The sequence below is a fragment of the Lemur catta genome, chromosome 14 (assembly GCF_020740605.2).
Source record: "Lemur catta isolate mLemCat1 chromosome 14, mLemCat1.pri, whole genome shotgun sequence".
Taxonomy (NCBI): domain Eukaryota; kingdom Metazoa; phylum Chordata; class Mammalia; order Primates; family Lemuridae; genus Lemur; species Lemur catta.
The window spans coordinates 1,019,234-1,150,000 of record NC_059141.1 but is presented as its reverse complement, the minus strand read 5'-3'; the positions used below and the strand labels follow the sequence as shown (position 1 = coordinate 1,150,000).

At 53.3% G+C, this 130,767-nt stretch overlaps 2 protein-coding genes and 1 pseudogene across 6 annotated transcripts; 1 reads left to right on the top strand and 2 right to left on the bottom strand.

Annotated features, from left to right (window-relative positions):
• Positions 1-33,041: 33,041 nt before the first annotated feature.
• On the top strand, positions 33,042-71,986 carry PPP2R2D (protein phosphatase 2 regulatory subunit Bdelta). Of its 5 annotated transcripts, none has more exons than XM_045568366.1 (9): positions 33,042-33,247; positions 33,352-33,444; positions 55,548-55,645; positions 60,239-60,404; positions 60,806-60,918; positions 64,009-64,186; positions 65,543-65,707; positions 67,828-68,089; positions 71,175-71,986. In XM_045568366.1, the coding sequence occupies exons 1-9, from the start codon at positions 33,064-33,066 to the stop codon at positions 71,452-71,454; spliced, it is 1,539 nt and encodes a 512-aa protein (XP_045424322.1). In that variant the 5' UTR covers positions 33,042-33,063; the 3' UTR covers positions 71,455-71,986. The 5 variants fall into 5 exon arrangements, with proteins under 5 accessions (XP_045424322.1, XP_045424327.1, XP_045424324.1 ...); XM_045568368.1 differs by lacking the exon at positions 33,042-33,247 and adding an exon at positions 37,900-38,050 and having other exon boundaries at positions 33,355-33,444; XM_045568370.1 differs by lacking the exon at positions 33,042-33,247 and adding an exon at positions 37,900-38,087 and having other exon boundaries at positions 33,355-33,444.
• Positions 71,987-78,989: 7,003 nt separating this feature from the next.
• Positions 78,990-91,792, bottom strand: BNIP3 (BCL2 interacting protein 3). The gene is made up of 6 exons (XM_045568365.1): positions 91,582-91,792; positions 84,641-84,791; positions 83,798-83,882; positions 82,181-82,287; positions 81,949-82,098; positions 78,990-79,818 (listed from the first exon to the last, which is right to left on the bottom strand). The coding sequence occupies exons 1-6, from the start codon at positions 91,625-91,627 to the stop codon at positions 79,773-79,775; spliced, it is 585 nt and encodes a 194-aa protein (XP_045424321.1). The 5' UTR covers positions 91,628-91,792; the 3' UTR covers positions 78,990-79,772.
• Positions 91,793-94,003: 2,211 nt separating this feature from the next.
• On the bottom strand, positions 94,004-94,103 carry LOC123650482 (annotated as a pseudogene).
• Positions 94,104-130,767: the final 36,664 nt, after the last annotated feature.

Genomic DNA, 130,767 nt, shown 5'->3' with positions numbered 1-130,767 from the left:
GTCAGTGCCTGGCTTCGAAGCTTGAAAGGACAGGCTGACTCTCCTGTTAGGGCGAATGCAGCCGTGACTTTGAGCTGAAGCCAGTGCTCGTTGACCGTCCTGGGATTCCCAGGGCCCTTAAGCCTAACGCCAACTCCACCCTGCCTGAGCTCTGTGGATGGAACCGCAACGCCTGGAGACGGCGCATCTGTTCACAGCAGGGTTCACTGGACGTTCTCAGCCCACTGCTGAGACCCACTGCTCAGAAAAAAGATGCCTTTCAAAATATTCTTGCCCATTGACAAGGCGCCTGGTCACCCCAGAGCTCTGATGGAGAAGTACAAGGAGATGGATGTTGCTTTTAACATCTGCTGACACATCTAGTCTGCAGCCCATGGAGCAAGGAGGAATTTTGACCTTCAAGTCTTATCATTTCAGAAATACAATTTCATAAGCTATCGCTGCCATAGTTAGTGATTCCTCTGATGGAGATGGGTGAAGTAAGCTGAAAACCTCCTGGAAAGGACTCACCATTCTAGGCGCCATTAAGAACATTCATGACTCATGGGAGGAGGTCAAGCTATCGACATGAACAGGAGTCTGGAAGAAGTGCATTCCAACCCTCATGGAGGACTTTGAGGGTTCAAGACCTCAGTGGAGGAAGGAACCACAGATGTGGTGGAAACGGCAAGAGAACTAGAGTCAGATGCGGAGCCTGAAGATGGGACTGAATTGCTGCAGTCTCAGGACAGAGCTTGAACAGAGGAGGAGTTGCCTCTCCTGGATGAGCAAAGTGGGTTTTTGAGCTGGAACCTACTCCTGGGGAAGCAGCCGTGAACAGTGTTGAAATGACAACAAAAGATTCAGAATATTCCATCAACCTAGTGGACGAAGCAGCAGCAGGGTTTGAGAGGTTTGACTCCAATTTTGAAAGAAGTTCGCCTGTGGGTAAAATGCTATCAAGTAGCATCAAATGCTACAGAGAAATTTTTCATGAAAAGAGCCAATTGATGCTGCAAACTCCACTTTTGTCTTATGTAAGAAACAGCCACAGCCGCCACACTCAGCAGCCAGCGCCTGGAGGGAAGACCCTCCCCCGGCAGAAAGACTGTGACTCAACGAAGGCTCAGACCATGAGCATTGTTTTAGCAATAAAGTATTTTTAATTCAGGTATATACGTTGTATTTAGACAGTGCTATTGCACGCTTACTGGCCCACAGCACAGTGTGTATAACAGGACTTTTGTATGCACACAGTCATGTGACTCGCGTTCCTGCGATCATTATCGTTATTGTCGTCACAAAGGGAAGCCGGGTTACCTGCACACCTGCGTGGCTCTCGGCTTTCCGGCCTTGGCATCTGCCATAAAGAGGAAGGAGTCCCCGCGGTGGCAGGCGTGTGGGCAAGAGTGCTGCCTGCCGCCAGGGACACACACTCGGATCCAGACCTGCCCCTGCCAGTTCTGGGACCACTCTGTCCCTCAGTTTTGCCCTCTGTAAAGTGGAGGCAATAACAAGACCTTCACACCAGGTGTGTTGGGAGGAGTACGAGCGTGAGCAGCCCCGCGGCGCTCAGAGCGGCTTCGGCTCACAGCGAGCTCCTTGCGCGTTTATCAGACAGAGGACAGCTACTGCGCAGGGACAGTGGCCCGGGGACCACAGGCTCAGGTCCCACGCAGCAGCCCAGAGCCCACACGGCGTCACCTGCCAGGCCCAGGCCCGAGTGCTTTCTGAAACCGCAGCGACGGGTTCGATCTGCTTCTGCAGACAGAGGGAGATGAGTCTGCGGCGTGGGTGTCAGGATGCGGCTGAGCTTGTTCTAAAAAGGTTCATTTTCATTCTGCGCGGTGGCCGCCGTCTGGTTCCAAAGCAGCAGCTGTTTCCTCCGCAGCCGGGCGGGTAAACACCGGGAAGCCGGAGGCCTCCGTGTGCATCGTTTCCACTTCACAAGCACAGAACCAAGAAAGAGTAAAAAGGAAGAGTCTGCGAGGAGGAAAGTAAATCAGGCAGCTGAGGTTTCGGGCTTGAAGCAGAGCTGCGTACGTCGCAGCCGGGACCCCCTCGAGGCTCGGTCGCGGGGCCACCCACCCTCGCCAACACGGGGGCGCAGCCTCTCGAATTCCAACGCAGAGTCACCTGGAGCGTAGCGAGCTCTGCGAGTGCAGGTCAGACGTCCCCACTGTCCTGCCACTGGGTCTCGACGTGTGAAGACTGGCGAACTCGCTGCCCCAGACCCAGGTTCACATCTCGCTCAGCCAGTTTCTGGGGGCACCGAGCGGGCAGAGCAGGGTCAGCCTCACAGCCTCCGCCTCCTCGTTCTGGGGTCCGCACCCGGCCCCACCCCCATTGCGTGTGGCCACCGCGCCCCGCTCTTGGCCCTGGGGGGGCTGCCCCAGAGGAGGACGGGGCAGTGGACCACGCATCGCGGGCCGCGTTAGGCTGCAGCAACGGCCGACCCCAGCCCTGAGGCCTTCACCACGGGGCTCTATTCTGCACGCGCATGTGTGCCCTCGTGCGGTGCTACACGGCGTCCTCTGCGTCAGTCGGGGCCTCCCGAGAAGCAGACCCCGGTGCATCTTGGAGGACACTGTGAGGGACCAGGGCAGGCTGAGCCCACGGCAGACCGTGCTGGGGCCAGTCCCCAGGGCAAGGTGAGGATGGGGGTTGGGGGACGTCTTGACCCCGTGCAGTTCTAGGGGGCGGGGCCACAGTCACCACCAGAGGTGCCCAGGAATGCCTGGCCTGCCTCGGTGCCCCTGCCGTGCTCAGCCACTGCCGCGGGAGGCCGGGACTCCATGTAAAGGCAGTAGCGGGTCTCACAGCCATGCCTCCCGGCCGCTAGGCAGTCGCAGTCCTCCAGCCGGGCTGGAACCGAACCGAAGCAGTTCCCCGCTGGGACCTCCTCGTCAGGGAAAGAGGGTGGAGGAGGCTTGGGTGGTTCCCAGAGCTCCCACTCCCGCGACACATGCCAGTCCTCAGCTGCCCCTGACAGGCACGTCCCAGCACTCGCGGACGCCAGGCAAGGAGCAGTCGCCCGGCCCGGCCCTGTCCTCTCCTGCAGGAATGAGTGACCAAGAGGAAAACCGTCCCCAGCCTCGCCCTCTGAGGCTACTTCATCCTCCCCGCAGGACGCACGTCCCCCGCTGGAGAGAGCCCCTCCGGGGCCGGCTCCTCCCTGAGGAACCCGGGAGGGGTGGACGGGCCACAGGCCAGGTCACGATGCCAGGGCTGTGCCCCGCGTGGACGTCCCGCCTTGGGCCTCAGGGTCACCAGCCCCACCCACGTGGGAAACAGCAACGGCGGAAGCCAGCAAGTGGCCGGGAGAGCAGCTCCCAGTACTGACGCCGACTGCGCCCTGCAGGCTCCTGCCCTGTCACCGCACCTTCCCTGGGGCCCGGGAAGTCCCTGAGGCCGTCCTTCCACAGGGACAGCGCCAGCAGCCTGCGGTGCCACCCCAGGAGCACCCAGCATTCCGGCCTCAGCGTTCGTGGGGACGGCTGGGAGCAATCCCGCCCACCTGAGCCCGGGGTTTGGAGGAGGCACCACCCCCTCCCCACGCGACACCACACCAGGGAGCCCCCCAAGGCCACCAGGACCGCTCCTCAGTGTGGAATCCACGGCAGGAGATGCTGAGTGGCAGAGAGAGGACCGGTGCTGCCACGGCGTCGCTCACTACTGCGCCTGGGGTGGGGAGGGGGCAGCGCATCCCTCGAGGACAGAAGCCCCCAGCAGAGGCCTCAGTCCCTCCGCTAGTGCACCAGGTGCCCCTGACAATAATGAAATGAAACTAGAAATCAACAGCGAAGATATCTGAAAAATCTCCATATACTTGGAAATTAAACAAAAAAATTAAAATAACCCATGCGTCAAAGAGAGAGTCTCAAAGAAGACTAGAAAATATTTTTGAATTAAATAAAAATTAAAATACAACATATTAAAATCTGTGGGATGCACTGACACAACGCTTCAAGGAGATGTCCGTGCGTTAACTGCGCGCTTAGAAAAGAAAAACCATCAGATCAACAATCTAAGCTCCCACCATAGGAAACTGAAAAATAAAGAGCAAAATAAGCCCAAAGCAAGGAGAAAGAAGGGGGAAAAATACAGATAAGAACAGAAATCAATGATTTTCAAAACAGAAAAATAATACAAAAAAAAATGAAACCAAAAACTGATCCTTTGGAAACATCAGTAAAATCGATAAACTTCTAGCCAGTCTGACCAAGAAAAAAAGAAGAAAGACACAAATTACCATTACTAGGAAAGAAGGAGGGACTATCACTGTGGGCCTCACAGACATCAAATCGTAGAACCAAGAGGGAGGGCTGGGAAACAGCTCCATGCACAGAAATTCAACAGTTTATAGGCAACTGACCAGTTTCTTGAAAAACACAAATTACCAAAACTCACTCAAGGAGCAACAGATAATCTAAATCATCCTAAATACGTTAAAGAAGTTGATTTGCGGGAAGGGGGCGGTAGGCCCATCCGATAAAGGAAACCCCAGGACGGTCTGGCCTCGCCGGTGAATTCCGCCCAACACTTGAGGAAGAAATGCTGCCACAACCCGTGACCTCGTCCAGGAAACAGAAGAGTTAACCCTCCCCAACTTATTTTTGTGAGGCCAGCATTACCCTAATATCAATATCAGACAGAACAGGACAAGAAAAGAAAATACTACAGCCCAGTGTTCCTTATGAGCACAGACACAAAATCCTCAGCCAAACGTTGGCAAGTTGAATCCAGCAATATGTAGAAAGAGTAACAGCTCCCAGCCAGCTGGTTAATGCTGGGAATGCTGAGTTGATTTAATGCACGTGAATTAATCAAGGAAATCCACCATGTTAGTAAACTAAAAAATAAAAACCGCACGCTCTTGTAGATCAAAGCAGAAAAAACATTTGGCAAAATTCAACACTTTCAGTAAGAAGAGAAAAGAACTTCTTTACCTGACAAAGACCATCGGGGACGCCATGGATAGTGTTGTTGCTTCTCACTAACGGTGAAGGACTCAATGGTTTGGCTGTGAGACTGGGCCAGATGTCGTCCCCTTATTTTTCCATCCTTACTCAACATCATCCTGGATCCTAACTGGTTCAGTAAGGCACGAAAAAGAAATAAAAAGGCATATGGATTAGAAAGAAAGAAAACTGTCCTTATGCACAGAAAACACAATTGCCCATGTAGAAAATCCCAGGAAATCTACAAAACAAAAAGTCCCAGAACCTATATATGAGCTATAAGGTTCCTTACAGAATATAACCTTAACATGCAAAAAAACAACTGTTTTTAATATAGTATCAATGAACAATTACAAAAGGAAATTTCAAAAACAATGCCATTTACTTATAGCTCAAAAAAATGATATATGTAGGAATAACTAACAAAATTAGTAAAAATATACAGACCAAAGGCTACAAAATGTTTGTGAAAAAAAATCAAAGAAGGCCTAAATAAAGAGAAAGACATACCGTCGTTCATGGATTGGAACTTTCAATTTAGCTAAGATGTCGATTCTTCCCATAATGATCTATAAATTAAACACAACACCAAGTAAACTCTCAGAAGGATTTCTTATAGACATGCAGAAGCTGCTTCTAAAGTTTATATGGTAAGGCAAAAGAACTGTAAGTCAAACTATTTTTGAAAAAGAAGAACAAAGTCGGCAGACTTGCATTGTCGGACTTTTTACTTACTAAAAACCGACAATGATTAAGACAGTGTAACACTGGTGAAAGGATGGACACGTCGATCCGTGGAACCAACAGAGTCCAAAAACAGACTACACAAATGTGGTCGATTGATTTTTACAGAACAGCAAAGAAAATTCACTGGGGAAAGGATCATCTGGTTCAACAAATGTTCCTGGACCACTTGGACATTCATATGCAAAGGCAATAGACCTCCATCTACATCTTACGCCTCATACAAAAATTAACTCAAAATAGATTGTCAGCTTAAATTTAAAATGAAAATCTGTAATAGTCTTAGAAGAGAAGAGAAAAATCTAACTTTTGGGCTTAAGCAAAGAGTTCTTGAACGGGACATCAAAAGCATAATCTCTAACAAGTTGATAAACTGGACCCACCAAAACTGGGAGTTTCTACTCTGAAAGACACTGTCAGGAGGAACAAGAGGACAAGTCAGAGACTGGGAGAAAATATTGTCAAATCCTATGTCTGTTAAAAGAACTTATATCCAGAATATATAAGTACCTCTAACTCAATCATAAGAAATCTAACAACCCAGGGTTTTTTAATGGCAAAAGATTTAAACAGAGACTTTGCCAAAGAAGATACATGGATGGCATGATGAGCTGGGGGTTTTTCTTGCACTTTCCCCGGAAACCACCCTCCCAGGGCCACGTGGGCAGCCCTGTGGTCTGCGAGGGTCTTCCCATGCAGCCTCTCTGACCCCCAAGCCCCAGGTTCTGTCCCTGCACGTCAGGGCTGGTAGGAAGCTCCGGCCAGCAGTCACGAAGGGGAAGATTTATGGCAAGCCACGCGTGGCACGTGGGCTAAGCCAGCTGACTTAAGGACTCACTAGATGCCTGAAATGGCGTGTTCTCACTTGGCCTTTTCTCTGATGAGCTGGATTTATGAGCTTGGGTAAAGTGCATCGGCAAGAAGGCCAAGTTTGTAAAACACGGTTCTTTTATTCCGAACGCGTAACTCTCAAATGTCACACGCCTGCTCCCTTCTCTGAGCTCACACCGCACAGGTAAAGGCACCCCCGGGAAAGCTTGTGCCCCGCCTCATTCCCGGCCACTCCCGTGCAGACCCGCCTTCCGCCATGGTTTGGCCCTCCAGCCGCAGCCCGCCGGGGTCTGCCACACGGACGTTGTCTGCAGCTGTGGGCACCGAAGTCACGCTGTGCTGCAGCTCGTGCCCCCGGGTCCCCGTGGGGCCAGCAGCTGGGGGGAAGGTAGGTCTCCATCAACCTTCTCCGGGACAAATCAGCCGTCCTGGGCAAGCAAAGGGGCTCGGCCTTCACAGAGGGGGCAGCTGAGCCGGGTCCTCCCCGTCCAGCCCCCACGTCAGACGAGCCCCACAGCCCGCAGCCACCGCCCTGCCTGGCACACGGGCAGCGCGAGGACATGCAGGTGACCTGGCACTGACTGCAGAAGAGGCAGGTGCAGGCAGGCACGGCCGAGCCCCGACTCCCAGCGCCTGATGCGGATGTGTGGGTGTGTGTGTGTGTGTGTGTGTGTGTGTGTGTGTGCTCTGTATGTGTAGTATGTGTGAGGCACAGGGGTGTTCAGGGCTCCTTCTGTGTCTGTCTGCTGCAGACGACGATGCAGAGGCTGTGCGGGGACACAGGGAGGTCCTGGGCTGAGCACTCGAGAGGCGGGTCCCTGGGCCCTCTTCCCCTGCCCTGCCGTCTGCCTCCCGGGGCACACGCCGTGGGCCAGGCCGCCAAGCGTTGAACCGGGCAGGAGCCAGGCCGGCCCTCACGCTCTGTGGGGCCCAGCGGCAGAGAGCAGTGTGGACGCTGAGACGCAGATACCCACAGACCGGCTGGTAACGGTGCTCTGTTCTCTCCCACGACACACAGCCGGTGTGGCACCCGCAAGGCCAGGCTCAGATACAGCCCCAGTGCGGTGCGCCAGCACGGGGCCACCCACGGCCCCCTCCAGGGACATTGCTGCCACTGCATGCCTGCCACAGCCTCCCCTCTGCGGCCTTCCCTCCACAGCCTCCCTCCACGGCCTCTCCTCCACAGCCTCCCCTCCACGGCCTCCCTCCACGGCCTCTCCTCCACAGCCTCCCCTCCACGGCCTCCCTCCACGGCCTCCCCTCCACGGCCTCCCTCCACGGCCTCTCCTCCACAGCCTCCTCTCCACGGCCTCCCTCCATGGCCTCCCCTCCACGGCCTCCCTCCATGGCCTCTCCTCCACAGCCTCCCCTCCACGGCCTCCCTCCACCCTCTATTCTGAACTTGGACCAGCTCACAGGCTGCTGGGGGACCACACACCCTTCGGTGGGTTTCTCAGGATTCCTGCTTTTTTATCCTCCTCTTCTGGGGGAGCCCAGGTGGTTTCCTGTTGAGGAGCCGGTGGCTCATGTGGGCTGCTGTCCCCACGGCGTGGCGGGTGGTGTGTGCTGTGTTCCGTCTGGAGAAGATTTGCTGCAATAGCTCACCGAGACGCGCTCCTTCCAGGCTGTGTGACAGACGGTCTCCGGAGGCCGTCTTCCCACATCATTTTTCCAGCAAAAAACATGGTATTGGTGTCTTTGTTCTAGAAGAAGGAGATTTACTTTCTTAATAATGGAAACGTTGATGTCATCAGTTTGCTGCGTGCTGGCGCTAATGCTCGTGTGTCAGCCGCTCCACCGTGGGGAGGTTTAATTGGCAACTCGAGATTCACATCGCGACGCCATGAAACATCTGGGAAACTTGAGAAACGCATGGTTTTATAGCCTTAAGGCTACTAGCAATTTGATAAACATAAGATATGGATAATTTAAATGTTTAAGCATTTAATTACTAGTAAATGGGAGACATTTTGTTTTATGTTGTGTAGCTTATTATTTCATAAGTTTTCATTTAAGCATCCGGGAGCGGAAGCCAACTTTCTGTCTCAGCCACGTTCCTCCGGGCCATCCGTTTTCTTTTTTTTGTTTTGTTTTTTTTTTTTTGAGACAGAATCTCGCTTTGTTGCCCGGGCTAGAGTGAGTGCCGTGGCGTCAGCCTAGCTCACAGCAACCTCAAACTCCTGGGCTCAAGCGATCCTCCTGCCTCAGCCTCCCGAGTAGCTGGGACTACAGGCATGCACCACCATGCCTCATCAGCTCGGTGCGGCCGTGACAGCAGGGTCCAGCGAGAGACGGTGACACGCTGGGTAGGGTTGGGGTTCGGGTTAGGGCTCAGGTTAGGGTTCGGGTTAGGGTTGGGGTTCAGGTTGGGGTTCAGGTTCGGGTTAGGGTTCGGGTTAGGGTTGGGGTTGGGGTTCGGGTTGGGGTTCAGGTTAGGGCCGGGGTTGGGTTGGGGTTGGGGTTGGGGTTCGGGTTAGGGTTAGGGTTGAGGTTGGGGTTGGGGTTGGGGTTGGGGTTTGGGTCTGGGTTCGGGTCAGCTGCCGACAGCGGGAGGGGCTGCCCTGGGCAGAGCAGGCGCCGGGCGGGGGAGGCACAGACAGTCCTGCAGCCCCAGCTTCGCCCTCGGTGGATCAGGACGTAAAATCCAACAGCAACATAAGCTCCCAGATGACTTTACACTTCGATCCGCAGACGCGGAACCTCACGCGATGGCACCAGTGCTTGCGCCGTAAGAGCTTCGCTTCAGGCCAGCCTTTTTCCATCCGCTTCTTCACCCGGTTCCTCCCTCCTGGCGGCCCCTGCACCCACCACCCCTCCTACCCCAGGTAACCGTGTCAACAGTGGCGTATGCCTTTGTCACAATCACACGTCACAGATGTGTGGCTGTCTCAGCAAATTCACATCTGGAGAGGGTTTTCCCTGTTTGTTCCAGGAGAGTGAGAACGTCTTCCCGAGACTCGCCCTCCTCCCCCACCGGCCTCAGCGGCACTTCTCGCTCTGGTCCCGTACGTCTGTGCCATCCTCTGCCCTGGGCCTCTGTCGCAGTGCTTTGCTCTGGGAACAAGTCCCCATCCACACCCTGGAACACACCCTCTGCAGTCACCATGAAGTTACTGGGTCGAAGAACGCGTGTACTTTTAATGTCTGCCTCAAGCGGCGGCTACGCCAGGCCTTGCTGGCCACAGAGCCCTGCTGGGCAGGCTGCACCCTGGCTGGGCACTCGGCCCACCTGCCACCCCTGCCTGACGCCTTCCCGGACACGAGAGGGGAAGCAGGTGCCAGGAATCCAGGTGGCCCCGGAGCCCGGCCAGCTCCTGTCATGGGGACACCCACTTGCTTGTCAGGTGACACGAGGCTGGGAGCCTGGGTGAGGAGCCAGGCACAGAGAGCAGGCAGGTACTGAGAGTGGGGAAGGGGCCTGGCAGAACGATGACCCATGACCGGGGGCCAAAGGGCAGGAAAAAGGAAGAGCATCCAGGTGGGTGCTGGGCCAGAGCGACGGCTGCAGGAGGCGTGGCTTGGCCACTGTGGCCTCACCCCACGGACCTTGAGCAAGTGGGAAAGCCACACACAGCCACCTTCCTGCCACCCAGCACCAGGGCAGCAAGTGGTGGCCTCACCTGTGCCGCAGGTGAGCCGCAGGCACCCCAGGCGGGGACCACAGCACCACAACCGCGCCCCAAACTCCCTCCAGCTGAGAGCGTTCGAGCATCATCCCAAATGTGGCACTTCTAACTCTGGTCCGGCTGACTCACGTCAGTGATCCGGGAGACAGCAGCGTCCCCCGGGAGAAGGCCACACCCCAGATCGGCCCAGCAGCGCAGGGCTGCCACCTGCAACTCTCGCCTCGATGATTTTTTTTTTATTTCAGCATATTATGGAGGTACAAAAGTTTAGGTTACGTATATTGCCCTTGGCCCCCCCCATCCCCACCCCCAAGTCAGAGCTTCAAGCGTGTCCATCCCCCAGACAGTGCACATCGCACTCATGGTTATTCGTACCTTTGCCCTGAGGGCTGGCTCCTGGCTCCTGGCTCCTTAAAACTACACTTAATCCTCCAGAACCCGCCCTGGGGGCAACTAGGCAACGAGGGGTGGAGTCAGAGCTTCCTGATACGGCCACCAGGGACTCCGCGTCCTAACTCAGGCCCAGGTCACGGGTGCGGGACCTAACTCCAGCCGACCCAAGGCCCGTGGCCGGCCGAGCTTTCCTCCCCACGTGGCGCCGGGTGACTGGCAGGTTCGGGGCTGCTCCAGAAGGCAGGCCTGTTGAAAGAGAAACCACAAGACCGGGCTTTAAGGAGCATGTGCCACACACAAACGCACAAAGCCACAGGGAGGATCAATTAAGCATGTGTCTCGAGTACCTGAGAAAACCAGGGAGGAGGCAGCTTCTGCTCCTGTCTCAGACCGTACAGAGCGCAGAGCCGCAGCCAGCCCCCAGCAGGGGCTCCCGGGGGCCAGGGCAAAGGCCAGAGGGCAAAGCCCGATGTCACCCTCCCCATCTTGTAGGGTCAACTCGCTGGGCCCCAATCCCTCCGCCAGCGCTGCACCAGGGGCCCATGGGGGCCTCCGCCGTCACCTTGGAGGTTGAGCCGCCTCGCGGCACTCGGGGCCCTGGTGGCGATATCCGGAGGGAACCGCTTGGGACTTAGCGCGGATCCAAGCGGACTCCTGAGGAGCGAGCCAGACCTGCGCTGCGCTGCGGGCGGCAGGGAGTCACCAGGAGCTGCCGTGCCCAGCGCTTTGCCTGACTTGGTCGGCGGCCAGGGGGGCACGTCCACTCGAGCCAGCGCCAGTGAAAACAGATGCCAAGCCCTGCGGGCGGCCCCCCAGGGCATGAGCTGGGTGTTCAGGGACCTCCATGCAGAGCCCAGGTGCGCCCGGGAGAGCTGCCCTCGGGCCCCCGCAGGCCCCGTGTCAGGGACTCCCCTGCACCCAGCCTGGGCCCGTCCCCCTCCAGGCCTCCCACACGGCCCGGCCGGGACCCCTGCTCTGTCCCTTCCATCAGAGCCCAGAGTCTGGCCATCCGGCTGGCCCTCTCACACTGAGCCCGAGGTCAGAGGGCACCGGCCAGCCTGGGCCTGGCCACCCACCACCAGGGGCCCTGGGCCCACGTCTGTGACCAGCGGCCCCCAGCACGGCCCGCCGCCCCCAGTGGAAGCTGCGGGAAGTTTCCCCAGAAAGGAAACGGCGCTCGGCCGACTCCACCTCTCATCCTCACTCAGGTGTCCTCCGAGTCACCACTGAACACGAAGGAAATGAAAAGAAATGAAACTAAGGAAATGGGGTTTTGCTTCTGCATCTCGGCCTCTCTGCGCACCCAGGTGTCCACTGGGCTGGGCCGCTTGGGCGCCCCCCTTGACCAGGAGCTGGTGAGAACCTGAGGGCCGGGCCAGCTCACGGCAGTTACCTGTCCAGGCAGGCGGCAGGTGGCCCGGCAGGTGCTGCCCAGCAGGAAGGTGCCGGGTGGGCCGTGGGGGGCAGCTGCCACCATCCACCCGTGAAGACTCCCAGGAAGCCCAGCCGGCTGCTGAGAGCCCAGAGTCTGCCCCAGGCACACTGAGGCCACCCGCCGGCAAGTCCCGGGAAGGACTCAGACCGCAGGCTGCATGGAGAGCAGTCCCCGTGAGGTCATGCGTGTGGCTTGTGGGTCTGAGATGACTCGGACAGGCCAGACCACAGAGAAAAACAAACACGACCTCAAACACGCGGTTTCTGTGACAGAGCAGCGATACTTCCTGCAAGTGTTAGAGCTGTCTGACCCCATAGGGCAGTTAGAGCAGACAGACCTGTGGCCAAATGCCCACACGCGAGACCCTCACGGCCTGAGAAGGCCATTGATGTCCCGCTGAAGTGCCTTTGGGACAAAACATGTTGCCGTGACATGGCCCTCACGTGTGATGGACGGAGCGAAGAGCTGACGTTTGTGGAGAGACCCTCGTCTGCTGACCAGTGGCCGTGACATCGTCCGAGGCCCCCGGCGGAGCCCAGTGGGTACGTCAGTCTCGGCAGATCCAGAGCCCACCCCCGACCCCCGAGGCCGCTTGCTCTAACGGCTTGTTCCAACAATAGCAAGAAGTGACAAAAGCTTCCAAAAATAACAAAATGCAAACGCAAACAAAAGCAAGGAACTGGAATCAGAGTGACATTGAAATTCTCGACAGCATCCATGGAAGCTGAAAGACAACAGCTACATCTTCACTGTCAACCTGGAATCTTCAACAAATAATTCAACGAGCAAGTGTTCAACGGATAACTTCCAGCCTAGATTTCCAGTTGTGTGGACGTGGCGGTAGAAGGATGACAATTTCACCCTTGCAAGGACTCCGCCAGCCACCTCCGCACATCCCTTCTCAGGAAGCTCTGGGAGCCGAGCTCCACCCAGCGCAGGGGTGAGAGGAGCGAGGCAGGCAGGGAGGGAGGGTCTAGGACGCAGAGCCTGGCGCAGGGCAGAGGCGAAAGAACTTCCCCGAGACAGTGGCGGCAAAGTCTGGAGACTGCAGCGTTACCCAAGAGCAAGTGCCAGGCTGGAGCCGTGGCCCAGAGAACCGGGAAGGGGACGCCTCGTCAGATGAAAAATGCACCAAGGCCTAAAGACGCCACGGCGAGGGCCGGGGGCCTCCCCCAGGGAGGGCTGGGCTGGGGGCAGCAGGGAGGCCGACCAGAGTCTTAGCACCCGTGCAGCTGTTCAAACCATGCACTTATAGTGCTTTGGTAAAAGTAAAAATTAAGTTTGAAAAGCAGAATGAACGTTCACAAAGATTTATCTCTAAGGACAGCCACTGCGGTACTGTTCACCAGTTTCTGGAAAGCAGCCTAAGTGTCTGTGTCCAACCACAGCAGTCCCCCGTTGGCTTCCCAGCAGCCTGGGAGCAGGGAGCCGGGTCTGCCCCGAGAGCCCCGCAGCCTCAATCACCCGCACGAGGATTTCAGAATCGGTTCGCGGAGGTCAGGGTGCACTGACGTCCGTTCAGGGGCTCCCCTCTCTCCACGCCAGCCTGTGTCACTTCTTCCCGTTTAGTGGCTCAGGCCACATCTACAGCCTTCACGTGCCCCAGGGGCTGACGCGTGGCTCACGGAAGACCAGGACACGCCCGTCCCCACTGGGCAGACTGAGCCTGTGTCCACCAGGCCGGTGTGGCACAGCCACACTCCGCAGACTCGTGGTGAGAGACGCTTCCAAATACAAACGTTTCCTTCGAATACGGCACCCCTCTTGGCCCCACCGTCCCACCCCCGAAATTTCTCTTCCTGAAATGCTCAGAGAAAGGCACCAACATGAGTGTGGACAATTGTGACAAGCTCACTGCTCAGGCCAGGTGCAGCACAAATTAAATACCCACTCGCCAGCCGTGTCTGAGGGGCCCCGACACACGGGGTCTCGAGGCCACCAAGAGAAACAACAGTGGCACCGGCCAGGCACCTCCGGGCCCTGAAGCGCAGCCATGAAAAGTGATGTGGCCAATCCGTGATTGTTGGTATAAAAACGTGCACAATATATTGTCAAAGGGAAAACGCATATTCGGGTAGTGTTATCAGGTGATCCTTTCTGTAAGGTTTTTTACAAAATCTGGAAGGACATACAACCCAAGAGCAGCGGCAGTGACCTCCAGGGGAAAATCGTCGGTGACCTTTACTGTTCTCTTGATATTTTTCAGAGTTCTCCGTTTTTTTACTATTATAATATACGATTTTCTGCTATTTCCAAGAGTGTGTTCAATGCACATATTTTCGAAGGCACCCACAGTGACGTGCCACCACCCCAGCAGGCGCCCGAGCCAGACAGGTGACCCCCCGGAGTCCTCGGGGATGACCCTGCAGCTTGTCAGATGCGGAAGGTCCCAGTCTGGTCCTCAGGGGAATGGAGAGACATCGCTCAGGATGACGAGTGTCACCCCCACCTTCCAAAGGTGGCCCGGAGCACAGTGCCTCCAAAAGGCCCACACACAGACTGTTCTAGAACAGAAGCCCTCCCTGCCCTGCCTTTGCCCAGGAGAGTCTCGGGAGCCTTCCCAGGAGGGTGGCATCTCAGGACCTGGGGCGCTTCCTGGGGCGCCAGCCTTGATCCCCAGCACTCGACAAGCGGAAGCCGCTGCCAGACTCCTAGGAGCCGGTGCTGCCCCCTGCCGCCCGCCCAGGGAAGCCTCCCTGTTCCCGCTGCCTCCAGGGAAGGAGCTGGCCCTCCCGTCTGTGCACGGACCCACCCCAGGACCCCTCCCAGAGCCCAGGGGGCTGTGGCCCTGCGGACACTTGCACTTAGGGCTTCCGGCCTCCAGGACTGTGAGGACAGATTTTTGCTGTTCACGGTCACTTGTTACAGCAGCTCCCGGGACTCACACACAAGCCGCGGGCCCCAGCCTCCCTCCCTGCCACAGTCAGGGCTGGGGACACATTGCCAAATGCAGCCTGCAGCCCCCCTGAGGGGGCATCCTGCCTCTGAGCAGAGCTGCAGCCTCAATGGCCGGGGGGGGGACAGGGGACGCACCCCTGCAGCCCTTCTTTCCACAGCTCCTGCCAGGCCCGAGGCCAGAGGAGGGGGCTCCGCCACAGACCCCGCCTCCCCACGGCTGGCTGAGACTCAAGTCTGTAAATGCGAGAGATAAGGGCAGACAGGAATCACCATTTTAATTGGTTTCTCCCTGAGTCCATCCAAAAACTACCTGTGGGTTAAGTTCTTGCTCAAGAGTTACCAAATCACTGATAAGATCCCACCTTTCAAAGGCTGCCCTTCCCCCTTCCCGCTGGGCTCTGCTGTCAGGAATGCCTCAGAGCGGCAGACTGCGGGACCTGCCAACTGAGAGCTCAGCTGCCGAGGGAAGGTGCATGTTCCCAGTGGGTGATGATGGTCCCACAGCTTGTGGGAGGCGCATGAGGGGTGGGGGGCTCCGGGGTGCGTGTCTCCCGGGATGGGCCGCTTGGCCCGTGGGCGTCCATGAAGTCGGAGCGACCTCACTGGGCCCCCGCAGCAGGGACCAGACCTCGCTGCACAAAGTGGCTGCAAGAGGACAGCGAAGAGCTGGTGGGGCTGCAGGGCTTCCCGGGACAGCACAGTAGGGGGAGCTCTGAGGTGCCCCCGAGGGTGAGGTGCAATTCCTGCCTTGGAACACGGGGACATCAGGGAAGACCACACACAGCTTCCTGTCCCAGGCTCAGCAGCGTGGCAGGAAGCAGGAGGAGTGGAGACAGCCCAGGGGACAGCAGCCAGCACCAGGCTCGGGTGTCCCCTTCCCCGCAGGGAGGACTCACCACCGTCACAGGAGAGCCCGGTGGGTCTGTAGAGCCCCAGGAAGCCACGATGGCCACCTCGCCCAGCTGCTGCTCCTCAGGGCTTTATGGCTCACTCACTTCATGCTCACTGATGTGTGAGCTACACTTAATGGGGGTTAATATCTGGAAAGTATATCCTGCTGCAAAAGCAGTGGGATTTAAAATTAAAATGACATCTCTAAGTTCACCCTGTTTGGAGCAAACTCCGGGATTTCGGCAGAATGCCATCTCCAGGTGACCACACACCTCCCGTGACTCCGTGTTTGACCACGTCACTGAGATCTTCTCCTAATTGCTTCGTCAACAGGTTTTCTGCTGAGGGTCTCAGCTCTGCCAGGGATACAGCAAAACCCCAGATTGGAGACCAAGCTTGTGAACAGAAGTTTAACATTCTCCAAACATGGAAAGAAAAAAACCACGTTTCGGTGAGCTGAAATTTAAAAATGAGAAGCCGGTTAAGCTTTCTCTTAGGCAACGTGCGGCCGGGCGTTAGGGCCGGAGCAGAGCCGCCCTCCCTGGCTCTCCGCTTCAAGGCGTCAACGCCGGGCAGGTCTCTCTGCAGCCCAGTCGGGCCCCACCCACCACACATGTGACAAGCCACTGTCCAGGCCTTCCTGACCCAGGAGGCTGTTCTGCAAAAAAGGTCAGAACACACAGCTTGCCAGTGTGGGAACCTGGCACGGCCAGCCGGAGCAAGGCTCCTGCTAGCAGGTGTCACCTCCACTGGCCGGAGCTCCTCGGGGCCCTGCTGTTCCAGGACCTTCTGGTCCAGTGTCTGCCTAGAAGCATGAGCTTGGCCTTATGGAAACTCGTGTTGGCGACGGTGCCGGCTGGAGTGACCAGACACCGGGCCTTGGGCTGGAGAAGCAGCAGGAGCTCCAGGTGGATCTCGGGGCCTAGGTGCCAGATGGTTATCTGAGGCCAGACAGAAGTGCCACTGCTGTCCCCAGATCCCACCTGCCAGAGGGGCCTACAGCCAGCTCCAGGCGTCTCTGGGTGCCCTTGATCCCACCGATGCCTGCAAGGGGCATCAAAACGCTGCCCGGGAAATCCACGCCAGGCCCCTCCCTTCCCCCAGGGCGCAGGCGACAGTTCAGCCACCTACTCCATGGGTGGCCTTGAGCGAGAGCCCACCTTTGCTAAGCTTGGCTTCATCTGCACACGACACCGTGAGGCTCAGTGGGGCCAAGGGGCTGGTGGTGGCCACGCCAGGGTGCCAGGGCCGCGGCGGTGCTGAGGCCTGACCGCCACGCTCGGCTCCGGGCCTGGACAGGCTCTCGGGGTCGGGCTGGCCGCGACCCCCACCCCAGGGGCGTCGGCAAGGCCCAAACACAGCGTGTGCGGGAGGGCTTTGCCAACCGCCAGGGACGGAGTGACTGTCGGGGTTATTATTATTATTTCTTAACAAATTAGCTACCCGCATTCCATAATCGAAGGTGCTTCTGAGCAGAGCGGATCAGGACACTGGCGCTCATTAGAGATTCCAGGCGGCTCCCGCGGTTTCGCTGACCTCCGCATCAGTCCTCGCCTTTTCTCTCCTCATTAAATCCTTCTCCTGGAGCTGTTATTAGCTCCCAGTCTCTCCCCTGATTAAATAATGACCCGGGATCACTCGTTTAGGTGTTTCCCATTTCCACGACAGCCCAGCCCGAGGCGCCCCTGCCGCGGAGCCTGATTAGGCAGACGTCCTGAGTCGCCCGTCCCGCGACGGAGGAGGATGCCTCGCCCACCAATTATGAAAAGCTGGCAATTTTCAGGGGGGAAAAACTTCACTTTTACAAATAATTAGGTTGGGATTTGATCTTCCCTGCAGTAAAAGAACACTAATGACTCCCACTCCATCAGCCGAATTCTGGTCTTGAAGCTCGGGACAGTACAAGGAGCCATTCCTGCTGACAGCAGAGCAGGCCCTTCCGTGATCTGTTCCTGGACACTGCACCAGGGCCGCCTCGTCAGCTGCAGCCGAGCGTCCGAGCAAGTCTCCAGCGCGTCCCCAAGAAGCACCGTGCCCCACAGCACCCGGCCCGTGTTTCCTCAAGTGTTCCCTGACCTCACTGAGCAATACTGGCTCGGCTTTCTTGCAGGCGTGAGAACCGCAGCATAGGTTTTAAAGTGGGTTTGAAGTTCAAAGTGGGCCAAGAACAAAAAATAAACAACCAATTCAAAAATGGGCAAAGGACTTAAACAGACATTTCTCCAGAGAAGACATATAAATGGCCAATGAGCACGCGGAGTGTGATGAGCATCGCTGATCACTAGGGCAACGAAGTCAAAAACCACACGAGGCACCTCACACCCGTCGGGGCGGCTGTTATCAAAAATCAGAAAATAACAAGCGTCCATGACAATGCCGGGGAATCGGAACCCGGTGCACTGCCGTGGGAATGCAAAACGGCGCGGCTGCTCCGGAAAACGACGTGGAGGCTCCTCAAACAATGAGAACTGGAACCGCCGTGTTACCCAGCAAATGCATCTGGGCGCACCCGAGAGAGCCACACGCAGGGTCTCGGGTGTCTGCACACCCACACTCGCAGCAGCCGTCACAGCCCAGTGTCCACTGGCGGAGGAGGGGAGGCACAAATGAGGTCTGTGCACACAGTGGAACGTGACTCAGCCTTAAAGCGACAGGAAATTCTGACACACACCACACATGGACGAACCCAGGAGACGTATGCTAAGTGCAGCAGCCAGTCACATAAAGACAAATACCGCGCAATTCTGCGCACATGAACTCCCCAGAATGGTCAGATTCACAGCGACAGAAAGCAGAACTGTGGGCGCTAGGGGCTGAGGAAGGGGGAGGGAGTTATTTTTTAATGGGCGCATTTTTTAGTCTTGCAAGATGGAAAGAGTTCTGGAGATGGTGGTGGTGGCATACAGTAGGAGTATACTTAATGCCACTGAACCGTACAGCTAAAAATGGCTAAAAGGGTATTTTATGTTATGTATATTTTACCACAATAAAAAAACTACGGAACAAAAAAGTTCAAGGTGAGTACATTGAATGCCCCTAGACTAAGCCCAGACCTTTCTCCATCAGGACTGGTCAGACAGGCAAGGTGTGGCCTCAGCAGGCTGTGAGTGGCACTGGCCACCGCCACCCAGGGCCACAGGTCACTGTCATCCATGCCAAGCCCCTGTGAGCCCTGGCGCCTGGGTTCAGCCCAATCCAAATGCTACGAGAGCTGGCTCCTGAGGCTGGTCCGTGACTCCCAGCATACTAGAGGAAGAACCCCTCAAAACTGGGAGATCGTGGGGGAGCAGCAGGGCAGTGGAGGCCCCATGCCCGGGTCTTCTTAAAGCCTCTGGAGCTGCAGGGAGGAAATGTGAGCAAGAGGGAGCTGAGGGCCCTATCTGTGCACAAGGTTAACCATCGTAGATGAATCACTACAATCTGGGCACAAGAAAGAAGAAACACTATTCATGTCCTAACAATAATAAACTAAAAGTTTAACTTGATTATATTAAACTATCCCATAGTTACGATACAACACGTTTTGAGCTCACAGCAAAATAGAGTCCGTAAGAGCGTTTGCAGAGTGGTTGGTGGTGCTGCTCTAGGTCTCTGCTTGGCCATACTAGGGGGCTCTGCACCCCTGGGAAACCTCTGTGAACGCCTCAACTAAGGACTTTAGTACAAAAAATAGACTGGTACAAGCAAAAGGCTTTTGGAGCAGCCTTTAGTAGGTGGGTTTTCTGTTCCATGAAGGAGGGTAAAGTCCTGTCCTTGGCCACAGAGAGATGCCACTGCTCCTGCGAAGGCCTGGGGAAGAGCTGAGCGCATGGCGCCGTGAGCCACCAGTGGTTCTCAGTAATAACTGTCGTGATGGAGATAAACGGAAACTGACTCCTGTGAAGAATTAAAGGAGGGGGTCTAGGAAAGGTGGACTCGCCAACATGGAGGTGGGAGTCATACGGTAGCCATCTGCCTTCCGCTTGCCCACCCAGGCAGCGCCATGCTCCCAGCATGCACGGTGCCACCCAGCCCCACCCTGATCCTGGGACTCCCAGCATGCACAGCACCACCCAGCCCCACCCTGATCCTGGGACTCCCAGCATGCACAGCACCACCCAGCCCCACCCTGATCCTGGGATTCTCCCAGCATGCACAGCACCACCCAGCCCCACCCTGATCCTGGGACTCCCAGCATGCACAGCACCACCCAGCCCCACCCTGATCCTGGGATTCTCCCAGCATGCACAGTGCTACCCAGCCCCACCCTGATCCTGGGATTCTCCCAGCATGCACAGCGCCACCCAGCCCCACCCTGATCCTGGGATTCTCCCAGCATGCACAGTGCTACCCAGCCCCACCCTGATCCTGGGACTCCCAGCATGCACAGCGCCACCCAGCCCCACCCTGATCCTGGGATTCTCCCAGCATGCACAGCGCCACCCAGCCCCACCCTGATCCTGGGATTCTCCCAGCATGCACAGTGCTACCCAGCCCCACCCTGATCCTGGGATTCTCCCAGCATGCACAGCGTCACCCAGCCCCACCCTGATCCTGGGATTCTCCCAGCATGCACAGCACGACCCAGCCCCACCCTGATCCTGGGATTCTCCCAGCATGCACAGCGCCACCCAGCCCCACCCTGATCCCGGGATTCTCCCAGCATGCACAGCGCCACCCAGCCCCACCCTGATCCCGGGATTCTCCCAGCATGCACAGCGCCACCCAGCCCCACCCTGATCCCGGGATTCTCCCAGCATGCACAGCGCCACCCAGCCCCACCCTGATCCCGGGATTCTCCCAGCATGCACAGCGCCACCCAGCCCCACCCTGATCCCGGGATTCTCCCAGCATGCACAGCGCCACCCAGCCCCACCCTGATCCCGGGATTCTCCCAGCATGCACAGTGCCACCCAGCCCCACCCTGATCCCGGGATTCTCCCAGCATGCACAGCGCCACCCAGCCCCACCCTGATCCTGGGATTCTCCCAGCATGCACAGTGCCACCCAGCCCCACCCTGATCCTGGGATTCTCCCAGCATGCATGATGGTGGGAGGGGAAACGCAGGCCCACAGCTGCCGAGGCTTCCTGCTCTTCTGTGAAAAGGGAGATGAGCTCTAACCTCCTGCTAGAGCTGCACTTTCCCCACAGTAACCACCAGCCATGTGTGGCTACTACATTTAAATTCAAATTAATTATAACTAAAGAAAATTTAAAATGTAGTTCATCAGCCACAGTTCCCGTGCTCGGGAGCTCTGTGTGGCTGGTGGCCACTGTGGGACAGCAGAGGCTGAACCAGCCCTTCCTGGCAGGCTGTTCTGTTCACAGCGCTCTCCTAGGGGTGACGCTCTGACCCTGACCTCAGGGCCACTTCCCCCAGTGTGGGAACCAAGGCCCTCTAGAGCTGTGGTCCCCAAACCCCAGGCCGTGGACCATTACCGACCTGTGGCCTGTTAGGAACCGGAGTCACAGCAGGAGGTGAGCAGCGGGTGAGCAAGCAGAGAAGCTTCACCTGTATTTGCAGCTGCTCCCCCTCATGCACATTACTGCATAAGCTCCACCTCCTGTCGGATCAGCGGCATTAGATTCTGCATTAAGGTGAGTTGTATAATTATCTCGTTATATATTACAATGTAATGACAGAAATAAAGTGCACAATAAACATAATGTGCTTGAATCATCCCAAAACCATCCCCCCTAACCCAGGTCCATGGAAAAATTGTCTTCCATGAAACCGGTCCCTGGTGCCAAAAAGGTTGGGGACGGCTGCTGTGGAGGATCAACTGTCAAAGTCTCCCCCACCACCCTGAAGCGCTGAGCAGCTTCAGCAGCAAGAGGACAAACTCCAGAGAGCTCTCCCTTCTGCCCACATGCTCAGCGGACTTTTCCCGAAAGCTGCACAACGTGTGAGCTGCAAATAAGCCGCAGCCGTGGTCGTGTCCCAGGAAAGCCGCGGGCGGCCTCGGAAGGCTGGCCCGGGAGAAAGGCACTGCTGTCCCCCCCGCCGGTGAGGAATCTCAGATGACACAAATCCACGTTTACTAATTAAACCTCCAGCATCCTCAATGTAAGACACAGAATTGACTTTTCACCTCCTAAAACCTTCGTAATTGCTCTTCTGATGCCAGAATTTTATCTCAGTTGAAATTTTCTTTTTTGCATCCTATTAAAAGTGTTAATAAGCTATATTTAAGACCTTACCTCGCAATTATGTTGAGCAGACTAAATAAATCAATATGGCTTTTAGTCTGTTGAAAGAAAAAACTAACGTACTGCTAATTCAACTAATATTTTAAAAGTCAGAGCTGATGAACATTTTAATGTTGTCCACAATAAGCATATTCAGTTCATGGCGATAAACACGTGAGGCACCACCCCCGGAGCCCGGGAGGGGGAGGGGAGCAACGGAAAGGTGTGTGGCAGGGCCGGCCACGGGACAGCTTTGCGTGCACCTTTGCTCTTTAACACTCACACACGCGTGGACGCACCTGAGAAGCAGCACGTTCAAGGCACTGCTTCCCCCGTGACAGGCACACGTCTAGCAGCGCCCGGTGCTGTGCCATGAGCCCCACGGGCGCCCAAGGCCCTGCCTGCCACCGTCCACAGCTCTGCTCACACTCAGCAATGTCGCCCCTTTCTTTCCCCGATGTGGCACAGCGATCATCTTTAAAAGGTAAAAATGAGCCCCAAGAAAGACTGAAATCCAAATTGATTCCCAGACAAAAACTTCAACATGCTCAGATTGTCACGTCTTGAATAAACAGCAGACGTTGGTGTAGATCAAAAGGTCTGAGTGGCTAAAGCCAAGCCCCCCTCCAGCCTGGTGGGACGGAAGGAGCCGGGCGGGGACCAGCGTTGCCCTGAAGCAGAGCCCAGAGCTGTCGCCAGCTGATCACACCAGCCGGAGGCTCCAAGATCCCCCAGGGTGGCCCGGACAGGCAGGGTGACACCTGCCAGGGCTGCAGGACCTTTCCCAAATACAGAGGCAAGTCCTGGCCACACGAAGAAAATATCCTACAAGTTTTATTCACTATTTTTAATGCAATATTTCACTATCTATAAAATACTCATTCATTTTAATATAAAAAAATAATGGTTATCACGGAGTAAGATCTGTGCTCAAGGAAGATACGTCATTTTTATCTGAACATGCTGTGGGCCCCTGGGACACCCCGGAACAGCGGGGAGCAATCCCACCGGAGAGGCCCAGACCTCACCAGCCTAGGTCGCACTGTGAAGGACAGGCAAGGACACCCTCACTCACTCCCCGCGCGTCCCCTGTGGGGCAAGTCCCAGGTGGGGCCTTGGGGCCTCGGCGCGGCCACGCCCCTACATGTGGGGCGGCGCGTCCTTTCTTGCCCACCCAGGGTGACAGGCGTGTGCGGAGCCGGCCGGCACTCGAGTCCCCACGTCCGGTAGGTGCGGCTGAGTCCCCGCATTCACAATCAGTGCGGCCCTCGGCACCGTCACCGGGCCCAGGGCGATGCAGGCTCTGCCAGAGTGTCCCACAAAGGTTTTCTGTTCAGCCGTGGCTGACGGAGCCCTGGGGACATGCTGGGCTCCGGGGCTCATGGCCAGGGACAGGGCGGCCAGCGAGCTGCCTTCGCGGCCGGGTGTGGGGCACACTCAGGAGGAACCTGGGGGTGCAGAGGTTCCAGAAGTTCTTCCTGGGGACTGGGAGTCTGGATTGAGCTAATCAGGTCATAACCAGAAGAACCAGGAAGCCCTGCTGTCTCAGACCAGCGGGACCTCGTCACGCCAGGGAGCTGAGGGGACGGCAGGGCGCGGGCTGAGGAGTCTGCTGAATTCTGGGATTGGGGGCAGGACATTGATTCTCCTGGGCACGGTGCTGCTCAGGACGGCGTCCGAGCCCCTCTCCCAGCAGCCAGAGTCAACGGCAAGTCCTGGGCAAGCCTGGGGTCTTTGTCCCTGAAGGCTGGGACGGTGGCAGTCAGTGGCAGGCAGTGGGAGCCCAGGCCGGACTCCAGCCGACTCACCCGAGGCTTCCGTAGAGGGTCCGAAGCACCTTCAGAGAGGTGGAGACCACCACGGCCCTCCAGGAGTGCACAAGGCCACGGGCACAGGATTAGGGTCCCTCCCTTCCTGTTTTCCAAACACTGTCTCCCAGCACGTCCCTCTAGCCACCTCCTGCCCCACCAGCAAAATGCCAGGAGCGTCTCAGTGCACCCGGATTGCTCCCCCTGCCCCCAGCTGTCCCTGCCGAAGAGGGACCTCTGTGAAGACTGTGCCCCCCACGGCTGCCGGGTACCAGGTCCGGCAGGTCCACCGCGATGCCCGCCCTGGGCTCTGGGGCTTCCTTGGTTCATGCTCGGGCCACCAGCCACTGCCCCAAACACCATGTGTTGCCGTGGCCTCCGCAGGGCCCCGGGGTCGCCACGCGCTGCACCAGCCCCGCCTCTCCCTCCCGTGGAGCACCCTCCCGAGCCCTTCCCCGCCTGGGGGTCTAAGTTGGGGCCCCCCAGTCCATCAGAGGAGCCATCCCTTTGTCTCCCCTTTCTCTCTCTCACAGGGTGACAGCAAGTGCCCGTGTGTGTGCCCGTCTCTAAAACGTGACCGTCAGAACGAGAGCAAGACGGAAAAGGAGGAGGAGGAGGGAAGCGCCCTCCGGGGAAAGATAAACTCCGCAACACTGTATCTCCTTTGGAGGCTCCTGTCCCCGCTGCAGGCCAATTAGCAACAGTCCGGTAAAATCCGAAGTCCCCTTCAGCAGAGCGTCGGCCCCGCTGTGAAGCGAGGTGCAAGAGCGCCACCCTGTGTCAGTCTTCACAGCGCCGCTCGCGGTGGCCTGTTAAGTTCCTGCTGACCCGCGTGGCCTGTCCCCCGCCTACCCCGGAGCATGATGGGGAGGGGCCGGCGGCTCTGCTCTCAAGGACCCCTGAGGCCTGGACCTCCTGAGCCCCCAGCGAGGACGCACTGGCCCAGGGATGCAGATGTGTTTCTCGAGGCTGAGTCTGCAGCACCCCAGCTCCCGACCGCTGAGTCTACGGGTGAGTGGGAGTTCTCTGAGTTATTTAGGGCCGTCTACACCACCTGCCCAAAAGGGCGTGCTGGCCCTGCCTGCCCCTCCCTGAGGATAACCGGGTGCCACCACGTCACTGCGCATTTCGTGTTCAGAGGCAGCTGCAGGCCTGGGGACAGACACAGGGCTTTATCCCCCCAGGTAGCGGCAGGTGGCCCCATCCCAGGCATCACCACAGCCCTGGGAGCCCCAACCCCACGGCTCCAGGTGTGGAGAGTGGACACACCCAGGCATTAAGACACTGTCCCCAGGAACACTGTCCCCACAAAAGCCCTGACGGGGCTTCTCCCTGGCCAGGGCAGGTCGGGGCAGAGCTCACCCGAGTCCCCACTGTGCCTGCCACACGCTTCGTGTGTTTGGGACAGCGACCCACGTGGCACAGCTGGCACTACGGGTGCACCACTACGCCCAGCCTTTTAAAAATCAAGTCCAGACTCCAGAGGAGAAAGCAGGAGCTTCCTCACCCCGTGTGGAGTGGTCTGGGGCTGAGTGGCCTGGGCGGGTGGCTGTGCCTTCCCCTCCAGGATGGCCCACAAGGGACTTCTCTCTAGGAAGCCCTTCTCCCTGGGACCACTGCCCCACGCCTGGGTGCCTGTGGCGGAAACACACCCCGGTTTCATCCAGGGCCCAGCGCTGGCTGCAGTCCTTCCTGTGGGCGTCAGAGCTGCTGGGGTTGCAGGGAGTGCAGGTGGCCGCAGGATGGGCACAGGCGCAACCACATAAGGCAGATGCAGACCTGCGAGTTCATTGCACTAGTGTGGCCGTGGGCACTCACCACACACAGGTGACACAACCACACACACACAGAACACACACCACATTCGCAAAACACACACACAACACACACACACGCCCTCCTCCTGGCTCTGTTCACGGGCGTGTCCCAGAAGCCATGCCTGCCCCGTAGCACGAGCACCTGTGCCTGGAGCTGGTTTGTAACGTCAGACCCACTGAAAGGAGCAGGCCCCTGCCCAGCCCCCCTGCCCAGCCCCGGGCAGAGCAAGCCTGCCGTGCACCAGGAGGCAGTGGAGGGAGGAATCGGTGCCCTGCCAGCCCAGGAGGCCGTCTCCGTGGAAGGTGCAGGCTGGGACCAGGGTGCCATCGAAGGAGGCAGATGGGAAATCTGGGGTGGCGGCACCTGCACCCCGGGACCGATATTGTGAGGCTGCCAGGGGCTGGCTGGTGGGGCACAGTCCTGGCCAGGACCCTCGAGCCCCCATACTGACATCATAGGCCCCCTCTGCAGCACCCAGGACCCCCCAGCCCTCCCCTTGCCCGGGGGTCCCTTTACTGTCAGGGCCCCCACACTGCAGCCCCTCGGCCGCTTGAGCCCTTCCTGGGCCTTCCCTTTACCCGGACAGTTGCCAGGCTGCTGAGGTGGCACAGGTGGATCAAATTTGCCTAAAAAAAATGCCTTTCTAAAATGGATGTAAACATTAGATCCTATACTCCGGGCACTGTAATACCTTGTTGGGCTTGGTCGTTTGTGGGGCACCCAAGGGACAGCTGGGGCCATGTGTCGGCCCAGGGTGCAGGGACACCTCCCCTCCCAGGGAGTCCTGTGCCACCTGAGGGGTCTCAGGAGACAGAGGAAGGGGAGAACAGGGCATGGCTCCAGTGACACTCTGGGGTGGGGGGGTGTAGTTGGCCTGGTAGGATTTGGGCTCTATTATCCCCTCTTACAGATGAGGAAACTGAGGCCGGGCAAGAGGAAAGCCCTCCAAGGTCACAGGGCTAATACGCGGCCTACCCGAGCCTTCTGCTCGAAGCCCCATCAGAGCAGGCGAAAGTGCGTCGCCACCTCCCCCCCAACCCTGGCCCTGCAGGCGGGGGAGGGTGGGTCAGCTGGGAGAGAGGGGACGGTGGCTGGCAGGGGAGGCCGCAGCCCCCTCCTCCTGCCCCTCTGGCCACAGGGGCGAGAGGGCTGCCCCAGAGGGGGAAGGCTGAGAAGGGGAGAGGCGGGTGTGGGCCAGGAGGGGAGCAGGGCTGCAGCCCTGTGCTCGGAGGCCCCCTTGGTCCCCTTGAGCTCCAGCCTGGGCCCTGGACCCCAGCCCGAGGTGGCCTCCCTGGTGCCGTCCCTGCGGAGCCAGCCCCGCCTGCGGCTTTGTCTCCTCATCTCCCGGCCTTCACAGACGGTGGGTCGGGGAGGTCCCGGGGCCCAGGCCACTGGGCTTTTCCAGAGCCTCTGCCGAAAGCATTGTGCTGAGGGCCGGGCATTGGAGGTGACCATGGGCCTTGGGTCTCCGCTGTTCTGTTTCGGGGCCTGTGCTCAGGCCCCGGCCCGGCCGGCAGGGGACAGCAGAGGGCAGCGGCGCCGCAGCACTGGGCGGGACCGCAGGCGGCCGCGTTGGACCCGGCACCCGCAACAGGGTTTCCCGCCTCTGCAAAGATCAACAGCAAGAACCGGTCACATTTAGGCGGTAAGTCACAGTTTGGGGGAGCTGTCATTTATTTTCTTTGACCTCACAGTTCTCACGGCGGGCAGAGCCAGAATGGTCGTTCGTCAGGGTCGCAGCGGACCCGTGTGGGACCCGCACTCACGGCCCCACGCTGAGCCGGGACACGGAGCTGGGAGGCCGGTGTCCCAGTGTCCCAGCCCGGCCATGCTGCCGGGACGGCTCTGCTCGCCCGCTCGCGAAGGGGCTCCCCGGGGCCAGAGTCACCCCCGGCTTCACTCCCTTTGCAGGGTGAGTCCCAGGTGTCCCCGCCCCAAGCTCACACACACTCAGGGACTTGTTTTTAGAGCTCAGGCGACCTGAGACAGTCCCGGAGCCAGTACTGTCGGGTGGCTCTGGGATCAAGTTGGGAAGGGCACGTTCTTGCATTTCTTATTCCCTTTGTTTGAATTGATTGACATGAGACTCAGTGACGGGCCCCTGAAATGAGTTACTCCCCTGTAGGTGCTCCCCCTGTAGGTGCTCCCCCTGTAGGTGCTCCCCCATAGGTATGCTCCCCCTGTAGGTGCTCCCCTGTAGGTGCTCCCCCTGTAGCTGTGCTCCCCCTGTAGGTGTGCTCCCCTGTAGGTGCTCCCCCTGTAGGTGTGCTCCCCTGCAGGTGTGCTCCCCCGTAGGTGCTCCCCCTGTAGCTGTGCTCCCCTGTAGCTGTGCTCCCCCGTAGGTGCTCCCCCGTAGGTGTGCTCCCCTGTAGGTGCTCCCCCTGTAGGTGCTCCCCCTGTAGCTGTGCTCCCCCCGACGGACACACCCCTGAAGGCAGCTGGCTCTGAGGCAGGGAGCAGAGTCTGAGCAGACAGAAGAGAAGAGACAGGTGTGCTAGGAGCATCGTCCCAGGCCGGGGAGCCCTTTCTGCCTGGAACCAGCAGCTGCTACAGCATCTAGAAGTCATCTTATCAATCAGAGTGACACTTCCTCCCACGAGAAGATGAGAAGAGCCACATTGTGAAGGAGACTGGGATGTACAAAGACCTCTTTTCAATATACAGAATTCCTAAGTCACTAAGATAAATGGGGGAAGAATTGACATTTATTGTGCATAATTTAAATTCAAATAGGCTCCCTGTGAAGGAAAATTATAGACACTGAACTGTCTGCACCTTCAGTTCTGTGCCTTTTGCTGACATCCGGGCTCTACACTGCTTTAGATCTACCTTAATTTTTATAATTTACAGAACAAATCATACTGTGGAATATTGTGAATCTAATTATTTTTATTTTTGAAATGAAGTTATCCCCATCTGTGAATTATTTCTTTTTTTAAAAAAGCACTTAAAATGAGCAAGTGTTTTTCTCACTTTTAAATATCTGATTTAAAATAAGAAACATCCAATAGCTAACAGTGTTCCAGAAATACAGAGGAATGCGCAGATGCAGGTGCGTGCCGGGTTTAGAGAGGAAAGATGTTCCCCCAGGGGAAGTGGGACTGCTCACAGCCCTGGCTGCTCCTGGGTGCACAGGGATGCGGGCTTTGACCATCTGGGGGCCCCCAGCCTCTCTTTTGCTCCAAAATGCAGAGTGGAGAAGCCCCCAGATGTTACTGGTGTGACCATGCAGAGACGCCCTCTCCGCCCAGGGCCACCTGCACTTTCCAATTTCTCCTGGGGTCCGTCTAATAAACACACTGTCCAGTTTCTACATTTGAAGCTCTGGCATCTGGGGCCTTGCTGACCCTGGAGGGACCGGCCCTCCCGGGGCTCGCCAGTTCCTGGAGACACCAAGCAACTCACCTGCAAGGGGCCTTGCACATGCAAACCGGCCGGTCCCGAGTCCACACCAGCTCCACACTCAGGGCCACTATCCCCCTGCCCCACTCACTCCAGGGCAGGCGCCAGACAACTAGGGGCAGCCCCTGCCCTGAGCCCACAGGAGTCATGCAAACTAGCCAGTCCTGAACCGTTTCCCGGCCTTGCCTGTGCCTTCCCATGGAAACCATGACAGAGGCTCTTGCTCAAGATCTCCCCTCTCACCTCTTCCCCAAGTGGCCCCGCATGGCTTTCCGTACCTCCTGCTTCTAGGGACCTGGGAGAATAAAAAGCTCCTTCCTTAGATAGTCGTTGCTGAGTCTGAGTCTTGTCCCACAGGTTAAAACAGACCCCAGGCACAAGGTGGCAGCAGCAGCCCCACCTACCCGGGACTCCCTGGGGGCACTGCTTCCTGGGCTCCTGGCCACTGGCTGGAAATACATCTTTCCCACAGGCACGACCAAGAGACAGAAAAACCTCGCAAAGAGTCCTCGCCAGGACACTAGGATGCAAACAGGAGAAGGTGAAACCCATAGTTGGCGGTTGTGGAGTTCACAGGGTGGGTCAGTCATGCTAGGATGGCCGGCTCCACCCGCCCTGCAGGGCTGCCAGGGTGGGGCCCTGGCCAGGACCTTCCTCCTCCACCCCCAGCAAATGTCTAGTCCCCAGATACTGGCCTGGGAGCCTGGTCATTAAAATCACCTGGAAAGCTTTCTCAAAATAAAGACAGCCAAGCCTCACTCCACCCCTAAATCAAAATATCTGAGAATAAGGCCAGGCACAGTGACTCACATGTATAATCCCAGTGTTTTGTGAGGCCAAGGCAGGAGGATTGTTTGAGGCCAGGAATTTGAGACCAGCCTAGACAACATAGTGAGACCCAATCTCTACAAAAAAAAATGTGCTAGGCTTGGTGGTGCTCGCCTGTAGTGCCAGCTACTTGGGAGGCTGAGCCAGGAGTTCAACGCTGAGTGAGTTGTGATTGCCCACTGCACTCCAGCCTGGGCGACAGAGCGAGACCCTATCTCGAAAAAAAAAAAAATCTGAGCATAACCACCCCCCTTCCCCACTCAGAATCTATCTTTTAAGCTCCGGGTGTGTCTGAGGGGTGGCCAGGTTGCCAGGTTTGTGTGTAAATAGAGACCAGGAGTGAGACGGAGCAGAGTGCAGCCGCCCTGCGATCACAAGACTCAATTCCAGCCCATCTTTGTCACTCCCTGGCTGTGTGCTGTGCAAGACGGGCCAAGTTGCCTGTCCCCCCTGAGCCTCTGCAAAGGGCAAGGACTCATCCTTGCCCTTCCCAGCTCACCAGGCTGTCAAGAGCCCCAGCTGCCAGCCCTGCCCTGGCTAAGCTCTCTCCCAACCCCCACAGCATGGCAGGAGCCCCCACCTTGGGCCACTGCCCAGGCTGGGTCAACAGCCCCCGCCTCCTGCCTCCCCCAGCCCACGCCCTGCCCCCCAGCGTCTGTTCCTGGTGCAGGGCAGCTCCTGCTGGCTCATTGCCTGGGGCGGTGGATGACCAGTCCCTGCAGCTCGGGGCCACCACCTCCACCCAAAGGGGGCCTCCAGGATTCTGCCCTCAAGGAGCACCCCAGCCGTCCTGAATGCTGATGCCTGAACAGACCAAAACAGAGAGGCAGCTCTGGGGCCTTGGAGTCTCAGCTCACACGTGATGGATCTCAGGCTTACTAAGCCTCACTCCTGCACAGCATGAGCCATCCCAAGCCATCCCGAGCTATCCCACGTTATTCCAGACTAACCAAAGCCATCCCAAGTTATCCACGCCCCTAATCTGGCTAATGGAAAATATGAAACCCAAGAGGTGACAGATACACCCAGGGTCACCCACAGGCTGGCTCAGCCAGACCAAAGCCCAGGTCACTCAAGCCCCACCCTGGCCCTGCACAGCCCAGGACCCCACACTGGCGTCAAAGATTGGGTGGCAGAGAGGGCTTCACTCCGTGCTCCTTCGGGGTCAGCCCAGCCCCCGCCACACTCGCACGTGCCAGCGTGGCCTGGGACCAAGACCAGAGCTGGAAACACACAGAGTGCACGTGAGTCATTGCCCTGCCGAGGACTTGCCATGTGGCCTTCAGAAGCTCCGTCTATGAATGGAGATATTAATATTAACATAGCTTCTTCCGTGTTTAGCGGTGGCTGTGTGAGTTCATGTATGTAAAAGCATCCAAGCTGCAGTGCGGCACTTGTGGCCCTTGACCAGACCAAGCTACGACATGCTGAGCAGAAAAGCCAGGACCTGGCACACAGCCCTCAGGTGACGCCTGTTCTCCCCGCCACCCCCCAGTCCTGCCCCTGTTGTACTGGGTGGGTCTAGTGGCCTTTCCAGAAGCACTGTCACCCCAACCTGGGCTGCAGAAGGATGCAAATGCTCCCTGCCTGCACCCCCAGGGACCCCAGGGTAGAGCATACCCCTTAGAGAGGACAGGAGAAGGGCGTGGGGAGCCGGAGCAACGCGGACCACCACCAGCAAACACTCGTGCGCACGTGTGGAGCCCTGCGGGGCTAAGCTGGGCGCACATGCGGCCCCTAGAAGTCACCACGTTGCCGCGCTCCCTCACCCTGTGCAAACCCTGCCGAAATTAGCCACTCGTCTGGCTCAGCGGGCTGCTGGCCACCTCATTGGTCTCCCTGCCTCTCCCCTTGGGTTCTCAGCAGAGTGGCCACAGCAACCCTACTGAAGCCCAAGTCAGTCTTGACCCTCTGCTCACAGCACCATAGCCTACCTCACCTGGAGCCCAGGTGCTTGAAATGGCCTGCCCACCGTCTGTCCTCTCCCTCTGGCTCCCGCCTTCACTCTGATCCCTAGACTCCTCTCCACTCTTTCTTCTCCCCCACACCACTTGCGGATGCTTCTTCAACATGCCAGGAGGTCCTGCCTCCTGTCTTTGCACCCGCTGTTCCCACTTCCTGCACAGCCCTTGCCAGGCTTCCGCATGGCTTGCCCCCTGTCTCCCTGAGACCTTCCCCGATCACCAGGTTTAAAACGCCAGACCTCCCGGTACACATTCCTGTCGCTCCTTCTCTGCTTTTCTCTCCAGCTCCATCTGACCGATCACGTTTTTCTTTCTTGCCGTCTCCCCCGCTGAAATGTGAGCTCCACCGGGGCAGAGGGCCGTCGGCTCCGCTCAGCGCCACGCCCCCAGGACTGCGGACGGCGCAGCCCAGGGCAGCAGCGGGCCGTAAAGGCCATCCGCGGAGCGACGGTCCCCGCGGTGCCGGGTGGTCGCCGCCAAGTTCACACTGCCCCTGAGAGAAGTTGTCATACCGACGTCACCGGAGATGAACACGGTGCCGCATTTACGATGGCTGGACCTGCGATTTCGACCTTACGGCGGGCTTACTGGGGCACTCAGCGCGTTTTCGACCGGCCGTGTCGTTGACTTGCCGAGGGCTTATCGGGACTTGGCCCTGCGGTGACCCCGGGAGCGCCCGCGGCCCCTCCCTACACACCCGCAAACGTGAAAACGATCGGCCGCGTTTCCCCGAGACTGTGCTGGGAGCCCCAGGAACCCCTGAAGTAGCCATTTGGTGGGAAGCGGTGAGCTCTGAGCAGGGGCCGCTAGCAAAGGTGGACAAGGACCTGCGCGGCCTCCGGCAGTCGGGCGGGGCGAGCGGCGGGAGGACGCGCTCCAGGTGCGGCGCGCTCCAGGTGCGGCCGGCCCGGATGTCCCGCCCGCTGCCGCCGAGCACGCCCTCCATTGGCTGCTCCGCGAGGGCCCGCGCTCCCATTGGCCGAGGGGCGGGCTGGGGGCGGGGTCGGCCCGGCTGGTGTCGGCTGGCCGGGAAAGCCCTCCTGGAGCCTCCGGAGAAGAGCGGGCGGCAGGCGGCGCTGGTCTTCAGGCGAGCGCCGGGCGCACACCTGGTTGCTGGGGCCCAGCGAGGGCCGAGGTAGCCGCCTCTGCCCGCCACCCCGGGCTCCCTCGTTCGCTCCCTGAAGCGCCCCCTCCCCGGACCGAAGCAACGCAGGACCCAGAAGTTTTGGGGGGCGGCTCGCGCAAGCGCAGTCGGCGCACCCCCGGCAGCCCCCGCGGCCGCCCCGCCCGCGGCCCATCCGAGGAGGCGGAGGGGGATGACGTCATCCAGCGGGGCGACGGGCATTGGGCGCCATTTTGAAAAGGGAAAAAAAAATCCCTCCCCGGCGGCGGTGGCGGCCGGGGCCGAGAGCTGGGCGGCTGCGGTGCGGCGGCCGCCTCCCTGGTCAGCCCGGGTCGGCGCGCCAGTCCCGCGCGTCCCGCCGCCGGCTGCCATGGCAGGTGAGGGGCCCGCGCGGGCCGGCGGGGACGGGGACGGGGACGGGGGCGGGCGGGGGCCGCGGCCGGCGGCTGGGGCCGGCCTGACCGCCCCGTTGTGTTTGCAGGAGCCGGAGGCGGCGGCTGCCCCGCGGGCGGCAACGACTTCCAGTGGTGCTTCTCGCAGGTCAAGGGGGCCATCGACGAGGACGTGGCCGAAGGTAAGGCCCGCGCCGCCCCGGCCCCGCCCGGCAGCCCGCAGGACGGGAGGACAGGACGGGAGGCCAGGACGGGAGGCCGGCAAGAGGTTGGCCTGGCGGGCGGGACGGGAGGACGGCGGAGGGGAGCCCGGCGGGACGGAAGGACGGCGGAGGGGAGCCCGGCGGGACGGGAGGACGGCGGAGGGGAGCCCGGCGGAAGGGGAAGCAGGCGGCGGCTCCGCTACGGCGGCGCTCGTGGGGGTCGGGGCGCAGGCGAGCCCGTCCCGTGGGCGAGGGCTTATGTAAGCCACCAAGGTCACCGGCGGGCTGGCTGCGGGATTGCGCGGGCCTCGGGCCCTCCGAGCCCAGGCCTGGGCCTCTCCGGTGCCTCCTGCATTGGGCGGAACCGAGGAAACAGCTGCAGACGTCGGGGACTCAGGAAGCAGTCGGGCTGGCCGTGCCGAGGAAAAGGAGCACAATAGCTGCGGAGGATGGGAGGGCGCCTCGCGCTCCCAGCTCTGTCTTAGTCACCTGTGTGGTCTGGAGCAGGCTGTTTGCCCCAGTGTGTTCATCTTCAAAAAGAGAGTTGGGCTGCTTGATTCTTCAGGTTACTTTCTAAGGTTCTGAAATTCTTGAATTTTGCTATGAAGTCTTTCTGCTTCTCCACTGGTATGTTTTAAAGTCCCTACTCCAGATTTCAGTCTTGAACCTTATCGTATTGCTTTAAGATGGTTGTTTGTCTCCTTAATCATAACCTTACATGGGCCAAGCAAAGTTTTAGGATGATGGGAGTGTCTCCTGCCCCAGCTCCGGGTGAACCTATGTGTCATCTTAAAGTTAAAAAGTTGTGTTCCTTTCCTGATGCATGATTGAGTGTGGAACTTATTCTTAGAGACTCACGAGTTTAACATTTCAGATTTAACGTCATAGTGACTTTTTTCGTTGTTGGTACATCTTACTGAACATTGTAAATCTTTAACCTCGTCTTAAAAATCATTTGTCTTTGCACCAAATACACCTCCCTTGCCTCAGGTTACTAACAGCCTCTGGTCACATGTCTGGTCCACTGCCCTGCACCTTGGCCCCTCCCATGACCTTTTGCTCCCTCCTCCTTCGCCCTGGACCTTTCCCTTGGCAGTGTCTGGGTTGACGCATGACTCTCGAGGACATCTGCAGGTCCTTGGCCCAGGGACAAACTACCCAGGTTATTGAGCAAGTAAAACTGCTCTGAGAAATTTGTAAAGGTGCATATGGTTTGAGATTGAAACAACATCATTTTTATATAACCTAAATAGTTTATTGTTTTTTTTATATTGATTTAAAATATATTATGTTTTTGTTTCATTTGGTTTTGTGTGTTTGTTTTTTTTTTTTCTTTTTTTATTTGAGACAGAGTCTTACTCTGTTGCCCAGGCTAGAGTGCTATGGCATCACCCTAGCTCACAGCAACCTCAAACTCCGGGACTCAACCAATCCTTCTGCCTCAGCCTCCCGAGCAGATGGGACCACAGGCATGTGCCACCATGCCCGGCCAATTTTATATATTTTTATATAATTCTATATATTTTCTATAATATAATTCTATATATTTTTAGTTTTCCGGTTAATTTCTATTTTTTTTTTTTTTTTTTTTCCAGTAGAGATGGGGGTCTCGCTGTTGCTCAGGCTGGTCTCAAACTCCTGACCTCAAGCAGTCCTCTCGCCTCGGCCTCCCAGAGTGCTAGGATTACAGGCGTGAGCCACTGTGCCCGGCCAGTTTTTGTTTCATTTTGCATGTGCCAAGTGGGTGACAGTTCACCCTTACTCAGGTGTGATTTCTATGGCAAGTAAAGAAAATGTTTGTTTAGAGGTAGGGAGGTAGGAGGGCTTAATGCCCTTATTAATTTCTGGTTTCTGTACTCTTTGTTTTTGTTTTGTTTAGTTTGGTTTTTTTTTTTTTTTGAAATTTTTGATAAGCTGAAGGAATTAAAATTTAAATCTAACTAAAGTGTAACATTACACTTAGGAAAATAGAGTTCTTGCCCTTAAAAAAATCTTGACAGAAATACTTTGTTTTCTGAATTAAACTGATTGGAGCTTTTTGCAATTTTAAACCCCTATTTTAAGTAAAATTTTGAATACATCTAAAATTTTGAATATAATCTGGTATTTCAGATTGTCATCCTTTTTATAACATTGCTTTGTGGTAAGTACCCCATGTGTTTTGTATTAATCCACATACACTTTGGCCATAGGAACCCTCTGGGCTTAACACACTTATAACTCTTCACCTTTTTGTCAAATGGTTGTGATATTGTTAGTTTGCATTGTGTTATTACCACAGAGTTGATGATGAAGGGAAACATAATTGTTAGTAACTAAAGAATGTTAAGCAACAAGAACCAGGCTGGGTGTGGTGGCTCACGCCAATGATCCTAGCACTCTGGGAGGCTGAGGTGGGCGGATCATTTGAGCTCAGGAGTGCCAGACCCCGTCTCTACTAAAAAAAAAAAGAAAGAAAGAAATTATCTGGACAACGAAAAACATACAGAAAAAGTTAGCCAGGCATGGTGTCACATGCCTATAGTCCCAGCTACTCAGGAGGCTGAGGCAGGAGGATTGCTTGAGCCCAGGAGTTTGAGGTTGCTGTGAGCTGGGCTGACCACAGCACTCTAGCCCAGGCAACAGAGCGAGACTCTGTCTCAAAAAAAAAAAAAAAAATAGCAACAAGAACCAAGAAGCTGGTTGTGCCCAAACTCGGCCTGGGCAATTCAAGGATGTTATTGTTGTATACTCATACTTGGACTATAGAACTTAAGGTATAGTACCTTTTTTTTTTTTTTTTGAGAGAGTGTTGCTTTGTTGCCCTGGCTAGAGTGAGTGCCGTGGCGTCAGCCTAGCTCACAGCAACCTCAAACTCCTGGGCTTAAGCGATCCTCCTGCCTCAGCCTCCCAAGTAGCTAGGACTACAGGCATGTGCCACCATGCCTGGCTAATTTTTTCTATATACGTTTTAGTTGGCCAGATAATTTCTTTCTATTTTTAGTAGAGACGGGGTCTCGCTGTTGCTCAGGCTGGTCTAGAACTCCTGACCTCAAGCGATCCACCCGCCTCGGCCTCCCAGAGTGCTAGGATTATAGGCGTGAGCCATCGCACCCGGCCTGTTTTTTGTTTGTTTGTTTGTTTAAATGAGGACAGTCACTTTGGAAGGTTCTTGGCAGAGTCTGTTAAACCTACAAATGTGCAGACCCTACAACCCAGCACTTCCTCATCTAGATCCCTACCCAGGGAACCATTTTTGCACGCGTGCAGCAAGACTGGATAAGGAAGCTAATTGAACCATTCCAACAGCAAGAAATTGAAAGTGACCTAAAGGGCCGTCAGGAATGGAATGGAAAAATATAATGCAGTAGAATGCAATTCAGTAGTTAAAAGGGCTAACCAGATGTATGTTCATAAGTGTGGATAGATCTCAGAAATACAATGCCAAGTGTCAGAACAGTCCTTACGGTATGATACAATTTATATGAGGACATGGACACAAAAGTTAACAGTACTGTACATTCACTAGGGAACATGTACATGTGTGCAAAGGTGTTTCAAAAAAGATCTGGAAGGAAATGCATGGAATTTAAAGAGTAGTTAAGGCATAGAGGATAACACCAGGGTTAGAGGTGGCAGTCAGAGGGCACTTTCGCTTTACCTACAGTGGCCTTAACTTTTTAAAAACAATGTATGTATGTATTATTCAATAATTAAATTTAACAAAAGATGTTTATGCCATATTAAATGATTAAATTACAGAAAAAATAAATAAAGGTTTGCGGCTTGTGAGGAGTTTTGTGGAAGATTTTGTTGTGAGACCAGCTGCTGCGGGGTCCACCATAACCCCGGGCTGTGGCCCATCTTCTGCTTTCCCTGCAGTGGGTAATCAGAAAGTGCCTTAGAGGCTGGGCGCGGTGGCTCATGCTTGTCATCCTAGCACTCTGGGAGTTTGAGGTGGGAGGATTGCTTCAGCTCAGGAGTCTGAGACCAGCCTGAGCAAGAGCGAGACCCTGTCTCTACTAAAAATAGAAAAATTAGCCACATGTCGTGGAGCTTGCCTGTAGTCCCAGCTACTCAGGAGGCTGAGGCAGGAGGATTAATTAAGCCCGGGAGTTGGAGGTTGCAGTAAACTATGATGACACCACTGCACTCTACCCAGGGTGACAGAGCGATACTCTGTCTCAAAAGAAATACAAGAAAGAAAGTGCCTTAGAGGTTGAGGCTGGGACTTCACTGGGGACAGTGCCTGGTGCACACAGGCTGGTGCAAGGGAAGGGTAGGCACCCCTGGCTTTGAAGGTCGTGGAGTAACATGGAAAAAGCCTTTGGTTTTTGTTCTGATTTTCTTTTTGTTTTTAAAATGAATAGTTTTGGGGGCCCAAATCATAACTCCAGATGCAAATACTGGACTGTGTAAAATTTGATGCTTTTTTTTTTTTTTTTTTTTTTTTAGAATTGAGTTTTGCTGTGGATTAGGTCAACCATCATACTAAGAGTTGATTCCACTTGCCATCAGATTTCCCATCTCCCTGCAAGTGGGAGTAGAGCTGAGCTCACAAGGAAATTATTAACTGTCCTGCTGGTGACCAGGTGTATGAGCAGCAGTAAGTGGTGACTTGCCTCTTCTGGAAGGTGGACTAGGTGAGCTTATATGCCTAGGGGGAGCAAGAGTCAAAATAGCAAAACCAGGGGAGCTTCCGAAGGAAGTGAGAAGAAAAGCTGTTTGTTTGCTAGCTCGTACGTCCAAAATGGTTCTAAATGGTGACCACTTTTTTGGAAGTTGTTGAATATTTGTGCAGATTTTTCGTGCGTGTTATGTAGTCCCCTCCACCCTGCTGCTGCTCCCTCTCTTGGAACACAGTTCTAGCAGACGATGTCTCCTGCACCTGTCACACGGGTGTTACCATCCTTGGCTTGTCTGTCTCTGTGAGCTCCTCAAGCTTGAAGCCTGGGTGTTCCCCCGCTTCCCCCCAGCCCTTATGGGGAACCCAGCAAGAAGGTCACGACAGCTAACAGTTGTTGAGGGCTCGTTACATGCCAGAGATGCCCCACGTGTGCTGCCTGTGTCTTTTAATTTAATCTCCACAGCACCTGGGGAGGCGGGAAATAACGTTCTTCCCAATCTCAGATGCCAAATGAAGGCACAGAGAGCCATTAACTTGGTCTTGCAGCCAACGTGTGGCAGGGCCAGGGTTGGGAGTCGTGCAGAGTGACTCCAGAGCCCCCTGTGCTGTCCCGCTTCAGTGACCATTGGCTGCCCAGCCTTGGGACAGAGGTGTCCTGAAGCTCAGTAAAGATCTCATTACCAAGAATTGTGTGAAAATGTCTTTGAACGCAAATGAAAATGAAACGCCTTTAAAGGAAGGTACCTATCAAAATGATATAAGATGAGTAACAAGGGTGCAAGAATAACATTATTTTCCAAGCAATTCTCAAAATATTTGAAGAATATCACAGACACAATAAATAACTAAAACATGAGCATGTCAAACGAGCGCTGCGCTGCCCTTGCCTGTGGATTTTCTTTGAACGTGATTGCGGTCTGCCGGCTTGCAGGGAAGCCTTGGGTCTTGCGTGTTACGGAGAAGCAGTAGGAGGGGCTGCTGCTGAACCTGGTTTCATGTGGCTCTGCGCAGCTCTGTGACAGCTGGCTTCTTTCATCTGAGTTTGTAGTTTTAAGTACTTTGACTTTTTCTGTGATGATTTTGCTTTAATCAGTTTCTTAATCCTTGACTTAATCTACTGCTTTGAATTAGCTATTGACCTTTTTCTAAAGAAATGATATTAAACAAACTAAAGGTTTGTCTGCTTAAGTTAAGCTTGAGTCTGGGGAGTTACATAAGTAACATGAGTAGTGGGGTTGTCTGGTAGGATAAGCCTTTCTAAGGGGGTTACATGAGTATTTATGAAAAAAACATTTAAGGTGGAGGTTAACAAAAAGTAAGGGGACTTGGGCATCGGTACCAGGAATTTATTGTGTTTTGTTGACAAGATACATCTGATTTCAAAGATGTTAAAATTTGGGGAAATATACTTAGAATCAATGAAATACAGTATTGGTGAATGTAAAACTTTTCAGTCGTAGTCATCATTTTAGAGTGTTGTGATTGATTTGTGTGGAGACACCAGGCATTTGGTATTTATCATTGATTTCTTTTTTAACTTTTTTTCCCCTCCTCCCCTAGCTTCTTTTTTTTAACTCTCAGTGGGACATGGTGTCTGGTGGTTTGCATGACTCGCAGACTGATGTCTGCATTTCCTTGTAGAATGTCCATCACGCCTGCGCCATTGGACAAGGCCTCCAGGAACTCATCCCCGGGGAAGGCCATTAGATAAGCCCACGGTCTAGTAACATTCTTGCAGTTTTTATGAGAGTACTTCATAGGGGGATTCTGCCTTTCTTAAGATTTCTTGATTTTTGTAATTCCTGATTTTAAACAGTCAGTGGTTTTGAGGGAAGTTCAGGGTTCGGTTCGTTTGCTGTTTATCGGCTCAGAAGGCCCCTTTCCGAGCCGCAGCTTGTTTATCTACTAATAGAAGGGAGATTAGAAAATTTTGTTAAGATCAAACAATGTGCAGTGTTTTTAGAACCTGTAAAGTGCTGTTCCAGTGCTAGAGACAACTGTTAATTAATTCTATGTATTTTAAGGTGTTTGGGTTTGGTTTCAGCTATATATAAACACAAAAATAGCAGATTTTTGTTGTTTTCCTGACCTCCCTCTTCTCTCCGCCTAGCCCACATCCTTTCCACTGGGCTCTCAGCCTCTTGGTTTTTCTGTTATTATTCAGTGATTATTCGCATCCCTTGATCTGTGCTCCTGTTTCTTTCCCAACCCAGAATATTCTTTTTGTTTCCTGTCTATTCTCCATACCCTACCAACCCTGACTCCATCTCATATTCCACTTTCTTTGAATCACTGCCCCAGCCGCACTTGGCATCCAGTGTTCTCAGACTCTGAGCCTTCGTTTCACTCACCGCACCGGGTTGTGTAGCAGGTGGCTGTGTCCTGCCTCTGGTTCCCTGATTTTATCGCGTGCGTTAGGCTCGTCTCCGGCGTGGTGCTGGTCGGGGATGGAGAGTCACGATAGATGGAAGGGCGTAGTGCAGATGGAATTTGGTACAGATCCCACTCTTCTCCCTTATTGGCTGCGTGTCGGCTTGGCAAGTTACTTCCCTTCTGTTCCTCATCTGTGAAACAGGGGTGCTGTTATCTGCGACCATTACAGACAGGGTTGCTGCAAAGACTGCAGAGAAGGTGCAGAAAGCTCTGGCAGACAGAAACACAGTAGCTGGTAAACTGTTCAGATGTTGTTGTCTCAGGAGACTCTTGCATAAGAGAATAGCTGACTCTGTTCCCCTCCAGGGAGCTGGGTTGAGAAAATCGAAGGGTGTTTTAGGGGCAGGCTCTCAGCGTAGTGCATCTGCAGAGTCACAGCAGTGTTCTGAAGGGCTGCTAGTGCTGGGTGTTGCCAAGGGAGAGCCAGTTCCTACCCTCAGGAAGCTCCCTGTTCAGACAGACATCAAGCAGGAGGGTCACTGCACCGTAGCTTGGACAAGGGACGTTGAGGAATGTGACAGAAGTGCCATGTGCACAGACTGGGTAGGGAGTGGAGGGGAGAAGAATGTCGGGGGGGGGGGGCGCGGCTGGAGAGAGCGTGGTGCATTCTGGGTGGTCCGTGCTGGACACTGTCCTCCGGCAGAGCAAGGAGGGTGGTCATGAGGCGGGAGGATGGCGGCAGCCAGAGGGTGATTAGTAAGGCCTGAATGCTGCCCTGAGGACTCGCTTTGAGTGATCCTGAGCCTTCAAGGTCCTAGGCAGAGAAGTGACATCCACTTTATGTTTTTAGGAACGTCACTCTGGCCTTCAGAGCATGGGTAGTAGCAGGTAAGAACAAAGGCAGCAACACCAATCAGGGAGTTACTGCAGTGATGAAGGCTGGAAAGGGGCTTACCCCGCATCTGGGCCTGGCAGACTTTCTTATAAAGGGCCAAATAGTAAACATTTTAGGCTTTGCCAGCCAGTCCATCCCTATTACAACTTCTGAACTTGCCTTGTCCTTGCAGCAGGAAAGCAGCTGGGGGCCGTGCAGGGTGGGTGGTGTGCCTGCACGGCCAGCCAGTCTGGAAACGCTGCAGGCAGCTGCCAGATCTGCCCTCAGGTGCAGCATGCTGACCCCACTCTGCACTGTTGGTTCTGGAACACTTGCATCCTCCGTGTTGGTTGGTTTCTTTTTGGATACAGATCTCGCTTTGTCGCCCTACCTAGAGAGCGGTGGCATCATCATGGCTCACTGCAGCCTCAGATGGCTCAAGCCGTCCTCCTGCCTCAGCCTCACACTTATACTTGTAATAATTACTGAGGATCCAGAGAACTTTTGTGTGAGCTCTATCGATATTTACTATAGTTGAAGTTAGAACAAACCTAAAATATTTATTATTTCACTGTAAAAAATAGCAATAATCTACATGTTAACATTTTTAATGAAAAACAAAAAAAGCTTTAGCTAGAAGAGTGCCATTGCTTTACACTTTTGCGAACCCTTTAAAAATATAGGGCTTAGTAGATGACACTGGATTTTCAGACCTGCTTCTGAATTCAGTCTGTTGCAGTTGCCGTATTGAAATAAGTAAAGAAAATGTGGCCACCCACTTACATGTAGTTAGAGAAGGGAGGCGTGACTGATGGCGTTTTCAGATAACCGTGCGTGCTCTTTAGCAGTACAGCATAACTGGGTAGGTGGCTGGTTTTTTGTTCAAGTTTAGTTGCACTTTGGAATCAATGTACTTTTTATACCCTGTTACATTAGAATCCATGGGGGATTTTTTTGTTTTGTTTTGTTTTTGAGACAGGGAGGGTCTCACTCTGTCGCCCTGGCAGTAGTGTCATCATAGCTTACAGCAACCTCAGACTCCTGGACTCAGGTGATCCTCCTGCCTCAGCCTCCTGAGTAGCTGGGACTACAGGCAAATGGCACCACACCGGGCTAATTTTTGTGTTGTTTGTAGAGGCGGGGTCTTGCTTTTGCCCAGGCTGGTCTCAAACTCCTGGCCTCAAGCAATCCTCCCGCCTCAGCCTCCTAAAGTGCTAGGATTACAGGGCTGAGCCACCGCCCCTGGCCACCAAATTCTTGATAACCAAAGTTGATGGGTCATTCTTTCAAAGAAAAATGGCATTCTGTGAAAAAAAAAAATGCCTAGTTCAGCTTATATGATGCTGTTAACAGAAAAGCATTAAACTCTGTAAAATAATTTGAAGAGGTTTATTTTGAATCAGTGTGAGTGACTGTGGCCCAGGAACCCGCAAACCTGAGAAGCCTTGAGTAAGTGGTCTGGAGGCTGTCGGGCTACAGTTTTGGTTGTATGCGTTTCAGGGAAACGGGAATTACAGGTACGATCATACATATAGTACACAGAAGGTATATGTTGGTTTGGCTCAGAAAGGTGAAAAATCTTGAAGGGGGACATACAGGTCGGTTTAGATTCTTTGCTTTGTAATTGGTTAAACAAACAAAGCTGTGTCTGAAGACTTGGAATCGGTAGAGAGGAAGCTTGAGTTAGGGGTCTGCCATCTGCCACGTGATGCTGGACCAGAGTCAGGGCGTAAAGTACGCCACATTACACCGAACTAATAGAAAAAACCTGTTTAATGAGATTTTTAGGGTTTGTAAGGCCTGACTGAACCTTTGCCTTGCATGGCCTCGGGTCCTGTTTGTAATAGAATGCCATTGTCACAAAGAGTCTGTTTTGTCAGTCTCAGGATCTCTGGTCTGACATTGATGCTGGTGTGCCTGAACTCCAGAAGGGAGGAGGACAAGGAGGCATGACTGACCTCCCTTCCCATCATGGCCTTAAACTCACTTTTAAGGTTTTTCTGGGGTCCCTTTGGCCAAGATGGGGTTTGTTCAGTTTGGGGGGGTAGGATTTTAATTTTATTAATAGTTTATATTGTGAAATGTGTATTTGGTTTTTGCCTCCATTTCCTGACACACAACTCCTAAGATTCTTGGGGTCTTCAATGGTAAGTGTCTTTTTGTGTGCTAATGAGTTGACTGATGGCCGGTGACCTGTAGGTAGCTTCAGGGTTGCGGCTGGTTACCAGAAAGACCTAGGCTGAAATGGAGGGTTGGGATTTTCAGCTCCACCCTGCCCCAGCCTCTAGGGCTGAAGGTTAAACTGATCACCAGTGGCCAATGATTTAATCAGTCGTGCCCTATACAAGGCGGGGTTCGAAGAACTTCTGGGTGGCTGAACCTGTGGGGGTTTTTGGAGGGTGCTGGCCTGCAGAGGGCATGGGAGCCCTGCGTCGCTTCCCCACACCTCGTCGTGTGCATCTCTTCCTCTGTGTCCTGTGTAGTGTCCTTTATATTCACGATAAACGGGTAAGCATGGGTGTTACTGGAGGTGTGTGAGCCACTCCAGCAGATTCGTGGAAACGAGGAGGGGCTTGGGGGAGCCCTGATGTACAGCCGGTGTCAGAAGTGCCGGTAAACAGCTGGGGCTTGCAGTTGGCAGCAGAAGTGGGGGCAGTCTTGTGGGACCGAGCCTCAGTGGGGTCTGCCACCTGTTGGGATGGAATTGAATTGGCAGACTCCTAGCTGGTGGGGAGGAATCCCCACACACCTGGTGTTGGAAGTGTGTCGTGAGAGTATAGCAGGAGAAACTGAGGGTGTGCTTTTCCTGAGACAGCTGTCGTGCTCGGGATGCAGCAGAAACACTTTCCACACACTGCCCATTTTGCCACAAAGAATACTAAAAAGACATGGAATTAAATAAAATTAATTATTTTAACTGTTCATCAAAGACCTTTCTAAGTAAAACTGGTTTCCTTTTTCTTTTTTTTTCCTGCATGCGCGGGGCGTGGAGAATACAGTGACTGCGGGTGCCTTAGGTGCTGTGCCAGGACTTGGGCTGAGCTGCCCGCAGTTCCACCCACCCCTGCTTCTGCTCACCCGTGGAAATGACAGCACAGTGACAATGACAGATAACGTATTAGTCTTATTACAAACGTAGTTTTGACCTCATGCCACCCCCCAGAGGTTCTTGGGGACCGTCGGGTCTGGAGACCACCCCTAGAGAGCTGCTGCTCTAAGGCAGGCTGTTAGCCGTGGGCAGGGTGACGGCCCTGTCTCATCTGCACTAGGTTTTATGGGTTTTGTCTCAGAATACAAAAAGAGTGTTTATTATTCAAAGAAAATCAAACGATGCAGATGTATCAGGAGCGTGTAGTGAAGCCCCTCTCGTCCCCTCCTTGTGCTGCTTCTGTCTAGATCTGCAGAAATGCTGGAACCACACCTGAAATAGGAGTGCGGTTGTAGGAAGGCGTTTCTTTTTCTGCGCCATTTCTTTTTCTGCGCCATTTCTTTTTCTGCGCCGTGCACAGTGCCTGGCACAGCGCTGCACGTAGGAAGTGTTTTAGGGGAAACATTTGGGTGAAAAAAACCCAGGTGATAGGTCCACATTTTTAACCACATCTGATGGGTTATCATTCGTTTAAAAGGGGGAGTGGGTGAGAGAGTTACAATAAGTTATCAAAAAAACTGCCCTAATAAGCAAAGACGTTCTAATTAAAGCAATGATGAGGCTCTGCTTTTGCATTCTATTTCTGGAAAGAGTGTCTCTACACGCGTATTTTGTAGGGCAGTTTAGCATTTATCTGTCAAACTTTAAGCAAGGGTTGAGGCTTAACGGTTCACTTCTAGGAGTCCTGCAGGAACATGCCGCGGTCACAAAGAGGTGCACTGCAGCAGTAAACCATGGAAACCCTAGATGCTGAAAAGTAATGAAGCGACCGAATGTGTCACGGCTCACACACATTGTGGGCAAAAGGGGTTCTGTGCCCGTTGGAAAGTCATCTGTGACACACTGGGTGAAAAGCAGCTTGCAGAACCGTGGTCCGTGTGAGACCAGGTGTGGCTGTACCCGCCCTCACAGGGCAGGGAGTGCCTGTGGGCAGTGGCACGTCAGGCTGGCACGAAGCAGGGAGTTTGCTTTTACCCTGTACACCTCTGTGTTTACCATTCCACACTCAGGATGCAGTGGTTTTGTAGAAATGCGCAGAGAAGGACCCGTTGAGGAAAGGAGGCTGGCTTCGCAAGTCAGAGGGGCTTCCCTTGTCGCTGCTTGGGAACCCCTCCTGCTGACTTGGTGCGGGTTCGCCATTGCGCTTTGTGTCGTGCTCTGATTTTCTTAAATTTAAACTGTGTAGGCTGCCATTTTGTCATGTTTGAAAATGCCTAAAACTTTTTTTCAGTTTTAATTATTCTGCTGTAGGTATCTAGAATGACAAAGTAAAGATCCATAAAAGCGTATTCGTTCCAAAAGCTCTGGTACCACAACTGGATTTAAAACAAAGCAAAACAAAAACCCAGCTAATAACAATTATCAAAAAGGGGGAATTAATGCCTGGTGTGGTTCAGTGCATTTGTAAACATCCCTGACTCTGTTAAACCTGGGGCTGCTGCTTGGCTTCGTTCCTGCCGCTCACAGGGTCCTGTGTGCAGTGTCTCGGTCACTTGCCACTTCACATTTTAATAAACCCTGTGGGTTGCTTTTAGAATAAATAATTAAATTAATTAGCATGATAGTATGAATAATAATAAACGCCATGTTTTCAGCAGCTTACAGCTGTCTTTTTTTTTTTTGAGACAGAGTGTTGCTTTGTTGCCCTGGCTAGAGTGAGTGCCGTGGTGTCATCCTCGCTCACAGCAACCTCAAACTCCTGGCCTTAAGCGATCCTACTGCCTCAGCCTCCCGAGTAGCTGGGACTACAGGCATGCGCCACCATGCCCGGCTAATTTTTTCTACATATATTTTTAGTTGGCCAGATAATTTCTTTCTATTTTTAGTAGAGGCAGGGAGGGTCTCGCTGTTGCTCAGGCTGGTCTCGAACTCCTGACCTCGAGCGATCCACCTGCCTCAGCCTCCCAGAGTGCTAGGATTACAGGCGTGAGCCACCGCGCCCGTCCACAGCTGTCTTATTTGAAGTACAAACTACAATTACAGTCGGTTCCACTGCCTGAACTTTGCCCCTTGCTAGCCACGGCTTCCGGGAGAGTGGCGCGCAGCCCGCCTCTGCTGAGTTCTTGTCCAGGGAGATGCGCGAGTTGTGTTGCAGGCTCCCACTCCCGCCAGGCAGAGCTGCATGTGCTGTCCCCAGTGCTACTGCGGCTGCTCTGCCCCCACTCCCTTGCTTGTCAGACCCTAAGGATTTAGTTGCATGTCACAGGTCACATTTCCTAGATTTGGGCTTTGCTTATGATACCAGAATGGATGGTATCAGTTGCTGAAGGTGTCTGAAATGCCAGAGATAATCCTTGAGGTAGTATTAACTAGAGCCGTCATTAATTTTCTGGCATAGAACCCTGGTTAAGTTCAGGTGTGTAATGATGATCTTAACTGGAAACAGTGAGAATATTTCTACTTGAACAATTCTCAGTGTGGTTATTGTCCATTAACAATACAAAATTCAGTAGTAAAGGGATTTGAGTCATGAAATTATCTGCTTAGGGCTTTCTGTGTACTCTTTAAAGTACTGGTCAGGGTGAACTGTGTCACTAGCTAAAATAGTAATTATATAAATTGTCGCTTCAGAAATATGTTGACATTTACTGCTGGAGCTACTTAAAAAGTCGACGGACCCCTCCCTGGCAAGTGGCCCTGATGACCTCCGTGAGGGAGAGAGCCCACCCCCTCGAGGACTTGGCTCCAGAGTTTGTATCTTTGTTCTGATAACTTAGGATTGTTGGGGCTATTTCGCTTGACCTACAAGAGAGAAATGTAACACTCAGGCTAGCATAGATTTGGATTTTTTTTGGTTCTGGGAATATTTTTTTATTTTTTATTTACTTTTTTTGAGACAGAGACTCACTCTGTTGCCCAGGCTACAGTGCTGTGGCATCAGCCTAGCTCACAGCAACCTCAAACTCCTGGGCTCAAGCGATCCTCCTGCCTCAGCCTCCCAAGTAGCTGGGACTACAGGCATGCGCCACCATGCCCAGCTAATTTTTTCTACATATATTTTCAGTTGTCCATATAATTTCTTTATATTTTTTAGTAGAGACAGGGTCTTGCTCTTGCTCAGGCTGGTCTCGAACTCCTGAGCTCAAACGATCCACCCGCCTCGGCCTCCCAGAGTGCTAGGATTACAGGCGTGAGCCACCACGCCTGACCTTGGGAATGTTTTTTTAAATAATTTAAATGTTCTTCTTTATCTTTTATTTATTTATTTATTTATTTATTTGGAAAAAGGTCTTGCTCTGCTGCCCTGGCTGGAATTCAGTGGCACAATCGTAGTTCTCTGTAGCTTCCAACTCCTGGGCACAAGTGATCCTCCTCCATCAGCCTCCCAGGTAGCTGAGACTACAGGTGTATAAACCACTACACCTGACTAATTAAAAAAATTTTTTTTGTAGAGATGGGGTCTCAAATTTCTGGCTTCAAGTGATCCTCACACCTTAATCTCCCAAAGTGCTAGGACTACAGGCATGAGCCATGGAATATTTTTTTTAATTGTGATAAAATATACGTAGCATAATATTTATTGTGTTAACCATTCATAAGTGTGCAGTTCAGTGGTGTTAAATGTGTTCACAGTGTTTAGTAATCATCACCACTATCTGTGCCCAAAACTTTGTACCCATTAAATAATAACGTTACCTTCTCCCCTCTCCCAGCTCCTGGCAAACGCCATTCTACTTTCTATCTCTATGCGTTTGCCTGTTCTCAGGGACCTCGCGTGAGTGGAATCCTACGGTATTTGTCCATCTGCATCCGACTTGTTTCACACTACAGTGATGTTTTCAGCATCCGTCCATGTCATCACATGTGTCGGAATTTCATTCCTTTTTATGGCAGAAATCAATTTTTTGAAGTAGGGGATAATATATTTCCAAAATACTTTTTTCATTTATGTTGCTTTTAGTCATTGAATGTACCTTTTAAAATTTTACTCATAATAAACGTATTCCTTGAAAGCTATTTGGGAATTGAATTATTTATATGCATTGAGTAAACTTACCCAGTCAAAAGTAGCTTTTACAATTTTTTCTAAAGTAAATAATTACAAACTGAGGGTGGGTTATTGTTTGCTTAACGTTGATAAAACTTGTTTTATCATTTACCTGATAAATGTATAACTTACTTGACAATCTTACCTATTTTAGAATTTCTGTAACTTAGAAATATCTGTGGGGTTCTTGCACGTGTCTTTAAATGTACTTAATTGTGTTTATTTAGTATAAGGAGGAATCTCAGGGTTGTGTGTGTTCCTAACAAATGCTAATCAAAGATGGCATTTCAGGAAAAAGTTACTGGGAGAGAAACATTAGCAGCCTTGTTTTGCTAATAAGATGGACCATGTTTAAAGGTCATTCCCAAAGTTTGAGATATATTCTTCCCCTTTTGATGCAAATTCCCAAAATGATGCCTTTTTTTATATTGATGAGGGGAAACTGTCTTCTTGCTACTTTGAGTCTGAAATACCTGAAAAGCATCTGTATTTGTTGTTACATGTCTAGATCTGCAACAGGGGAGGGGACCTACAAGATGAGGCTTTGCCGACCAGCAGTGAGTGCCCAGGAGCGAATCCTCCCCTGCAGGGGTGTCCTGGAAGGTGCCCGAGCACAGAGGCTGCTGTGCAGCACACAGGCTCCTAAGACCCCGGCAATTAGCTGGTGACTCAGTTGCATTCTGATGAGGACTCTGGAAGGCATCAGAGACCCCCTTGGACTCAGGACCCCTGAGCTCAGATGTGAATGGTGGTGGCCGGCCATGGTGGGGGGAGGGGCAGCAGAGGGGAGAACATGGGAGGGACAGGTCCAGAAGCCCTGTGAGGCCTGGAAAGCAATGGGGGAGTAAAATGAGGGTTTTGGTCCTAACTGAGGGCAGTGAGGGTTCAAAATAGCAGGATCAGATTTCTGTTTAAAATAAAAATTGCTCTGGCTGCAGTGCACAGAGGTGGACTGGAGTCAGCTCCAGGCAAGGTGTTGCTCAGCTGGAAAGTGGATTCCTAGTTTTCCACAGAGCCTGGTGTGCTGACGGTTGTGCTGCAGAGACGCTGCCCTGTTGTGGGCTTGCCTGTAGGTCAGACTGCCAAGGCTCACACAGTTCTTACTTGCTAAAACAATGTCTAAGCATAAAATTAGGCGTGAATCGCTTAGTTGTAATTTAGGGCATTTAATGTGTTTTAGAGATAGGTTAATATACTCAGCCAGACAGCCTTTTGGATTAAGACATTTTCATTTTTCATCATAGGGTAGGAGAAATAGCATGGAATATTGTGAATAAATCGTATTTCCCTTGAAAAGAGTGGTTAAATCTTTGTTGGGCTTTAATGGCAGAGGTTAAATGTTGGTTTTCTAAATTTTGAAATCTACTAAAATTAGTTAGATAAGACTTCTGGTTATGCAATGATGTAAACACTAATTTTCCGAACAAAACACAATAAAAGATTGACCGTCTTCCTCCGCTGCAGTGGTCTCCTCACGTACGTGCTTGCAGGAAATAAAGTCTCTGTCTTGTACAGCAAGGGGGCTGTCAGTGGTGACGTATTCTTGAAAAATGCAAAGGGAATGGGTGTCAAGTGCGCTCACCACAAAAATGAGTTATGTGAGGTGATGCACTTTGTTAATTAGCTAGAGTTAACCATTCCACAGTGTGTATGTACTTCCAGACATCATGTTATATATAACATACAATATTATCTGTCTCTTTAAAAAAAAAAAAAAAAAGGAAGTAAAGTAGCCAAAAAGAAGAGTCCCTTTAGGTTTAAATAGAAAAATGAGGCGGGGGCGGTGGCTCACGCCTGTAATCCTAGCACTCTGGGAGGCCGAGGCGGGAGGATCACTCGAGGTCAGGAGTTCGAGACCAGCCTGAGCAAGAGCGAGACCCCGTCTCTACTAAAAATAGAAACAAATTATCTGGACAGCTAAAAATATATATATAGAAAAATTAGCCGGGCATGGTGGCGCATGCCTGTAGTCCCAGCTACTCGGGAGGCTGAGGCAGGAGGGTCACTTGAGCCCAGGAGTTGGAGGTTGCTGTGAGCGAGGCTGACGCCACGGCACTCACTCTAGCCCGGGCAGCAGAATGAGACTCTGTCTCAAAAATAAAAAAAGAAAAATGAATTTAAAATAGTATCTTGTTAAAAACAAATTGATAGCAGATTTTTGTTATTAACAATTTTGAAATACTTTGGTCTACTTTTAGAATATACTTGAGAAAGGTTATAAGTTGTAAGGCTCTTTTACTGACTTGATCTGTTCTTTTCTGTCCTGTACTTATTTATAGCGGCTTCACTGAGACATAACTGATGCAGCATAAAGCTCAGCCTTCTAAGGATGCAGTTGGATTTTGTTTAGTATGTTCACAGGGTTGTGCAGCCATCGGCACTGTCTAATTATAGAACATTTTCATCACCCCCTAGACAAATTCCTTAGTCACCCCCGTTTCTTCCTCACTCCACTACCCCAGCAGCCACTGATTTACTTTGTTTCTGTGGATTTGCCTATTCTTGACATTTCATATAAATGAAATCAGGTAATATGTGGCCTTTTATGTCTGGCTGTGTCCAGCCAGCACGGTGTGCTCAGGGCTCATCCTGTTGTACCGTGGACGGGCACTTCGTTCCTTTCTTGGATGGGTGACATTCCATCGTGTGGATGCGTTCCGCGTTGTGTTTATTCCTTTCCTTCTTCCCTTTCTTTTCTTCCCTCCCTCCCCTCAAAAAGAAGATTCTATTACAAGTTTCTGTTAGGTCACTATTTTGTTGACTATGTAAGTATTGTTTGTTGCTGAATTGTATGTTTTCTTTTTCATACAAGTTTTCATTTTTCCTAGAGCTGATTGCCTGATTTTCTCATAGCCTTGGTTCTCCATGTCTTTAGTACTTTTTTTCTTAAAAGCAAACCTTCGACAGGTCTGTCACAGACAGGCACACCGGAGAGTCTCCCGGCTCCCTACAGCGGCCGCCCAGCCTGGACGCCGCCCTCGGTCCTACAGGCTGCGGGCTCCTGCCCCAGGGCCATCTTCACCGTCTTCGCAAGTCAGATCCTGATCTTCCACTCTCTCAGTTTTTTCTTCATTTTGCCGAGGAGCATCTCCCAGTGGTTTCCTGAGAGAGTTTGTTTGTTTTGTCTCTGTGCATGTTTGAGAACATTCTTACTCCTCCCTCAAACTCGATTGGACATTTATCTAGGTACAGAACTCCAAGTTAATGTTTTCTCAGAATTTTGAGGGTGGTTGACATCCTACCCATCGTTTTTCCTGCAACCTTTGTGATGCCATCTGAGTCCTTTCCTTTTGTATGTGACCTGCTCATTTTCCCTGGAAATTTTTGGAATCTCCTTTTTAACCCTTTGTGGTTAGATTTCGTGGGCCTGGGCCTGCTGGCTGGTTCCACTGGCAGGCAGTGGGCCTTCCAGCCTGGGGGCCGTGCACGTCGGCCCAGGGGGACGCTCGCCTTAGCTCTTGGGTCCTTGTTCCTCCCTTTTCTCTGTTCTTTCCCAACTTGTCAGCTGGTGACAGGCCACCAGAGCCCATCTCGTCCTTCCTCCCTGTTGTCTGTTCTTCCCTTTGGAAGAGGTCTTGAGGGTTTTGTTATTGTTGTTACTGTTTGAATTTCAGATTGAGCTTCTCTTCCTTTGTCCTTCCTAGTAGTGTACCTGTGGGATGGCCTGCAATGGGGTAGACCCGTGGGAGCCTGCGTCCTGCCCCGTCACCCCCGGGGCTTGCCGCTGTGGCACGTGGGGCACAGTGCAGTACCTGTCCCTTCTGCATCAGGAGGGATGACAGTAGCCCTGTGTCCTGGGGCTGCTGGGAAGCTGAACTAGGTTGGTACAGGGATCAGGTCTGGTGAGAACAGCACCTGGCTCCTCAGCCGTTACATCCCAGTATGGGAATGCCATGACTCACTAGGTCTCAGCTCCCTGGGGACCCTCAGGACATTAATTGTCATTTCTCAGACTCTGTTGAGGTACTGTCTTTCCTCAGGTTCCTCCTTTGTTCTGGCGACTTCTCTGTGAGCAGAGGGCTTTCCAGCAGGAGGGCTTCACTGTGGTTGGCCGTGTCTTTGAGGACCCTGGGTGTTTGAATATGGAGGTCCTTCCTCCCGGGTGTGGCGTTTCAGGGAGGGATGCTGGGGCTGGTGGGCACGCTGCACCCTGGGCCAGAGTTTGGGAAGTGAAAACTGGGAGTGGCTGTTTGCTGCCCCCTCACTGGACAACACGGATGGGGACCCAGCAGCTCAGACTTCCCGCGTCCCTGTGCCAGCTCCTTGCTGGCTGCGCCGAAGCCGCCTCACACAGATGCTTTTCAGTTTCCTTCTGACCCCTGGGGGAGTGGGAAGGAAAGGAGATGAGTCCCCTGCGATCCCTGGGAAGTCTGAGGGGGTCTCAACGGTGCTCTAACCTTGCCGCACCAGCTGTCTGCATCGGCCAGATGACCCCCTGCAGCACAGAGCCTCGGCGAGTGGTGTGGCCACCGCAGTGGAGCCTCTGGCCGAGAGAGACCTGGTGCCACGTGGCCATGCCAGGCTGTGCTGTGGGCGGGGATCCCCTACCCAGGCAGAAAGATGGAGGCAGAATTGAGTCCTCGTGAAGGTCATGGTAGTTTCAAAGTACTCGGCTTGGCACCTCCGTGCCAGATTTGTACTTTTATGGTCAGTCTGGATCTTACAGGAATGGCTATCAGATTCAGTTGACGTTGATAATTAAATTTTATTGGTTTTGTAATTTTTTTGGCTTTTAGTTTATACTTTTATTTTGGTTTTAGAGCTTGTCTAAGCTCTACAGAGTGTTTTGTTTTTTTGTTTTTGTTTTTGTTTTTATTTTTGTTTTTGTTTTTTTGAGACAGAGTCTCGCTCTGTTGCCCAGGCTAGAGTGCCGTGGCATCAGCCTCGCTCACAGCAACCTCAAACTCCTGGGCTCAAGCAATCTTCCTGCCTCAGCCTCCCAGGTAACTGGGACTACAGGCATGTACCACCATGCCCGGCTAATTTTTTCTATATATTTTTAGTTGTCCAGATAATTTCTTTCTATTTTTTAGTAGAGACGAGGTCTCGCTCTTGCTCAGGCTGGTCTCAAACTCCTGACCTTAAGCGATCCTCCCACCTCGGCCTCCCAGAGTGCTAGGATTACAGGTGTGAGCCACCACACCCGGCCCACTGAGTATATTTCTAATTTTAGGTTCATACATATTTACGTAGCTTAATGAAAATTATTTCTTAGCAATGGCAGTTACGGGAGTTTCTCTTTTAAAAGATTCAGTTCATTTTAATTGAGTTTGAAAGCCACTGACAGAGCTAGAATACCGCTAATTATATAATATTGTCTATTCTTTGGGTATAAATGACATCGATTTTGTCTCTTTTAATCCAATACAGAATACTTTAGTTTCATTTAAGCCAATTAGGTTATTTTGAGTAATAACAAGAGTGACACTTCCAATAAGAAGCAGCCTAATCCTTTTCCCAAGTCTAACTAAAGATTTTTTGAAAGAAAGAAATTCCGGGCCGTGGGCTCGGTTCGGGTGGAGCTTGCAGGCGCTGCGGTGCCGGGAGAGCTTGTTCCGCGTGTGCTGATGGAGTCGTCATTGACGACTGTGATCCAGGTATCTCTGCAGACCTGTAAGAATGGCATTCTAGTATGGCCACTTTTGGGGGGAGTTCTTCAAGGAGTTTCAACTTTGGGCTCCATTTCTTGTTGGGGGACAAATTGTTTACAGTAGCCATTTAGCAGTTTCTGTCTTTAAAAACTTCCAGCTTCAGTGATGCTGTGGGCCTTGGGTGTGCGGCATGGTCACTCTGGGGGGTGCCCTCGAGTTGGTGCCCACCAGGGGGTGGGTTGTAGTGATCCCGCCACTCCCGAGACTTGCTGGCACTGCTGACTAGGGTGAAGGGTCGGGTCGTGTTAGGACGAGCTCCGGCCAGCCCCTCAGGGGCTGTGCCCGTGCCACGCCCTCCTTGGGTCAGCACACAACCAGCTGGGCTACAGGGAAGCCAGCTGCCTCCAGACTGCTTCGTGGAACCTTTTCTTAACAATATAAAATCTTTGTCCAAGTCACAGACTTGGATATTTTTCTTGATTTATTAACTTCTATCATAAATCCAGATGTGTTCCCTTGAAACCAAAGGGCTAGCCTCAGAGAATCTAAGCACTTTTCAGTGCTTAGTTTTGTTATTTTTGTTCCCTGTGGTCTTTACCTCCAGTGAGCTGGTGTCCAGGTATCTTTGTGTTAAGGTGTCAGAAATCTCAAGTTTCTTGCTAACAGTTGTCTCACTTGGTAACAATGTCACTGTTATCAATGGGAGTAACTTTATCCAGACAACGAAATAGAGGTTGTATATAAAATATATGTATTTTTATACATATATATGTGTGTGTGTATATATATAATTTTTTTTTTTTTTTTTTTTTTTTTTTTTTAAGAGACAGGGTCTCACCATGTAACCCAGGCTGGATTCAAACTCCTGGGTGCAAAAGATCCTCCTGCCTCAGCCTCCTGAGTAGCTGGGACCACAGGCACACAACCATACCCAGCTCTAAAATACTATTTTGTACAGAAGCCAACAAAAGTTATTGCACAGAATATTAAAACATTATTATATAAGAATCAGATTTATTTTAAAAGTTAACATTAGGTCCCAGCTCTAAAATACTATTTTGTGCAGAAGCCAACAAACGTTATTGCACAGAATATTAAAACATTATTATGTAAGAATCAGATTTATTTTAAAAGTTAACATTAGGTTTGCATTATAAAATCAGGCAACATTCTTCTAGGACCAATTTTTTTCTCTTCTTTCTTTTAAAAATTAATTTTGTAAATGTCTACACTTTATATGGGCACAACCCAGTCTAGATAAACCCTGGGGCACCAGGGCACCAGGCACTGGGTCAGTGGAGTAAATCTCCGCGTGCTGGAAGATTCTCTACACCAGAACCAACAGGTGGCAACTTGGTAGTTACAGGTTTGCCACAGAAAGGTTGCTTTATTTGGGGAGAAAGTTTTATATGCGTTTTTCTTTCGATCCTTTTAAATTGGTATTCATTGTAACTCCTCCCAAAAACATAATCTGGTAAATTGCCTCTGTATTTCATTGACAGCTGACATCATTTCAACCGTTGAATTTAATTACTCTGGAGATCTTCTTGCAACAGGCGACAAGGGCGGCAGAGTTGTTATTTTTCAGCGGGAACAAGAGGTCAGTAATTTACAATCCACAAACCAAATGAAATCATTCATCCTTTCTCATAGCACTTTGAAGGAAGGAAGCAAAATCAGTTTCTTAGTGTCTGATTCCGTTTAGGTTCAGTTGTACCACATTAACCATGTAGAGTTTTCTTTCAGGGACATCTCAGGGATGAGTGAGAAGGTCTGTGCTTCAGCTCTGGCCTTTCCGCTCCCTGATGTCCCCGGGGCCTTCGTCTTCAGAGTAGGGGAGAGAGTCCTTGCCCTGCCCCCCAGGTCCCAGTGAGGGCCAGCTGGAGGCTGTAGGGCGCTGGTGTTCTGAATTTGTTTGCCTCCCTTCGGTAATTACTGAAGTGGCTCGCAGAGCACTTCCTGCAGAGAAGTCCTCCCCCACCGGACCCAGGGAGTGGTGAGCAGCACTCCCAAGGCTTCCCCTGTCCCTAGGAGAAGGAGCCCACGGACGACTGTCACTCTTGAGCACTGGCTTGTAGGCCATTTCTTTTGGAGGGGGTCAGTTCTTTTTCAGTTATGCATAAGAGAGTGGGAAATAGAGCCAGTCCTTGCCAACCCAACACCCCTGCTTATTTCTGGCGAACCTGCTCGGAGTTCATAACGAGTGACGAGGCAAGTACCATCTGTGAGGCAAGGACGCCGGGCAAGGGCAGCCAGGCCTGGGGCTCCGTCACGTATCTTTCTTGTTTTTCCTTAACAAATTGTAAATACTGTCCTGTGTTCTTCCTCTCTCTGCATTTCCTAGCAGATTGGGGGCAGCTACTTTTTCATCTCCAAATTCTAGGCTCTAAATTTTACGGTAAAACTCTGGTTCAGAGGCCAGAAGGCCCTTGTCCCCATCCATGCAGACCTCCTGTGCACAGCAAGTGCCGGCCCTGCCCTGAGAGCAGGGCGTGAGGGCTCTGGGGGAGCCGTCCCTGGGCCCATGGGGAAGACCGATGGAGTGGGGTGCTGCTGGACCTCGCCATCAAAACACGCCTGTGGCAGCTCCATCTCGATTATAGCCATGTAATCAGTGTTTTTTGTTGTTGTTTGTTTGTGGTTTTTTTGAGACAGGGTCTTGCTCTGTCGCCCTGGCTGGAGTGCAGTAGCACGGTTACAGCTCACTACAACCTCTAGCTCCTGGGCTCAAGCAATCCTCCCACCTCAGCCTCCCAAAGTGCTAGGATTGCAGGCATGAGCCACCATACCTGGCCTAAAGAGTTTTTAAAATCCTGTTTTCTCTGATTTGGTATGGTGAGAAATTCTTTTGTGAACAGTATTTATTATATATTATCATTGATCTTTCTAAATCTTCACAGATAATTGGATACATTTATAATTTTGCATTCTTATCCCAGAGGTAGAATATCACACAATGCTACTTAAGAACCATATATCTTACTTTTCTTAACAGAAGTAAAAATAGGTGGTATTGTTTAAATATTACTTTCAGCAGAAAGAGTATTTAACAAATTGCTGAGCCATAGCTGTCTTAAATTGAAGACTTCACTTTGAGCTCCGTAAAAATGTTGGGCGTTGTGGTGACACCTATGGAAGATACTCGTCCCTTGCCTTAGCAGGTCTTAGGATAAAAGTGAAATTTTTCTTGTTTTTTTGGATCATTGCTTAAACCTAAAAATACTAGCCCCGAATATAAAATAGACTATGATAAAAGTCAAGCACCTTGTTCTAAACTGTGTTGGGTATGATAGAGTTTTCAGTGTTTATTTAGGATGTATTCATTCGTTCCATGAAATGACAGATTATATAGGAATAGGTCCTTAAAGTTTAAATGTATTAAACCTGGTCACTTGCAACTTGATAGGCCCCAGGCAACTTTTTTTTTTTTCTTTTCTTCAGATTTTGGTTAACAGAAGAGGGGCTTTCATATTCTACTTTTCAAATATGTTACTGGTTGCTCTGCATGTGCCTCACTGTGGACTTGGATTTTTCCAGTGTGGATAAGGGTGTGAACTTACATTCTCAGCTGTGACTGAAGAGGCTGTTGACGCTGCAGCAGCACCAAGAAGAGGGAGCTGCTGCCAGTTCAGCCACCGCAGCTCTGCGAGGCTGCGTCAGGTTTCAGGGGCTTCACAGTGCGAATAGGTGAAGCACCTGCCGGAGAGGAGTGGCCGCTCGCTGGACGGCGGAAAGTGCAGGACGTGAGATTAAGGAGTTAGGTCCGTAGAGACGCATTGGAAAGTTCTGGCTGTGCAGAAGATAGGAGATAAGAAGCACAGTTAGCAGTGTGATTTTTCGAGCTTTTCTAGTTTTTAGTGGCAGGAACCCTCTGTCCATGTTAAGTTGTAAAGGGAGACCCGGTTGTAAAACTAAGGCAAACAGAGTCCGTGGGTGTGGCCCTGCGACCCCTGCCCTCCAACCTCGACTCTTCTATCTGATGTGTGCTGGAACCCCAAAGACCGCCCCCCCCCCCCAACACACACACAGAATCAGGTCTGTTTGAACAGTTCGTCCGGCGAAATTAGAAGTCGGCGTGTCCAGGAACAGAGCGAGCTTCCCATCTGCCCTTCCCTGTTTGCTGCCCTGCCCCCAGGGGCTCAGGCGGGCGGCTTCCCTCAGAATCCCTCTCCCGAGGTAGGGCAGCTCCATGAGACCTCGGGGTGTTGGAGAAGGCAGGGGGCGACGGGGGGTTTGGGTGTCTGGAGGGGGAGCTGGGAGCAGTTAGTGGAGGGAGACAGCATGGAGACTGTCCGGCTCTTGGGGACAGTGGCCTGGGCGGTACAGGCAGCACTGTGACTTGGGGATTTTACTCAGTTGTTTATATTCTGCTCTTCTTTCTTGCTGGAGGAATGTCTTAGGCATCAGACTAACTTGATGCTACAGATTTTTCTTTGTAAATAATTCAGTTTCGTTTTTCTGCCTTTCGAGTTAGGCCTGTTGGACAGTGTGCTGTGCCTTTGGGGAAAGGAGCGGGGTGGTCAGGAGGCGGCACAGCTTAGATGACTTCAGCAGCACCCCACACACGCGGGGAGCTCGGGAGCAAAGGGCTTCAGGCTCCTGCCACCGAGCTCCTACGTTCAAGGAATGTCCAACACCGAAAAATGGAATGCAGGCTGGGCGTGGTGGCACATGCCTACGTGCCAGCTACTTGGGAGGCGGGGCAGGAGGATCCCTTGAGCCCAGGAGTTGGAGGCTGCAGTGAGCTGTGATGAGGCCACTGCACCCTACCCCGGGCAACAGAGCAAGACCCTATCTTAAAAAAAAAATTAATGCAGTGGAGAGATACGGGTAGTTTTTTGGGATGTCTTCTCATGATATTTGATCCTAATTCAGAAATACAAGGAAGCATCTATCTAGACATAAAGGTTTGTTTAGTTCCATTTCTTTGGCATACATAGTAAAGTGCTGAAAATGTAAGATTTTATGCTGGGCACAGTAGCTCACCTCTATAGTCCTAGCACTTTGCCGGGCAAGGCGGGAGGATCACTTGAGGCCAGCTTGGGCAATATAGTGAGACCCCATCTCTACAAAAAAATTTGTAAAATAATTAGCTGGGTGTGGTGGGGCATACCTGTAGTCCTAGCTGCTTGGGAAACTATTGCAGGAGGATCACTCGAGCCCAGGAGTTGAGGCTGCAGTGAGCTGTGATAGCACCATGCACTCCAGCCTGGGCGACAGAGGAAGTCTCTTAAAAAAAATTGTAACATTTTAGGTATTGATTATAGAGCAAGAATTAGACAAAATACTGGTATTCTTAGTTTTTAATTATGAAATACCTAATACTTCATAGAGATTTTCATTGCAGACATACAGAAGATTTTGGAGATTAGCAAATGCCCCTTGTGAAAGGAAAGCGGCACAGCAGACGAAGCTCGTGTTGCGCCCTCCCTGCTTCAGGCTGCGACTTCCTCCCCGTCTTGTCTATTCTCTGTCTGCCTTCCCAGAGTGCCCATTGTTTTGAAGATGGTGTATGTCTTCCCAAGCATGTTTTTCTGCTTGTACTGTGACACGGAGAATTGCTGTCTCAGCAGTGCCGTGCTCTGGTGTCTCTGTGTAGCCGGCCTCTGCCACAGCGCCGTTTGCCTGCGTGCTCACTTGTTTCGCAGCAGTCCTGGCGCGGCCCTTTGGCTGTTTCCCGTCCCCTTTGGCGGGCGTGTGTGCGGTGGGGTTGGCCACTGCAGGGCTGGGGCAGCCACGTCGCTGCGCGTGGCCCCTCATGGGCCTGTGTCGGCTCTTCTCCCCAGATTGGACCCCTCAGACGCTGTGTCTCCAGGGCCAGACTGCGGATGTCCCCACCTCCGCAGGCCACCCGGCCCCTTTCACAGCTGCCCCCTCTGCCCGACAGTGCGAGAACAGCCAGGGCCCGTCTGTGGACTGTGCTCGCCACGTCAGGACACATTGGCAGGCCCCACCCTAGAGTGGACGGATACCTAGAGGCGGACTGGCAGGGCTGGGAGATGTTTCATTTTTGCTTTTTTCCCAGTATATTAAATTGAGTTTCATCTGTTTGAGATTTTTTTTTTTTGAGCCAGATTTTTTTTTTTTTTACTTTTAAAAATGCGTGTGGTCATTTGATATTCAGATTGATAGTTGTAAAATTTTGTCTGCGCTGTGCTTTGTTCATTAAAACAGATGTCATGTTTTCTTGCAGAACAAAAGCCGCCCGCATTCTAGGGGAGAATATAATGTTTACAGTACCTTTCAAAGTCATGAACCAGAGTTTGACTATTTGAAAAGTTTAGAAATTGAGGAAAAAATTAATAAAATTCGGTGGTTACCACAACAGAATGCTGCTCATTTTCTACTCTCTACAAATGGTAAGAATTGCTTTTTATGTAACTATTTGGTTCAATTTTTTATTTTTAATTTTCTGTGTGTATGGATTCCTTTTTATTTTAACCCATTCTGGACATTATTTCTACTTTAAACTTTGAGGGGAGGGTAAACTATTAGCTAGGGTAGCAAGTGATACATTGAAAATTCAAAGCGTGCAACAAAAACCACACATGCACCCCAAAAATTACATTACTCTGTGTGTGTTTCCACATCATTGTTTATTGTGCAGAGCAAAATGTTCATCTGGAAATACTCATGTCCAAAGACTGCATAGCTTATAAACCCACTTAGGGCCACAGAGTTTTCTAGTATAGTACACAAGTAATAGTGATGAATGTTATGGTTTTTCTTTTAATATGGAGAATGGGGTTTTTATTTTCAGATAAAACTATAAAATTATGGAAAATAAGTGAACGGGATAAAAGAGCAGAAGGTTATAACTTGAAGGATGAAGATGGACGACTTCGAGATCCGTTTAGAATCACAGCACTGCGGGTACACGCTGCATTTTCTTTAAACTGTCCAGTACTTTTAAGAAATCAATCAGGAATGATGCTTTTAAAATCTGCTCTTTAGAGAATACTGCTAAGTGAAATAACATGTGATCTGCCTTCTTGATTCATGAATGTTGTTTGTAATAATAATCATTTCTGCGTCCATGTGTATAAAGCAGGGGATTTCTCGTATTTTCACAAAGGCAGAGAGTTATACATTATCCTCAGAAAATACAGCAATGCTAAGGGGGAAAAAATGCACATTTAATTCTACAACAGAAATCTTTCTGAATGCATCAAACACCCTTCACTCTGGAGGTTCAGACAGAATTCAGAGCACTTCCCAGGTGACACAGCACACATTGCAAGTTGACAGATGGACTGTGGACCACCAAGGTTCAGTAGTGGTGGTCTTTGTGGAGTTTCCTGAGTCAGCTTAGGAAAGGCAGGTGGTTCAGAATGCTTTATTTGCCTTTCAGCCTGTGAGCATTGTTACTTATTTTTAATTATTAAATTTTTCAGTCCTGGCTGGGCGCAGTGGCTCACACCTATAATCCAGCACTTTGGGAGGCTGAAGCAGGAGGATCACTTGAGACCAGGAGTGTGAGACCAGCCTGGGAAACATAGACCCCATCTCTACAAAAAGTAAAATTAGCTGGTCCCAGCTACTGAGGAGGCTGAGATAGGAGAATCTCTGGAGCCCAGGAGTTGGAGGCTGCAGTGAGCTATGATGACGCCACTGCACTCTAGCCTGGGTGACAGAGCGAGACCCTATCTCTACAAAAAAAATTTTAAATTCTTCACTCTCTTTTTGGTACCCTTAGTGCAGTGAATGAAATGAGCATGTTTCATCAATTCTAATACCTAGATTTTTTCCACATTTTACCGTCTGTGAAACTTAAAATCTCATTGTCTCATAATTGACCTGGTGGTACACATCACTGAGGGTATCTTAAATCACGTTCAGCACTCTGGGCTCGGTGAGACGCCAGAGAGCCCCGTGGACAGGGCTGCGGGCGGCACAGCACCCTGTGCACAGGTGTCCCTGGAAGAAAACCCCACCGTGTCCCAGAGAGGGCTGCTAGTGTATTTGGAAACAGTTGTTTATCAAGCCAAGCGCGGGTGGGTGAGCACAGGCTAAAGTGTAGCAGCTGAGGATGCTGCAGGGAGGACCGTGCAGCAGAAGCCTCTCCTGGTGCCTGCCCCGCAGAGGTGGCACGGGGGATCCCGCTGGGCCCGGCGTGCGCCTGGTCTGTTCTGATACCGTTTCGTGAGCGCTGCTGTGCGGGTGCAGTAGGGCGAGTGTACCCCAGGAGGAGAGGCCTCAGACCTCTTGCGTTGCTGTTGTTACGTTTCCAGTGAGCTCACTGGAGCCGAGAAACGCTGTGTCGTTTGCCCAGATCCAGTTCATAGCACCCTAATTTGATCCAAGATGTTTTGATCCAAAATTTGGTGATTTCTAAGACACACACAGTGCTGCTGCTTCTGTGTCTGTGCATTGGTGACAGTCACACTAGTTCTGCAGTTCCCATCAGGGGGGGTGCTGGTGCCAAACTGAGGTGCAATAAATAGGTGAGACCTCAGGTGCTGCAGGCGTGCGCTCTCTCCCGCGGCCAGCGCCTCCCACCCAAGTGCATGCGCACGCCACGCACACGCCCCTGTCTCCGGAACCCGAGTTCCTCCTAATCAGACCCCTCCAACACCCCATGAGCTTACATGCTCACTTTGGAAAACTTGTTCTTTATTAGGCTCAATCCTGGCTTTATTCAAGGCTGCTTTCATAGGCTGAGCCTAAAGAAAACCTGTGTGATGGGGGCCAGAGTGAAGGCGCGTGAGCATGGGTTGGTTGATTGCAGCGTGTGCGGGAGCGGTCACAGGCCAGGTAATTCTGTACCTTGACTTAGGTCTGTATTTGAGTTCTTACCTCTCTAGAAGGTCAGAATGGGCCGTTAAATCATTTTAGTGTCAGAAAAAGGTTATGATGTTATGATGGAAAGAAGGACTCTGTTGTAAGTCTCCAGCCGCCATGTGTTGGCACGCTGTGGCAGGCGTGACGTTCTTGTTCTGCAGAAGCCAGGGCCGTGGCTAGCTCTAGCTGGGCCAAAGTGCGAGGAGAATTCGCTGTGCACGCTCCCCGCTCATTGTCACAGAACTCGGCCAGAGAGGACTCAGCTGGGAGAGTTCTTTCTACCTTTCGAGGCTCTCCCTTTTGGTTTCTAATAACAGAAACAACAAAGAGAATGCTATTATCTTTTGTTTTAATTTTAGAGCTTAATGCTTTTCATGCAGCTAGACGTCAGTGGACGCAGGCCTTTGTCCTTCTTTTCACATAATGACGTTTCCTCACGGCTGAGCTCTTACCTCCGCGTCTGGCCCAGGTGCCCCCTCTCCTCTCCACCTTCTCCCCCGCAGCGTAGATGGCTGGTCCCTGAGGAGCCTCCCTGGCCACAGCACTCACCACAGAGACTGGGTGGGGGGGGCACCTTTTACTTTTTTTTTTAACCTTTAACGAAGTCTAGTATATAACACATACCCAGAAACGCACCTCTTCTGTAAGTGACCAGCTCGGTGAGTGTTCACAGACTGGACATGCCACGAAGCCAGCACCAGATGGAGAAATGGCGCCCAGGGCCCTGCTGTGCTCTCTGCCAGGCCTGCACCTGTCGGGGGCACGCGGTTTTGTGCGGAGAAGCAGACACTAGTCAGGGGCGAGAAGGTCTGGGCCTCCAGCGACAAGGAGAGGGGACCAAGAGGGGTCTCCACTGCGCCTCCCAGGAAGACTGGGCTGTGGCCGTGGGGGACATGCAGGGAGGGAAGCTGTGCCCTTTGGCCCCAGCACCTGGGGCAGCCTCTCAGGTGCCAGCTCCTCTCTCCTGCAGCAGGAAGCAAGGAGGAAGGACTTGCAATAGACAGTATTACACGTCGTAGCCTGTTTCACGGCTCTGTTAGCTAGTTATTTGGGGTACTATCTGTACACAATTATGACTTAACTGTGAATATAGATTTGTCCCTTTTTGTTATCTACTATAAGTGTTCTGGTGTAATCTGTTGTGATCCTTGTTTTGAATTCCTATTTCCTTCCATTTTTTAGGTCCCAATATTGAAGCCCATGGACCTTATGGTAGAAGCAAGTCCACGACGAATTTTTGCAAATGCTCACACATATCATATAAATTCCATTTCAGTAAATAGTGATCATGAAACATATCTCTCTGCAGATGACCTGAGAATTAACCTATGGCATTTGGAAATCACAGACAGAAGCTTCAGTATCCTTTGGCGTTTTCCTTAGGGTGGCTCTTCAAGTAGGTCGTTCCCATGTGCAGTGGTCCTCCTCTGTCTCAGAGTAAATATTTTAAAGTAGCTTTTAAATACAGTTTGCTGCACAGTAGCTTGTTTATAAGTTTTCTGTGATTTAAAGTGTTTGTCCCTAAGAGTTTAAATTTTTTCTGCCTTTGGGAAAAGTTGTCTGTATAATGGAAATTACCTGAAGTCCATTGCCTGCCTGGTTTAATCAAAGGCAGTTTTAAATAGGGTACATTTTTAAAAATCATCATTGCTTTTTTTTCCCCTAAATTTGCTAATAGAAATTGAAAATACTGGGTTAAATGAGAATGACCCCGGTTACCAGCCCGAGGCGAGGCTGTTCGTGGAAGAACCGTGCAGTCTTCTGTGGCCCTGCGGGGTCTGCACAGTCTTGGCCCGTCCCGGGGCTGCTTTCCAGCCCGGCCGGATTCCTGCTCTGCCTGCCGTCGCCCGCCTGTGCCTCGTGCTTCTTGCCTTCCTGCCTCACTGTCCAGATGCTGCCCAGCTGTGCCTTGTGGGCTCAGCTGCTCAGGCTCCCCCCAGCCCCGGCCTCCTGGAGGTCTTGGGTCCTTCCTTGCTCTGGGAGCAGCTCTCTGGCACTCAGCCCTGTGGACTCCAGTAGCCTCAGCTTCCTGGACTCTCAGCTCTGTCTCAGCTCACCTGGGTTCCCCTCCCTGGCGGGGCTAGACACGCCCCAGCCCACAAGCCGGGCGGCCTCTCGGCTCGCCTGTGTGTCTGCAGGCCCCCCAGCCAGTGATGAGCTTGTTTCCCACGATTCACTGATCTCAGCTACGGCAGCTGGAAGGGTAAAACCGGGCCCTGCTACTCCCACCGGCCCGCAGCCGAACTCTGCCCTTCCCTGTCTTTGCAGTTGAATGTTTTCTGTATGTGGCTGCCTCCTTTGCTGGCATTGCTCCAACTGCTGCGAGCGAGCTCTGACGTCAGCGATTGGCATAGCGCACGCTCGGCGTCTGGCAGTATTGTTCCTGTGTCTGGGATTGCACAGAGGAGTGCGGGCTCTGGCGAGGGTGCCGCTTTCCTCGTTTATGTTGAATGTCTTGCCAGTAAAGATGTTCTGTGGCAGATGGGAGCCATGACAGGATGGAAGCCGTGCTCCTGTCTGTGTTGCTGCCCCTCAGCCAGGCACGTGCCTGGAGTCTGATTAACGTGTCGTCTCAATCCTCTTACTGGCTGCTCCTTTGGAGCCCAGCGTGTCTAATCGGCCTTTCCTACCTCGTCTCTTAACCCCCTGCGTGGTTGTCCCGCGTCGCGTTTCATTCGAACGTAGGCTGCACACCCTGCCTTAACCTGCGCTCCAGACATCGTCGACATTAAGCCGGCGAACATGGAGGAGCTGACAGAGGTGATCACGGCGGCGGAGTTCCACCCGCACCAGTGCAACGTGCTGGTCTACAGCAGCAGCAAGGGCACCGTGCGGCTGTGCGACATGCGCTCCTCGGCCCTGTGCGACAGACACTCCAAGTGTAAGTGCCCAGCGCCTGCCAGCCCCTCCCTCAGACCCCTGTGTTTCCCAGACACTGACCCTGGTGACAGACACTCCAAGTGTAAGTGCCCGGCGCCTGCCAGCCCCCTCCCTCAGACCCCTGTGTTTCCCAGACACTGACCCTGGTGACAGACACTCCAAGTGTAAGTGCCCGGCGCCTGCCAGCCCCCTCCCTCAGACCCCTGTGTTTCCCAGACACTGACCCAGGCGTCTTCCTGTCCCCATAGACCCGGCGAGCATAGGGAGCCCAGCCTTTGTCGGGTACGCCCCCGTGTGGCTGTGTCCACAGTGGCACTCGGTCCGCTCCCGCAGGCTCAGCAGTGTCGGGCCGTGGTCTGGTGCCAGCGGGTCTGCGTCTCCCAGAGCCTCGTCAGAGGGCGTCGGCACCGAGACCAGCCGGGAACCATTTTTGCCTCCAGCTTTGTGCATGAGAACCTGGGCTGAGGCCGCTAGTACGTGTTTAACCTGTGGCCGTTCTCAGCTATTAGGATGAGCTCTGCTCATAGTGAGCTTTCGTGGATTGGAAGCCAGTTCCCTAAGCTGAAGGTCTAGCAGTTTAATCCGCTGAGCCTTGAGCTCCTTCTAGGTGAGGAAAGTTTTGGTTTTGTTTGTATTTTTAGCCGTGAAGAACAGGCTCCACTTTATAGTACATTGTCTGTGTGTGCTGGTGACATGGGACATGTGTCCTGGAAATGTTGCTGGCCCTTCCCCCTGCTGACTGGCGGACCCACGTCCTGTGGCGCTTCTCTCGAGGACATCCCTAGCGGCCGCTCTGGAGCCCCCTGTCACCTGCAGCAGCCCCAGCCCCGCCTCAGCTGGGTGCGCTCACTGACCGGTGCTCAGCAACCTCCGTGCCTGGCTCCTTCCCTGGGACTACGGGTGTTCTAAGAATTCTGCACTTCTGTTAGAATCCTGCAGTGAAGAATAAGTGTTTATAACTGGCCTTGCGTAAACTTGGAGATTCCAGCAGTTTTACTTGTCATCAGAGCAATGTATTTGAGAGCTTGTTTGGAGGTTCTGGCAGGGCAGCTCAGCTTACCCTTGAGCGAAGAACAGGCCCCTCTGCCGGGGACGGCTGCCCTGCGCTCTGCAGCTGACACATGGAACGGAAAGGGAGGAAGGGGACACCTGCCTGTCAGCCTGATCTGCTGAATCAACCCCAGCACCCAGTGGGGTGACAGGTGTCACAGCCAGGTCACCCTCACATCCAGAGTAGATGGCTGGCTTCAAGGTAACTTTAGAAACAGCTGACAGACATACAGGTTGCTGCGACATGGCAAAGGAGGTTCTGTGGGTTGGTGTAGGTGACAAAGAAGGAGAAGCTAAAGCAGCTTACGGTAAAGGAAGCGCGTGTCCCCTGGGCTGGAATTTCCTGAGCTCTGGGACATGACAGTGTGCTGGGAGCCAGGGCACCTCCCTCTGCCACGGGCACAGGTGGAGGGAACTGTGTCAAGTTACTTCGGAGAAAGCAAAACTGCAGCAGACAGACAGCAGGGCCTGCTCAGGAAGTGCCAGGTCTTTCTGAAAACGGGAATTCAGTTTTGTCGTGCTAGAACGTGACTGGTCAGTATTGCAGACAGACCTTCTGCCACCCGGCTGTGGCCAGCAGGACCACCCCAGCAGACCCCGCCTGCTGCCCCCCTGAGCACAGGCCCTTCCCAGAGGCCTGCGTGTGCGTCTGCAGATCACGCAACACTGCTTCCCTCTTCCTGTGGCCTTGCATGGGGTAGACCGTCACGTGCTCAGCCTGCTGCCGTGGGGGCCTGAAGACATCTGCACAGTGACGCAGTGGCCCTGAACCGGGGCTGCACCAGGATGCCCTGAAGGAGCCTTCTCAGATGGCAGCCACCAGGAGCTTGCCCAGGGGTTCTGGTTCAGGACCCGGGTGAGATTCGGTGTTCGTGCTTCGGGCCTGTGCTCCGTGGTGCCTGGCGCTGGAACGTCTCATCTGAACCTCAGACCCACGGAAGCCAGAGATCAGAAGACGTAGCTGGGCCCTTCCAGAGTCTCAGTGAAGGGGCCACGTCCTGCCTGAGCTTTTAAATGAATTATTCTCTGATTTTTAAACAGAAGCTGAAAATATTTTATTTTGTTTTTCAGTTTTTGAAGAACCAGAAGATCCCAGCAGTAGGTCCTTCTTCTCAGAAATCATCTCGTCCATATCCGACGTGAAGTTCAGCCACAGTGGCCGGTACATGATGACCAGGGACTACCTGTCTGTGAAGGTGTGGGACCTGAACATGGAGAGCCGGCCGGTGGAGACCCACCAGGTGCACGAGTACCTGCGCAGCAAGCTCTGCTCTCTGTACGAAAACGACTGCATCTTCGACAAGTTTGAGTGTTGCTGGAACGGCTCGGATAGGTAAGGGCTGCATCAGCACGCGGGGCCGCCCAGAGCTGCTGGCCTTGCCCACTGGGCCTCAGGGCCGCCCCGTGCCCAGCGGGGATGGTCCCTGGGGCGAGCTGTGGCCCAGAGCTGCGGGAGGAGGTGCTAACAGGGAGTTGTTTCCAGGCCTGTTGCCTGGTGGCAGTGCCGAAGGGGAGGAAATGGGATATCTGAGTAAAGTTCTCGCATAGCTTCTGATTCCATCTGTGTTTAGACAGTAAGCATGACACTAGGTACATGTTGGCTATTTTTAAAATGCTTAGTGAATGGATGATAGTTTATTATTTTTTATTATGCCCGAGGTGAGGGAGCAGGAGGGAGGGGGAACGTGACTGGCGTCACCGGAAGGCTCGTTTCCGTCTGCCCTTCCCTGCGCACAGAAGCAGCGGGGGAGCCCGCCCTGCCGCGTGTGGACGGAAGGTCGCGAGGGCTGGTCTCGAGTGCTGATGTCATCCACTGTGCGGTAGCTGCGCTGCCCTGATGAGTTGTTTTGTTCACATTCTTTGAAGATAATATTACTAGTGCTGTTGAGACTTGTGTCTTTAATATTACACAAAAAGATGACATTTCAGATAATGGAAGGAAATTATCTTATATCATTTTTATATAGAATTTTTGTTCTGGCTGGGAAAGGTGGCTCATGCCTATAATCCCCGCACCTTGGGAGGCCGAGGCGAGAGGATGACTTGAGGCCAGGAGTTTGAGACCAGCCTGGGCAACATAACAAGACCCTGTCTCTAAAAAAAGGTTAGCCAGTTGTGGTGGCATGTGCCTGTAGTCCCAGCTACAAGCGAGGCTGGGGCAGGAGGATCTCTTGAGCCCAAGAGTTCAAGGCTGCCATGAGCTGTGCTGATGCCACTGCACTCCAGCCTGCGTGACAGCGAGACCCCTTCTCAAGAGAAAAAGCATTTTTGTTTGGAATTGAACTGAGCAGAGGAGTCTGCTGCTGGCAATAAGCGAGTACTAGATGTTCTGAAACCCCTTTGGCACGAACATCTGGATACGCAGGGTATGGCACAGCAAGGGTCACCTCAGTGCACACTCGGGCCCACAAGTCAGCAAGGAAAGTTCCACGATGCCCAGAAACAGGGAGTTGAAACCGGACGGCAAACTTGGAAGCCCTGAGCCAGGCTGGGGCACCAGCCAATACAGGAACCCGCCCCCTGGGTTCTCCTAGCCCAGCTGTGCAGTTACGGCCTCAGACCCCCACGGGGTGTGGAGGTGGAAGGAGAGAAGGTGGAGTCGGGGCATCTGCCTGTCGGAGACCTTGGCCTGGGATGGCCAGACTCCCACATGGGCAGCTGCAGCACCCTCACAGGGACTTGGAGTTCGCCTTTGCCCTGGCTGCATGATCCGGGGAACCCGGTGCCTCCGCGTGGGCCATGTGCTGGGCATCCTGAGGGACGGCTCCCAGGGGTGCAGACTGATGTGCTGCCTGCAGTGGTGCCTGGGGGTCGGCTGCATACGCTACGTCCCAGGGTCCGTGTTGGCACGAGCTCCCCACGGGGGCCAGGCAGGTGCCGCGCAAGTGTGGGGTTGGCGTTGCAGCAGACGCATGCTGAGAGAACCCACTGCTTTTACAGTGAGCGCATGGACACTTGGGCCAGAGGGGGGCGTTACCGCTCCTCGAGGTTGCTCGCTGGAAACAGCCCTGAGAAGCAGCCCAGGCCAAGGCACTCAGCAACGGCGCCGCGGCAGATACCACGAGAGCATGCAGAGCTGCCTGGCCCCGTGGGGGGTTGCTCCTCCCAGCACACCCAAGTCTCTGGATTCCTCAGAAGAATGAAAATCAGTGAAATATGAGCTCACAGGTCAAAATTACCAAGCATGTGTAGGAAAAAGTCACCATGAGTAAGTCAGCAGAAAGCATAACAGAGCTTAACCTTTGAGAATTCAGATGTGTAAGTTATAGGATGTGAAATAAGAGTGCTTTGATATATTTACAGCCTAAGGGAAGAAACCAAAAACCTGAACAAGGAACCACAAGACCATTAAAAATGACCTAGGAGACCAGGCACCGTGGCCCACGCCTATAATCCTGCACTCTGGGAGGCTGAGGTGGGAAGACTGCTTGAGCTCAGGAGTTTGAGGCCAGCCTGAGCAAGAGCAAGACCCCATCTCTACTAAAAGTAGATAGAAATAAGCCAGGCGTGGTGGTGGTGCCTGTAGTCCCAGCTACGCAGGAGGCTGAGGCAGGAGGATCACTTGAGCCCAGGAGTTTGAGGTTGCTGTGAGCTGGGATGACACCACTGCACTCTAGCCTGGGAGACAGTGAGATCCTATCTCAAAAACGAACGAACGAACAAATAAAATAAAAATGACCTAGGAGATTTGAAAAGGTATCAAATAGAACTTTTAGAAATGAAAAATACAATAGATGAAAATCACTGCGTGGGTTTAGTAGCAGATCAATTTTGGTTAAAGAGATCTTGAATTAGTGAACTTAAAGGAAAATCAGAAGAAATGCAGACCAGAGCGCCATAGATACGGAAAATATCAAATGTTGAGAAACTGGAGGAGAATGTGCGGTGGCTCACGCCTGTAATCCAAGCACTTTGGGAGGCTAAGGCAGGAGGATCACTTGAGGCCAGGAGTTTGAGACCAGTCTGGGCAACATAGCGAGCCTCCATCTCTACAGAAAACAGAAGAATCAGCTGGGTACAGTGGCACCCGCCGGCAGTCCCAGCTACTCAGGGGGCTGAGGTGGGACAATCACCTGAGCCCAGGAGTCTGAGGTTGCGGTGAGCTATGAAGACAACACCGCACTCCAGCCTGGGTGACAGAATGAGACACTGTCTCTAAAAAAAAAAAAGATCAATCCATTTTTTCTTTCTTACTCTTTGAAATTCATTCTTACTGACATGATGATACGTGAAGTTCAGTGAGACTCTTGACTGCATTTCTCTCCTGACCTGTGTTGTTTTCGTTCCTTGTCTCTGAAAATACTTGGTGTTGGGAGGGAGGGCACCAAGGCGCGGCCCACGCTGTGCGTCCAGGTGCGGGGGTCTGGGCCTGCTGCCTGCCTCGTGTAACTTGTGTTGCTTTTTCTCGTTTTGGACAGTGCTATCATGACTGGGTCCTACAACAACTTCTTCAGAATGTTTGACAGAAACGCGCGGAGGGACGTCACCCTGGAAGCTTCGAGAGAGAACAGCAAGCCCCGTGCCAGCCTGAAGCCTCGGAAAGTGTGTACAGGGGGTAAGAGAAAGAAAGACGAGATTAGTGTGGACAGTCTGGACTTCAATAAGAAGATCCTTCACACAGCCTGGCACCCCCTGGAGAACATTATTGCTGTAGCTGCCACCAATAACTTGTATATATTCCAGGACAAAGTCAACTAGAGCGCTGACTCGAGGACCAAGTCTCACCTTGCATAGTCAAGCCGGTCGTTTTTCTGTCAGAGAAAAGCATCATTGTCCGCTCCATTACCAACAGTGACGCACTCGCTCCCACCCTTCGCGGTGCCGGCGAGAAGCGGCCCTGGCTGGAGTCGTGGCGTGGCTGTGCCCAGCGCGGCAGGCTGGGCGCTGCTGCTCCAGCGGAAGCCCCTCGAGGCAGTGTTGGTGGCCGTCACTCCGTAAAGGCCATGACTCGAGATACGTGTATTTATTTACGTCTGAGCCTTCCTTTTCAGTTTATAGACCAAAAGCCTAACGTCCACGAGAAAAGTTATTGTCAGATCTCTCCCCGCCCTGTCCCCACCTTCTCTCCCTCTGCCGTCGCACTGGGGCCTTCGCGCGGGGCGGGTGGCGCTGTCCACCGGGCTCAGCGTGCCCGGGCTCGGCAGCTTCCCCGCCCGCTGTCTGCCGCCACACCTCTGGTGTAACCACTTAATAAAAATAACACACTATACAAAGTGTTTTTAAATCCAAACATAAGTATCGTCTTTTTATTTGCTTTAATTGCATATAATAAAATTGTGCAGGATTATTCTTTGGAACAATTTGGAGAACTTCTGTCCTTCCTTGGCAGGATGGGACAGTATGTGCAGCACTTCAGATTCTGAGTGCGTCTGTCCCCAGACTGCCAAACTTTTGTTTTGTTTCTGTCAAAATAGTCCATCTGATATGCACCAGGTAAGGTCTGGGAAAAGCCATAACTGAGGCCACCTCTGAGAAACAAAATTGCAAGGAAGGGTAACAGAATTGCTGCTGTATAATTAATGCCTGGTGTAGAGCAGGCCTCCAGTTCACTACAGCGGAAAACGGGCTTTCTTTCTAAGCCTTTTAAAATACTTTGGGGGGAAATAACTTTTTAAGCATTGCTAAAATTATGTGCATGCAAAATTTCATATTGCAGTTCAGACCAGCAAAATTAAACAATTTTATTTATGTGATGCCACCAGTGTCTTGGTGGTTTACTTTAAAAGTACTGTCTGTGATGTCAGACAGCAGGATGCCCCGAGACGGACACAGCAGTGCACCAATGGGAAATGACCAGCCTTCGCTTCCGTGGGGTCTGTCACGAGCCTGATCCGCGTCCTCCAGGGGGTGGAGGGGGCTGCTGGCCGTCCTTGGAATGAAGGTGTATTTTGATTACTGATGATACAGATATGCAAAAACAAAATGTCATCACCCTGAATTACTGTTAACAGAATGCCACTTTAGTTCACATTGTTAGAAACTGAGAATCTAAAAGCACCTTTATTTTAACTTAAAAATAATTCTTATACTGTGTATTGGTTGTGACACACAGACCAAGTCTGAGGTGTGGAACAGTTACTTAAGCATTGGTCAGCCCTGGTCCTTAAGAAACAAACAATTCTAGTAAAATGAGATTGTATATATTTGTTCAACTATTTTGACCAAAAAATTGAATAAATTTTAAGTCTTTAACTGGATTTTCACTGTGTATTTGGACACTTTTTCCGTCTCTCCTTGAGAACATGTTTCCCACTAATAGAAAACCAAGCTGTGCACCTCAGCAGGGCAGAGCGGAAGGTGAGTGTGCCCGGGCGGCTCCTGGTGGCACTTGGGCTGGGTGTGATCGCACGGGTCCGGCGTGCACCTTCCTGGCGTCTCTGCTCCAGAAGCCACCGGCCAGGGTCTGCCGCTGTGGTTCTCCACGGTCCATGGAAGGTTCCGGAGGAGCTCTCCTCGGCAGTTCCATGTTGGCGAAAGCTGCGTTCCCTTCTGAGAAACACACACTTTTAAAGGACATGGAAGTTTTTACCTTGTTCTCCTTTTTATATTCCGAGTCCACGTAAACCTTTTTCTATCCCAAGGAGGTAAGAATGCTATATTTTTCAGTTTTTTTATACTCAAGCATATGAAATGTCATTTTTCTTGTTCTGAAACTTTCTCTTCTTTTCCTGCTTAAAGTTACAGAAATCTTTTCAGTTTCACCTCACGCTTTGGTGGTCCCTGGGCCGATGGCCTGGACTAGCGAATAAGCTTCATCCATTCGTAGAACTGACGTGCATTTGCTCAAGGACACGGAGCTGCTGTGAGCCGGGTCACTGCCGTTACGAGACAGGGCTCCAAGCTGGTTTCCAGGGTCGCAAGTCGCTGGCACTGGTGAGCTGGAGGGCAGCGAACGGCAAGAGTCTGTCTGTTCTTCCCGTGGGAGCTGATGGCTTTCAACACCAGGACTGCCAGAGCGGTGTCACACCTGGCCGGTGAGTGTCTGGTTCCCTGCGGGCTGAGGCTGGACCCCTCTGGCCCAGAGGGCCGCGTGTTGCCTTGTTGCTTTCTCAGGAGCAGCTGTTGGTCTTACAGGGGGATGAGAGGGGTGTCAGATTGGCACTTACACCTTTTTCCTCTTAAACGTGTCTGTCCGTGGACCAGCCCCGTTGGCGTGGCGGGGGGCGGGGGCAGCCATCCCCCCAGCTGCTGTGGGCGAAGGAGCAGGAAGGGCCTGTCGTGTGCAGGGCGCTGCCCTGAGACGGGTTTTGCCCTCAGACCGGGTCGAGCATGTCAGGTGGGGACGGTCTCCATCAGTGTCATCAGCACTGTGCCAGGAAGGCCCAGGGGGTCAGGTGGGAGCTGGTGCCACAGGCAGCCGAGACGGCAGTCCCTGGCCTTCCGGGCAAGAGCACCTGCACCCAGGTGTGGAGTTGTGAGGGGCCCTCGGACCCGCCTGCCAGCGCCGGGCCACAGCTCGCCTGCGGCCTGGCCACTCCTGAGCCCCTCTCCTTGGCGCCTGCCCTCGCTGCGAAGACACGCAGCCCTGCTCTCCCACCGTGGGTGTCTCTGCAGGGGTGCCGCGGCCAAGTGTGGAGGGATGTGGGGGAGGGGGGAGGCGGGAAGGCGAGGCCCCAGGGGCTGCGCCACAGGGGCCGTGGGCTTGGGCTCCTGGGTGCTTTCTGCTCTCGGGCGCTGGGCCAGGCTTTCCCTGAAGCCAGTCTGGCTGCAGTTACAGCTGGACCCGCCGCGGCACACAGGACACGGGGGCTCACGCAGGCCATGGAACTTGACCGTGACCTTCGAGGAGCTGTGGCCCCCCCTGAAGCTGTGAGGAAGGGGGAGGCACCCCGGCCTGCGGTCCAGGCTGCAGCTGTCAGAGCCACCGCAGCTCCGCCGTTACCCAGACCAGAGGGGACAGCAGCGCGACTGTCCAGGGCGGGCGGTGGTGTCACACTGGCTGCTGTTTGAGGTCACACAGGACAGGAACACAACCTGGATGTCCTTCTTGGTTTTGTTCGGTTTAAGACAGGGTCTTGTTCTGCCACCTGCACTAGAGTGCCGTGGCGTCATCGTAGCTCACTGCACCTTCAAACTCCTGGGCTCAGGTGATCCTCCTGCCTCAGCCTCCCAAGTAACTGGTTCTACAGGTAAGCACCACCACAGCCGGCTAATTTTTAAAAAATATTTTGTAGAAATAGGGTCTCGCTGTGCCTAGGCCGGCCTGGAACTCCTAAGTGATCCGCACGCCTCACCTCGTAAAGTGCTGGGATCACAGGCGTGAGCCACTGCGCGGCCACTTTGGGTTTTTTTTTCAAGTTACCTTAAGACTGACAGACTCCTGCCCAGTCTCCTCCTACCTGTCTTTAATTCCATCTCCTGCCTCTGCGTTTCCACACACCCTGTGCCCTCCCAGAATGAGGGGGAGGATTTCTTTTTTAATGTTGGCCTTTACTCTTTTTTTTTTTTTTTTTTTTATAGACACGGGGGTCTCACTCTTGCTCAGGCTGGTCTCAAACTCCTGAGCTCAGTGATCCTCCCGCCTCGGCCTCCCAAAGTGCTGGGATCACAGGTATGAGCCCCACGCCCGGCCTAGGAGGATTTGGAAAGCAGCAGCAAGGACACTGGCCAGAAGGCTGGCTGCCGCGCAGGGAGCGCTGGGGGTGCCTGGAGCTCTGCACCCGCAGCCCTGCACCCGCAGCCGACCTCCACAGTGACTTAGTACAAACATCTTTACCTAGAACATGTTAATGCTTTTTTCATATAACAGAAACTAGTCCCTTCAAACGTAAGTGTAGCTGTCAGGTGACATATACTAATTCATACCAAGTGGCTCGCAGTGACAGCTAAAACGGGCTTCGTCACATGGAGAGGAAAGCAGGCTCGTGGGCGCAACATTGTTCTAAGAAAGCTCCAGTTTTCAACTCCATGTTGTTGACGGTATCCTGCGTAAATGAAACCTGGGATTAATGATCACAGTTTCGTCGAGTGAGTGACATGGTGACGTGTTCAATTTTCATTTCCCATTTGGTGGTTTGAAAACACTCCGGATGGTGCCAGTCTGCGATGCTGCACGTGGCGCCTCGGCTCTGGCTGTGCATTTTCCCCAGGTTCTCGAGGCGAGTCACTGTCGTGTCCAACAGGCTCTGCCCGTGAACCTGAGACCCAGAGACTGGCTCCCTCGTGGCATCCCCAGGGGTCCACGCTGCCTCTGTCTCGTCTTCCAATCCCTTCCTGCATATTTTTGAAAAGTGCAGACAGTTATTTTGTATAATCTCCCTCAGTCTAGGTTGGCCTGATGCTTTGTGATTAAACTGCGCTCATGCATTTTGCCAGGAATGCAGAAGAGACGTGGCCTTGTCCGTCAAGGCGGGAGGTGGACGGTGGCTCCCCGGCCTCTTCCCTGACGTCCTGTTCCCCACAGTCCCTGCGGTGAGTCAGCAGGCACCGTGGTGTCTGCCCGGTGACATCCCATCGTTCCCTATCTGTAGTTTGAATTGTTGGGAAGAAACGTCCCTTTTCCACCATTTATTTGGTTACCTGTCCTTGTGGACTCATGGACGCCTGCTTTAGTCCATGGCTACAAAAGTTACTATCGTGATTGTTACTCGAGCTGTCCCAGCTCGGGCCCCTGGGAGCTCCTCCACGGTGCCCCGGCTCCTGTGTCTCTGAACACACCGTTTTTTGAGCACTTCCTCACTTTTGGGCACCAGACACGCCCCGGTTCCTTTACTGGAGGTGGGACTGGAGGGCAGGAGGCTGTGGTGGCAGCACTGGCTGCCCCTGGAGGGCCACTGCCCCCTTGCCCTGTGACCACGGAGCTGGCAGGTGCACGCCCACACCTGCAGGGCTCGCTGCCCCTGGAGGGCCACTGCCCCCTTGCCCTGTGACCACGCAGAGCTGGCAGGTGCAGGCACACACTCACTCTTCAAACCACAGGCTGTGGCCAGACCCAACGCCACCACAGGCCTCACTCCAGCCCCAGCCCCAGCCCCCACACTTCAACGCCTTTGTCCAGCAGGGAGAAACCAGGCTCATTGTCCACAACACATTTATTTGCTTGCTATTAGTATACAGTTTCATAGTTGCTAACCCAAAAAACAAACTTACTAGCAAGAGTTCATTTTTACTTTAACCTTGTAGTAGCCAGAGCAAATGCTGTTTTCCAGTTGTTCAGGTTAGTGCTTTGCCGCCCCACCCCCAGTGTGGTTTTATTATTTCTAATAGGTTTCCTTATTGCTTGGATTCTATTTTGGATTCTCCCCCAAGTGGTTTTAATTATTGATTTCAGCAGTATGTGAAGCATTACTGTGGTTCTAAGAGTCAGTTATGCAAAAGGTCACACTCTCACCCTGTTCCCATTTTCCCGTCCCCACCCACCCTGTACAGGTAACCAATGTCATTTCTTATTTGCTGCCCCTTTTTGGGCCCAAATGAGCATAAGTGTGTATTTTCTTTAGCTCTTTCCTTTTTGCATAAAGGATACTATTTTCCTTAAAACAATCCTTTTTTGTTCACCAATCTGCTGCATGGGCAGGGCTCAGCAAGGCTGGCTCATCCCCACTCCAGGCAGGGTGCTCCAGGGTCATCCTTCCTGCACTAGAGTCTTCAGAAATGGCCACACTGGGCCGCCTGGCTTTCTCCCAGCATGGAGGCTGGGTTCCAAGAGCAAACACCCCCAAGAGACGGGACATAGTGCCAGGTAAGGTGGGCCCAGAAACCAGGCCACATTCCATCCTCCTTATCCTATAAGCCAAGTAATCCAGAGTAACAGACATCATTGAGAAGTCAAAATTCCAAGTTTGTTCAAACACCTGCCACCAAATATTATTTCCCTTTTGTTGGGGATACATTTACTTTGTTGCACTTACCTCTTTTTTTTTTTTTTAAACTTGGTATACATACCCCGGACATCACTACTGGGTCACTGAACTGCCCCTCGTGCCAAGCATCTGCACAGGACAGCACTTGTGTGGCAGAACTACAACTCACAACAGTCTCTTTCTCCTGTTTGAGCACTTCAGTTGTTTCAAAGCTTTAATTTAAAATTTATAGGTTTATCATCTTGGGGGTAAATGCCTAGAAGTGGGGTTTGGGCCCAAAGAAAAGTACTTACGTGGCTTTTAAGGCATTGCCCAATCCCCCTCCAGGGCCAGAGCCACGTCCATGCCTAGCCAGGTGTGGGTGTCACGTGCTACAGTCTGCCAGCTCGTGCTCTGTGGTCAGTGCAAACTGCATCAGGAAACTGCACTTACTGATAAGTGGTGGCCAAGTGTTAACTTTTTGAGACAGAATTATTTGGATTATGTCAAACGTTTTGTAAACCGACTACTCAAAAAGTAAGATGAATAATGGTGTGGCCAGTTACTTGTGTTCACAGTAGAAAGAAAGATAGGCTATTTTGCAAAAGCTATTCAAGAAAGGCTCAACTATCATATTGCCGTTTTCCTACCTGACAGGTAACAACTGTACGTACAATATAGACACAGACAGGTATGCACAGATATGTGTTGAGCTTGTTTCATTTCAAATGAGTAAAATGTATACCGTGATGTCAGTCTAACAAAAAATATCCCCTAGAAAACTTGACTCTCTCCCCCATCGCACTTACCCACAGCACTCCGTCAGCTCAGCCAACGCCGCCAGGGAGGGGCAGACGTGACTGGCACGTGCCCCCGGTGCCCACACCACAGGCGGGCAGGGACCCTCGGAGCTCTGTGGGTGCCGACACCCCATCGATGTGTGGTGTGAGCCGCACACTGGCTCTGAAGCAAAAGGGACTTCGCTGGGCCAGTGTGATTCACTGACCTCACAGAGCATCATGAGGGTAAATTTAAGAATTCTGGTGCCATTGCTATCAGCTTTCTCCAAATGAAAGGCTTATAAAGTACTGCTTCCAAGGTAATAGTTTACAGCTAAATAGAGATTTTTGAAAAATTAAAATGTTAAGGGCCAGGCATGGTGGATCATGCTTGTAATCCTAGCACTTTTGGAGGTCAAGGTGGCTGGTCACTTGAGGCCAGGAGTTCAAGACCAGGCTGGGCAACAGAGCAAGACCCTCCTAATAAAAAATTAAAATGTTAGATTTTATTTTACCACATCTGAATTAAGTGTGGAAAGGTAAAACAAAATGGCAGATACAGTCATGCTACAGAATATCTAGATAACGAAAGTAATACTGAGAGACAGGCCTGGTTTAATCAAGAAGTAATTATGACATTTGGTTCTTAACAATATGTAAATACAGCAATCTCTGAAGGATTTGGCAAACATTTATTTTTTTCATTTTCCAGTCTTTTGCAGTAGACACAGATTTACTCAGAATAAAGCAAACTCAAGAGCACACGAGCTGAGCGCAAACAACAGGCTAACCGGCAGCCCAGGGTGACAGAGCACCCTGAGACTCGGAGCAGGAGCCTCGGACAGACGCCACCACCCAGACGCTGCGGTCCCTGCACTGCCAGCCCAGGTCACAGGGCGACTGTCCAGGGCGGGGCAGCTGTCCCCAATTTCTGGTCACTACCTAAGAACAACGGGCACAGCTGCGTGTTATCTTTGCAGACAACTGCGTCCCCTCAGTGTGTTCTACAATAGGTTAGATATAAGGCCACAATATTTACTTTAGACAAACCCCTTAAAGTAGTAATTGTAGTATCAATGTTATCCATTCTTTTGAAATAGAAAGTGTTTTAACTGAATTAAGGTTACAGGTAATTTTTAAAATACTATATATATGATAACTAGTATATTAAAATTGTTTATATTTAGTATCTAATATCCAAATAAAATTGACTACCGAATTGTTACAGTAGATATTAATCAGTCTGACATGCTTATTAATTGATCCCATAGGTATACTTACAGGTCAGCATGGTTTTAGTGTCTATTCTTTCATTTCACTAAAAGAAACGCAGCATTCACAGAACAAATAAACACAAGCTATGCCGCCACCCAAGGACCATGGTGGCTCCTCAGCTCTGCTGCAAGCTCAGATACAAATCCCCGCTACACGAACAAAGCCGGATTCCGATTCTTCATCAAAAGGTGCTGGTGGAGGTTGTCAGACGCCTTCCGATATAGATCCTTAACAGAAAAAGTAATCAGTAGTTAATGTCGTGTTGCCATTCCTGAGTGATTCTGCACAACAGAAACAGGGAATCACTGTGGTTATTAGCTTATGGAAGGGGACTGGCCATTCAATCCATACTATGAAAAATTTGTGACAAAGCTGTAATCTTTTTTTTTTTTTTTTTTTTTTGAGACAGAGTCTCACTCTGTTGCCCGGGCTAGAGTGAGTGCCGTGGCATCAGCCTAGCTCACAGCAACCTCAAACTCCTGGGCTCAAGCCATCCTCCTGCCTCAGCCTCCCGAGTAGCTGGGAGTACAGGCACGTGCCACCATGCCTGGGTAATTTTTTATATATATATTTTTAGTTGTCCAAATGATTTCTATTTTTTTTTTTAGTTAGAGATGGGGTCTTGCTCTTGCTCAGGCTGGTCTCGAACTCCTGAGCTGAAACAATCCTCCCACCTTGGCCTCCCAGAGTGCTATGATTACAGGCGTGAGCCACCGCGCCCGGCCAGCTGTACTCTTTTATCAAATGTTTTATTCATCAGTGTGTATTTTATATTGATCTAATTTAGAAAAACAGCCAACTACATTCTCACAGTGCCCTGCGCTAAATGCAGGTGTATTGAGAGACCAGCCAACCTGCCTTTGCGTCCCTGAAAAGCCCCGCCTCGCAGTCCAGGTGCCCCAGCCCTGCCGCAGGGGTGTCAGGGACGCTTCCCACGGCACTGCTCGAGCTAACGCAGCAGGCATCCCTCGGGGAGGCAGGACGGGCTCCAGGAGAGGGGACAGGAACAGCAGCCTGGCAGCCGGATTCAGGCTGAGGAGCACAGCCTGGGAGGTTTCCGGGGCGGATCTTCCCCCGTAGATGTTCATCAGTCTGACGTGCCTACTAATTGGGAGGCTGCTGAGGGCTTGGGGGCGGAGGGCGGATGGCACCATCAGGCTCCGAGACTCTGGCAGGGGCTGCAGAGCTCCACCCTGAAAAGAAGGCCTGAGCCGGACGTTTAAAACCCAGAGATTCTGCTTGCTCGTTCTGGAAAAGGCTCTGGAGACCAGTCTCTAACAGACTCCACAGTGCCACGGACGCACTGGCCACAGTAAAGGCAACGGGGCTGTCGGCGAGAGCAGGTACGAGCCCAGGGACAGCCACGCGCGGGGGTTGGGGGGCACGAGCTGGGGACAAGGGGACACCCAGGGCCTGGCCCAGGAAACCGAATGGACTGAGCTCCATCTTGAACAAGGTGACATCTGTGTGGATCCCCTGGGTCTGGGGTCCAGAGCCGAGGTCGGGAAGGGAACTATGCTGTCACCTCCCCCAGAGCTACAGAGCTGGGTGTAGCCTGCTCGGAGACCCCCAAGGCCCCATGTGCCCCAAGACAGAAAACAGACCAGCCCCGTGTGCCACAGAGCTGCCTCTGGGGAGAGGCGGCTGTGCGACAGCTGTCTCGCCCGCCTCCTCCTGCCCCAGACAGAAGCCCAGTGCGGCCCCGAGCCCACGGCAGCATCCCCGCCTGTCCCACAGCAGGCTGGCGAGGCCCCCGCCTGGACGGAGACAGGCGTGGGCGAGGAGAGGCCCCGGGCACCCTTGGCGCCCTGCCCTGCCCCTCAGCGGCTCCACCGAGGACTTCACAGCCACAGCCGCACCCACCTGGTCTCCCGCTGTTTTCTGCAGAGCTACTTAGTACCAGAAGCCAGAATACCGGAAACCTCACTTTTTCCAACACTGCTGGCAGCTAAACAGAACGACCCTGCCCCACAGCGAGAGCCGAGTCACCAAGACCCTCCGCACAGTCGGCGGGGCCAGTCCAAGGCGGAGCCCACAGACAGACTGAGTAGACCACGCGCGACACGGACAGGGACGTGGATACAGCACTCCTGCTCCGGCCCCACGACACGACGGGCCACGACAGGCGGCCTCCTCAGGGGAACCTCGGCAAGGCCGCCCAGTGGGGAGCCCTGGAGGGGGGGGCCCTGCCGGGGCTGCAGCCGCTCTGCCCCTGACCCAGATGTGACCTCGTGGGCATGTTTGTGAAAACACACCAACTGTGACTCACCCCCCGACCTCACTAGAACATTTAAAAATAATCACTGAGAGTGAACCACCCCCAGACACGCTGTGCCAGGAGCAGTGACGTCACCTACCCCAATCCAATGGCCAGGAGATGAGAGAGCAGCAGAGACGGAAGGAAAACCTTCAGGAACTCGGCCGAGAATATGCCCCCTTTCTTCATGACGCTCGTGTTCCTCATGCTGAGGGTGGCCGTGCGCCTCGGGTGCTTGAAGAGGAACTCCCTGTGTGGGGACACGCCCGAGCCGGTCAGCGCCCCTCTGCCAAAGGAAGAGCCCAGGTCCCGCCGATCCCGAAAACACTCACTTGGGGGGAATATTTTCTGGCCGACTTGACCAATCCCATATCCAGTCTGAGCTTTTCTTCAAGATGCTCTCAACTTCTTTCCTCCTCTCAACGTAATCTTCCTCAGACTGCGATAAAGCAGAGCAATTTAAGCAGACTGAATGATCACATCCACACCAGAAAGCACCCTCCTCCCACCGGAGCTTTAGACCAGCGAGCTACACCCAGGGCCACTCCTGCTCTCGGGGACCAAGGGCCGTCACGCGCCCGGCCCTGGGGACAGACCACGCCCCGCGGGTCTCTGAGGCTCCAGTGGCACCCAGGGCTGCGAACACCGCCCTGAGGAGCTGGCGTGACCTGAAGACAGAGACGTGAGGACAGCACTGGCTGTGACAGAAGAAAGGCACCTACAGTGGCTCAGGGTGTGGCCCAGGAGCGGCTGCTGCTCGGCAGGTTTGAAAGATGCTCTCGGGTAAGCAGCAGGAAAAGGCAGAAATTTATCTAACTACAATTCCTGTCGTACTTTCCAAGTTACGTAACAGGACAGAATATTAATTAAAAAGCATTTTAAAATGTGGGATTGTAAGTGTTTTTCTCTACTTTTTTTGGATTTTCACAATTCTATACCTGCACATGTAATTCCTTTTTAAAACAGGGGAGAAAAATCGTTTGAAATAGTGAAAACACTCTAGAATTAATTACCCAACCTGCCAAACGTCTGGGTGCACCAAAGCCAGGCCTGGGCCCCGACGCCAGGGTGCGCCCACAGCGGGCCCTACTGCACCGCGGAGACCTAGGGAGTCCTGGTGGGGCCGGGCGATGTCCCCGAGAAAGCCCGGATGACGAGGCCCCGGTGAAGGCGGCCTCAGGGAAAACTAGCACAGGAGGGGGGGGACTGGCCCCGAGGGGCCCACACTTCCTAAGACAGCTTTGGAAATAAATACAGGAAAAATTCCTGGAAAATTAAGGCAAAAAGCCAGGTACACTTTTTCCTCAGACTGCCACCTGCAGGAGGTTTTGTGGCCCCACAACAACGCTAAGTGCCTGACGAGTGAGGCCCGTTAAACACCAAGTTCACGTCAGAGCAGTGACCACACAGGGAATGACCGGGCTGAGAGCTACTGATGCTTAACCAGCCGAGCGCCGTCAGCGCCGGGTCCTAGCACGGTGGGTGTGACCCTGGCAGGCAGGCGCGAGGCCTGCTGGGGGGCACCTCCATCCCTCACACCACAGGGCAGAAGGGCCTTGCACGACCCTGCGGGTGACGCCCGACCCAAGCAGCTCACGGACAGTAAAATCCACTCTGCCCAGCCCACAGCCCAGAAGAGGGAGAGACACGACCCAGTCACTGGCCCTCAGCCACCCTTCCCAGCGGCCAGCCACTCGCTCAGGCTGCAGACACGAGGGACCCCACGGCCCTCAAGGGCCCCTGGATACACGCAGGGCAGGGGCCCACGCTGCGCCTGGGGACCCCAGCCAGCTGGGGGTGAAGCCGTGTGCTGCCATGTCCCACCCACACAGTTACAGAAAGAAAGGGCAGGGACACCCTTAAAGCCAGAGTGTGCTCAGTTACATTTAACACCGTTCCCTGTGCCAGGAGATCACAGGTGCTCACAGCTGCACCTTCTTCCCGCTCACCTGAGAGCTGTTTTTCTCTCCGATGCTGTGGGTGTCTGTTTCGGAAGCTCTGTTGATGTCCTGTGGTGTCTGTGAGCGCGGCGGGCTTTGACAGGGATGGAACAGAAGAGAAGAACAGAACGTCACGTTAACATGCTGTCAGCAGAAGCCAAGCCCCAACGGCAGGGGGACTGTCTCTGGGGAAGGGCTCTCACCCTCCGCCCCGCGTGAGCCAGGCCCAACTGTCCCCTGGTCCTTCAGAAGGCATCTCCTACGGAGGAGGCAAGAACAGCTGGCGGGTGGCTGGCTCTGTCACCTGCCGCCTGTGTGGTCTGTCACACAGCCCTCCCTGACCTTTGGTCACTAACTCAGCTACGTTGCCTGGGCTCCGCTAACCAGGAACCCTGCGGACGTGACCCACTTTACAAAGGTGGCTGACAGGACGGGGCTGTTTGTTGTCTGTTTGCTCCCAGGCTTTCATGTGGTCCTGCCACAGACAGAGCTCCAGGTCACGTCCTCGCACCGATGGCAAGGACTGCAGCGGCGGACACCCCCAAACCTGGCCCACACCCCATCCTCAGCAGCTCTGCAGGGTTCAGGATACTCACACCTACCTGTCACAGTGAGAGCTCGGGGACACGGGCAGTGTGACGCTCACACCTACCTGTCACAGTGAGAGCTCGGGGACACGGGCAGTGTGATGCTCACACCTACCTGTCACAGTGAGAGCTCGGGGACACGGGCAGTGTGACGCTCATACCTACCTGTCACAGTGAGAGCTCGGGGACACGGGCAGTGTGACACTCACACCTACCTGTCACAGTGAGAGCTCGGGGACACGGGCAGTGTGACACTCACACCTACCTGTCACAGTGAGAGCTCTTGGAGCTGCTCCGTCCGGACTCATGCTGGGCATCCAGCAGTATTTTCTCCATGTCACCATTATAAAGAGACACCGAGGCCGGCACGCTGCTCCCGTTGCCACCGTTGCTGAAGTGCAGCTCCACCCAGGAGCCTGGCGGGACAGACCCAGGGCAGAGTCTGAGCTTCCAGCCACTCCGGAACCTGACCCTAACCGGCCCCGGCCCACCCTTCCACCTCCAGAGGCACCGACAGCCACACGGTGCCCTCACGCCCACTTCGGCCCTTTTCTGACAGTCACTGGTCTGCTGTCACTCTCTGGGCACAGGAGGGAAGCCCCTGCTGAAACCATGCACCTGTGTCTGCTCTGTCCCCAGCAAACGTCCCCTCAGTCTGCTGTGCCACCAGAATCAGTCAGAACGCTTTCTTGTGCTCAACTTTTAAAAGAAAAGGCCGATGCCAACGTAAGCTTAAGGGTTTACCGTTTTCTTTAAAAGGCCTGGGCTCTCCCTTGCCACCTGCCCCGCACCCCGCCCCGCATGCTGGCGCCAGGCCCTGCAAGGGTCACTCGTGACCGCAGTGTGGACGTCAGGGATCGGGCTGACCTGCTCTGAGCAGAGCCAAGGCCACTTCTGACTGCAGTGGCCTGTGGAGAGCGAGGTGCCCTCGGGGACCCCCAGAAAGACCTCTGGGGAGGACCCGCACTCGCCATGGCTTGTCTTGTGTGGCATTTCTGATTTCTCATGAGCTGAACACTTTGTGTGTGTACCGGCCATCTGGATGCATCTTTTTGAACCTGGTTGCTCAAATCCCTCATTCCTCTCCACTGTCTTCCTCCTCTATGTCCCCAGATTCGGTTTCCTTCGTTTAAGTACATTCCGGCTGATGTTGCCCCTGGTGAGCCTCTTCACTCTCGTATCCTCTGACATACAGAGTTCTTGATCTTAATTCAGTCGAATTTGGCAATCCCTTCCTAAGCTCAGGATGTTCTGTTCTTTTCAAACAACTCTGCTGTTTTGACATTTACATTTAAAATCCACCTGCATTTAATTTTTACGTGTGCTCAGAAACAAACACCACCCGTGGAACACGGCGTCCGCACACCTCCCGCCAGAAAGCACTGCACACACATGCTCGGTCTGCTCCGGGGTGAGACAGCGCCACTGCGTGGCAGGTCTGTTTACCCGAGACCGCCCTGCCGGAGAGAGCCCTGCCCTGCCCTGCCCTGCCAGAGGGAGCCGGAGAGAGCCCTGCCCTGCCCTGCCCTGCCCTGCCCTGCCCTGCCCGAGAGAGCCCTGCCAGAGGGAGCCGGAGAGCCCTGCGGTGCCGGTGCCGGGGGCGGCTGCTGCGGGGGAGGGTGCAGGCAGCCTGCAGGAGACCAGAGGACTTACATCTAGGAAAACTGAACTATTTTTGTTTCACTATAATTTTATTAAGTACAATAACCATCCTGAGCTGCTGCCTGTCCTTAACCCAACAGGTGCCAAGCGGCACCACGCAACTGCGGGGAACCGGAGCCGCCTGCTCGTGGAGCCATCGTGTGCACCGGCAGCAAGGCAGGCGGCCGTGCGTCTCACCGGCCCGCTCCCCGGGAGGCCGGGCCCGGCCTCAGGGCGCCACTCGCCGCAGCGCATGCATCTCAGGCACAGCGAAGGCCCCGGCATGAAATGGAGATTTGCAGCTCCCGCCACCAGGAGCCCCCGGTAAGCTGCTAGCGCAACAGTGACACCAATTTTCAAATGAACACGTGATTTTTCTCTTCAGCCTCTCGCATGGCCGCACGCTGTCCTGGCCGACGTGAAGCGTGTCACCAGTGCCCGGGAAGGCAGGGCCGGGGGTCACTGGAGGGAAGCCCAGGCCGCGCTGCCCGAGGCCCGCACACAACGGCACCCTCGCAGACGCTCTCGACCGCACAGGCCACACACGCTGACCAGCGTCACAAAACTCGAACCGTGACAGTCCTTCGCCAGCGCCCGCCCTCCCCACAATAGGGCCACGGCCGTTCCATTCTTCCAGGCCCCGTCTGTGGCTCAGAGTCCGGGCCCGGCCCAATCCACTAAGTTCAGGTGCTGCTCGGCCCTCTCGAGGTGTCTGACACACGTGGGGTTTGGGGTACGGGGTCCTTCCCTCCACACCACGCCTGACACCAGGTGTGGGCGCCCATTCTCCACACCAACCGCAGCTCTGACCACCAGGCGCGAGCAGCAGATGCCCAAGTGAAGGGCTCAGTGCCACAAGACCGCCCCACTTCAGACGAAAGCCGACAATGTGGCATCCAGGTCCCCACTCTGCGCGGGCAGCTACGTATTTAGGGGTTCTCATACGCCCCCTCAGGTTCAATAATTTGCTAGAACCCATGGAACTCAGGAAAACACCGCACTTATGTTTGCCAGTTTAAAAGACACAATCCAGGGACACGGCAGTGAGGGAGGCCACACTGCCACCCAGTGCTCTCCGGCTGCCACCCGGCTCTGACGCGGCCGCGCTGCGGCTCCCGGAACACTAGGAAACCCCCAGCCGCCTTCACAAGGGAGCCAGCACCCGCCCCGGCCTCCGCAGCCTCCGCAGCCTCCTCTGCTCCGAGCTGTCTTGCCGGCCTTCCCTTCCCAGCCCTTCTTCCCAAGTCTGTCCTGCGACACAGAACTGACTCCTCGGTTCCTGGGGGCAGCACTTTGAGGGACCCTCTCCCCGCCCCGTCTGCCACACCAGTGCTGGGGACGGGCACCGGGTCCGCTGCCCTCAGTCCCTACACTAGGAATGGTCATTTAAAGAGAAAAGTCCAGCCTTTCAAGCCCAATATTCTTTTTCTCTGTGTTCATTTTTAAGATGACAATAGTTAACATTTGTCTGCAGAGCCTTACACTTTACCTAGAAGATATCCTATTGTCTTTCACCTCAACCAAGAAATGTCATAGTCCTCTTTTTAGTGGAATATTTGAATTGTACTTACTGAAAACCAAAATTTTAACTTATCGTAAAGCTACTATATTGTAAGTGAGTATTACTACAATAGTGTAGGCAAATGGTTGAGTAGTCTGGGATAGAATCTAGAAATAGAATCCAGTATGGAAAGGTGGAAAATCAATTCAGTGATAAAAGAATAGTTTATCTGATAAATGATTGTACCTTTAATTGACTCTTCATTTATAATAAAGCAAGAACCACACTACACTTAAAAATAAATTTAAGAAAAAAAAAAAAAATACAGTTCAGAACAGCCAACTGTCCTGGTGCCCCGCTCAGAGTAGCGTATTCCAAAGAGGCTCCTTATGAGTGACAAAAGACACTCGTCACTCTGAAATCCCCAGGGTTTAGGCACTCTGCGCCAGGAACTAGGATCAAAGACCAATCCTACCGCATCCCGCAGGGGCGACTGGAGACTCCGGGACACAAGCTCAGCCCTGCTGTGATCCATCTGTGCTGCTGTGGCAGGATCCCACACCACGGGTCACTTACACAGAACAGAACAGAACTTTATTTCTCACAGTTCTGGAAACCAAGAAGTCCAAGACCAAGGCACCGACACCAGGGTCTGGCGAGGGCCTTCCTGCTGTCCCCTCACATGGCAGAAGGGCCCCTTAAAGGCATCCAAACCCCTTCACAAGGGTGGAGCCCCCGTGGCCTAAAGCCCCCATGGCCTAACCACCTCTTAAGGCCTCGCCTCTTAATTCCCTCACATTGGCCACAGTAGAGCTTTGTTTATAAAACCGTTATAAAATCACAGAGTCCTAAACATCCCTGAGAAAGAAAAATCCCATTCTGGATTGTCTGCAGCTAAAATCTTTGGGTCCAAAAGTTGTACTCCAGGGAGTGATTTACTAAGGGACAAGAGTTTTATTATTAACCTGCAACAACTGGGCAGGAAAGTACATTTCCTGGAAAATGAAAAACATGTATGCTGTTAACACTTATACGTATGCTAAACCGTGCTACAATACCTACATGCCAGTTAACTAGGATCATTCGTCTTTTTAAGTAAGAAAGAAGGGGATTAAAGGTGCTTAGTGACCTTAGAAAACTTCCTCATAATCACAACTAATTTCTTTCAAATAACTTCAGTATAATCAGGGCCCAGAAAGTTGGTGGTATTGCTGATCCAAGGAAAAGCCCCCATTCCTGATTTTTTTGTTTTTTCCAGAGACACTCAATGTCACCCTAACAGAATGCAGTGGTGTCATCACACCTCACTGCGGCCTCCAACACCAGGGCTCAGGTGATCCTCCTGCCTCAGCCTCCAGAGTAGCTGGGACTATAGGTGTGCGCCATCCTGCCCAGCTAATTTTTCTATTTTTAGTAGAGACGGAGCCTCACTCTTGCTCAGGCTGGTCTCGAACTCCTGACCTCAAACAATTCTCCCGCCTTAGCCTCCCAGACTGGTAGGATCACAGGTGTGAGCGACCGCCCCTGGCCCCCATCCCTAATTTTTGTATGTCCCCCTCCTCACTTAAAATTTACATTGCTAACCAGATACACAGCAAGTAAATCTTAACCTCCCTCCAAACAAGGTAGAGATTAGCAGAAAGCCTAGCTACGACGAATATTTAAATCACATTCCGGAAAAAAGTGATAGGTCTGACTTACAAATCAAATGCAATCCAACACTTTTAAGTTCTTAATCCATTTTAGTTTCCATTTATTCTCTCATTTAAAAAAGGAAAAAAAAATTCATCTGACCTCCTGCCTCTACCGAGACCGCCTCACCGCTGGCCTCCACCCCAGCGCCGACTCACTGACCACAGCCAGCAGAGCCCCGCCTGGAGCATGAGCTCGGGGCCCACGTGCACAGGCCATCCACATACCCTAGTTGGAGGTGCAGATCCCCCTGGGCGAAGGGAGAACCGCCTGGTGCTTTTCCACGCCCCCAAGTCCAGCCCCACCCACTCCCAAAATGCTGATTCGGAATGCCAGGGTGGAACCCAGGCAAGTCACCGAAAAAGCTCTAGGCATGAGGCCAGGGCTGAAACCCACTGCCCCCGGGATGGCAGGGGTCCCACACAGCCGGCAGGGACCAGGGAGAAAGTCAGAAGGAGCAGTGCAGAGACCCTGCGGAGGCCTCACAGCTGCTGAGCATGAGGGAACTGACACCCCGAGGAAGGGCTGCTTCCTCTGTGAGGACAGGTGTTCAGAAACTGCTGTTTACACTTAAAAGCTTCTCAGGGCAGGTGGGAGAGGACCGAAAGAGACTTGACTGTCAAGTGACTGTCAGCCTCTAGTCACCTGGCAGATAATCCAGGTTACTGGCTTCCAACAGGATTCAGTTTCCCTGGACCTTCCCTTTGCCAGGCTGTCCCGGATCCGGGATCCTGGACCCTGGGCTCAGGCGCTCCCGTCACTCGGGCTCCGGGCATCCCCATGGGCCTTTAGCTGAGTGCCTGATTTCTCCCCAACTGCTGCTGCTGGCCTCACTTCCACTTAACCTCTGGACTCCACGGTGTCGGTCTGTAAATGCAGGTGCTGGGCCAGAATCTAAATGTCTGAAACCCATTCAAATCCTGAAAGTGCACGATGCTCCCACTCCCCTCCAAAAGAAACACTAGTGTTTCCGCTCCTCACACGACTGTGCCTATGGGGGTTGCCTATGGCAACAGAACCATCTGACCAGTGGCACATACAGCCGTGGGGGGGGCTTACATCATTACCCTGCAGCCTCAGAGTGGAGGGCAAGCTCTTTACTCAACTGCCACCCTTGAGCTGAAGACAGAGGGCCCTCAGGGAAGCCACGCGCCCCTCCACCCCTGAGCGGTACCACCACAGCCTGGATCTCCCGCCTGCACTTGAGGAGCAATGCAGCTCAGGGGAAAAGAAAGGCCAACACAAGCATCCTGCTAGCAACAACTTTGGAATTATCAAGAGATAAGAGGGAACAGAATCAACCCATTTTGCTGTGAACTCCTCCGGGGCAGAAAAGCATTTGGCCCCAGAGGGTGCAAGCAAAGGCCAAGTCTGCTGCTCCGTCTGTGGGTGGAGCTCCCAAGGCTCAGTGCAGAGGTAAACAAGCGGCAGCAGAACCAGAGCCAGGCAGACAGGGCAAGTGCTGCCTCAGCCACGAATCCAAGCCGGACTCGCGCCTGGCAGGGCAGCTGCGGGCTCCACGTGACAAGCGGCCCCTCCTGCGAGCGGGGCCGGCAGGGGACAAGTGCCCTGCCGCACGTACACGGCCCGGGAGCCCTCCCACCTTCCCGTGTGCAGCCACTTCCCACACAGGGCACAGCACGGGGGACAGAAACCCCCGGACTCTGGGGCGGCCGTGTCGCCCCGTGACTCAGCAGCCCGGTGGCCCCTTGGCCCGCACGGCTCTTCCCAGACCGGCCGAGCGCAGGCCACAGGCAGACGTGACAAACAACCAGCGTGGCAACTCGAAAAAGGGGACTTTACACAACAAGTTTACAAAATATTCTTTGGATCTCATTTTATGAGAAAAGCAAAAAAAACCTCCCTTAATCTATTTCAAAGGAAGAATCAGTAAATGTTTAAATTTCAAGAGAAAAACCTGAAGCACAGGATTTTTAAAAATGTGGTTGTTTTGTATCATGGACCCTACAGGATGCGTTAGCGCGGCCAGTCCCGCCCAGGGAAATCCTACTTTGAGCGCCGAAATCGGCAGCTGGCGGAGCCGATCGGGTGCGAGGTTCTAGAAACCTCACAGGCTAGAGACTCGCCCTCCGAGGCCGGTTCACGCTGCGCCCCCGGCTCGAGAACTCCGGCCCCGAGAACACGAAGGTCGCCGGCCCCGGGACGGGCGCCCCGGCCGCGTCTCGCCGAGCTCGGGCCTGCGTCCGCGCGCAGGGCGGTCCCGGGTCCGGCGGGGTCGCAGGCCCGGACCAGGCCCCGCCGCCGCCGGACCCCGCGCGCCCGGGGGGAGGGAGGACCGGCCCGGCTGTCCCGGATCCCCCCGGCTTCCCCCCCGGGGTCCCCGAATCCACCCCGGGCCCGCCCGGCCTCACCCTGCAGACTCTCCTCCTGCAGCCCCGGGGCCCCGCTCTGCGACATGGCGGACGGTGGGGAGCGGGGACGGTGCGGAGCGGGACGCGCAGCGGGAGACGAGGACGCAGCGGAGACGAGGCCGCAGCCGAGCGGGAGACGCAGCGGGAGACGCAGCGGGAGCACCAGCGCCGCGGCCGAGCGCCCCGCACTGAGCGACCCGCCGGGCCGGGCGCACACGGAGTGGGGGCGGGACGGGCGGCGGCGACGGCGTCGCTCATTGGCTGCGGGGCGGGGCCTGCGCGTGCGCGGGGACGCGGGGCGCGTGCGGCACGTGCGGCGCGTGCGCGGGGCGCGGGGCGGGGCAAGGGAGGGGCGTGGGCGGGGCGAGAGGGGCGAGGGAGGGGCGGGGCGAGAGAGAGGAGGGGCGGGGCAAGAGAGGGGAGGGGCGGGGCGCGGTGGTCCACGCTTGTCATCCCAGCACTGTGGGAGGCCCAGGCAGGCGGATCCGCTGAGTTCAGGGGTTCGAGACCACCCTGAGCAAGAGCGAGAGCCTGTCTCTACGAAAACAATAGGAAGAAATTAGCCAGACAACTAAAAACATACATATAGAAAAAATTAGCCAGTCACCATCAAATTGGTTTCACTGATCATCACCTAAGAGCACATTTAGGAATAACATTAATCGGGTGTCGGGCAGATAGATGTTGGGGAGGCAGGGGATGGGTGTACACACACAACAAGTGCGATGCACCCCATCTAGGGGATGGACACGCTGGAAGCTCTGATGGGGGGCGGAAGGGGAGGTAAGGGCAATATACGTAACCTGAACTTTTGGACCTCCATAATATGCTGAAATAAATAAAAAATAATAATAAAAAAAAATTAGCCTGGCATGGTGGTGCCTGTAGTCCCAGCTACTCGGGAGGCTGAGGCAGGAGGATTGCTTGACCCCAGGAGTCTGAGGTCGCTGTAAGCTGGACTGATGTCACGGCACTCTAGCCCAGGCGACAGAGCGAGACTCTGTCTCAAAAAAAAAACAGAAAAGACATCTGCACTAGGATGTTTATAGCAGCACAATTCACAACTGCAAAGGTGTGGACACAACCCAAGTGCCCATCGACACATGAGTGGATTAATAAAGTGTGGTATCTGTTCACCATGGAGTTCTACTCAGCCATAAGCAGCAATGGTGATCTAGCACCTCCTGTACTACCCTGGATGGAGCTGGAGCCCATTCTGCTAAGTGAAGCATCGCGAGAATGGAAACACAAGCACCACAGGTACCCGCCACCAGACTGGCACCAGCTGACCCACACTAAGGTGCTCAGTGGTAGTAATACACACTGGGTGCCCGTCAGGTGAGGCGGTGGGTAAACCCACAGCTAATGGGGACGGGGCACACTGTGTGGGGGAAAGACACACTGTGGCCCTGGCTTGAGCGAAGCAAATGCATTTCATGTAACCAAAATGCTTGTACCCCCATAGTATCCTGAACTAAAAAAAAACTTCCTTTCTCCCTTGGCTATCCTCACTGTCCCAGAAACTGGCTATTCTGTGCCACAAGCAAGGGGACCCAGGCCGAAAGTCCCTGTGGTTTCCGCAATGGGAGGATCTCCGGAGCCCAGGAGTTCGGGACCAGCCTGGGCGACAGACAGAGTGTGACCTCATCTCTGGAGAAAAGTTTTCCGTACAGTGGAAGTACGTTCCGCTGTAGGGATGTGCCACCGTTTGTTTGTGTTTGCCTGTTGATGGACATTTGGAATGTTTTCAGTTTTTGCCTCTAACAGAGCTGCCGCGAGCATTCATGTACGAGTCTTTGTCTATACGTGGTCTTTCATTTCTCCTGGTTATGAAGAAATACTAGGAATGGAACGGCTGGATCATACAGTGGGTGTACATTTAGCTTTGTAAGAAACCGTCACAATGTTTTCCAAAGTGCTTGTCCTATTTTACACCCCACCAACAGCCTGGGAGAGGCCCAGCACCTCCACACCCTGCAGGCTGTCTCCTCAGTCCTTTCCATTTTAGCCACTCTTATCTCTTTGTGATTTTAATTGGCATTTCCCTATTGTTGACATCTTTTCATATACTTACTTGCCATTTGTATGTCTTCCTTAATGAAGTATTTATTCAAATCTTTTGTCTATTTTTTAACTGGATTTTATTATTGTTTAGTTCTAAGAGTTCTTTGTTTATTCTAGATACAAGTCCTTTGTCTAGAGCGATCCTCCCATCTCAGCCTCCCGATCCTCCCATCTCAGCGTCCTGGGTAGCTGGGACTACAGGCACCACCACACCTGGCTAATTAAAATAATTTTTTTGTAGAGATGAGGTCTCATTGTGTTTCCCAGGCTGGTCTAGAACTCCTGGCCTCAAGCAGTGTTGCCACCTTGGCCCCCAGTGCTGGGATTCCAGCATGAGGCACCCACCTGGCCCTATTGTAAACACTACTGTTTTTTCTTTGTGTCATTCTTGCCCAGGGGCCATGCTAATCTTTGCTGTATCATTCCAATTTTAGTATATGTGCTGCCGAAGCAAGCACATAAATAATATTGTTAAATTTTACATTTTTGTTCATTGCCAATGTATAGAAATACAATTGATTTTTGTGTACTGTCGTATCCTGCAACCTGCTCAGCTCCCCGAAACGTGGATTTATAGGCCCTCGAGGTCTCTCCAGGCAGTTACCCAGAAATGTTTAAGTGCAAATGTCTCTATTGTACCCTGGTTTCTCTATAACTTCCAGCAACTTCCTTCCCTGGGAGGACCCCACCAGTAGGCCCCAGGCACAACCTTCAAAGGGCCTGTGTGTTTCCAGTGGTTCCAGGGGAGCCCCAGGTCGGGTCATGGAACCAGGGACAATGAACTGGGAAACAGGAAAGAAACCATTGGCTCACCCCTCTCACCTTCCCTACCTTGCAAAAATTGTCACTTTCTAAAGCAGTGGTCACCAAACTTTTTTCCTCCTGTATTTTCTGGAAGAATTTTTCAAAATTCTTCTTCCATATTCTCAGTAGACATCTAGGTTTTTCATCATAAATGTGACTGTTTGCAAATGATGTTATTTCTCACATATTGTAATTATTAACATTTAATAAAACTTTTTGTAAAAACTTTAAACATACACAATGGCTGCTAAATACCAAAGTCATTTGATAGTCCCATCATCCAATTACACATTAGTAATCGTCCTTTAGCAGGAACTTTTACATCTTTCATTTTTCTTCTTGAACCTACATGTCAATTTATACTGTCTCCATATAATTTTTTTTCTTTTTTTTCATTTTTTTTTTTATTGAGACAGAGTCTCACTCTGTTGCCCTGGCTAGAGTGCCGTGGTGTCAGCCTAGCTCACAGCAACCTCAAACTCCTGGGCTCAAGTGATCCTCCTGCCTCAGCCTCCTGAGTAGCTGGGACTACAGGCATGCGCCACCATGCCCGGCTAATTTTTTCTATATATTTTTAGTTGTCCAGCTAATTTCCTTGTATTATCTTTAGTAGAGATGGGCTCTTGCTCTTGCTCAGGCTGATCTCAAACTCCTGAGCTCAAACTGTCCTCCTGCCTTGGCCTCCCAGAGTGCTAGGATTACAGGCGTGAACCACTGCGCCTGGCCCATATAATTTATCATAATGTAGCATCTTTTATTTTAGAAAGTCTTTTATTGATCAATCGTTTCTGTCAAATGCCTATGGATATACATTTAAACATAATAAAAAATATATCCTGGGACCCTAAGATTCTTTAAAAATTTCTTTTTGATAGACTTAATGTTCTGATAATGACCATTTCACAGTTCTGCAAAATAAGTAACGATCCGAGATGCTGGGAAGTAGTCACTAAGAATGAGATGCGGTTGGCATCTTTCGTTCCTAATTTTCCCTTTTTGCGGATGTGGGTCCTGAGAAACCTTATTCAGGTACAGGTGACAGGAAGGAGCCGTCTGTGTTTTGGCAGTTGTGACACTTCGTTCCCCGAGCCCCTAAGTTACACGCCAAACATCACACAGGAGCCTTTCACCGGAAACGTCCGTGCCAACCAGCTGAGGATGTGGTAGGTCTGTCCTTGGCTTGCCGAGCCCTGGACAGGGAGAATCCCTGACCTGCAGGACTTGTGACCATTGCTACCATCATTCCCATTGTCAACTCCAAACGCCACCGTCGCCAGTCACTTCTGGAGGTCCCACGTGCAGGGCGCAGGCTGCTGGGGGACGAGAGCCCTGTCTCACCGAGGGCGGGAGACGGCCGCTGTGGCCGGGGCGAGGGCCAGAGGAAGCTGCTCTCAGGTCGGCTTTAGGCAAGAAATGGATCCCCTGACTCCGTCCGAGCCCCACCCCCACCCCACAGTCTCTGGGTGCCCTGGGGAGACACCGTGCCGGGGACCCCCCCGAGTGAGTGGAGAGCCCGCTCCCCTGGCATCGCGGAGGGCAGGACGCAGGGGGTGAGCTCGTGTGAGGAGGAAAGTGTTAGGGTGGAGGAAGATTTCTCATGCAGAGATTAAGATATATAAGTAAAAAAAGTTTGTTTTATCTTCTCAGAGGAGGGGTGGGGGAAGGAAGAGAGCAGGGAGACGGCGTCACATCCCAAAGAAAGAGAAGGGAGAGGCCAGCCTAGGCCAAGCGGCTCGCTGCTTCTACGGGGACAGAGAAAGAGACAAAAAAAATAGTGATGCTGTCAGTTAATGACAAAAGCGGCGGCGGGTAGATAACAGGCTGTGAGGATGTCCCAGTCCAACAGTCGGTTCCCGCCTTTCTTGGGGTCGGGATCACCATAGCAGATGTGACTCTGCGCTCAGCGGTGGTTGAGGCTGGAGCTCGTTCTCCTGCTGTTGGCTCAGAAACTCTGTACAAGCAGATTCTCAAAAAGCAATTTGGAAAGAGAGAGACGTACGTCTCCTTTCTGTCCATTCAGAGCTTGTGCAAAGCAGAACCCCGGCGGTGCCTGTCAGAGAACTCACAGGGCTGGCCTTTAACTGGGACTGGGAAATTGTGGGGTTGGGTGTCTCCCTGCTATTTTTGCAAGGCCGCCCCTCAGAAAGGTGGTGGGGACGCCTGGGCACGGTCCCCCCTGCATGACTGCAGGCTCTGAGAGATGCTGTCTACAGTCTGTGCAGCAAGAAACAGGTATTTGGGAAGACTGTTTTTTGAAAGGACAAAATAGGAAGAAGTGTTAATTTGAATACCAAAAATTAGGCTACATAGGGAAATGAGCTAATCCTGACACTTTGCTTCAGGGAGTCAGCTGATATCATCTAAACCTGGAAAGAACCAATCAGCCTCCGCTTTTTACAGTTCTGTTGGTCACTGACGCCAGAGCCTAAACCAGAAATGGTTAGACATGGTTGCCTCCTAGTAGTGAGGTTAACACATCTTCACCTCTCACTTCGTGACCTATATTACTTGGATTTTTATCATGTGTATATATTATTTTGATTAAAGATATATATTAAATCTGGGCTGGGCGTGGTGGCTCACGCCTGTAATCCTAGCTCTCTGGGAGGCCGAGGCGGGAGGATCACTCAAGGTCAGGAGTTCGAGACCAGCCTGAGCAAGAGCGAGACCCTGTCTCTACTAAAGAAAATAGAAAGAAATTAACCGTACAACTAAAAAATATACAGAAAAAATAAGCTGGGCATGGTGGCGCATGCCTGTAGTCCCAGCTACTCAGGAAGCTGAGGCAGGAGGATCGCTTGAGCCCAGGAGTTTGAGGTTGCTGTGAGCTAGGCTGATGCCATGGCTCTCTAGCCTGGGCAACAGAGTGAGACTCTGTCTCAAAAAATATATATACATATATTAAATCCTTAATGATGAGGGTTTGCCAAGAGGACCGAGGAGCCAACTGAAAGGCTCTCAGTTGCTAAACTGGAACAATTTGAGCAACAAATAAAATAGTACCAGATTATAACCCAATGTATAAAATGAATTTCCATGAGTCCATCATAATATAAATAATCGAAAAAGTAAATAAAAAGGGAAAAACACAAATTTCCCATGCAGAAAAATTCCAAATAACTTACATAAATACTCCTCCCTTGGCCGGGCGCAGTGGCTCATACCTATAATCCTAGCACTCTGGGAGGCCAAGGCGGGAGGATCGCTCGAGGTCAGGAGTTGGAGACCACCCTGAGCAAGAGTGAGACCCCATCTCTAGTGAAAAATAGAAAGAAATTATCTGAACAACTAAAATATATATATATAAAAAAAATTAGCCAGACATGGTAGCACATGCCTGTAGTCCCAGCTACTTGGGAGGTTGAGGCAGGAGGATCGCTTGAGCCCAGGAGTTGGAGGTTTGTGAGCTAGGCTGACGCCATGGCACTCTAGCCAGGGCAAAAAGAGCAAGACTCTGTCTCAAAAAAAAAAAAATTTTTTTTGAAAGTAAAAAATTAAAAAAAAAAATTCTCCTCCCTCAAGGCGGGGGAGCATAACTTCTCTTTAAGTGAGGGTGGGGCTGTAATTTTCCCCAGAGAGGACAGTGTGGAAGGGGGAGGGTCACTGACAGTCCCAGCCGGGGGACCGCGGCCACCATCATCAGGCAGGGTCATGTTGATGTGTGGACATGATGGGACTAGAGGGCCTTTGCCCTGTGGTCTCCTCCCAGAAACCGGTAACCCCAGCGCCATCCTGAGGAAAAAAACAGACAGATCCCACCAGGGGGACCCTGCAAAACACCTCAAGGTCATCAAAAACAAGGACAGTCTGAGAAACTCTCAGGGCCAAGAGGAGCCTGAGGACATGTGTGACTCAGTGTCACCTGGGGGCCGGGCACGGTGGCTCACGCCTGTAAACCTAGCACACTGGGAGGCCGAGGCAGGAGGATCACTTGAGGTCAGGAGTTGGAGACCAGCCTGAGCAAGAGCGAGGCTCTGTCTCTACTAAAAATAGAGACATTAGCTGGCCATGGTGGCTAATACCTGCAGTCCCAGCTACCTGGGAGGCTGAGGCAGGAGTGTCACTTGAGCCCAGGAGTTGGAGGCTGCAGTGAGCTGTGATGAGGCCACTGCACTCCAGCCTGGGCGACAGAGCGAGACTGTCTCCAAAAAAAAAAAAAAAAAGAGAGTCATGTGGCATTCTGGATGGTATGCTGGGACAGGAAAGGGACATTAGGGAAAAACCATTGAAATCTGGAAAAAAAATGGACCTTAGTTAATAACATATCAATGTTGGCTAATTATAACAAATGTCCCAAAGGAGTATAAGATGTTAATACAGGGTAACTGGATATGGGGTGTATGAGAACACTCTGTACTCTATTCATAATTTTTCTGTAAATCTAAAACAGTTCTAAAAAATTAAAATGTATTTATTTAATTATTTTTTAGAGATGGGGTCTCATATGCTGCCCAGGCTGGTCTTGAACTCCTGGCCTCAAGGGATCCTCCAGCCTCAGTGTCCTGGGTAGCTGGGATTATAGGTGCATGCCACTGCACCCAGCAATTTATTAAAATAATATGCTAAATGCTACTCATGAAAATGTATAGCATTAAATGCACCTTAAGGAAAAGATAGGGAAAAGGTATAAAATAAACAAACTATGTGCTTAAGTTAAAAAACAATAAACTAAATCTGGCCAAAGAAAAGGGCTAAAAAAAAAAAAACTAGGGAAAAACCTAAATAAAAGAAATTAATCATTTTACAGCATTTTTATAAAATTAATAAAAATTAAAGCAAAAGGACTGAGTTACAGAATTGTCTTCATTAAATTCAAAATTTATTTAACTGATAAATAACACTTTGAATAAGAAACGTAAAGAAAAAATTAAACCTCGGGACCCCCAAAACCTGTCATGCCAAAAGCCAGCCTGAGCCTGGGAGCTGCGTCACACAGCCCCTCTGCCCAGGACGCGCTGCGATGGCAGGACCCAGAGCCCGGGTCCCACACAGCAAGGTCCCCGGGTGGCTCTCCCGACAGACATTCACAGGGAAACGCTTGTTCTTCCTAAACCGTCAGGATATCCGGCCCGTAGAGCGGCAGAGGCCGAGTCTCACCCTACAGCCGCAGCCTGAGTGCAGCCTCCGTCCTGCGTGCCGGGCTCCACGCTGCCCCGGCGCTGCAAGCAGAGAGAGCAGGTGAGATCAGCCACCCTCTGGGCACGACACGCATTTGACAAGCTACAGGAGGAGCGTGAATGTCCGTGAAAGGAGAAACACGCGTGCACGGCTGAGCCTCGTGCTGCTTCCTGGGGCCCATGTCCAAACCTGGCGGCCTTGGCACCATCTCAGCGTGGGGCGTTCGGATCTCCGATGTCAAACGGTGAGGCAGAGGACACAGAGACCCCCACTGAGCATCCTCCGTGGACTGGCCAGAACCACTCCGTGGGCCGCGGTCTCTTACCTGGAAGGAACGCTGGCCAGTTGTCTGAAACTACAAAAAGGCAGCAGCAGCGGTAGCGGTTGAAGTCAGCGGGCAGCAAACCGCAAAGGCTGCTCCGTGAGCCCGTGGGGAGGACAGCCTGGTGGCGGCTGATGAAGGAGGCAGCACGAGGAAGCCTGTCTGACCTCCCATCCCCTTGTGGCTGGGAAGTCAGTTTAAAGGTTTCTCTGGGGCCCCCTTGGCCAAGAGGGGGTCCTTTCAGTCGGTTGCGGGGCTTAGGATTTTTAGTTCCCACTGGGAACACGCTACATCCCCTTGTCCCCAAGCCCCAAACTCTCCCTGCCACGGCACACGGTGGGCAGAGCTGAGTGTGCGTGGTGAACAGGGCGGCCCTGCCGGCAGGGTGGGCTCATTTCCGGGGCCCAGATGGACCCTGTGTGGTGGGGAGCCAGGCCTGGGGTTGTCCAGAATGTGCTAAAGGGGCACCTGCAAGGGCAAAAGAGAACGAGGTTGTAGGGATTCATGCAAAGGCACAGGAGCCCCCAAAGACCGCAAAAAAAGTGGCCCAAGAAGGGCAGTCAGTGTTGGTCACCGCCTGAGCCCAGGTGGCTGGTAGGCACGGGGACCTTCCCAGGCCCCTGCCGCTCCCTGACTCTGACCCTGCAGAGGCGCGGCGCTGTGGCTGGGGGCAGGCAGGCAGGGGCGGCCGAGGAAAGAGAAAGAAGCCTGGGCGGGGGGGGGCTGGCTGCAGGAGGGGAGAGGGTCCAACTCAGAATAAAGCTGGGAGTTTGGATGTCACACGGGCCAGGACACAGCAATCTCCGCAGAGGCCTGAAAGGAAAACAGGGCGTCGTTTTCACCCCCGGGGCAGGGAAAGCTGCCGGGTCCTAGGGGAGGCGCCACGGAAGTGGTCAGTTTCTCTCCGGTGGTGGCCGCAGAGCTGTCAGTGTGACTTGGGGGCTTATTCAAACGAGCGCGATTCTCTGCCGTCTTCAGACACAGGCATGACACGAAGCGTGACGGTGGAGGCGTGCAGGGTTTTGAGAAGTTACCCTCCCCCTTTTGCAGCAGGAGGAGCTGCACCCACGGAAACGCCGCCCCGGGGGAACGGGAGGCTGTGCCAACCACATGTCCTGTCCCCTCCTGCTCCGGGCAAACATCCACGTTTCTAGGAATTTACAGTGAGGTCTGGACATGCCGGGGCTATTTTTAGGACTTGGTGTGACGAAATGTTCAGTGTTGTAAACAATGTGCATGCACTTTATGGCCCACATTTGCACTCGTCCCATGTTCCCAGCTGGTTAAAGGACAGGACCTTGTGGGGGACAGGGCGTGTCCTTTGATAAGAGCCTGGACTGTGCTCGCCCAGAAATGTCCAAAACAGGAAGTAGCCACTAGACTCAAGTCACATTCCTGTCAAAGGCTGGACCGCGATCCCTACGGGCTGGGATCCCGGGAGTGCTGTGCTGTTTGTTTGTCCTTGGACGCGTGAGGCAATCGCTCAGCTGCTCCTGTGCACAGAGAGCAGAATGCTCCGGGTAGAATGTCAGGGCGGTGTCAAAACACAAAATGACAACAGATTTAGTTTAGAGACTTTCACTGGCTTTTTCTTGCCAGTCCAGAATGGGGCAGCACCTCATTTTAAAGGTAGAATGGGTGGTCTTCCCAGGGGCTGCACAGAGCAGGTGGGTTTTTAGACAGAAAAGGCTGAGGGAAGCAGACACCAAGACCAGAAACCAGACTGGTCCTTTTGTAACAATGGCCTGAAAAAGGGTAAAAAGTTCTCCTGTCTCTCTGAACCTCCCCCAGTCCTTTCGGGAATTAACACCTGCATCCCTGCCCCAGGCCAGTGGTGGGGGGCGCAGGGCAGTGTCCTTTGTCCCTTGTACCTCAGGAGATGACTCGAGTGGATTGTCCAGGTCCAGGTCCCAAGAGTGTCTTTGCTGGGACTGATCAGAACCACCCACGATGGGGGACAGCAACAGCCTGAAGCTGGAAATCTCCCTGTAAAGGCTCCGTCTTCCCGCCAGGCAGGACCACGGTGCTTCAGGAGTGAGTCTTCCAACCTCCCCATATGCGGGCAAATAAACTTCTCTTCCCTTCTCCTCAAACCACTTGTCCTCATTCTTCTGATGCGGCCTCGGGGACAAGTGCCCGGCTTTCTGCAACACTGCCAAAGCTAAAGGTCTAAGCAGAGGGGACATCCTATGGTGCCAGCTAGCACTGGCCTGCTTGGGGGGTCTGGCTATTACCTCTCTCCGGATTTCGGGGCAGGTCGCTAACTCAGTGCTGCTCGTAGTGAGGGCCTCAGCGTGAGGGGGTCGTGTCTGTCGGTCCCAGCACAAGATCGCGTCCAAACTGGTCGCCTCCTTCAAACCTGAACAGTGGCGTGGGGTCGACGTGCCAAGCACTAGCCGGCCCTGCGGGCCTGAACCTTTCAAAGCACAAGTCCAGCCTTGTTACGCGGGTCGGCGCTCGACAGCGATCCCACGCGCTGGGAGCCCGGGAGTGCTGTGGGGCTGTTCATGTGTCCTTGGACGCGGGAAGCAGTAGCCCAGCGGCTCCCTGTTACGCGAGCCGGCGTGGAGCAGAGAAGAGCGGCCGTGTGGAGGCCCCGGAGAGTCTGCAGGAAGAGGGCAGCCTGGGACTGCGGGGCTTGGCGCTTGGCTCTGGAACAAGCTGCATGCCCAGGAAAGCTACTCACCTCTTTTGTGTCACAGTCCCCATCTTTAAAATGAGGGTGACTGCAGAAGAATGGACCTAGGCCCTTATCTCTCGCCCGAGACAAAAATCAAATCAAATGGGATTAAAGGCTTAAATCTAAGCTAATTTTTCTATTTTAGTAAAGACAGGGTCTCACTCTTGCTCAGGCTGGTCTCCAAGTCCTGAGCTCAAGTGATCCTCCCGCCTCGGCCTCCCAGAGTGCTGGGATCACAGGCGTGAGCCACCGCGCCCTGCCTTGCTCAGTGGCTTTGCCCCTCACTGGAAGCCCCCAGGCCGCACCCAGGGTGGCTGAGCTGTCACCCAAAGCGCTGAGACTTGTCTGCGGGAGCCTGGCCCTTGCTCAGCCGCGCCATTCCTGGGACGCAGGAGCGGGGTGGAGCCCCGTGGGGAACCCTGGAGAGGCCCTGGCCAGGCTTTGCGGGGAAGGCCACGATTTACTGAAGGGCAGGGAACAGCCAACGCTGCCAGGAAGGAGGCTCAAATGACTTGGAGAGGCGGCCGTGCCACCTGCCAGGTTATCGAGTACAGGGAAAGGAGCCAACCGTTAACGGAAAAACCCTAGCTCTGTAAAATAAGTTAAAGAGGTCTATTCCGAACCCACCCTGTGCGAAGAGTCCTGAGGAAATGTGCCGAGGTGGCCGGGTCAATTACAGGTTACAGGTGAGTTAAAGATTCTTCCAGGGAGGCCGAGGTGGGAGGATCGCTTGAGCTCAGGACTTGGAGACCAGCCTGAGCAAGAGCGAGACCCCCGCCTCTACTAAAATAGAAAAATTAGCTGGGCATGGTGGTGTGAGTCTGTAGTCCCAGCTACTCGGGAGGCTGAGGCAGGAGGATGCTTGAGCCAGAAGTTTGAGGCTGCTGTGAACTACGATGATGCCACAGCACTCCAGCCTGGGCGACAGAGCCAGACCCCGTCTCAAAAAGAAAAAAAAGAAAAGAAAAGAAAAAAGAAATGAAACTTTGTCTAAAGGTTTGAAACGTTTTAAGTGAAGGAAGCCTGTTAATCAGAGGCGAGTCACCAGACACACCCCGGACACGCACGCAGACTCACGTGAGCTGTCGCGTGGGTGGATGGCTGGCAGGCGTGGGTCTGTCTTGCACGGCCTTAGCCTGTGGGCAAGTCACAAACGACATCTTGGAGAAGGGAGGGGGATGACTGAGGCGTGTCTGACTTCTGCTCATGGCCAGCAACTCTGCACTGAGATTTTTTACGGGGGTCCCCTTGGCCAAGAGGGGTCCATTCACTTGGCTGGAGCTTAAGATTTCATTTCAGTTCACACAACTTATCGGAGGTGGGGAGGGAGGGGAGGAGACTTTCCTTGGGGCTCACTGTGCTTGGAGTGGAACGAGTGGGTGCTGGCGGCTGCGGGCGGGTGCGGCGGGTGCTGGCGGGCACAGACCTAGGGTCTGGGATAGAGCAGGGGCGGCTGGCGCAGCTGCTGGGAGAATCTGGGGCAAGTTTGCTCAGGGGTGTGATGTAAAAGTAAAAGCCCTTAAGCCCCCTCCAATATAACAGAACCCTCTCTGCCAAAGAACCCAGAGAAACCCTAAAACTGAGTCCCCACGCGACAGGATGGCAGGTGTAAGGCACAGCTGCACGTGCGGGCTTTTCTCTTCATAAATATTCTCGACTCCTCCCACAGCTTGTTAAATATGTATATTCAGCCACCCGCTTAAGATAAAGTCCTATTCCCTTTATCCCTCCCTGGAAGCCAGTGTTCCTGGCTTGGGGCCTGGAAGCCAGTTCCCGGCCAGCCACAATGGCCACTGCGGCTGTAAACCCTTTACGAGGCCTCCTTCATTCCTCCTCCACCTCAGCAAGCCCCCCTGTGGCCTCGTGGCCAGAGATGAAACCCACCACGATTGGGCCAGCAGTGCTGACCCCCTCAGTAACCAGCTGACCGATAATTACGAGTTGTCATACCTGGTAAGACTCCTTAATACTTGGCATACCGTTGTCGACCCACGTAAATGGGGCAAAAGTCTCGACCAATGGAGATTTCTTAAGCCAAGATTTTGAGGACGAGCCCGGGAAAAACATGAACGGCAGACAAGCTGTGGCTGTTTTCCCAAAGCGGAGGCTGGAAACGTCAGCATGTTCCAGGCGACAGAGCGAAGGAAACGGCGGGGAGAGAGGGGCCGACGAGGGGGTCATGTGCCCGCGCGGCCGAGAGACCGACGTTCTGCGTGGAACTCGCAGCAAAGGGAGCGTGGTCACGCAGATGTCCCCAGCGGTGGCAGCATGTCTGATCCTGTCTCGTTTTCAGTTCTGTCCCCGGACGATGACCTGTAACTCATTATTAGTGTGGAATCGCACGGGCTTCAGTGTCAGGTGGGGGACATGGGGACAAGTCTCCTGTCCCTGCTTGCGGGAGGTCAGCCGGGACCTCCTCAAGGCATGACCCGTGGGGCCAGCTCTGCACAGGGGCCTGCGGCTGTGAACGTCTCTCACCCTGTAATGACTGTCCCCGCGACCTAGTGGTGAGGCCGCAGTGGTGGAACGTGGTACGAGGAACGTGGTACACTGAGTTTTCCTGAGAAAATCGTCGCCCTGGGGACTCGGGGCTTCCGGGCACCGGCTCAGGGACGCCCTCTGCTGTCCGAGCTGCGGAAACCTGCTGGCCGCAGATGAGAAAGTGCCGTCGGGAGCTGCGTGCAAGACGTTTAAGCCGTTTTGCCCGTAGTAGACCCAAGCTGGGGGTCTATGATTTTACAGAAACAGGAGCTGGAGTGAAAACATAACACTTCAGGTGTTAATCTGTGCGCTGGGGAGGATGAGTTGGGTGAGGAAGGACGCGGCCAGGTTTGCGATTTCACCCGGCTGGTGGGAAGGCCTGGGAGGGGCCGTCTTGGCAAAGGCTTGAAGGGGGCCAGGGAGGAATCCATGCAGGGACCGAGGGAAGCGGCAAGTGTCCTCTGAGAGCGGAACAGCCAACACGGGGCCCGGGGGCCTTCCAGGCCTCAGCGTGGGCAGGACCCAGCAGGCTGGCGGGGAGGGCGGCAGAGCGCCCCAGTGGGGCGGGAGGCTGTGGACGGGCTTTTCTTGGGCATCTGTCTGGCCGCGGACTGTGGGCTGTCAGGCAGTGACGGGCGTGCAGGTGCCACTTAGGGGCTGCCAGAACCTGGGGCGTGGGAGGGCTGGAGCGGCCAGAGCTGTGGTGCAGCCGTTTCAAGACAGCCGAGGGACAAGTTGGTCAGCAGTCCGAGCAGCAGCGTGATTATTAAAGATACCGGAAACACAGGCGAGGGGGATTCACCAAATCTGAGTGGCCCCAACCAGCCGCAGTTACGCTCCTGGGAAGGTGGGTGCTCATGACAGCGACCCGCTCGCGAGCCTCCCTCCTTTTGCACTCGGCAGCTTTTGCCCCTTTCATGACTGACTAGATAGCTGAGCCCCAAGCAATACACTGAACTAACAAATGAGGCTCTGGGCTTTCACGATGCGACGAGAACATACATCATGGGACATTCTGGAGACCAGACGTTGCAAACGACCATTAAACTTTGCTAACTCTGTGGTCTTTGCGTTCCTCTCCTGGGAACGGTCACCAGCTCTCAAGGGAACATCAAGGAGCTGCGACTTTGCAAACCTCCCACAGTGCGACTGACATCCAAATCAGGCCACTGCTGACCCCATGACCGCACCCCCCACGGCCTGTGCACAGTCCGTGCTGCACTGAGTGGCCACGCTCCCTGCCCTTCTATGACAACCTCCCCTCCCAGGGAGTCGGGGAGGCGGCTTTGAGACTCACCTCCCATCTCCTGGCTGACGTCACCACGATAAAACCGTCCTGCCCCGGCGGTACTCACCGTCCCAGTGACTGGCCACCAGACTCTGACCAACACCCCCTCGCCCCGTTTGGCAACATTGACTTGATCAGAGGCGCAAAGGAAAAGAATCTCAAAGTGAAATACCATTTCGGGTGCCACCAAGACTTTGAGGGTCACCCACAAAAACAACTCCTGGTGGCAAAGGTTCTGAGACAGGGATTGCTCCCAGATGAGCCTCTCGAGCAACAGCGGTCCGGCATGACCCCGCAGTCCGGCACAACCCCGCTGTCCAGGATGACCCCGCTGTCCGGGATGACCCCAAGGTCCGGCACAAGCCCGCTGTCCAGGATGACCCGGCGGTCCGGCATGATCCCCCCCCTGCTGATTCATTCTTCCCAAGCACAGGTGCCAGCGTTGTGTGCAGTTTTTGACTTTTGTGGGCAAAGCTGATAGGAGCATTCTTTGGTATATTTATAAAAATGTATAAAGATGTATTTTTATTTCTCTTGGGTAAATACCTTAAAATTGGAATTGCTAAGGCATAGAGTAGACACGCATGTAACTTTTTAAGAAACTGCCAGTGTCCAAAGTGGTGGTGACATTTTACACTCCCAGCAGCATTTTGTTTTTTAGAGACAGGGCTCTCTAGGTCACCCAGGCTGGGGAGCAGTGGCCGCTCTCAAGTGCCATCATAGCTCCCTGAGGCCTCAAACTCCTGGGCTTGAGCCGTCCTCCCGTCAGCCTCCCGAGTGGCCGGGACCCCAGGTGTGCAGCACCACGCCCGGCTTCGGCAGGGATTCTGGTGGCTCCGGGCGTCACCAGGATGTGGTGGTGTTGATATGTCTCGTCTCACTCAGTCGGTGGGTACGCACTCTTACCTGCTGGTACTTTCAATTTGCACTTTTGTATGTTGAGCTCTTTTCCGTGTACTTATTGGCTAATTGTATCTCTTTTGGGGGAAAATCTATTCAAATCTTTTGCTTATATTTTTATTGCATTGTTTGTCTTTTTGTTACTAAGTTGTAAAAACTGTCGAATCTGCACAGAAGCTCTCTGTTGGATGTAAATATTTTCCCCTAGTCTGTCTTGCTTCTTTATTTTCTTAACAGTGTCTTTTCATGAGCAGAAGTTTTTATTTGGTGACGTCTGCAAGGCTTTTTCCGTGTTATTTTCTCAAAGAACCAACTTTTGGCTTCCTTGCTTTCTCTCCATTGTTTGTTCTGCTGACTTCTGTTCCTATCTTGGTTATTTTCTTCCTTGTACTTACTCTGGTCTAATTTGCTCCTCTTTTTCTAGTTTTGTCTGGCAGGTGCATCGATTCATCCTCTTTTTCTAATATAAGCATTTCAAGCTACAACTTTCCCCCTAAGGAATGCTTCAGTCATGGTCACAAATTTTGCTATGTACTGTTTTCACTATTATTCACTTAAAAATATTTTCTAATTTCTCTTGAGATTTCTTTTTTGACATGTGCATTATTTAGAAGTGTGTTGTTTAATTTCCAAATATTTGGGATTTTTCTAGATATCTCACGATTATTGGTAGAAATCAGTGTGCTTATCAATCATACTATGCAGAGAACATACTGTGCGTGATTCCAGTTCTCTGAAATTTCTCAAGATTTGTTTCATGGCCCAGCATGTGGGAAATCTTGGAGAATGTTCCGTGTGCTGGAGAAGAATGTATTCTGCTTCTGTCAGGTGCAGTGTCCTAAGAAACATCAGATGAGTAAGTTGGTCCATAGGGTGGTTCAGTTCCTCTCTATCCTTACAGACTGTTTTGGTTACTTGTTCTGTAAATTACTAAGATGGGGTATTAAGGTCTTTGGCTGTGATTGTGGATTTTTCTATCTCCCCTTGGCTCTGACAATTTTTGCCTCATGTATTTGGGAGCTTTGCCATTAGGTGTATATACATTTAGTATTGTTATGTCTTCATGATTAATTGATGCTTTTGTCATTATAAAATGCCCCTCATCATCTATGCAATACTCTTTATTTTGTGGTCTATGTTTTCTGAAATTAATGCAGATACATCAGCTTAGAGATTATTTGCTTTTTCTTTTTTTTTCATCCTTTTACTCTCAAACCATTTGTATCTTTATGTTTAAAGTTTGTTTCTTGGAAATAAAACGTAGTTTGATCTTACTTTTTTTACCCAACTAACAATCTCTGTTTTATAGTTGGGTAATTTAGTGGATTTACATTTATTTCAATACTGATATGTTTAGATTCAAGTCTACCATCTCTATATTTGGTTTTTATCTCATTATATTTGTTTGATGGTATATAATTATACCATCTTCAAAAATATTTTTTCTTTCCTTTTCAACTCTTATATATTATTATGGTTATTACTATTATTTTTAGAGATGGGGTCTAGCTATATTGCCCAGGCTGGCCTTGAACTCCTGGGCTCAAGCAATCCTCCCACCCCAGCCTCCTGATAGCTGGGATTACAGGTGTGCGCTACCATACCTGGCTCTATTATTGTTGCCTTGCTGTGATGTCTAGAACTGCAGTACAATGTACAATCGAAATTATGATTGTAGGTTTTGCTTGTCTGACTTCTGGTCTCACAGAAACTTGTATCACTTTCTAATGAGGCTGATTTCACTGTGGTAATCTTTGGATACAGTCTCTTTCTTTCCTTTTACAGACACCCTTCATCGGGTTCAAGAAGTTCCTTTCCATTTCAAGTTTTCTTAGAATTTTTAAATCACGAATCAATGTTGATTTTATCTAATTATTCTTTTCTGCACATATTTCCCACTCACCTGCCCGATCTGAGGAAGGTGCACCCAGGACTCTTCCTTACCTCACTCTCTTCAGGCTTTGGCGTCCGCGTTGTGCTGTTCTCAAGAGAAGAGCCGGGTTGTTCCTCCGTTTCCCGTTATCTGGAAGGGTCTGTATGTGGTTTCAATGTTCCGTTCCTGCACATTTGCTAGAATCTGCCAGTGAAGCCATCTGTGCTCAGAGTTCCATTTGGAGGAAGATTTCTCACTACTGGTTCAATATCTTTAAAAATTCATTTTTTCCTGAGCTAATTTTGGGACATTACATTTCCAGGAATTTATCTGTTTCATTTCAAAATTTCAAATTTATTGGGACAAAATTTGCATAGTCTTATTTTTTAAGATCCAAAACATTTTAATACATGTGTCAGAGGTTTGTGAATTATATGGATATGCCTTCAAAAAGCCATTTTCGGCTTAGTTTATATCTCTCCATGGTGTGTTTCCCCCATTTTGTCCATTTCTATTAGCTCCTCCTTTTTCCTAGAGAGGACTGTTTACCGTTTTTCCACATTCTGGAGACGGGGGATTCGCACCTACCCACGCAGCTCCTGACTGTTCTTCACGTGTCTCCCTGTTGTATACAGTGGTGCATAAAACACTGCGCAGAGCTTCAGTTGCGTGCCATGAGGCTGGTATTCACTGTTTTCATCATGGTTTATTTAAAAGCACTTTCTTACCTTTGTCATGATTTATTCTTTGGCCAAAATTTGTTATTTAAGAGTGTGTTTGTTAATTTTCACACATATGGCCAGTTTCTGGTTATCTTTTTGACATTGATTTCTGGCTAAATTGCATTATGGTCAAAGAATATGCTCTGTGTGATTTTCTTTGAAATTTTTTGAGACTTGCCTAGAATATGATTAATATTTATAAAAGTTCTGCTTGAGCTTGAAAAGATTGTGTGTCACTGAAAACAGCTGTCTACGTATGTCTCTTAGGTCAGGTTTGTTCATGCAGATGTTCAGAACTTACATATGCACATGGTTTACGTAAATGTATATTCTAACTATTAAGGTGGGGTGTTCATTTCTCCCATGATGATTATGGATTTTTATATTTTTCCTTATACGTATGTCAAATTTTGCTTTGTGTGTTTTTAGGCTGTGTTGTTATGTACACACACATTTAAAATTCGTGTATCTTCCTGGTGCACTGAAATGTTTGTTATGCCGCCGTCTCTATTTCTGGAATGCATTTTGCCGTCAAGGGCAGTGCTTTGGGGAGGGACTGCTGGTACGTCTTGTGTCTTTTTTCCCAAACACAATTTCCATATTCTGGGTTCAGCTGACTGCTTCCTTGTGGTGTTTATCATCCATGGCAAGTCAGCTGTCAACAAATTTAGTTAGTTTTTCTTCTGAGGATGTGTCACTCCACTTTCATTCTTTTTTTTTTTTTTTTTTTTTGAGACAGTGACAGCTGGAAGAGGATTGTCACTGACAGAGCCTGGCCCTAGTGGGCAGTGTGGGGGGAATCCACCCCGGGGCAAACAGCAAGCAGTGCAGAGCTTACCCCCTTTGCTCCGAAGGAGAGTGGCTGAGACCTCGGTCTACTGCACCGGTGACCAGGAACTCAGAGGGGCAGTTTGGAGGACTAGCTTGGGAGGTCTGGAGAGCAAGTGTGTGGATGGACAGACCTGGGCTGGCCCAGGTGTGGGAATGCTTGTGGCCCATGTACCCCTCACCAAATGCTCCTCCTGCATAGACAGCACCCAGCAGGAGGGGGCAAGATGCCCCTGTAGAGGTCCCAGCTCTTCTCCCATCATCCCAGCTTTTCATAACAGGCCGCAGCCTGGCTGGAGTCTACACATGGGCTTAACAGCCCGGACCCCACCAAGGCTGGCCTGGCCACTGTCACTGCTGCTGTTGAGACTGACATGAAGCCCAAGATGTGGCACCGCACCCTGGGGACCAGCCAGTCATCCGTGGCAAAGTGGCTCTATCAGAGTCCTTCTGTCGACGTGGGTGGTGGGCTCTGGGTCTGGTTCCCCCTTCCGCTGTCCACCGGCTCCACCAGTGCCGCAGCCTGGACGCTTACTGGCCACGGAGCCACAGAACTGGGGCAGGGACGTGTGCCCAGCGGGGAGGCTGTGGCAGGCCAGGATTTGCCCTTCCTGCGAGCGCACTCACGGCCGCTGAACCCCCCGGCCCAGCTGCAGCGGGGTCTGTGCGCGCCGCCTGGCAGGCCCGGGTCCAGGCTCCAGGCTCCAGCCCCGCCGTGGCGCGCGGGACCCACGCCCGGAGCCGGGCCTGACCCCGCGGCGACGTCACGTGCTCACTCTGCCCCGCCACGCACGCAGCTCGGAGACGGGGAGCGAAGAGTTAACGGTAAAAAGGCGCACGTGCGGCCGATCTGCGACCTGCGCTCCGCGGCGCTGAACCGAACCGCAGGTGAGAGATTCCTGCCATGGGCGGAGGCCGGGCGACTCGCTGCGCGACCGTCACCCCGCCCGCTCCCTCGCTCCCCTCCCGCAGCGCCGGGTTACTCCCAGCGACGCGGCTTTCGGGTGCGGAGCGGCGCCGGGAAGCGCCGGGAGCGCGAGCCCAGGGAAGGGGCGCTGTCGCCGAGGCCCGGGGTCCGCGGAGCGCAGCTGGCCCCGCCGCGGTGACGGTGACGGTGACGGTGACGCGCCCGCCGCGAGGCCGGGCCGAGCTGGGTGAGCGGCGTCCCTGCGCGGGGCGGGCGGGCGGGGCCGGGGGCGGCGGGGCCCGGCCGGGCACCTGTCCCCGCACCTGTCTGGGGCCCGGCCGGGCACCTGTCCCCGCACCTGTCTGGGGCCGGCGACCTCGGGCCGTCCTCTCCGCTGCGCGCAGGCCGCGGGGACCTGGGCGGGGCCGCGCAGGGGCGGGTCCCGGCGCCTCCGCACCTGAGCGGCCGCAGCTGTGCCTGTGCGGGAAGGTGCGGCCGCGTGATGTTTTCGTAATCGCTGTCGAGTTTTTGAGCCTCACGAGCTCCGGTTTGCGGGTGGCCGGCGCCGTGGCGCAGGTTGGTAATGTCGGAAGCCACAGGACGAAGGGCTCGGCTGGTTCAGGGGTCCGAGGGGCTGCGCCGGCCTGGACAGACAGGGTCCTGGGAAAACCGCGTGGGGGGCCCGGACCTCGCCTCTGTGACGCGCAGCCGGGATCTGTCGCAGGCTCCTGCTTGGCACTGGGTTTCCACCGGTGTCCCCGGTGCCTGGTGGGACGCCCGAGGCTCGCTCTGTTGCACGTGCAAGGACAGGGCGGTGGACCAGGGTGCTCTTGCAGGACAGGAGGAACCGGTTATGGGGGTGCTGGGGGAAGCTCCCCTGCACCTTGGGGAGGCTGGGCAGGAGGAGAAGGCCCCAGGCTGCGCCTGCCGGGGTTTAGGATTAGAAGCAGGGTCCCGAGACCTTCCCAGCCCCTCCTTGGCCTTCCCAAAGCTGATTTGTGGCCATGAACTGACACTTGCTTTGGCAACTAGCTGCAGTGTTTGTCTCACATGAGTGGCAGGTGGAGCTCTGTTTACCTCCTTGTAAACTCAAGTGTTGAGGAGGAATGTCTCCCCCTTAGGTGAGTCCAGGATAGTCAAGCGTCAGGCATGCTGGTGCTTTCCGGAGAGGACCCTGCCAGGCTGCAGTGCCCGGGGCCTCGGTGCACACCGCCCTGGCACCTGGGCAGGGGCCGCGCTGGGGCTGCAGAGAGCAACAGCGCCAGCTGCCCCGGGCTGCGGGGCCTCACCACTGACTTGGAAGAATGTAAACAGCCAGCATCTACTCCTTACCTGGACCTGTCAGCTTTCTACAAAAAAGAATGTAACTGGAAAGAAGGAACATTGATAATAACGAGTTTCAGTTGGAGTTGACTGAAAATATAATTTCAGTTATGCTTTTTATTTAAAAGAATTGTTTATTTTTAATTATTATGGGTACATGATAGTTGCATATCTGTATAGGGCACATGTGATGTTTTGATACAGGCATGCAGTGTGAATTAATCAAATCAGGGTGACTGGGCTATCAGTCCCCTCAGGCATTTAACATTTCTTTGTGTTAGGAACATTCCAACTCTTCCCTCTTAGTCATTTTAAAGTTACCCTGACTCATTTGATTACAGTCGCGTTGCTGTGCTGTCAGGTGTGGTTCATTCTATCTGACTGTCTCACTGTATTTTGCACCCATCGGTCAACTCCACTTTGTCCCCCTCCCCGCTACCCTTCCCGGCCTCTGGTGACCGGCATTCCGCTGTCTCCATGAGATCAATCCTTTTAGTATTTAGTTCCCACATGTGAGTGAGAACATGGGAGATGTGTCTTTCTGTGCTTGGCTTATTTCACTTAACAGAATGTTCTCCAGTTCCATCTGTGATGTGCAAATGACAAGATTTTATTCTTTTTGTGGCTACATAGTATTCCATTGTGTACGTGTACCCCGTTTCCTGGTGCATTCACCGCTGACAGACACTTAGATTGCTTCCAGGTCTCGGCTACTGTGAACAGAGCTGTGGTAAACGTGGGAGTGTGGATCTGAATTCCTCTCCTTCGGATACATACCCCGCAGTGGGATTGCGGGGCACATGGTAGTTCTATTTTTAGTTTTCCGAGGAACCTCCAGAGTGGTTGCACTAAATAATTGCAATTTTAAATAGAATTTTCAAGCAAGCCAATGTATCAGTGCATAAGCTGATTGTTTTAGGGCCTTATTTGTATTGAGTATATTTACACAGACATTTCTCTGGCATTTGTTCTCAACACCGACCATGACGGCTGCTTACATCCAGACTTACAGAGGCCAAGGGGAGAGGCTGGCGCTGGGTTCAGTTCAGAGGGAAAGCACGTGTCTGTCGCAGGCGTGTGCCTCGGCGGTCGTTTCTCACACTCTGACACGCGAGGGGCAGTGTGCAGGGCCTGCCTGTCCTGTGGCAGCTAGTGGCCGTTCATAGTCAACCAGTTCCAGGTTCTGGGTTTTGGTGCCACAAGTTTGCATTCATGATACTTGCAGGATCTCAGAGACTGAAAAAGTGGCATAACAATGAAAACCTGCTATCTATCTATCTATCTATCTATATCTATATCTGTATCTATGTATAAAGAGGAAATAGTGTTGGTAAAAATAGTCAACCATCACAGCACTTGCTGCGTGCCGGGCCCTGTTCTGATTTCCGTGCCTGTGTTAGGTACGTGGGGATGGGCGGTGGGCTGCAGGAGGCTCAGGAGAGGCCTGAGGACGGGCGGGGAGGACGCACAAAGGCGGAGGGGGTGACCGTCACCCAGCGGAGCGCAGGTCTGGGCACCGGCCATATTCCTTGTGCAGCCACCGTGGGGAACCAGGCTCAGGCCACATCCTCCAAGAGCTTGCAGTTCAGTAAGGGAGGAAATCTAATTATATCACCTAGAATCATCTAGAAGGGAGGGGCTTGAGACCTGGAGAGGGGAGAACGGCCTTGTCCTACATTGCAAAATCGGCACAGGACCTGTGTCTCTTGGTCGTGGTCCCAGGACATAAGAAAGGCACCACAGCCCGGGCCTGGGACGCACAGCTCTGCCGGCCCCTCAGTCTGAACCCGCCCAGCAGAGCAGCCTCAGCCCCTCCACTCACTCGTTGTCACCCAACAAGGCCAAGCCCCAGACCTTCCTGCCACGGTTCCTGCCCCGCCAGGATCTTGGTCCTGGCCAGGACTTTCCACTAAACGCTACCTGCCTGAGGCTGATCTGCCCCTCGCAGAGGCTGCTTAGGACAGCTACACATCTGTGCGCCCTGGAGGGGTGACCCCTGGGCTCAGGGGGCCCCTCTCCCTCCCTGGTGCTGGGCTGTCAGGCCGGCCAGGCCCCCACCCCGGCTCCCCGTGGTTCTTCCCTAGGCCCACTGCCACAGAGGCACGTCCAGCAACAGGGACGGCGCTGCCTGAAGGTGGCCCTGGCAGCATCTCTGGGGAGCCCCCTCCCCATGTGCTGGGGTCTCGCTGTGTGTGAAGGTCTCACTGCCCCCCGAGTCTGCTGTGACACTAAGTGAGCACTTGGCCCCTTTACAAACTTGTGCTTTTTTTCCTGATTATAAAAGACGTTCGGAAATTTCAGAAAAATGCAATCAGATAATCAATGCCCCTGTAGTGAGTACCTGCCCGGCGACTCCTGCCAGGTGCCGGGGTTGCTGTGGACTGAACTGTGTCTTCCTCAGGTTCCCATGTCGAATCCCTAAACCCCAAAGTCATGTTGTTTAGAGGGGGCTCTATGGGAGGTCGCTGGGTTAGATGAGGTCATGAGGCTGGGGTCCCCGTGATGGGCCTGGTGCCTTTATGAGAAGGGACGCCAGGGCTGGCACTCTCTGCCCCGTGAGGTCGGAGCGCAAGGACGTTGCCCGCAGCAGAGCCCGGCCCTGCTGCCCCTGGTCTTGCTCTCCAGCCCGCAGCGCTGAGAGGAGTAAGCGCCTGCTGTTTAGCCCCAGCCTGGGGTATCTTGTGACGGCAGCGGAGCGCGTGGTTGCGGGCACCTTCCTCCGCTCCGCACCTGCGCCCGCCGCCGCCGCCAGCCGCCCGACCCCCGCCACGCGCACAGAAGTTGGACCACCCCATAATGATTTTATTTCCTTCTTAAAAGTGTCATATCAATGAGCATTTGAAAAATCATTGAAAAGAGGTTTTTACTGTTTCCTTAATCATTTCCTTATGAGATATTTGGGTGACTTTAATCCTTTACTGTTGTGACCTACCCTGATGAACTTGTTTTGTCTTTTAAACAGTTTTATTGTGGTAAGAACGAACACTTAACATGAGACCCACCCTCTTCCCGGGTTTTAAGTGTATGGTGTTGGCAGTGTCAGCTGTCGACTGGTGTTTCGATGTCGTGCGGCAGTTCCACAGCTCGTCAATCTCAACTGGTCGAAACTTGACGTCTGCTGTTAGCACCCCCCCTTCCTCTCCCCTGGCCCTGGGAGCCGCTACTCCAGTCTTTGTTCATGCCATGATTTGACTATTTTAGGGACCTCACGGAGGCCAATCAGGCTTGTCCCTCTGTGCCTGGGTTATCTGAGTGTAATGTCCTCGCGGTTCACCCCTGAGAATGTCACATTGCTGTTGCAAAAGTCAGAATTTCTTTCCTTTTCAAGGCTGAATAATATTCCATCAATGTATGTGCCACGTTTTCCTCACCGATTTCCGATGAACTTTCTTCAACTTGCGTTTCAAGGGCTTTCCTGTGGGTGAGACCAAAGGCTGTAGGTGTGTCGGGGAGTGTGGAGCCGGGGGTGGCGCTGGAGGTGGGCGCGTGGGTGTCTGAGAAGGACGGGGAAGGGTGGCCGTGAGGAGGCAGGAGGGCCAAGGGCCTGACCCCTGTGAGCAGCTGCGGGTGGCATCTCTGCGGGGTGTTGGGGTCGCTGGGGTCACCGCAGAGGCTGCTGTCCCAGCTCAGGCACAGGTGCCCTAGCCCTGGACCGGGCGTGGCCTCTCTGCCAGCTGTGCCTGTGCCCCCAGGCGCCTCCTCTGGGTGTTAGCAATTCGGGGAGACTCTGTTGGGGTGGAGCCCACGCCAGGCCGGTCCCCCTCCATCTCCGCACGCACCGTGGACAGTGTTTGGGGACGGATGGAAACTTAGCAGAAGCTGCAGTGCAGCCGGGCGGCGTGGCGGGTTGTCCGTGGCAGCAGGCAGGGCTCTGGGGCGGGGTGGCCGTGCCGCACAGGGGCCTCCCCCGAAACAGTTAGCCGGGGCCGTCTCCTCCGGGCCTGTGGTGTTTCTCCTTTTTCTTGCTACCCGCTGGGGCGAGGCAGGCTGGGCCCCCGGCTGGCTGGGGCACCGAGCACAGGCCCTTGGGAGCCAGGAGCGCAGAAGGGCCAGCGCGGCGCCGCGTGGGGGCCGTGCTAACAGGCAGGCCCTCCGTCCTGAGCCCCAGGTCTGCGTTCTGCCCTCCAGCTTCCTAGTTTCTCTGCAGCCGTGATCCATTCTGGATCATTACGGTATTAGAAATAATTAATGGAACCGGGTACTTGGAGAGCCACATGGGGCAGCCCTCTTGCTGGGGGAGCTTTGGTGGCTTATTTCTTAATGGGCTGCGTTTCCTTCCCCTGCTGCTCGGTGTCCCGGTTCCCCTTTGTGTGTCCCGTGGCGTGAACCTCTCCTTTCTTCTGAGCTGAGGTCGGGGACTCTGCCAGCTCAGCTCCTGCGGGTTGAGTCACCACAGCCTGCCGGGGGCGTCCTATAATTTATTTCTCATTTCTGAGATAATGATGGTTTTTTTTCTGTTTTTTTCTGAGTTCAATACATTCCTTTTTTGTTTCTGCCATTTTTTGCCCCGTGATTTGGAATTTCTAGTTCAAGGTGGTTTTTCACACCCTCAAGTGCTTGAGGAATAACCCGGTTCTGTTTGTGCTTGTGGGTTTCATCTGCTTCATGGTTGTTTTTAGAAAGCAGGGAATTCTCTTGCTCTTTCTTTTTCTTTTTTTTTTTTTTTGAGACAGAGTCTTGCTCTGTCACCCCAGGTAGAGTGCCATGGTGTCAGCCTAGCTCACAGCAACCTCACACTCCTGGGATCCAGTGACCCTCCTGCCTCAGCCTCCTGAGTAGCTGGGGCTACAGGTGCCACCATGTCCGGCTAATTTTTCTGTTTTTTGTACAGATGAGGTCTCGCTCTTGCTCAGGCTGGTCTCGAACTCCTGAGCTCAAGCGACCCTCCCGCCTCGGCCTCCCAGAGTGCTAGGGTTACAGGTGTGAGCCACCGTGCCCGGCTGGGGGGTGATTCTGATCAGTTCTTTTGTGTGAAATTTTGTTTCCTGATTTTCTCCAATAGTCTTCTGTGGACTTTCCTTTTGCTCATATTTATGATAGTGGGGTATTTTATGAGATTCCCAGCTTCGTGCATCCTTTTCCTGTCATCCTGGCGACGTCCAGACATCTTAGTGATTTCTTGGTGGTTTTGATGATGGGGCTTGTGCATGTTCCCAGCTTGCGTCCTCTGAGTGGGCTGCAGGACACTAATCTCTGCACCTTTCTTTTCTCTTGCTCCACCTGACTGCCGAAGGGAGCGTCTCTCTTCCTTTTTGCCTCTTTTTCTCCCCAGAAGCTGTGTGTTTTGAAGACTGTCCTTTTAAACCCTGGCCTGCCTCCGAATCACGGCAGTATTCTGCGTTGTCCACTTCCTGGGTCCCCATGACAGCACCTGCGGTCTGGGCAGCGCCCTGTTTTCTGGTTGACCAGACGCTCCCTGCTGCCTGTGTGTGTCCCGTGTGGGCCTGGAGTCCCGGAGTCCCCGTGGAGCCCCGGGTCCAAGGTGGGGATGTTACGTATGGCCCCACCAGGCCAAGTGCACAGGGTTGCTCATTGCTTTCGGGCTGGTCATGACTGCCAAGATTTTCAGAGGACAAAGCTAGAAAAAATTTGAAGAGGAAAGATATTATAATTTTACACTGATATTTTCAATTGAAATGTAAGATTACAGGATAGTTATTTCTTTAATTTTATATTTCTATCTCTTTTCTCTTAGGCTGAACTTTTTGCTCTTAATGACTAATGTGAGTAATTCTCTGCTTTGCACAGTACGTGTTGGTGTCAACGTAGCAATGACGCGTTGGGACGATGTGGTCAGTGACAAACTGTCTGCATTTCTCTTCTTCGTTAGCCGTGATTCACCTGTTCCTCCGTCTCACTGCGCTTTCACGCTTCAGGGACTTTCTTGGTCGTTGGTTTGAGTTAATTTTGCTTTGGTTCTATCATATGTTAAAACACGTATCAAGCTGTAAGTCGTTTACACTCGGAGATCGACCGGACTTAACCTTGTCTTTTAAACCTGCTCTCTCGCCCCCATTGGTAACGTTTTATAAAATATGTTTTTGGTTTATATTTCCATTTTAAAATAGTGTAAGCAAATGCCCACGTGGCTCCGTTTCCTCTGCTGTCCCGTGTGAAGACGGCCCCTGCAGCCCGGAGCCACCGCGGCGCATGCGCTCGGACACGCCTTGGCCACGGCTCAGCGCCTCGCCTTCCTCACCCCCACCTTACCTCCACCCCCCACCCCCACCCTACCCCCACCCCCACCCCCACCCTACCCCCACCCCCACCCCACCACCCACCCACCCTACCCCCACCCCCATCTTACCCGTACCCCTCACCCCCCACCCTTCCCCCATCCCCACCCCCACCTTACCTCCACCCCCCACCCCCACCCTACCCCCATCCCCACCCTACCCGTACCCCTCACCCCCACCCCACCCCCACCCTACCCCTACCCCCCTACCCCACCCTACCCCCCCCATCCCACCCCACCCCCACCCTACCCCTACCCCCCCAACCCCACCCTACCCCTACCCCCCCCTACCCCACCCTACCTCCACCACCCACCCCACCCCCACCCTACCCGTATCCCTCACCCCCACCCCACCCCCACCCCTACCCCACCCCCACCCTACCCTACCCCCCTACCCCACCCCACCCCCACCCTACCCCACCCCCGGCCTCTCCGCGGCTTCTCTACCCGCGAAGGCGCCGCCGTCCCGGCCTCGCTGTAGGAAACAGCCCCGCTGTGGACGGCCGCGCGGTGTCACGCCGTTCCAGTCTGTCTGCCCTAGATCCTTAGAAGCAGCATTTCCAGAAAGAAAGGAAAATGCGCGAGCCTTGGCCAGGCAGCGCCGCGTTGCTGTGGCGTCGGGGCCCGCAGCCCCCCGCAGGCCACGCGGGCGTCTTGCGCGTTTATGGGGGCTCCGCGTGGCCTGATCCGCGTCTCTCTTAACGGGAGCAAAGCGGAGCCTCTCTCCTGTGTTCAGAAGGCTGTTTGCGTTTGGTTTTATGTGAACAGTGTATTCATAATTCTTGCCCATTTTTTCCCATTTTGCTCTGGAGTTTGACTTTTTCTTCTCAACTTGTAGAAGTTCCTTATGCGTTAAGAATATCAGCCCTTTACTTACAAGTTGAACGTATTTTCCCCACCTTGTCTCTCATCATTTAGCATCTTAACTTCTTCCATGCAAAATCACACGAGCACCGGTGCTTCGACCAAGACTGACTGTCCCCTGGCTGGCACTGCAGGCAGAGAGGAAGGGACAGGGTCTGTCTCGTGGCTTCTGCACGTGCCTGGGGAAGGGCCCCGCTGGCCTGGCTTGGGCACCGTGACCGCTGCGTGTTTCTCACGCAGAGGCGCGGGGTGTGGGTGGTCACGTCACCGAGGCTGGTTTATCCTGTCCTGGGTCCCCCATTATGGCCCAGGGGCCTGTCGCAGGAAAAGGGGTTCCTGGGGTGCGGCCCCCGGGAATCACTCTTCACCAGGCAGTTTCCCTAATCTGTGTTCATTATAAATAATTTTATATAAAAATAAGGATATTATACTTAAAAAAAAAAGGCTGATTTTTTTGTGCCAAGCGTCCACTTCTAGTGGGGACCACCTTTTACCTCATTTTGGGGGTAAATAATTAATAGTGATTTCTGAGTTCTTTAGTTCTCAGAATGATCCAGAGTCCCTTAACCATAAAGACATACGATTTTTATTTATCAATCTTAAAAAAGTCCCTGTGTGTCCCCCATGGGCTCCTGCGCTGTATCTTGTGACACCAGGTGCTGGTGGTGATTTGGGATCATGACTGTGTAGGTTCAAGGTGGCTGGAACCCCCCTGCTGCCCCCCCACAGAGAGGTGGGTCTGACCTCCCTGCTCCTGACCCCGGGGGCGTGTGCTGTAAGAGCAGTGGTGACATGAGGCTTCCCGGGCTGGGTGCGCGCTTGCTGTGCAGATGTGCACTCTGGGGACATGTCACCACGTGGCTAGAGGCTCCCGAGACCACCTGTGGTGACTTCGGTTGGTGGCGCACCTGAGCTCCCGCTCACGGGCAGCACCCACTGCTGGCCTCGCTGTCCCACGTCCCCTGACCCTGCAACTGACCCCACAGGGTTAGAAACGAACCTCCCAGCTAAACTTTTCCCAAATTCCCGACCCGCACAATCCGGAGCAAAATCAATGGTGGTTTTAAGCCAGTGAGTTTTGTTTGTTAACACAGGGGCAGGTAATCGGAACACTGGTCATGCTCTGTCGTCTTGCTTTGCAGAGGAGTTTTAAAATTTGCTTTGTTTTGCTGCTCCGGGTGCTCTGTCTTGTGTCGAGAGGAAATCCGGGGAGGCTCCCACGCTGTGACATCATCACGGCCTTTCTGCCTCCACTGCGAAGAATGTTTCTTAATTTCCATGTAATGGTTTCAGTGATGTGTTTGGGTTTAAATGCGTTTTATTCTGTGCTTTCTGTTTGTTGAAGCTGCCTTCTTTTGCATTGATTGAGGCATTGTGTATTCTTGTTTCTGTTACTTTCATGATTGCCACAAAAAACAGCAGGCTCAGTTAACTTGCCAAAGGCTGAAGTTAATAAAAATCCTCCTCCCCGGTAGTACGAGGAACGTGGCACACTTCAACTCCGTTCATTCCTCCCTGACCTCGGTGTTGTTGTTTGGCATTTTATTTCTGTCTTGCTGATTGTATGACCCCACTAGAAACTCTTATCGCAGGTTTTTACGGTCACCATTTTCCAGCTATCTGTGCATATTTGGCACGTTTGTAGTTTTCCGTTTCTGTGAGCGTCTCAGATCTGGTTTGGCGTCACTTCCCTCTGCCTCCAGTATTAACAGGTCCTTTAGTGTCTCCTTTGAGTGCTGGCGTCATGCTCTTTCAACTTGTCTTGTTTTGGGGCTCATTCCTTCCAGAATGACGGTGATATATATTTTTATTGGAGATAGAGTTCTTATTAGGCAGGATTGATTGATTGATTGAGATGGGGTCTCGCTCTGTTGCCCAGGCTGGAGTGCAGTGGCATTGTCACTGCTCACAGCAACCTCACACTCCTGGGCTCAAGTGATCCTCATGCCTCAGCCTCCTGAGTAGCTGGGACTGCAGGTGCAGGCCACCATGACAAGCTACTTTTCAAAATTTTTTTGTAGAGATGGGGTCTTGCTATGCTGGCCAGGCTGGCCTTGAAATCCTGGCCTCAAGGGATCCTCCCACCTTGGCCCCCCCAAAGTGCTGAGATTACAGGCTTGAGCCACCATGGCCAGCCTGGCAGTCATTTCCTATATAAAGTATTAATATATCTAAAACATCATTCCCCTGTTTTGTGATTTCCACTGATCCTACAAGAATTCAACTGTTAGTCTAACTGCCCTTCTTCTGAACATAAACTCTTTTCCTCTGGTGTTAATAGATTTTGTCATTTTGTCTTTGTTTCTCCCCCTTCCACCTCCTCCAGTTTTATTCTGACATGTCTAGATTTTGACTTAGTTTCCATCTTTGGATTGTTATCTTTCCTCAATTCTAGGAATTGCTTAGTCATTATAACTTCAAGTTTTGCTTCTGCCAAGTTTTTCCCTCATTTCTTCTTCTGGGAGAACCTCTCCTGTCTTCCACTTCTCCCTCTTTTCCGTGTGTTGTCCCTTTTCACCTGCTCAGGGCCGGTGATTTCTTCTGAGTTGTCTTCCAGTCCAATCTGCTACCTGAAGTGTCCATTGTAATTTGAATTTCAACTATCGTATTTGTTATTTCTAAATTCAGATTTGGCGTATCACTGTTTATAGTTTTCTACTCTGTGAAGTTATTTTCAAACTTGTCTTAAAAAATTGAAAAAGTTTGTTTGAATTGAAAAAGTTTGAATCGGAACATTGAAAAAGTTTGTCGGGGGGGGGAGGGGTATATGGAAATTCTGTGTACTTTCTGCTAAATTTTTCTGTGACCCTAAAAAAATAGCCTGGGTTTAAAAAGTAGAACTGTTTTGTGGATTGAATTTGTTGGCTCTAGCGTTTGAGGTCTGTGTGGGTCTTTCAAAGTCATTCTTACCCTGGTGCCTCCTCACTGGCCTGTTTCCCGCTTGCTGGTTTCCACGAGCTGCGTGTGAGTCACGGTCCTTCTCCGGGACCGGGCGGCTGCGCTCTTCACACGGGGGGTCGCGGTTGCTCCTGCCAGGCAGCGGGAGGCACCAGGTTGGGGACCGCTCCGTGCCCAGCTCCCGGTGTGGAGTCCTTGGTCCGCCAAGGTCATCTGCTGGCCCTCTCGGGGCTGGGTTTCCCTCCTTTTTCTTTTACCGTTCTTCTCCTGACGCCCACCGAGGGAGCCATCTCCGCAGCCCCGTGGGACTGAGGTGGGGACACTGTGGTCCTGGCTCCTCTTGCCTGGGGGTTTAGCCCTGGGCCTGCCCCGCGGGGTGAGCGTCCCGCAGAGCCCACACGAGCTTCGTTTCCTGGCCCTCGCTAGGGAGCTGTGGTGCGGGGGAGCAGCAAGGGTGCAGTGGGTGCAGCGGGGGTGCAGTGGGTGCAGCGGGGTGCTGGCCACCCCTTAGGCAAAGCTGCTTTAGACGGTTATGTCTCCGTAGTCAGCGTGTCTCCCAGTCTGGGTCGTCCGCAGCGTCTGGCCTTTCTGTTGCCTGAGGTGGGGGGGTTAGTTCTGACCCACCCGGAGCCGTCACCCGGGGGATTCTCACGTCCTCCCGCGTCCAGGCAGCGCTGAAGCAGATTCCCAGTTGTTGGAGGAGTGAGAACAAACCCAGCCATCAGGTGGGTATCAGCGTGAGGCCACCGTGTTGTGGTCTTCAGTTCGCTTGGGGGGACAGAGGGAGGACCGGGAGACTTCACTCCGTGAACCTGGAGGAGGGTGTGGAGTGAGGTCTCCACACAGAAAACAACTGCTCATCCCAGGGCCGGGCAGACGGTGGCCTGGGACAGCTTCTGTCAATGCAAGGGACATGCCTGGGAGAGTCTGGAGACCCTTCTCTCTGTTCCCTGTGGCTTTTATTTGCCAGGAATTCTAGAAATGAGTGTGTGTATGAAAGCCAGCGAGCAGCTTACTCTGTGCCCTGGCTCAGGGAGTGACTTCCGGGTCAGTGTTTCTGCCCCCCCCCCACAGGGCCGCAGACCACAGGGGAGGCCACGCCAGGGGGTGGGGGCGAGCTTGGCAGGATGGGGCAGGTGGGCGGCCTCAGGGGGGGCATGTGTGGCCTAGACCAGCTGGACCAGTGTCTGCCAGGGCTGGTGCCCAAAGCGGGTCAGGATCAGACAGGGCAGGGTTAGTGGGCAGCAAAGATTAGGTGGGGTCACGACAAGGTTCCAGGTTCGTCGGTGAGACTAAGTTACGATCCGTGATCCTAAGTCAGGGACAGAACTGAGAGGGGCAGAACCAAGGACAGCACCGGAAGGCGGTCCACAGGGATGGGGCCGCGCCCACGTTCCCACGCTGGACCTGGCCCTGAGGCCCCCAGAGTTCTGGGGTGGGAGGTCGTGCACTCCGCCCCACGCCTGAACATCCTCTGGGTGCGTTTAGAGGGTGGTGGGTGCGTTTTGGGCTCAGTGGGGCTGGATTTCTAGGGCCGCCGGGGTGGGTTTTGTTCTTTTGATTTCTCCAGGGGCCGTAGCGGCGATTCAGGAAGTCGGACTCTTAGCGAGGAGGTTGGCAGCAAATTCTTTTTTCAATAGGAGTCGCCTCCCTGGTGGGCGGAGGAAACCAATTGCTATCAAAAGAATTCTTTAGACTCCTCTCAGGGTCTTTACAAATAAACCCCAGGAAGGTCGAAGCAGGTGTCCAGTGGATTGTCCGAGTGTCGATGACAGACATTCCCCTGCAGGGACACGCAGAATACACAGAGGACTTACACTGCCGTCGCTGGCACTTTGTCTTACGAACGGCTGAGAGCGAGTGGTTTGAGAACCGCGTGGGAAAATCAAAATGCAACATCTTTTCTTCACCAACGTTTGGAAGCGATTACGGCAGGCCGGGCTTGCCAAGCAGCCCGTAGGCCGTGGTGGAGCCAGACTGGGGAGAGTGAACCGAAGCCAAGGGCAGCTCGGCCCTAGCAGCGCGCAAGCCAGCTGGCGCCCCACCCGTGCGCACGCACGTGCCTGGGTTTTAATTAATGCTCCTACTTCACCGCCCTCCTTCCTTTGTTTTTCATCTTACAGTGCTACCTGAGCTTGGGAACTTGGTCAGCTGCCCTGCGGTGCCGGGTCCGGCCCCTCCTTCCGTCCTCTCTCCCCCAGGGTCCCTGTCCGCTGTGCCGCCCGCCGACCCGGCCCTGCGAGTCCACAGTCAGCCTTCTCCCCGGGGGTCCTGGGCTTCTGACCCTGCTCCCCGCAACCTCGTGCAGATGCCCGGAGCGGGGGTCCCCGATGCCCCTCCCCTGGAACTCCCCGCTGCACACGCACGTGGTCCAAACGGGTTTTCTTCTCAGTGTGGTCGACTGTGGTCGGCCTGGGCACGGGCGCTGCCCTGGCCTGTCTGTCCTCAGCCTGCCCGGCTGCTTGCTGTGGCAAGTCGGCACTCGCCTTCGCAAAGTTTGGCCCTAGAGTCGGGAAGTCTGGCCTCGTCCCTGGTGAGCGGGGGACCCTGGGCCCTTCTCTGTCCTCTGGGCCCAAGCTGCCACTCTGACTGCGAGGGCTGCACCCAGCGGTCTCACGGGCCCTGAGGCTTCGCTCAGAGGTGTCCAGGGCCTGGGGCCCGGCATGGGGGGAGGGTGCGCTTCCCTGAGTGTCTCTGCTGCTCTCCGGCCAGCACGTGGAATTTGTTTAATCACGAGCTGTGGGCATGTTCTCTTCCCCTGTTTTGCATGCAGAGAAACCCTCTGAAACTCAAATGCTCAGAAACCTCACCATCCTCAGGAACGTCCCCAAAGGGGAGACGTCACAATCTGAAAAGGGGACCTGTTCCTGGCGAGTGGGATGGTGGCTCTTCCCCAGGTGCCATCATGAGCATTTAGGTAACTCTCAGGACGCCTCCCAGGCTCCCCGGAGGGGGCAGGTGCAGAGACTGGGAGGCCGCGAGTTGCTCGCTCCCTGTCACGGTGGAGAGATGGCCCAGTAAGGAGCCTCAGACAACCAAGGGACTCTTGTTTAAAAGGCACCACGTGAAGCAAAATGATCTTCGGCTGCTTTTCTTTGCCATGAGCTTGTCTGGCCTCCTCTCCGCAGCCTCGTGGCTCGTGGAGGCCTGCAAGGGTAGCCGGTGCCTGTCTTGGGCCAGAGCCCGTTCAGCTGCCCGGTGCTGCGGCAGGAGAGCGGGCATCACCGATGACTCTCCAGGGTCTAGCAGCAGCATCCGAGGGTGTCTATGGCTGCAGCCTCAGACATGGGGAAGGTCCCTCCGTGCCTGCACGGTGCAGCCCGTGTCTGGAGCTCAGCAGGGCCCGTGGGGAGACCTGTCAGACCCAGGGCCACGCTGGGCAGGGGCTGGGCTGGGTCAGCAGCCCCGAGGGCAGACATGGGCCCCGCAGGGCAGGTGGATGCAGGTGAGAGGCCTCCCCAAGGCTCATGGGGGAGGAGGGACAGGGTGAGCCTTGAAGGACGGGGAGGGTGGCTGGGCAGGGATCCAGATCCCCCCTAGGGTCCAAGAATACCCCCTGGGTTCCAGATCCCACCCTGGGTTCCAGATCCCACCCTGGGTTCCAGATCCCACCCTGGGGCTGTTCTCTTAGCCTAGGCCCCATACAGCCCATCCCCCCAGCAGACTTACGGCGAGGCTGCGTGTGGAAGGGACCCCGGGGAAGAAGAACGGGGACCGGGAAGAATGACCAGGGAGTGACTGGGAGGCCGCCCGTGGGGCTGTGCTGTCCAAGGCCACCTGGGGGGCTGTGCTGTCGCTGGCTGCTGCTGTGCACGTGCGTCTGGGTGGGGCCCCTGCAGCCCCCGAAGCGTGTGGAGAGGGAGCCTTCTGGTGGTCGCCCCTGGAGGGGAAGCGCTGAACCCCTGGCCCTGATGTTGCTGGCCAGGCGCCCGCAGCGCCACCACCCACCTCGCACGTCCAGCCTTGCACCCTCAGCCCTGTGGGAGCAGCGGAGCCCGGGGCGTGTCGCGGGCAGGAGCGTGCAGCTGACTGCTGACCGCCGGGTCCCCTGCCGAGGCCGCGCGGCTGTGCTGCAGGGAGGTGCACCGCCTCACCCACCGCGCCCGCGTCGGGCCGCGCACACGCAGCACGGCGCTCACCTCAAATGCACGATGAGGTTGGCGGCTGTGATCGGTCAGCCCGGCAGGTTCTCAGCTCGGCCTTTCTGCGGCGTCCCGTGCAGTCGCCGCGTCCGCTTGCGAGGGCAGCAGGAGTGGGCGTTGGCGCTGGGCGGCTGTGTTCTGCGTCGGCTCCGGAGGAAGGGCCTGGGACGGCGCCTCCCCGGGGGGCCCAGTGTGAATGAGGCACATTCTCCGCTGCGGCTGGGCTGAGCACGCTGACCAGCGCACAATGGTGCTGTGTTGGCACCGTGCGCGCCCGCGTGTGCAAGGCAGGGAGAGGGCTCGGCTGTCTCAGACAAGAGGACTTTACACGGCGCGGGGCCGCTTTCAGGGCAGGCGGGAGTCCTGCCAGATCCTCGGCTCCAGACACCGCACGCCTAAGCGGGCCCCACAGGCTGCTCCAGGTCAGTGGCCAGGGGACTGACGGGGCGCTGTGGGGCTGCCTGGTGCAGGTGGCGCGTGTGCCTCCTGCCCTGGCAAGGTGCCCCGCGGGCCCTGCGCAAGCCGTGGGCCGACCCAGGGCCCTGCGCCTAACTTAGTCCCATTGACTTTAGAACAAGGTTGCTTTCATCTGCTGACGTGCTTGTGTAGCATCTGTGGGTGGCCAGATGTCACGGGTCACGCTGCTCTAGAAGCCGTCGGTGCTGCTGCCCGTGTTTGCTTGTGGACCAGGTGCAGGTCTGTCCTGCCCCCTGTGTGCAGGGTGGGGGCCACCAGGGGAAGGAGGTGGCACGGCTGGTGCCAGCAGGGAACCCGGCCTCCCTGGAGGCAGCTGCCGGCGTCGGCTCAGGGGGTGAACTTCAGAGATGCGTCACTCCCGGTGTGGAGCTGGCAGAGATGGCTCCTAACACTGCCCTGGTGGCTCATTCCTTACGTTGTCCTGGTTCTCATATGGGGGGTGCAGACTAAGGGGTCAGTTACACAGAGCCGTGGGGGCGCTGCACGAGGTTGTGGGAGAATCACTTTGTGTCTTGAGGGGTGGGTGGTATTATTAAAAATATATGCAGCTGCCCCTTAACTTACGATGGGGCCACATCCCCGTGAACCCACCATAGGTTGACAATATAAAAAATGCACAAATAGCCCAATGTGCCCGTTGTGAAGTTGAGCCACCACAAGCTGGGGCTGCCTGCGCCTTAGTGTCAGATCTCGAGCTGAGCTTCAGGACTGCTCCTTTGGTGCCATTGGCACCATGCCCAGGGAGCCCTGCTGTGCCGGCGCCAGAGGGCCAGCACGTCCCGGGCCACAGTCTCTGTGCTCCACGCGCAGCCTAACGCTGGACCTCCTGCACCCCTCGGGACGGAGCTGCCAGGTGCCGGCTCCCGCTCTGACTCTGAGCCGCTGTCCACACTGAAGACAAAAGAGATCTGGGATCCCGTCCCGTGCACTTTCAGCAGCTGTGTCCACAAAAGGACAATCTCTGGCTTTTGCTAAACTTCCCTAGGACGTAGTGACGGGTGCAGGAGCCAAGTCTCCTAAAGGGGCCGGTGAGACCGGGGCCTCGCGGTGGCGTGGGGAGAGAGGGAGACGCCCTGGAGGCCTGGGACACGTGTGAGCCCGGCTGTCTGAACCCCGTTCCCTCAGCGCATCCGCTCACCCGCCCGTCCCGTGCCGTTGGTCACGCAGCTCAGCCTGAGTTTCTGGGATCTGGAGGATTTAGGGTTGAAGCCACAGGGTGCCTGGGAGCCCTGCTCAAAGTTCAGCCTCCCAGGACGGTGGAGGACTGTGGTTCTCCTATGTGTATATTCCTTTATTCTCCAGATTCTTCACAATGAGCACATTTAACTGTAAGCTAGAAGAACAGATGCTATTTAAACGAGCTATTTAAACGAGGAGTTTTACATGGCGTGGCTGTCCTGCCACCCTCTCCCATCCTGGGTCAGCTCGGAGTCTTCAGAAGGAACTCCGTCTCCCGCTGAGTGAGGGCGGCTGCAAGGAACATACGTGTCACAGCAATGAAGACCACGTATGTGCACGTGCGTACTTTCAAAGTGAAGGTAGATTTTTTTTCTGATTCTAAAAATAATGACATATTCATTGTTTGTGACTCTTTTTTTGTTTTTGTTTTTCATTTAATTTTTTTAAAAACTTTTTGCTTTTTAGTAGAGACAGGGTCTCCCTCTTGTTCAGGCTGGTCTCGAACTTCTGACCTCGAGTGATCCTCCCGCCTCGGCCTCCCAGAGTGCTGGGGTTACAGGCGTGAGCCACCGCGCCCGGCCTGTTGTTTGTGATTCTTAAAAAAATACTTATGGTTCAGGAAGATTTAAAGCAAGAAGTCAAATCACCTGAGCTAGGTCACCTGGGGGTGTGACCGTGTGATATATAGGTATGTGCACTTTCAGACTGTTTTTCTGTGACTGCAGCACACACACACATGCACACATGATTATTTTAAAAAACAGAAATGTGATCGCCCTATACATACTTTTTAATAGCTGGCTTTTCAAATAAGTTGTCTACATCTTTCTGTGCTATTAAGTGTAGACTTAGGACGTTTTCAAGTGGTGCCATTACATGCCGGTACATGTGCGTTCCACGGTTTATGTGAATTATTTCTCTGCTGGAAACCTAGGATGCTCCCAGTTTTCACTGTTATATTGTGGACAGCATTGCCGTCATCCTCCCTTAATGAGTTATATCTAAAGTGCTTAGAGCGGTGCCTGGCACAGGGGAGGAGCTGTGAAAGCGTTTGTCAGGCAAACCAGAATCTGTGCCCACACCACTGTCGTCTCGCTCCCTGCGGGTCCGTTCCCGGGGGGCGTGGCTGGGCGGACGGCGTTCCGCACGTCCAGACGGCTGCGCCTGCTGCCTCTGTCTGACGTGAAGGCTGTTGCCCTCGGAGACGGGCCGGGCCCTGGGCAGACCCCGCGTGTGCAGGGACAATGTCACACCGCTCAGCACGGGGGACTGGGAGCCCCGCCCAGGGTGTGACTCCAGCTCCCGCACCTGCGTGGGACTGGGGGCCAATTGCACAGCCTCCTGGCCCGGGGTCTCCTCGCCTGTGAAACAGAGACTGGCAATTGCCAGCGTGGCTGTTGTGACTGTCACGCGCCAGAACACTGCAGCGTCGGCTGTTAGTGTCCTCAGGCTGCCGTGGACGTGGGGCCAGACGTGCAACGCTGGTTTTATGGGAACAGCCTGGTGGTTTGTTCTGTTTCGTGGAGGTTCCCAGGCCTAGACAGACCTAAAATGCGACCCGGGGTCTCTCTTTCCACGTTGTTGTCATCTCACATTCTGTTGTTATTTGTGTCTGGCCTGTGGGCTCCTGACAGGGTGATGCCTGCCGGGTCTCAGTTTTTGGGGAAAATGACATTTGGGCCTGGCTGGAAGACATGGGTGGGAGGAGTCTGGGGTGCCGGCAGGGGAACCGAGGCAGGGCAGGCTGGGAGCACGGGCCGCAGGCTCCCCCTAGGCCCACTCTCCAGAGCTGGCAGTGGGTGGGCGGGGGGGTCCTGACTGCCTCCTTGGTCACATCAGACCAGATGATTCTAGGCGCCGTCCCGCTTGGAAGCCCTGTGAGCCCCTGCCTGCTCCACAGAGCTGCCGAGGTAGCCTGCGTTTCCGGAGGTTTGTTCTGGAATTGTCTGGGATTTATAGCAGGGTGAGCTCCAGTGTTTACCAGTCACACAGAAGTGCTGCTGGGCTTGTTTGTCTGGTTCAGGCCTACGTTTTTTTTGTTGTTGTTGTTGTTTTGAGACAGGGTCTCACTCTGTCGCCCA

Coding starts and splice junctions, on each gene's coding strand:
- PPP2R2D (XM_045568366.1), top strand. CDS start 33,064: ATGACGTCATCCAGCGGGGCGACGGGCATTGGGCGCCATTTTGAAAAG. Junction 60,919..64,008: donor TTAGAATCACAGCACTGCGG/GTACACGCTGCA, acceptor TCCATTTTTTAG/GTCCCAATATTGAAGCCCAT. Junction 64,187..65,542: donor AATCACAGACAGAAGCTTCA/GTATCCTTTGGC, acceptor CCTGCGCTCCAG/ACATCGTCGACATTAAGCCG.
- BNIP3 (XM_045568365.1), bottom strand. CDS start 91,627: ATGTCGCAGAGCGGGGCCCCGGGGCTGCAGGAGGAGAGTCTGCAGG. Junction 84,792..91,581: donor GCAGGAGGAGAGTCTGCAGG/GTGAGGCCGGGC, acceptor CTGTCCCGCCAG/GCTCCTGGGTGGAGCTGCAC. Junction 82,099..82,180: donor CCAGAAAATATTCCCCCCAA/GTGAGTGTTTTC, acceptor GTCCCCACACAG/GGAGTTCCTCTTCAAGCACC.